This window comes from Sinocyclocheilus grahami, unplaced genomic scaffold, assembly GCF_001515645.1.
Source record: "Sinocyclocheilus grahami isolate Dianchi unplaced genomic scaffold, SAMN03320097.WGS_v1.1 scaffold1489.1, whole genome shotgun sequence".
In the NCBI taxonomy this organism is placed as follows: domain Eukaryota; kingdom Metazoa; phylum Chordata; class Actinopteri; order Cypriniformes; family Cyprinidae; genus Sinocyclocheilus; species Sinocyclocheilus grahami.
In genome coordinates, this window is record NW_015506668.1 from 22692 (window position 1) to 145043 (window position 122352).

The following is a 122352-nucleotide window of genomic DNA, read 5'->3' on the forward strand; positions in this document are numbered from 1 at the left end:
TGTTAATGTATTTGAAATTCAGATATATTTATAGTACAACTGTACTGTGAACAAGACACGAAAGGTTCAGTAGACTTTTTGCTTTAAACGAATGGTTATTGTCATGGTGTAAAGAACAGAAACTGCTCTTTGTTAATAACTGGAATCTTTTCTGGGAGCGACCTAGGCTTTTTCGCGCTGATGGCCTGCACCCCAGCAGAGTTGGAGTGGAACTCCTGTCGGACAACATCTCCAGGATGCTACGCTCCATATGACTAGTAAGTCAAATCTCAAATGACCGCCCTGATGACTTTTGTTCTACCCGCTTAAATCATAGAAGTATTTGCGCTGTCCAATCTATAAAGACTGTGTCTGTTCCCCCGAATAGTGAGGTCAAAATATAAATGTAATGCAGGCTCTAGAAAAAATCTGATCGAGATTAAACCAGAAGAATTCAAAATAAATGAACAAAAACTATTTTTGAAAGTTTGGGCTCCTAAACATTAGATCACTCACACCCAAAGTAGTTATTGTAAATTAAATGATCACAGATAATAGTTTGATGTACTCTGCTTGACTGAAACCTGGCTAAAACCAAATAATTATATTGGTCTAAATGAGTCTACTCCACCAAGCTACTGTTATAAGCATGAGCCCCGTCAGACTGGTCGTGGCGGCGGTGTTGCAACAATATATAGTGATATTCTCAATGTTACTCAGAAGACAGGATACAGGTTTAACTCATTCGAAATACTAATGCTTAATGTTACACTGTCAGATATGCAAAAGAAATCTATCGTATCTCTTGCTCTGGCTACTGTGTATAGACCACCAGGGCCGTATACAGATTTCCTAAAAGAATTTGCAGATTTCCTCTCAGACCTATTGGTTACTGTTGATAAAGCGCTAATTGTCGGAGATTTTAACATTCACGTTGTATTGGTCTAAATGAGTCTACTCCACTAAACTACTGTTATAAGCATGAGCCCCGTCAGACAGGCTCTAAAAGCTGCCAGGGCCAAGCATATCCCCAAACTCATAGAAAATATCCAAAACAATCCAAGGTTTTTATTTAGCACAGTGGCTAGACTAACAAATAAACCAGATGCCACCCAATCTAAATATTCCCTCACAGCTTACTAGTAATGACTTTATGAATTTCTTTAATGATAAAATAGATCATACATCAGAAATACAATAACAAATTTAGATTCTACAGCATCTAGTACTTTGGCTTCATTCATCACACCCAAAGAAAAACTGCAGTGTTTTACAAATATAGGACAGGAAGAGCTAAATAAACGTATCACTGCATCTAAACCAACAACATGCCTATTAGATCCTGTACCCACTAAATTACTGAAAGAGTTGTTACCTGTAGCAGAAGAACCGCTTCTCAATATTATTAACTCGTCGTTGTCTTTATGTCACGTCCCAAAACCATTCAAGCTGGCGGTTATTAAGCCTCTTATTAAGAAACCACAACTCGATCCTAATGAACTGGCAAATTACAGACCCATTTCAAATCTTCTGTTAATTTCTAAAATTTTAGAAAAAGTTGTCTGCTCAATTGTGCTCCTTCTTGCAAAAAAATTTAAATCTATATGAAAAAAATCTCTATAAAGAATTTCAGTCACATTTCAGGCCCCACCATAGCACAGAAACTGCACTTGTTAAAATTACAAATGACTTGCTTCTTGCGTCAGACCAAGGTTGCATCTCATTGCTAGATCTTAGAGTTGCGTTCAATACTATAGAGATGGTTTGGATCACTTTGTTTATTTAAATGGGGAGTCATCTCAATTAATCACCAGTAAAGTATGGAGTGCCACAAGGATCTGTCCTAGGTCCTCTGCCATTTTCAATATACTACCCCTTGGTAATATTATTAGAAAATACGGAATTAGTTTCTTGACATCCAATGGTAACTAGGAATTACACAAGCTTCAGTCTGGATCCAGCCCTTACAAAGACCTGAGATGACCGAACACCTTAGAATAGATGATGCAAACCTCTCAGAGGACCGCAGAAGATGACAAATCCCTGAAACAACAATAACTACCAAACTTTGCTACAAGTTTGATTGCAACATATAATCATTGCTGTTAATAGTATTCATCGTCTGTTGGATTACGTCATTAACTGAATTTTACCGTACATTTCTGCCATATGTACATCAATTTGACAGTCACCACTGACAAGCTACTACTAAATATATTGTAGAAACTTAAGGTGCATCCCAAATGTATGCACTATTCTATGACATTTTGTAGTATAAATAGTGTGAGTAGTGCGTTCACACTGAATTAAAAAAAAAAAACTTTAAATACCCGGATGATGCACTTAAATAACTGAAAAAATTAAGTGTGGAATGTTGGACACTTCATGCATTCAATTGTCGCAGCTTTAAGTACGTACCTAAGGGGGAGGGGCAATCAGACTTCGATTATAAACGACAAAATAACCTTATATAATTCATACTATACATGGTTAAGTACATAGTGTATAGTGCATCATTTGGGAAGCAGCTTTAATTTTCTGTAAAGCTGCTTTGCAACAATTTGTATCGTGAAAAGCGCTATACAAATAAACTTGAATTGAATTAAATTGAACGTGCTTCAAGTTACTTTTGTGGTATTTTTGTCTGCGAACATGAAACATGAAAATTTTTGATGACTTTAGCTGAAGGGTCATAAATCTGTCAGATACCGTTAAAATATATACATTTTTGTTTTGAAGATGAATGAAAGTCTTAAATGGTTTTGAACAATGTAAGTGTGAGTACTTGATTACAGAGTTTAGAATTTCTTTCTATCTATATGTATGTATGTATGTATTCATCATTATTATTATTATTATTATTTATTTCGTTTTTGGGTGAACTTTTAAATTAAATAGAACATTCATTGTTATTTCTTTGTTTATCCCAGCTCCTTAAAGTGTCTATGTGTGTAGATTTGGAACCTCAAATAATTTCATAACTCTAGGCATGTATTTGATTTCTGTTACTTAACGCATATAACGCATACAATTCAAGGCATTAATGTTTGCCTACAAAACCTCCACTGGCTCTGCACCCCTTTACCTAAATTAATTAATTGAGAGTTATGTGCTCTCTAAAAGCTTGCGTTCTGCAAGTGAATGACGCATTATTGTGCCATCTCAAAGAGGCACAAAATCACTTTCACTGACTTTTTCATTAACTGTTCCCCTCTGGTGGAATGACCTGCCCAACTCAATCCGAGCAGCTGAGTCCTTAGACATCTTCAAAAACACGACTAAAAACATCTGTTCCATCTTTATTTGACCCTTTAACTCTAGCACTTTCATTTCTATTTTAATTCCACTTTATCTATTTTTTTTATTTAAAAAACCCACTAGTTTTCTACTTTTTCGATTCTGTCTACTTGTTTTTCTTTGTGTGTGTATATATATATATATATATATATATATATATATATATATATACTATATATATGAGTGAGTCACCTTGTATAGTACTGCGTTAGGCTAACCGAGACTTGTCATTTGCACTTACATATTGTTGATCTTTTGTTAGTTTTGACTGCTTCTATTGTCCTCATTTGTATGTCGCTTTGGATTAAAACATCTGCTAAAAGACTACATGTAAATGTGTAGATGAGGTCCATTTGGTTACCTGATTTGTGAGTAGCCATAGTAGACACTCACTTGAGATCAAATGAGACGAGCAGAGTGTTGAAGTCAGCTGTCACGGCGCGGTCAGGAAAGACACCGTGTGAACGAGGGTTTTGGGTCCAAGTGCAGGCTTTATTCACTGCCAGGGAAAACAAAGGAAAAAACAGAACATAAACAGAGCTAAGACTCTGAGACACGCTAGAAACACGCAAATGGGCACTGATGCAAAACGGCCACCTCTGGCTTGCATCAGTCCCGGAACAGACACTAGAGACACTCGTACCCCTCGTGACTACAAACAAACAGTATAATGCCCGTAACACGCATCAACCAAACATTATACCAACATTAATCATCCGCCCCGAGTGGCGTGGGGAAGGCGCCTAAATAGTCCTCGTGACGGGCCACAGCTGTGTGAGAGTGAGTGTGTGCACAGGTGTGTGGAGTGCAGGTGATGGAGTCCCGGATGGGCGACAGCTGTGTGTGTGTGTGTGAGTGGGTGCCCAGGTGTGTGGTGTCAAGGTGACGGAGAAAGAGTCCGGGAGGATGGGAGATGGCGACCTCTGGTGGTGAGAGGGAGAACACCAGACGCCAGCCCCTGACATCAGCAGCCTGGGGTTTTTCTAGGTGGATTAGCTACAATCACAAACCACTCAGCAGAATGGGAGACAGGAATCGCAAAGTGATTTGCACAGAAATGTGGTGCCACGGTGTACCACCTCTCCGTTGATGTGGATGGGTGTGTGTGCTCCACCTTTCTCCTTCCTGAAGTCTACTATGTGTTCTTTGGTTTTCTTAATGTTGAAAAGCAGGTCTTTATCAGTGAACCATGCAGCCAGGTGGTCCACCTCTTCCCTGTAGGCTGACTTGTTGTTCTTGAAGAGTACGATCACCGTGGTGTCATCTGCAAACTTAATGATGTTAGAACCATGTACAGGATTCGTAGTCGTAGGTGAAGAGTGAATAGAGGAAATGACTCAGCACACAGCCCTGTGGTACACCGGTGCTAAGAATGAGGGTGGAAGAACAGTGGTGGTCTAACTGAACATACTGGGGTTTGTTGGTCAGAAATTCCAAAAGCCAGCTGCAGAGTGAAGTACTAATGCCCAAGTCTCTAAGTTTGGTGATTAACCCTATGAGGATTGAGGAGATTTTGGGACCCTTGAGATGTTTTGACATGCCCTAACATTTGTGCTTATTTCAGCTACTTATAACATACTACTGGCAAACACATACTTTTTTGTATTGAGCAAAAATTGTGCTACAATAATATATGAGGAAAATGGATGTTTGCTTTTTTTAGAAAGAAAATGTGTGGTAGAATAAACTTGATAGTAAACAGACTCTGCAATAACAAAGGTAAGCGTGTTGGAACAAGGTAAGTAGAACTGCAAACTTCTCCCGATGACCTGTAAATAAAAATATATACATTAGTGATGTGGTGATAAAAGAAAATGTAAGTAAGTTAGCCCTCAAAAAATAAACATTTACCAAAAGGAGTCACACTTCCAAACAGGAATCCAAAAAGGTAAGTTGCAAGTAATGTGGATGACCTAAAAATATAAGAAGAACATATTAGTGATGTTGTGATAAAAGTAGATGTCAATAAAGACCCAAAACAGAAATATTTACCAAAGGGAGTCACACTTCCAAACAGGAATCCAAGAAGGTAATTTGCAAATAATTTGGATGACCTGGAAATATAAAAGAAACACATTAGTTATGTGGTAACAAAAGTAAATGTAAGTACAGTGCCACACATTGTAAATACTTACAAGAGGAAGTTGCTTTTTAAAACAGGGATGGATGGTTCAAAGTCATCCAGATGACCTGTCCATACAAAAGGAAGTTAGTGATGGGCTGATAAAATAAAACGGAAATGAGATTCCAAAAATGAAAATACTTTGTATTTTGAATGCTCCAAATGTGTGTGCAGGCCTGCCAAGTTCCAGACATTTTTTAAGATAGGCTTGGTAGGCATCAGAGCGAGTCATTTGTGGATTTGCTGTAACCAGCTCTACCTCTTCATCAGTCTATCTTGTTATGTTGGCTGGAACGGTTCTTGTTTGCACTCTCAATCAAATCAAATTTGCCAGAATGGAGAAGGAGACGTGATCTCCATTTTGGATCAGCCCTATGAAGGTGAGAGCCATTAATGTGTCGGTAGGGTTCAAGTCCTTTGGCAGGCGGTTAATGCAAGTTTCTAACCAAGGCATCCCACTGTCCCTGTACCGCTGGAGGTTTCTTGTGTAACACAGGCCCTTCTTTTTGATGGTAGAGCATTAATCACCCAAGAGTGCAGCTGCCTAAGCTGCAGCCAGATGGCTTCCCAGTGGGACCATATAGTTCTATGTAGTTTTTGTTGTTGTTCCATTTTGCCTTATGGTTTCTTTGCTCATCCCAGAATGTAATTGCAGGAAAGTACCTGAATCCTAAGAGGGCAAGGTGGAGACACTCCTTTATATCATGGCCCACTGAGTTGGCCAGTTCTAGGGCCCTGCCAAATGTGTGGGGGTAAGCAAATCCTTTTCTTTCTGCCAAGTCTTGGCTTACATCCTGGGTCGTACGACACCCTACAACCTTAGCCAGCGGGGTGGGGGTTCAGGCTGTTTTAAAGTGTTGAATGAGATTCTGTCAATTCTTTTGTGTAAGTCACATGAAATGACCCAAATAAGGGCCTGCCGATGACCAATGGGGCTGCATCCAATGTGTCTGTGAATTCAAATATTCTTTCCACCCTCAATCTTTGGAGTGGTTCTGTTATCCACATCTGGAGAGGTGGTGGAGACTCCCCAACACTAGCGCTTCCAATGGGTGACAGGCCTAGGAAACCCCTTTGCCTTGTGAGGCTGTTGGAGTTTGTTGAATTAGCTAATTAGCCTAAGCTAATTGAGAACTGGGTTGATTGTGCGGAGTAGGGCTTTCCATAAAATAGCTCCTCAAGGGTCAGCTCATACTTAAAAGGCTGTCCAAGTATTTGTGAAGCCACCTTGACCTTTTGCTTCAGACAGCAGTGTTCAGTGTGGTGGTAAGGTGGTTTGCCACCGGCTGTACGACATGACGCAGGTGTCACAATAGACTGACATAAGGTGTCTGAGGTGGGTCTCGCAGTCAGGGAAAGCTAGTTCTCTTCCTCTGGTCTACTGGGAAAGACAGTTTCTTAGAAGACCCATGTGCAGAAGAGAGGGAGAGTCATTGCATGAGGAGCCTTACAGGAGCCCCTCTCTCAGGAACGGCTCCTGACGTTCTGCTGGCTGCGGTTAGAGTCATGATGGTCGAACAATGTCCTCTCTCATAACGTCTGGATCTAAAATGTCCCCAGCTGGCTCCCAGGACAGCTCTTCTGAGCCATAACCCTCCCAGTCCACTAGGTATTGGACCATTCCACGGACTCTATGTTAATCCAGCAGTCGATGGACAGTGTAACTGGCTGCCCACCAATGATTTGTGGTAATGGTGGGGGGGGGGCGCTTCTTGGCCGTGGACAGAGGAGAGCACAGAACAGGCTTCAAATGTGAAATGTAAAAATTAGGGGGTATGCGCATAGACCTGGGTAGGAGTAGCCGGAAGGACACAGGGTTGATCTTCCTAAGGATCTTAAAAGGTCCAATGAATCAGGGTGCCAGTTTCCGAGACTCTAGATGAAGTGGAAGATCTTCAGTTGACAACCACACCCTCTGACCTTGACGTAGTGATGGCCTGATTCTATGGTGCTGGTTGGCCTGTTTCCGGCTGCTGTTGTGATGCTCTCACTAAGGCTGTACATGCTTTCTGCCAGGCCTGACAGCACCTCTTGACTAATTGGGTTGTAGCTGGTACCTGGACCTCCAGTTTCTGCTCAGGAAACAAAGATGGGGGAAACCCAAATTGACATTCAAATGGAGTCATGCCCAAGGATAAATGGTGTAGGGTGTTATGAGCAAATTCAGCCCAGATCAGACGGGAGCTCCAGGTGCTTTGATTATTGGACACCAGGCACCTGAGGGTCTTCTCAATCTCCTGGTTGACCTGTTCTGTCTGACCATTAGACTGACGGTGGAACCCAGAAGACAGACTGATAGATGCTCCAATCAGATGGCCAAAAGCCTTCCAAACCCGAGAAGTGAATTGCGACCCCCGATCAGAGACCATGTCCTAAGGAAACCCGTGGATCCTGAAGACATGCTGCATCATTAGGTCTGCCGTCTGACAAGCTGTGTGGATCTTAGGCAGAGGTATCAGATGACATGCTTTTGAGAATCTGTCTACCACCACCAAGATGACTGTGTTACCTTGTGATTTAGGAAGTCCAGTCACAAAGTCCAAGGTGATGTGAGACCATGGACGTCTTGGGATGGGTAAAGGATGAAGTAGACCTTGAGGGTGGGCTTAAGGTTCTTTATTTTGGGTGCATACAAAACAGCCAGACACAAATTCTCGGACATCCGCCTGCATACTGGGCCACCAAAACCGTGTCTGGATACGCTTCAAAGTTCTTGTAACTCCAGGGTGACCCGGAAGAAGAGATGCATGTCCCCGCTGCAACACATCAGATCGTACAACATTAGGAACAAAAAGGTGGCCTGGGGGGCCATTACCTGGGTCAGGCTGTTGTTGTTGAGCCTTCCTTACTGCAATTTCTATTCCCCACTGAACCTATGCCCCCACCTTGGAGCTGGGAATGATGGGCTCAGGTCTGTCGACCATGGACGTCTTGGGATGGGTAAAGGATAAAGTAGACCTTGAGGGTGGGCTTAAGGTTCTTTATTTTGGGTGCATCCAAAACAGCCAGACACAAATTCTCGGACATCCGCCTGCATACTGGGCCACCAAAACCGTGTCTGGATACGCTTCAAAGTTCTTGTAACTCCAGGGTGACCCGGAAGAAGAGATGCATGTCCCCGCTGCAACACATCAGATCGTACAACATTAGGAACAAAAAGGTGGCCTGGGGGGCCATTACCTGGGTCAGGCTGTTGTTGTTGAGCCTTCCTTACTGCAATTTCTATTCCCCACTGAACCTATGCCCCCACCTTGGAGCTGGGAATGATGGGCTCAGGTCTGTCCTCCACATCTGGCGTGTCAAACTGTCTCAAAAGGGCATCGGTCTTGGAGTTTTTAGAGCCTGGTCGATAAGAGAGAATTAACTCAAAGTGGTTAAAAAAGAGAGCCGATCGGGCCTGGCGTGGATTCAACCTTTTAGCCTTCTGGATGTATGTGAGGTTCCTGTGGTCTGTCCAAATGAAAAATGAGTGTTTGGCCCCTTCTAGCCAGTGTCTCCATTCCTGCAGTGCCAGCTTCACCGCCAGCAATTCCCGGTTACCTATATCATAGTTCTTTTCTGCTTGGGTGAGTCGATGCGAAAAAAAGCACAAGGATGAAGCTTATTGTCCCTCTTGGCCTTTTGAGAAAAAACAGCTCCCACTCCAACAGCTGAGGCATTCACTTCTACTACAAAAGGCAACTTTGGATCGAGGAAGGTCAGGATGGTTGCAGAGGTGAATCGGCGCTTGAGCAGCTCAAATGCTTGATTAGCCCTTTCTGTCCATTGGAATGGTCTTGAAGTCTTTTTGGTAAGGGCTGTAAGGGGTTCTGCAATAGAGCTAAAATTTCCTATACATTTCCTATAAGAATTTGTAAAACCAAGAAAGCGCTGTACCTGTTTGACAGACCAAGGCTGAGGCCAGTTTAGAACTGCATGGGTCTTGCCAGGATCCATCTGAATGCTGCCATTGGAGACAATGAACCCAAGGAAGGAGACCTGCCGGACATGCTGGACATGAGCTTGGTAACAATGGGAGAAGATTAAGATGTCATCAAGATGAACAAATACAAACTGGTTAAGCATCTCCCACAGAACATCATTAATGAATGCCTCGAAGACGGCTGGGGCATTGACTAGCACAAAGGGCATTAACTGATACTCATAATGGGCAGTTGGTGTGTTGAATGCAGACTTCCACTCATCCCCGACACGGATCCTAAACAGGGGGTAGGCATTCCTAAGATCCAGTTTGGTGAATATAGTTGCACCTTGTAGAAGTTCAAAGGCTGAAGTCATCAATGGCAACGGGTAATGATTTTTTACAGTGATACGATTTAGACTCCGGTAGTCAATACATGGTCGGAGACTGCCATCCTTTTTCCCCAAAAAGAAAAACCCAGCTCCTGCCAGTGAGGTTGAAGGGCAGATGAATCCACTGTCAACAGCCTTGCTGATATATTCCTCCATAGCGGCTCTTTCTGGGGCAGTCAGAGAGAATAGTCTCCCCCGAGGTGGACAAGTGCCAGGGTGCAGTTCAATGGCACAGTCATAAGGTCTATGGGGTGGAAGAGAGGCAGCACATTCCTTGCTGAACACTTCACAGAGGTCTGCATACTCTTGGGGGACACAGGATAATTTGGGAGAGGCAGAAAGATCTGTGGAAGCCACTTGTCTCAGCCCCGAAATGGCCAGCATCTCTGTGGATGGGACTGGAGCAACTTGAGGTATGGACTGGGTTGGTGGATCTGTAAAGGCTTGAGATATGGATTGATGTCTTAGAATCTCAGACACTGTAGAATCTCAGTTAGAATCTGTTCATGCTTGAGAATGGCCGCAGCTTGGCTAGAGAGCTCAGATAAGATGCGTTCTACGTTGGAGGGAGGAGTCTGTTCCTCAGCTGGGTCTACTTCCATGGTTCAGTCTTGCTGTCACGATGGACTGACATATGGTGTCTGAGGTGGGTCTCGAACCCGTGTCTCCCAGTCAGGGAAAGCTAGTTCTCTTCCTCTGGTCTACTAAGACAGTTTCTTAGAAGACCCATGTGCAGAAGGAAAGGCAAACTCGGATGCTCAAAAGCAGGCAGTCTTTACTTGATCTTAGTATTCAAATACAAACAAAAGATAGGTTATATCTTTAACAAATAAAACAATGTAGGCCAAATGGCAACAGGAAAACATCACTTAACTGTTCTAGAACTCAGGTAATATGTACTGGGTAGGCTCAAGACTGAACACAGCTCAATGAAACTGCCAAACTTAAATAGGACAATATACAGGTGGAACAAATTAACTTGATGAGCAGTCTTATCTAAAGAGTTCACAGCAGGTGGTGCCACCTAGTGGTTCGGAGAGTTCTCACAGTAAAGACCAGGGGGTGCTTACCAATGGCTGGGAGAGTCATTGCATGAGGCGTCTTACAGCATGTCCAGCTTGTGCTCATTGTCTTGAAAAGGCAAGAGCATGGGGGTCTCGAAAAGGAGGTGGTAGATAGCAGTGGGGTTGTAGAAATCTTTGGCATCCAGTCTGAGTGGGAAGTGTCACTTCAAAAGAAACACTGCTTCAACTCTTGCAGGTGTCCGGTATACTGTTTTTCTGGCTAAGTCGTTTATGTTCTCCACATATGATCTGATCTTTTGGAGGATCTTTCTTGTGTGGTCTGGGTTGTGTACCCCAAAGGTCGCTATGACCCTGCTCAATGGGTCTTGTCAGTGAAGAATGAATGTGAGGTGTGTTGGCATAAAGCTGCACAAATGTGTTGCCAGAGTGCTTGACCGCACTGGTGAAAATATGAATTAGTTGTCTGTCAATGGTTAAGGGGTGGTGGTCAAGGTTTGATTGAAAGTTGGCAGCCTCAGGGATTGCAGTGGCAGTGTACAGTGATCCCCTGTGTCCCACAACCTCCTGGAGTTCATACCTTGACCACATTAGGTCAGTACTTGGACGTTTTGCAGAGAGGGTGCATGCAACGTGGCATGTGATGGAGCATACACCTTTGTTCACCAGGGATGAAATTTCAAGTGTTCTTTCAACTTCTCGTCAGAAAGATGACAATATTTGGGTTGTGTCCCGAACAACCTTTTGGATTGCCTGCATAAGTATCTCCAGTATGAATGACTGGTCCTGCCATAGAATTAGCATAAGTCCCAAGTCATTCAGGTTGGCCTTCATCCCAGCTGGACGTTGCATGTCTTCTGGTGGCAGTGATTTCAGTTTTTCAGCAAAGACATTCAAGACTGCATTTATTATTTGTGCTGCGTTGGCCGTCGCAGCTGTCTCGGTGCAGAACACCGGGTGCGGGTTCTTGTTTTCTGCCGTCATGCAACAAATGTTTAAGAGATATTCACCATCCACAAAAGACAGGGTGTGTCAGGTCAGTGCAGAAAGTCCCTCGTGTTGTAGTCCGTAAGTTGGAGGTGTTTTTTTAAGTTCCAGTGGTTTTGGAGGGTCGGCCCCATGACCTTCCCCACAAGCAAGTCATGCAGGTGCGCTTTTATTGCCATCAGATCTTTAAGTTCCATGACAACGGCATCAATGTCATAAGTCATAGTTTTCTGTGTCATTTGCTTGGGTGACAGTAGTGGGGAAAGGGGGATGTGGACATCCTCATCTCTCAAGAATACTTGTGCAGTGTTGAGGCTGTAGAATGTGTTAAGCAAGTTTTTTGTGTTCTCATTACATGCCCCATTGAACACATCCCCATAGAGATAGTCAAGCTCCTCGTCTGTTTACTCAAAAGTAAGGTCTATGGGTTGTGCCATATTTTCTGACAAGGGAGGAACAGATGATTATAAGCTGGGTTACGAGACCTAGGGTGAAAGAAATAAGACATGAGAAAGCAAAGTGAAGTGATCTGACCATCAAGAAAAACATATTGATCCCTCCCAAAACATGAAATTAGGACTGAAAAGGGGGATGAAAGATTGTGAAAAACCATCAAAATTTCCATAAAAGTTGAAGGGCCATCAGTAGCGAAGCATCAACAGCCATTTATGAGCATTATATTTATGTATACTATTTACAGCTGCATTATATTTAATGCTATTATTCAAGAGAAAGAACACTGCATATGAATACAAGTGTCAGAACTCTGGAAGAATGAGCCTAGACTCATTGGCCATCATAATTCTCTCTGTGGATAACGCACCACAGCATTCACTCCTGTCTACCGTTCAAATGCAAAGCATCAGTGAGAAGAGACAAGAAACACTGAAAATTCATACTCTTTCATGCAATAAGAAATGTGTATTTTCCTTGGACTTCATTAGCTGGGACGAGCAGTCTTATGTTAATGAAGAAACAAAGATTTGACCTTCCCAATCAGACATAATCTTCCTCAACCTGATAACAGAAAATTCCCAAAGAAGACTTCTCTCAACCATCATTCAAAAAAATTGCAGGTATTCAAGAGGGGTTTGAAAATCAATTGTCCTTTTTATTGTTCACTAAATAGGCTTACAAAAAACAAACCTTCAAATATTTTTCATTTCTTATTCTTCAAAATGTAAAACTAAAAGAGTTGGCAAGGTCGTTGTTCCTGCAGTTAAACAGGGATATCAGTTTTCTGCGATACCAGGATTCTCAAGGACACTGTGTCATGTCTGCTTTGACTGTGGTATTTATCACCAGTGAAAAAAACATACAAAACTGCATTAATTTGCCAACTTAAGATTTTCAACAAAATTATAAAACATCAGTATTGTACATACCCATGCAAGCTTTCACTTTATTATACAAATGAGTTTCAGTGTAGCTTCATGAAATCATGTACATCTTTGTAAACAGTGACTGCCGGACAGTGTTTAATATCTTGGGGGTTAAACTTTTTTATTACATACAGTAGCATATACCCCTAAAGCGTATTTAAACTTTACAATTAATAAAAATAAGATTAAGAATAATAAGAAGAAATCAATTACAACGTAGGACATTGGCTATAAACTATTTTTGAGCTAGACTGAAACTGCACATCACAATAAAGTGAATGCTTAAAGTCTATATATAAACACTGACAAACTGATGTTTACAAAAACCCTTTCACAAATATTTCTCTGAAAGTCTAATAAACAAATTTAAACAAATAAACTAGATCTAGAAATATTTGAGCTTTAACCAGGTGGAATTATAAGATGTAGACATTCTGAAAATTACAGGTCTGTCAATATGAATATATCTTAAATTTATCCAGTGGCTTATATACAGTGCACCAGGTTTCCTCAACCGCATTCCTGGAGGGCCACGCACTGGAGAGTTTAGCTTAAACCATCATCAAACACACATATCTGCAATTTTCTTCAAGTCCGTAACTGTAATTAACTCGCTTGTTAATTCATGAGGTAATGAACACAGTTTACTGGTCCAAGCCTCCACTCAGTTTTAGTTGAAAATAACATCTCAACAGCCATTTATGAGCGCTTGTAATGGTGTACTTTATAGTGTCCACGCTGGCAGTGTCCTGGATAGGCATCTGCGTATACCTTATTTGGAAAGCCCAAGAAAATGGCTTTTAAAACAAATAACGAATTCTACCAGATAATTGGAAGAAAAAAAAGATCAGCAGAGACAGTCACACTCTTGAGTTTGCTGGAGAACAGGTGTGCCAGGGAAAACACAATATTTACATAAACCTCTCAAATCACTATGCAATACCGAGTGTGTGAAGTGAATGAGTGTAAACACTATGAATGAAATAATGAATGCAAAGCAATCAACTGTGTTACTGTCTCTGTGTGTCTCTCAGAAATCAGAGCTATGCCAAGAGTAAAATCTAATATAATGAATCATATACATTTTTACTATTTATTTAAATTACCTTGTACTATATGATACACAATGTTACTCTATCTCACTCTTTCCTGAAGCCGGCAAGCAGACATGAGTTTATGGATAACTGTCCTGATATAAAAACTATACAAAGTCTGGAAAATGAATGAATAAATAATATTTTCCTTGCATTTAAAACTTTGTATTATTATAGATATTGATTAGTATTATTGTAGATATTATAGATATTTAAAGAAAAGTTTGAAAAAAGTTAGAAAAAAAATTTAATGGGTCATACCAGGCATATATATATATATAAACGAAGGGAACAAAATTATATTTAAAACTGGCCCATGTGATTTGACTTCATTTGGTTTAAGCACAGTCCACTTATGGTTTTATTTGAATACAGATAAAACATTTTGAGATTGCTACAGATAAAGTAATTGGCTCCGTTGCACACCCAATATTTTAACATTTCAGAAAAGATGGATCACTGTCTGTCCAACTGAGATGTTATGCATATAAGAGTTAGTTTCATTATTTTTGGTAGTACTACACAACAATATTAACACCGTTTGTTTGTTTGGTTTTTGGATCTGATAGAGTGTTTGGTCTCTGAAGACCTTAATAGGCATGTTCAGGTGTCTTTGATTAAGGTTGGAACTCTGCAGGACAGTGGCCAGCTCTGAGGAACCTGCAGCACACCTACCAAATCAAAATCTGGTACCATGATTTTGTTTCTGCAAATCTGATGAAGCCAACAAACAAAATGCAGACCTTACACCTTGCCTCTACACATTTAGAGCAATAACAGTTTTTACGTTCTCAGATGTTTATAGGCCAAAGTTCTCCTTGATACGAAAGGCTAGGAGAAAATACCACTTCCTTCGAGATTTCCATACAGGTCTGCTAGTTTTTTGAAGCGCGGCCCCCAGTTGCTGAGGTCCTCATAACTCTGCTCTGACACTGAACTGGGTGATTCCAGCGTGCTTAGAGAATCTGCTACGGAGCCATTTCCCTCAAACACATACATCTGCAGTGAATCGTACGGTGGTGCGGAGGGATCCATATCAGTCAGTTTCAGCCTGTCCCAGATAAACTCTTGAAAGACAATGTTGTCAGGAAGTGTTTTATAAGATGTCCTGGAGGTAGCAGAAGCTGAGTATGGGTAGACAGAGACTGATTCTGGACTGACATCCTGGACCTTTGAATCATGTATGATATTGAGATTACGCAGGGTGACCATATCAAAGGCTTCCGTATCTTCTTCACCTCCTCCTTCATCATCATACCGAACAATATTCTCCCTCACATCACGCTCGTCCTCGATGAAAAGAGGTGTTTTTCGTCTGCGTCGCATTGCCATGATCAACAGCATCAGAACTAGAAGAGAAACAGACATGCTGCATGTTGGAAATGAAGGTTCAATGGTTGCACCAATGCAAGGAGACCACAACTGCAGTGATCAAACATTTAGGATTTTCCCCTCTGGTTCATAGGCTAAAGATGCCCAGTAAAAATATTTGGTAACAAGTGCCAAGTTGATAGACTTTTATTCGAAAAGGCTTGCTGCTGTATTAAAACAAAAAGTGTTCCAAGTAAATATAGTTGAGGGATATGCACAATTGTGAAACCAGGTTTTTTGTTTTTGTTTGTTTGTTTTTTATTCTTCTTCTTATCCTTTAAAGTTTAGGGTTAATCCAATATTACATTAAATTTGGAAAAAGATCTGACAAGATTTTAGTTGGATCCATTTATACGTTTCAGAAAACTAGAATTTTACTGGGGTGTGTAGACTTTTATGCCCTCTATACTTGTGATGAACTTAGACTTTTCAAAGTTGTCATTGCCGATGTATTTTTCAGTCAGAACTGATTTCACAGCAGGATTTTGAATCACAGACATGTCCAGTTATTTAGCATGCCAAATATTTCACAGGTGCCGCCTCTGTTAGATCACGTCTTTGATTATTCACACTGCGTGATTGTCACTTGCATGAACAAGCACCGATTTGCATTTGATTTCGGCCATTTATCTGCGATTTCGCAAAACCTGTTGGTGAGTGAAAATCGTGGCTAAAATCGTGCAGCGTGAACTCACACACCCATGAGAGAAATCTTACACAGGGTGATCATGGTGTGAGAGAAAACACTGACACTCTGTATCATTATATTTTTTGGGGGAGATTCTGACTTTGAGGTGTTCAGTCATAATTCCACCAATGGTAGCTTCATTCCAGTGGCTCCTTAGCCAAGCACACATACAAAATGTCTGTTCCTCTCATACTGAGCAGGGTTACTACTGCAACAACACGGACATCAGCAGGGTAAAACCAATTCTATGATTGGACAATTTGGCTTCGATGATCAGAAAAGCCTGACTTAAAACCCACTTTTCGTTGCAGGAAAATAGTACAACTTGATTTCCTTTTGCATAAAAAACAAAGGGCACAGGAAAAATGGATCTTTGTTTTTGGCAAAGAGTAGAATGCACCTTATGTCAAGGAGAAACGGGAAAAAGCTTGTTTACTTCACTTCCATTCATATGCATGTGAATGTATTCATGAATTCACATGCCATTTAGACCTGTGATGATTATAGTGAGAGGGAAAAATTGTTTTCATCACTTCCTGTTTGTTGCTGCCATGTGTTTTGAGTTTGCGTTCCGTCAAGTTAATTCTTTATGGTCTATTTTTTAATCTTAAAATCAATTTTATACACCATCATTTTCGTTTCTATAACGTGTGAATATATCCCCTATCATATTCTACAACAAAAACAATCAGAGCGCCTTGTTGTCACTAGTTCTATTTTGAATTCCCGAGTCCGTTATTAGCATATATCCCATTAGCATCGCCAGCGTGGTTGCCGCTAATCTCGCTTACATTGCTAATACTCTATTCACACATATTACCATTGTTTTACTCACTGTTACTTGCTTTAATGGCGGAGGTGTGTCTACCTTTGAGTGCAGGCGAGGACACGTTCGAGCCATTGCTCTTTAAATAACTGGTTAAATAAATGGGAAACATTTTCTGTTGTCATTTTTCTTAATCTAATGTTTGATCATAAAAGATACGTTTTGATTTGTAAACATTTGATTTGTAAATGAAGACATTAAATAAAGACATGCATAATGTTTTTCAATGATAAATTCTTAATTAAATGTAGTCTGAGTGATGAATGGAGCTCAAGCATAGTTCAGGCAGACCACGGCGTGACAGCAACATCAGATGACACTAAGCTGACGGTAACTCCTCCCACTACAATTAAATAAGATATTTAAGTTAATCCGTACTCGCACCAGCCTTAGTCTGTTGCACAGACATGCGCTTAGTCAGCTTCAGTTCTATCACACAGAAACGGGCTAAAATAGCATGAGTTCTGTCATGGGTCAAATCAGCTTCCAGTTTCGTTGAACAGAAAATGCACTAAATCAGCCTTCAGTTCTGTCGCACGGAAACATGCTAGTTTGTCACAACAGACAAACGTTAAGCCGGCTTTCAGTTTTGTCGCACAGATGCATTAAGACAGCTTTCAATCACTATACTCTGTCGCACAGACACGTGTTAAGTCAGATGAAAGGATATGTACCCCACACAAATATCACTTCAGATTCAGTTTTGTGATCCTGAACTCCTAATTCACCACATCGGCCAGTATAAGCAGCTTGATTGGAAGTGACTTCAGAACAATTCATTCGAGATTAGCCCTTGAAGGACTGTGACATCAGTAGCAAATATCTTCATCACGTCTGAATATAATTCAGTCTCCATTCATCTGAATGTGTCTTCATAAGCTAAGCTAAGTTTTCCTTTTATTCCGTTACTTAAAAGTGAACATGAATGTTACAGTCATATGTATGGTGGCCGAGAGAGCTCAACATGCTGCAAATAGAAAAAAACACTTGCAAATTAAGAAAACAACTTCATCAATTTGAAAACACACGTGCTACAAATGCTCACAACACAAACAAAGAAACACACTGCAAATGCTCACAACACAACCAAACAAAGAATATGCAGTATTGCTTTAGATGCGCAGTAGCAGCAAACTGGTATTTACTTGCCTTGTGCAGCAAGAGTTTTCACCTGCAACATGAAGTAAGGTCCACAGCTTATTCTGACCAAGAAATTATATAGGATTTACACATAAGAAATTCAAACAGCACTAAGGCATAAATATATATTTTTTCCTCAGTGGAAACAAAATTCCATCTAATTGCATTTTAGAGACAATGAGAAATTAGTAAAAGCCTCTTGTGGAATTTTTATAGAAACAGTCCTTGTCATCTCACTCATTCTGCCACATCCCTTCTCATACATTACAAATGAAAATAATCAACAACCAAATGTCAGCCAGCAAATGCCTAATGATCCACCATCCATCATTGTCCCAGCAGGGAGAGTGAAACATTGCTCAGTGAAAGCAATATTTCACTGAAATGTTTTAGTGGAAACTGTGAAGCTTCTAGATAGTAAGGAATGCACTGTCTAAAGGCGTTGAGCGCGATGCTAAAATGCGAGGCGAATTGCCGACAAATGGTGCTTATACACCAAGTGCGAAACGATTGATTGCCTTATGCTATTTCACGCCTGCACACTAGGTGACGCCTGCCAGCAATGCATTTTTCCTTAGACATGCATCTCGTATATCAAGATAGCTGCTCAATAGTAATAAATTAAGATAAATAAAGTTTGGTTCTTCAACAGAAACACAAACTCTTTATAATGCTTACAAGAATGCATCTTAAAATATAAATAGATGTACAATTAGCATCAAGCTACATTTGAATATGTATGAGATTGTTTTTTGCCTAAAACCCACTTTAAACCATCATTGGGTGCTTGTAATAATTTTGATTGATATCTAAAGTGGATTTTTATTCTATAATAGGCAGACATGCACTCTCTGTAATAAGTTTTATAATGGATTGAACATGACACCTCCTTATCATTTGTCATGAACATCCTTTATTGTTATTAAAATACCATGAGCTGCATAATACACAAACAGAAAATATATCGTCATAATCATGTTTATTTGCTTTCATATTTCGTGAATAGAAAAATGTTTCTCTCATTTTTTCATGCGTAATGGCAGGAGATATTATCCCATGATTGACAGATCTTGAGTAAATGCACTCTGACTCATAACACTTGCGCACGTGGAAGAAAACTGACAGTGTTCTTCAGATAAAATAATTCAGTGGAGAATTCATAGAAATTATATTATGTATAAAGAACAATGTAAGAATAAATCTGTTCTCAGACACCAATGATAACAAAACTCAGCGTCCTCTTCTCTCTCAGAATACTCTTCTTTGGTGTTTGTTTACACTGGTATTCGAAACAGTGCTACCACTCACACCCTTTTGTGCAACAGCAGCTGCTCTGGGCATGTGATCTCAGCTGAAATCTAATTAGACAGCCCATTTATTCGTGGGCAAAAAAATCGACACAAAGAAAAAATATCTTAACTTTTTCGCACCACGAATGATCGCGCCTGGTGTGAATAACCCCATAGGGATCTATTGTTTCGATTCAAATGCGCCATCACGCCGAACATTTGCATTAAATTTTCACTTTCAGTGTGAAAAGGCCTTAACACTTGATGGCTGCTCTGTCAATTCTTCGTCATCAGTTAGGAACCTAGGTGTGCTATTTGATAGCAATCTTTCCTTCGAAAGCCATGTTTCTAGCATTTGTAAAACCGCATTTTTCCATCTCAAAAAAATATCAAAATTATGACCTATGCTCTCAATCTCAAATGCAGAAATGTTAATTCATGCGTTCATGACTTCAAAGTTAGATTATTGTAATGCTTTATTGGGTGGTTGTTCTGCACGCTTAATAGACAAACTCCAGCTGGTCCAAAATGCAGCAGCTAGAGTTCTATAGAGTTCATATTAGCCCGGTTCTGTCAACACTGCACTGGCTACCTATTAAACATCGTATAGATTTTAAAATCTTGCTAATTACTTATAAAGCCCTAAATGGTTTAGCACCTCAGTATTTGAACGAGCTCTTATCACATTATAGTCCTTCAAGTCCGCTGTGTTCTCAAAACTCTGGTCATTTGATAATACCTACACTATCAAAATCAACTGCGGGCGGCAGATCCTTTTCCTATTTAGCTCCCAAACTCTGTAACAATCTAACTAACACTGTTTTGGAGGCAGACACACTCTGTCAGTTTAAATCTAGATTAAAAACCTGGTAAATGTCTTTAACTTGGCTTACACAAAACACACTAACCCATTTCTAATATTGTTAGGCTGCATTAATTAGGACAACCGGAACTGGAAACACTTCCCATAACACCTGATGTACTTGTTACATCATTAGAAGAATGGCATCTACGCTAATATTAGTTCTGTTTTGTTCTTATTCCGATGTCTCCAGATGTATCCAGATCAGATGGTCACTGCAGTCACCCGGATCCAGTATAAATATAGGTGACTTGACTTGAATGCATTCACAAAGACTTGAACGTGTTGAGGGTTTAAGGTGCAGGATGTCACATATGAGATCAAGTATGAAGACTATGGAGATTAAAATAATAATAATAATTTAAAAAAACTATGGTCTGATCATAACTGTATCCATCAGTTAATCTTCTACAGTCATCATTTATTACCTTGTTCATTGAAGCTAAAATTTTGTAAAAACTCTCCCTTGACACTGATTTTGCAGACTCTTGCCTTGTCTTCATTTGTGTCCATGATCCATTTTTTACTGTATTGCTGTAATTAAATTGTGCAAATGATCCATCTTGTGCAATCAATAAGAAATGGGTAAATGTTCAGGCCTCATGTCTCTCCTTCAGTCATGTATACATAATTAAAATGAAGTGAGGCTCAGGACCTTTTTCCCTCCACACATTATCAGTGAAACTAGAACCGAAACAAAGAAAACAAACTATAACTAATCAATACTTTTGGCAGGCTAAAAAAAAAAGATAGAAATGCCCACAGAATATGGCTACTGTAACAATGATATAGTTAAATCAATTGAATTTACCTGTTGCACTCTTCACTATTTCTGAGTCAATCCAGGATGAGGAATACAAAGTTGAATGGATTGTATCTGCAACAGATTTCCCACCAATAAATTGTGTTGCTGGCTAACATGACAGAGAATGATAAATTTTACCAGACAAACTGGAATAAAATCGGGTCTTTGGTGTTTATTTTGGTTTTATTTAGTTTATTCAGTAGTATTCATTCAGGACAACTGATCATGTTTTCATTAAAACTTTTTGACAACTAATGTGGTGAATGGCATATTTCGGGGCCCAGTTTAATGGCAGGTCCCCTCTTGGACCACAACAGTTGACAAAGGTTTGCTACATTTTGATTACGATCATGGTGGACTAACATAAGCAGACTATCCAAAGCCATCAGACAAAGGATGCTAGGATACTGGCCAGACACCTCTTAGAGGGCAAGAAGAACATTTTTGGTACAAAGCCGAGGAAGGACAGAACTTCACATTGGTCAAAATGCAGTTTCTGCCCTTTTCCTATCTAGAGGCTAATTCCTAAGGTTTTGGCCTGTGACCAACATAAAAATTTCTTAGGCCCTCCAGGATGCAGTAGCAGTGGGTGAAACAAAGAGAGATCACAAAGATCCATCAATCTTTCATCATCAATCATTTCAATCATCAATTTTCAAGACACTTTTCCAACAGTGTGATTTGGACTCTACAATTGAAAGAAGGGTGGCCTCCTCTGATGCCAGTAGCCAATCACAGCACTGAAATGGAGAAGTATGAAATTGCAATCTCCTCCTCATTGGAAAGGGACAAAGGTACCATTTCAATAGACACTCCTTATCCTGAGTGTCCTTCCTGAGTGGTAGAAGGCAATAACGGATATAATGATGATGCAAGGTTATGAGTCTCTGGCCCATGAGGGAGAGACAGTAACAGATGCACTAAGCTCCGAATCTCCATCTTTTGAGGCAGCAACAGATACAACCCCATCAGATACGTCCTTGACGGGCGTCCTGAACTAAAGCCCTATTGGCATGGTATTAGTATTATCTGGAGACCTCGTGTGATTTAGAAATTACCCCCCACATCTGAATTTCGTGTGATGCATTCGCACAGGATAAGCAAAGTCTGTGATTTTACTTGAATTTACTGACTTATAACTCGGATATGATGTCAAGGTTTTGCGTAATATTATATATCATAAACAGGAGAATGTTCCTTACTGCATGCTGCTATAACCTCTCCATTTAATCATTCTTTTTGTTTTCGCTCTTCTGATGGTTTTCAGCTTTCTCTTTCTGCAAATTGTATAGTTTTATGGTGTATACCAATATGACCCAGCACCCAAAATACCAACAAAACCCTCCAACACAGCCTCCATTCTTCACTAAAGATGGATTAAAAAGGCCCACAGGAAACAAAAACCTTGAAAAAATGATAAACGACACTGCCAAATCACAGAGATGCCGATATGCACCGGACTAATATTATATGTTATAGCAAATAAAAGGATACCCTACTCAAAAATGTACATCTAAAAATAGTAATAAGCAAAGATTTAGTAGTAGGTGTTTGCAAACTTTGGACTGGTAGCATATATTAATTCTTCTAAAATTATGAGATTGTTTTCCTTCCATCCGAGCTGCATGACAGGTGTGTGACAACTTGTTTGTACACAGAAGGAAAGCAGTGAAATCACAGCAGGAGAAAACAACAGAGCAGAGATTAACTGCAGACAAACGTTATTAGACGAAGGTGTGAATGCATTGTGAATATCACCTCAACAGCAGTAAATAGATGTATAATTTTTCGGAGAGATGTCCTCACTTTTCTTGTATAATCAGTTTCTACACTGCTTGATGTTGTGCCATCGCAGTCTTACCCAGAAGAGTGATGATGCAGCCCAGTATAGCGAGCAGAGCTCCAGTGCTAAGACCCGCAGGAAGAGAGAAAGCCACGGCACCACACGCCTGAGGAACACCGTTCATACCGCAGTCACACACTCGCACAGAAAGAGTGTTAGTGCTGCTCAAGGCCGGACTGCCACTGTCCTCAATCAACACTGGCAACAGGTACAGCGACTGCTCCTGCCGCCGGAAACCAGCACGCTTCGTCAGCACAGATGCAGTGTTATCTGAGGTGAGAGGAAAGGCCAAATGTCAAGGTTTAGAATGTGCACAGTGAAACTAGCTGTTAGAATGCATTCAAATGTCAAGAGGGTCAGATTAGATCAAAACTGGTCACCTGACACCAAACCGAGGATTGAGGTAAATAAATTCCTGAATGAAGGGATGGATGGATGGACTGATAGATGCACGAAGAGATGAAAGATGGAAAAAAGTATTTGCATCATAAAAAGGAAGGAAAATATGTATATACAAAACATAAACAAACATTAGACATTCTCACTCCCCTATATAGATGCCAAAAGCACCTTTTAGCACCATTTATCTGTAAATGTACCTTCAATAGACTGAATATCTTTCATATCCTGGCCACATTTTTCCATATAATAATAATTTAAAAATAAATAAAAAAATTGAAGACTGGGGCTGTCAAGCTCCAAAATGCCCATCAAAATGTCAAAAATCACCCATACATGTTACATGAATCTTTTCAGTTAATAGGTAGATACTGTTTTAAAAACAGGTTTGATTGATTTGTCTATGGATTTGCTCAATTATAGAATTCATTCACTTAATAACAACTTCGATTTTGTTCTGTTTGTCCACATTTCATGGAAAAGATTGTAATTCCACAGAAAAGAGTGACTAAATACATTACTGGAAATCTCACCTTCTGTGTTCTACAAATCTCCTGCCTGTGTCTCTCTGTACCAGCTAAATTATATTAGTAGGTATGAATCTGCAGGGCTGCAATAAGATATTTAGCTTTACTTGACAATTGACCTCAGTTCTTAAATTAACCAATATCCTAAAGTTTCATACATTATCTAACTGCAGATTTTGGTACACCTATATATAAAAATAGATCAAAATTATAAAACCTAAAATGGAAATTTAGGATAGATGAAAACTATAACATTTAGAATGGACGTTTGGTTCCTATTTAAACTGTTCATAAGCAAAGTTTGAATTCAAATACAGTTGATATAAAGCTGTAGTAAAGATGAATAGCTTATTTCTTGCATCAGCAAACTGAATTGCAAAGAAAAAAAAAGAAAAAACACCCTTGAACAAACAGCCCATCTGCTCAAACTAACCAGACTGCAAATCCATTTGGTATTGCTGTAGCAACCATGAAAATGTCAGCATTTGAAACATTGCATGTTTTGGTCACAAATGCATTATACAAACAGCACTTGTAATTCTCTCATGGTTTGCAGAGTTTACCTTTATTATCTCTGAGGGTGAAGTTGTCATTATTGGCAGCAGAGAAAGCGAGAGAGAAATAGAAACGATGGCTGCTGAGAGGCTCGTCTTTATCCACAGCACTGATTGTCTGAATGACCTGTCACCAGCCCAAGAAACAAAAAGAGCTTGTCAAAACATACAGCTGACACTTGTCTTTCAAGGTTGAGTGTTTAAATGACCGATGTTAATTAATAAAATGTTTTCAGAGAAAATAAAAAAGTAAGAAATTTACAGTATACTTTGTCATATCAAAATGTCATTTTCAGGAGGTCAGTTTGGGGTTTTTAGGTTTTGTGGCATCGTTTATCATTCAAACTCAAAGTAAGTGGTTATTTGGAAGGACATTTAAGGCTGATATCAGAAGGAAAATCTTTTTAAGCAGATTTAAATCTTTATGTCTGAGACAAGAATCAATACTGTGTAATTAACTTATGAGGACATTGTTCTCCCACAAATAGGATACATGATTCAGCCAACTTGGCATTTGATCTAGATAATGCTGTACAAATTATACGATATGTGTCAATGCAGGACTACAATTCTGAATGGCAGGAAAGACTCAGTCTGCCAAAAATAAATAAACAGATAAATGAATAAATACACACGTGAACTGGGGTAGTTGAAAGACTAATTAAAACTGACATGGACGTACAAACTGTTTTAAAAGCTTCAGTTGAATAGAAAAACATGAACTTGTAACACTGTGTCCTAAGCAGTGACTAGCAATTTGTCTGTCCATACCAAACCCAACACTGCTACACTGCACCCTACAAAATCAATCAAATATCACAGGCAATCAGAAGCATATGTGGGCGGGTTCTCTCCCCAACCAAACGAAAGTTTATTATCTAGTTCATAAATATTAAAAAATTTTAACATTATTGAAAGTACATACTGAGTGACTGACACCATCTTTGTTATGGAATACACTTGTTGGTTCACAATGATTTAATTTATTTTAATTTGAAATAAACTATAGTTGATTTCAATTTGGCTATAAAGGTCATGCAAAATTATATTCAAACTCCCATCAGACACTTTTAACATTGAATAAATGCACTACCAGGGTCATTCTAAATTAAATCCTTTGTCTCGCCAGAAGATGGCACCCACTGCTGAATTATCCATCCATTTTCCAAACTGCTTGTCCAATGTGGAGACAGCATAAGAGCATACAGGCATATATTTCTTTTCAACTGATTATTAAACAGTTTAATCAAGTTTATAAATGCTAGTTACAGAGTTCAAGATAAAGCTTTACATTACCACTGGAGCTGTCAGTTTGCTATTTATATCTAATTGTTATTAAAGAGCAAGTACGAACTATGCACCAGCGGCAGCCTTTTCTGATCACTCAGTACCCGAATTCACATTCACTCCTTCAACTGGACTATATCAGTGGACTAATAAAGGGAACAGCATTAGATTAGCATGGAAAATAAACCTTGTATCGCGTGTCACTGCGTTACATTAGGACACAGTCTAACGCTTTAATAACTGTGTACATAAGCTAAGGCTGGTAAGAAGAGTGAAACTCTCCACGAATGGATGGCCAAGCATGCAAGCGTGCATGTAGGTGTGTGTGTAAGCGCATTATATATCGCAGTGATAAAAGTTTTGTAATATTACATGAATTACCAAGCCCATACAAAGCCTCTCTTTCTTGTTATAAATACATTATTTACTGAGAGATGTTGAGTGTTGATGGCCTGGCTCTCATCCGCTCTGTGAAAGGGGCTGGAAACACTTAGCATAACAGCATTGTCCTAAAGAGACACCCTTATAATTAACAGTTTTTATAGTTTTATTGATGCTGTAGTATTGTGAAATAATGTCTTTTCATTTTTAGGGTGTCAAATAAAGAGCAATAAAATTTTACTTGATCTCTAATGAAAAAGAGATTGTTGTAACAAACACTGGATGGGACTAACCACAAGCTCCAAAGTGATGATGGTTTTGGGTTCCTCCGAGCTTTACTTAGGAGAAAAGAGACAGGAAAGGGCATTTGCTTTCATGTTCTTGGTCCCTGGATGATAGGAAATGGTGAACTCAAATTGTATAAAGAAAATCTTGCTCCCCCTCCTTAAATCGATAAAAGGCTCGGGTGGCCTCTGGAGACCAGGGCCTGTATTTATCAAGCCTCTGAGAATTACTCTCAAGAACGCTGCTAAGAATTGACTTAAGTGTATAAAAAATTCTTGGCTCAAAGCTGTGCTTAAAAGTTAGTTATAAAGCATCTCAGTCGTAATTTAAGCGAAGTCTATGACTAAATCTTAAGTGTCAGTCTTAGAGTTGATTCACGACACTGTGCTGTGCCACAAATGGGATTTTAGATGATAAAATACTCATGGACCAATCACAGAATAGATTTCCTTATTTAAGAATATTCTCAGATAAATTCACATTGAATGGTTAAATTCCTAATAGGAGTTTACATTTAACACACATTTGACAATAAAGAATTTTCAAGAGAATATATTATGGTAAGGAAACGAATCGTCATCACAAACTTCAATTTAGGGTTGTGCCGGTAGACGATAGCATCGTGTATCGACGATAGTCAGAGATATCGCCTGTTGCTGATTTCTTTGACGCAAGCAAGACGATTATGATGATTATTATTATCCGTCAAAAATATAGGCGCCTATCTTTAGTGATGCTGCGCAGAGAGCCGCTTCAGAAACTTGTCATAGCATGGCTGGTGAGTAGCCGTGATCAGCTCCGGTGGCTGTGTCGGAGCCGTAACGCACCGCAGACGTGTGCAGTGTAAATAAGGGCTAAGAGATTTATTCATGATTTATTCATCTTACTATCACTCTCTGTTGTTTAAAGTGATAAAATATAACTTAATTCCCACCATATTTCTGATATTATCTATCAACTTAATCTGATTAATTTGATCGTTCGCTTTTATTCTAAAACCGCGCATTAGCATTTGTTAGCGGTTAGCTTGTCATTAGCGTTTTCATTCGCGTCTATTGCTATTTTCTTTTTTCTCTTTCTCTTTCGCTCCGTTTCTTTTCACTCTCGCTCCGTTTTTTCACAAGTTCATCAAACAACAGTGGTAAGTCGGAATACTCTATACAATCATGGTGAGTAATGGCTTCTTCTCCTGCTATTGTTGTTTGCACCGCTTGCCACATGTATAGTTTATCTCTCTCTGTCAGCGACGAGGGATTCACATTTGATAAATGCACGGATCACATGGGCCTCAACACTGGCTATCACAGAGACTGTTCCCCTAGCCTCAGTGTTTCCTTTTATGGCGGTAGCCATCCTGAGTGTGTGGGCTGCACACTGTGCCCCAGAGATCTCTCCTGTCCATGAGTCTGCCTCAGAGGTGGTGGCATCCACTGCAGAACCTCCAGAGGTGGCGGCGTCCGCTTATTAATTCACAGTCTGCCCTGTCACGGCCAAGGAGGCCGTCCATGAACTCTCTGTCTGTCCTGTCATGGTCAAGGAGACCATCCATGAGCTCTCTGCCTGTCCTGTTACAGCCAAGGAGGCCGTCCATGAACTCTCTGTCTGTCCTGTTACGGCCAAGGAGGTCGTCCATGAACTCTGTGCCAGTCCGATAACAGCCATGGAGGCCGTATCTGAGCTCATCGCCTGCCCTGTTATGGCCAGAGATGCCATTTCTGAACTGACCACCGGTCCTGTTATGGCCACAGAGGTCGCTGTTAAATTCTCTGTGCTCTCTGTTTCAGTCCCGCCTGATCCACCTTGGTGGAAACCTGCTTTTGCTCTATTTCACTCTGGGTATCTTTGCTCCTGCCTGCACTGCTGACCTGGTGGTCCTCTGCTCCGCCATGGCTTCCTGCGCTGTCAACTCCGCCAAGGCTCCATGCTCCTCTGGATTTGACCTGTTGGTCTCCTGCTTCACTATTCCACAGCCTGCCTCTGAACCACGGCCCAGGTCCTCCAGAGTTTCACTGTTTGCCTCTGCTCCACAGTATCACAGTCTGCCATTGCTTTACAGCCCAGGTTCTCCACTACCACACGGTCCAGGTTCACTTCCACTGCATGGACCTAGCCCTCCATCCCACCCCCTGGTCTACCTCTGTTCCACTACCCTCCTGAACTGTTGTTTTTGATTGGGGGGAGGGATTCTGTAACACCACGCCAGCAGAGGGAGCCCTTGCCTAGGTACTGACTGTTACCGCTCCCTCTGCTTCCTCTATGGGGATTTCCTGTTTGGCAGCCATATAAGTAAGTATATAAAGCCTTTGCAAAGTATTGTTTAAATGTAGCAGACTCTAATGAGCGCTCTCCATGTTTTCCATGTATCATTGCCATTGTCATTGCCTTGTGTATATTGTTACTTTGTACTGCTCTCTTGGATTTCGACCTTGGATTGTTGCCTTGTATTTTTGTGGATGATTTGCTGCCTGCCCTGACCATCGTCTGTTTCTGGATTACGCTTTTGTCTTACCCTTGGATATTATTGTTTGCTGGTATTCGGACCTTGCCTGTTTTTGACCACAAACTGTTTTAAATAAAACTTGCATTTGGATCTATCATCATTGTCACATCAAGTCCGTGTTACAATAAGTCCACTGCACAACCTGATTTTGTTGCAGCCTAGAATTAAACTGCTGGTTTCGTCTGGCCAGAGGACAACGGCATACTATTTATACACACTATTATTTCCCTGTTTAATACTGTAAAGCTGCTTTGACACAATCTGCATTGTAAAAAGCACTATATGAATAATGGTGACGACTCATCTGAAGGATGGTGCTTTTTACAGTATAGTGTCCCCATCACAATACTGGGGCATTAGGACCCACACAGACCACAGGGTGAGCACCACCTGCTGGCCTCACTAAAACCTCTTCCAGCAGCAACCTAGTTTTCCCAGGAGTCTCCCATCTAGGTACTGACCAGGCTCAACCCTGTTCAGCTTCAGTGGGTAACCAGTCTTGGGCTGCAGGGTGATATGGCTGTGTGATTATGATTGACTTCAGTCTAGCATGAATTTAAGCACTGTCAAAAAAAACTCCTGTTATAATAAGTGAAGCTGTCTATCCACTGTTTGATAAATTAATCTCTTACTTACATTATACGTACACCTGCACTTTGTCGTTTATGAGAGAATTTGCGAGAGTGCAGAAGACAGTCAATGAGGACACACTGAACAAAATTTCAGCGATGACTCATCTGAACTCCTCTAACTGGCCACTGCTCAATGGAATCGTGTGTGATTGGTTATAATGTGCAGCGATGTAAAAAGAAATATGACATCTGCATCATTACATTAGCAGATCTAAATTTAATATTGCAATAGATACTTTTAATTTCATTTTCATTTTATTCAGGACAGCCGTAGTGAATTTTGTTTAATTGTGGAGGAGGGTTTTTGTCCCAAGCCCCCGTTAATTTCTGACACCCTGGCCAGGGGAAGGCTAAGCTGTGCCCAGCCTTACACCCATTCCACAATCACTGTCAGAATTAAAAAAGCAGACAAACAATCAAAGTCATTCAATCAAAGTCATTCAGACAAACAATCAAAGTCAAAGTAAATTATGGTAGCGATATCAAACACAATAGAGCTAGAGCCCACTATAATGCAGCTTAAAGCCTACTAACATAGCAAGATGCTCAACCTCTTTTTCTTTTAATTTCTAATCTTTTCTTTTCTTTTAATTAAAGTTCACAGCACAAACCTAGCATGCATTGTTCAAATAATTATCAGATATGGTGCAGAATTCATAGTTCTTCCAAAAAGCTTTTGTTTCATCTGTTCGTAGTGGCATGATGCACATGAACCATACCTTTCATTCTGAAACATGTTATGATATCAAGAAGTGATATTTTCAATTTGTCTCAGAATAAATGCTTTCTCATGAGTATTGTTATAGTGTTAGTTAATTAAATATAAGCTGAGTTACAGTTATTTTATATATACGAATAATGAGTTCTGTATTGTCCAATTAGATGCTGTTACGTCATTACACGGGGACTAGTTCACTGGTTGTTTATGTTTAGCATCAGTATGCTCGCAGGCTCCGGTATGGATGGTTGTAGTCAAACCCATCAGCACTGGGCAAGAGCATAAACCCCGCTGTTGTAAAGTTATGCTTTACTAAGTAAAGTTCCTGCAACGGATTATCTTTGTTGTGTGCTTCTCTTCACGCCTCCACGGACAATGATAAACTAACCTTACAGACGAGAGCACAACAGTATAATTTATGTACAGCCTGGTATATGCTAAGTTCAGCGACAACAGAGACGTAAACACAATTGGCTAGTATAACTGCAAGTTTTTCAGCAGCCTCAGTTCAATTAGCAAATTAAAAATAGTTAGCATTTATGCAGGAGGAGTTGTCACATTAAACGGACAGTGTGAAAGACAAAGCATCCTGTTTTCATTTACAGTGATTTAATAGCTACAAAGATGCAAATGGTGAAAGGCTGCCAATCAGCACAAAGCTCTCTTTCTTGAGAAACACGCACACATACTCAAAAGACAGAAGTACAGACAGCCTTTGTATAGTTAAAAACTTGCTGTGCCTTAATATGTGCTGAAATGCTGACGTTTTCTTTTTTTGTGTCAGCAGAGCACGTATGAAAGGGCCCCTGTCAAATATAGAGTTCTGACAGAAATGAAATTCTCCTGAACTGACAGAGACAATAAGACTCATTAATGCAAAATGCATGCAGCTCTCTTCTAGCAAGCAAAGTCTTCATTTCCATCCATTTTATCACATTTAGCAGAGAGAGAACATTCTTTTTTTTTCTTTCATGACAGACTGAGAGAGGAGATAACAGATGTAACTCAAATAAATGAGCACTTTCTATAGTTATATGTGGGGTAATGGGTTAGAGTCACAACAAACCCAGAGGTGAAGTGTTAGACCAATTATAATGTACTAACACATACTGTATAAATTGGTATTTTTTAGAATTTAAAGTGGTCACCATGGATGTGATACAATAGCTATAAATATGAAGCAGCTGATAAGATAAAATAGTAAGAAATAATTTCTTTACAATCTCAAGTATGTCAGGATAAGACACTGTGCCACATTCATGACAGAGTTTAATAACACAATAGAAGCCCTGATGCCAGAAGTTCAGGTACAGAAAAAATAAAAATAAAAATACAAACAGCTGAGGCAAATATAGTTGCAGGTCCATAATGCTATATTTTTTATCTCACCAAATGACAAAATACTTATAATTTATAAACATGAGAGTGTCAGGCAGGTTAAAGGAAGTTTTTGTGCAAGCACATACTAAGACAACTTACGTGTTTTACGTTATGTTGCTCACTAACTTCGTCCTTCTTGACTGTCAAGTATACATGCTGAACATATGCACACGCACACACACACACACACACACACACACACACACATCCTGGTGTTCTAGCTCAAAGTCACCACCGGCCATGACAGAGCTTGGCTTAAAGAAAAACAGATGAATCTCTCTTACCTCTAGCTGCAGAAGCACATGTGCGACTCGCTCAGCCTTTTTCAAGCCAATGATTAATGAGCTACACCTTTCTGTACAGCATTTTTTCATTTTATTTTTTACATGTTCACCCCAGCAGGGCATTGTTTTCATGCTGACATGGAATGACATGAAACGATGTGAGTTGGAGGGGACTTGTCCTGGTGAGAGAAAAGTTGGTGCTCATAAGGCCTAAATCAGGGTTCTTCAAATCTGGTCCTGAAGAGCCACTGCCCTCCAGAGTCACTTACTCTCTGTGATTTGCTAAGGATCCTGAAGACCTTGATGAGTTTGCTCAAGTGTGTTTGATTAGTGTTGGAGCTAAACTCTGCAGGACATTGGCCCTCCAGGACAAGATTTGAGAAACCCTGGCCTAAATAGATATGTAATTTATGAAATGACAGAGATAAATAGATCTATAATGCAAATTCCCTTGTGAATAGGACTTGTGAAACACAAATTTCTCTGATGACCCCCTGGAAAAATAGTTCCATCTGAATAGGGCTAACCCTATTCGCATTGGATTAGTATTATCTGGGGACCTTGTGTGATTTAGAAATTACCTACCCCACATCTGAATTTTGTGTGACTCATTCGCATGGGATGAGCAAAGCCTGTGATTTAACTCCAATTTACTGACTTATCACCCAGATATGACGTCAAGGCTTTGTTATCATAAACAGAAGAATGTTCCTTACCGCTTGGTGCTATACATGTCATCCATCTCCACCTAATCATGGTTTTTGTTTTCGCTCTTCTGATGGTTTTCAGCTTTCTCTTTCTGCAAATTGTATCGTTGTATGGTGTATAGGCGATATGGCCCAGCACCCAAAATACTATCAAAATACTCCAACGCAGCCTCCATTCTTCAGGAAAGATGGATAAAAAGGCCCACAGGAAATAAAACCTTGAAAAAAGTTTTATACAACCCCTCCAAATCCTGGCCAAATCACAGAGATGCCGATTCACACTGGACTAATATTATCACAGGACCTCAGTATTCAGCGAAATATGGTTGGTCATTTGCGGGAGAATTTTTATGCTTCAAATTTCGGTTAACTCAGTGATCCTCTGAGAAATCCAATCCCGTCCGAATGCAAATGTCTGTGATTGCTGATATTGTATTATCCAAATGCTTCTCCTCATGTGTTTTTTGGCCTACCTGAGCTACCATTCACACACAATTTTCTGCATGCTGCACCTTTCACTATGGATAGTATCTGATGAAAAAAAATAAAATAAATAAAATTAGTAAGGAGAGCCAAATTGCGGAAAATGCCAAGACTGGCCATTTTAACATCAGCGTCAGATACGTCTGCTCACTTACGTGGTTTTATTATAAGCAGCCACTTCTATAAACTCATGTGAAGTTTGAACATTTAAATAATGTTTTTATAATAGACTGAAATTATATCAATACATATTTAATTAGACATATGTCGTATGTGATGCACGCAACCACAGCACATCTAGAAAACACACCCACTTCTGCAATAGTCTGAATTGGTATATGAAATCACAGACTTTGGTCACAGACTCTTTCACAGAACAGCTTTCAACATTAAAACAAAAGAACACTTATTGACAATTCCAAGGAGATTGTCAATTTTGGGGGCAAGTTATCAAGAATAATGGTCAAAAGAGATGCACAGCGTGACCGTCACATGGAAACATGTGATAGTGATCACAAGCTCTTCGAATTGACATCCCCCACCTCACGACAAAGAACAGACTTTCGGAGATTCCTTACAGACCTCTTAATCTCTGGTCTTCATACATTCACAGAATGGCACGGAAACTGCCTTTCCATGCCCCTAAATGACACTAAAAGGACTCGAGCAACTAACCATTGCTATATATATATAACTCCATATCATGTATGTAACCATGATACTTTTTTGTTGTCCAGTCTGGCTTTTCTCTATTGCTGATTATTTTTTCCAAATGCCAAGAGCACACAGATCAGACATTTAGCTCCACAAAATGTTTGCTAAATAAGCCATGGCATGCATGTAATATTTGCTGTCTAATGCATAGATTGTATGCCTCCTCTGACCTTTAAACACTGTTATTAATTCTCCTTTATGTTGGACTGCATCGTGTTGACCCAAACCACATGAGGACTAGTTGATGTACATACATGAGAGGAATGCATATATAAAAAAATATTCACAATTGTATCACTTTAATTTTATGATTGTAATGCATTGTGAAACCTGAATTTGACTGTATTATTTTGGAACAATTCATAATTATTTCCAAAATAATCTGAAGACATTGTAACTAAAGAAACAATATGAAATAGTCAAATATATACAAAATAATATACCATTAAAATAATAATAATACAATTGAAAATAAATTAATGTGCATTTATTATTGATCCAATTAAAATATAAATAATGTCATATTTGATTGTTAATTATCTGAAAAAGATCTGCATATGTGATCAGACATTTGTCAATAACTAAAATATATAAATATGGCAGTAACTCAAATACAAAAGTTTACCCTACTATAGTTTACTTCTACATCCAAACCGGGAAATGTGAAACGCAGCAGCATGAATTTCTGCTTTTACAGTATGCATTTGTTTTCTCAATCATACGTGCTCTGTGTCTGTTGTGAAAGCACGCGTATATAATCCGTCATTATTAAATTCCTTAGTCAACTTTTTTTTTTTTATTACCGTAGTGATGCACAGATGCATTTTGACACCCCTAGTAAACACACAACGGGCTACACATACCTGTCCAGGTGCTGCATTTTCACATAAGAGTGTCTCATACTCAATAGCAAACACTGGAGCGTTGTCGTTAATGTCCATGACTGTGATTAGAGCGATTCCTCTGCCAACCTGAGACGGGTCCTCTGACATACACAAAAAAGACAATTTACATGAGACATGAAGATTTACCACATAGAAAGTACTATTGATTGGTGGCTTAAGACGACTCAGTCATGGTGGTTTGTCTACTTTGAGCTGCTCTCCAATCTGATCTGTAATATGAATTTGGTAATGGAAGAGTGTTTGTGTGTGTGTGTGTGAGAGAGGAGATATTTCTGTGGTGAGATCCTTTCTCCTTGTGCTTGCTGATATTCTGCACGTGTGTCACCTCGGGTCGTTGCATTTGCATAAGTAAATGCAGAACAATTGTGGATACATGCCTTAGTCAGCAAATCACCTCAGTCACAGCTATAGGTCTGACCCTGAGCTATAGGTCACAACCAGTCCCTGAAGAACACATTAACATTCAACTGTTCACCACAGACACTCAGCGACATGGCTGATCATAGTAAGGGCATGTTGAGCACAAAATATGAACCAGCAAAACAGATCTGCAGGATTTGGTCCAAGAAACATGTTGCAATTAATATTATTATTTTTATTTTTTATTTATTTATTTCAATTGAAACTGCAATACAAAAACTTTACAATCAAACTGTCCTAAAGCTTCCAGTGCAATCTTGTAGCATTTTATAACAATAGCACAAAAATAATCATGCACGGATATCTGATTGATTGATTGATTGATTCATGTAATTAATTGCCAAATAATCATGATCCATCCAATATATGTCACGAATAGAGTTGGGAAATCGAAAATCGATTCCGATTCCAGAATTGGACACTTAAAGTCAGGAAACGGATATTTGTTGTCAAATAAAAATTTCGATTCCGCCTATCGATTCCTATGCGCTTTTTTTTTCTTCATCTGTGAGGACCGGACCTAGCGAGCTGCCAGGACCTTGCTCACTAATATAAGCGCTCCAAAGTTTGGCTACATTTGCGATCAGATGTCAAAAAAACTAAGTATAATATCTGTGATAGCTAAACATGTTGCAAGAGAGGTGCCACCACCAACATGACAAAGCACTTTAATTTAATAGTTTGTTAAAGATCACAAACACGATTCAAACAACAACGTGATTCTATTCCTAAATTACAATGATTCGTCCGTTTCATTCCTCAACCTTTGATGTGTGCGATCAATGTTGTGATCACTTGTTGGTTCATCTGTGCAGAGTACGATCTCATCAGTGTGATTTGAACATTTAAATCTGCGTTCGCACTGCGCTGACCTAAAGTGAGCAGCTGTCATCTGTCATGAATGAAACAGCTTCAGTCTTTTCAGCCACACAGTATCATTACTTCTGTTACAAACATTCAAATCACAGAAGTACTGGGATAAAAGTTTATAGTTCAGATATAAAGTCTGATGTGTACGGTAGCGATTAAAATAGAGTAAATCACCTTTTGAAAGTAATTTGACATTTCAAATGAAGATTTGTCGATTACATTGTTACACCAGTGGGCAGCGAAAAGGGGCTGTTGAAATGTATTTGTCTTTGAATCATACAAGAGATTCGTTCAAGAACACTGATTCATCCAGTAATGAAACAAGTACATCTTGAGTGAGTCATTCAATTTATTCATAAATTTTATGAGATTTTGTTTAGTTGTCTAATGTTTTACTTCAGAATCATGAGAGAACCACAACTTCCATTTGGGAAAAAAAGTTTTTAAAAAAAACAACTAAATTTATCCAGAATCATGCAGTTCTATTTTGCACACAAACAGCTCTTAAAGAGTCCAGTTTTTATGTAGCCTGTTGATTTTTGTTCATGGTATTCAGCTCCAATAAATGTTTTGCAAAAAAGAGACACAGGATAAATGTTTGATATCATTATTTAATCACATTGGAATCGAAACTAGGAATCGATAAGCAGAATCAGAATCACAATCAGAATTGAATTTAAATTTCATATAATTATTCACATCTAACAGAATGTCAAAGGTACTTCTCATTCTTTCATATAGAGCCTGTTTGATTCAGTTAGATGTTGATTAATGCATTGACTATCAAATATGTACTGTCGTTGAGGTATCTATTATTCAGTCCATTTAATCATCAACCCATTTATTCAATTATTCAGTCCATTTGACTCCTGTCAAAGTTAGGGTTAGCTCCTTATTCAATCTTGATGAGTTCATGCCTTCACTAATCATTAATTCAGTATTAATTTAGGAATTAGAACATGATTATTTAGGTACCCTTATTATAAAGTGTTACCAGAAATGTTTGCCCATAGATTAACATTTTGTCATCAGTTACTCACCTTCATGTCCTTCCAAACCTGTACAGCTTGCTTTCTTCTGCCCAGCATAACAGAAGATATTTGAAGCAACTTGTAGCTGTTTTGTCCATATTATGAAAGTCAATGAAATCCAACACTTTCAAGCTCAAAAAAGCACATAATCTTAGTGGGAATCTATATGAAGTGGTATATTGCACAAACTTCTGAAGCTACACAATTACTGAATAGATCGATGTTCAGCTTTTATTCACTTTGAAACCAAAACACTGATCAACACATGTGTACAGATGACTTCAAATATGGCAATGCAAAACTCATTACTTTAAAGTTTCAACCAACCGTTCACTAACGTATGACCAAAAATCAACGCTTGAACGTCAGTATCCCCAAATATTTTGGTCTCTATATTTAAATTTGACTTAATTTGAGAGTGAATAAAAAAATTAATGTTGATAAGTGATGCTGCCTCAGAAGACTTAGAATATATAAATCTAATTGCATGAAATTATATTATGCTAACTTGTACCTTCATGTCCTTTTGGAGCTTGAAAGTATTAGATTTTACTCATATTTACAATATAGACATTCTCCAACACATGCATGTGTGTGTGTGTGTGCGTGTGTGTATGTGTGTGTGTGTGTGTGCGTGTGTGCATGCGTGTGCATGTGCGTGAAGAAAAGCCATGAGTTTGGAATGACATGAGGAAAAGCAAATGAGGACAGAATTGAAAGAGAAAAGAATGAAAGAGTGTCACCTCTTCAAAACAGATGTTTAAGTAATTAATTTAAAGTTGTTTTTGTTTTGTTTTTTGACAATTATTTTTTTCACATTTTAGAATATGGCTTTTGTTATACTCACGGTTCTCAGTGGCAAATATGGTGATGTTGTGGACTGAATTGAGTTCTCTGTCGAGGGCTTTGGCTGTGCTGATGACACCGGTCAGAGCATCCACATTGAAGAAGCGTTCCAGGTCTGTGTTCCGGTCGATGGAGTACCTGGACACACCAGAGACACATTCTTCAGTAATAACAGGGAAAATTAACTAATTCTTATTTGCTTGCATCTTTTCTTATTTAGCATCAATGATTCTAGCATTCCAAAATAATTAATTGACTAACTGTAGCACGTCTACAAGTACAAAAGGGCTAACGTTGCGCTATAAAAAGAAAAGACACATTTAATTTGATTCTCCTCATAACCACTAGATGGCACAAAAACTCACCGCAACACTTTCCTAAACATCCACTTTTCATTATGCAAATAGAAAAGTATTCTGCACTAAATTTATCTAATTCTTAATGTTTTTAAAATGTTATAGATATATATAGGAAACGGGAATCAGAAAGTATGGTACCTGGAGTAAAAAGCACCTCTACTTTTAAAGCTAAAGACACAAAAATTGACATTATAATAAATAGCTGACTGACTTTTCCATTTGTTGGTGTGGCATAGTTAAGTTCATATGGTTATTAGCATTTATTAAGTTGGTTAGGGTTAGACATAATCCCCATATCTATAACCATTATATTTAAAAATATTAGGGGTACAATCGTTCACAAAAATGACATAAAAAATGGTTCAGTAAGCACCTGTTTGGAACATTTTTTATTTATATTTTATACATATTTTTTCCCCTGTATTTAAAATTTAAATATCAATGAAAACATTTTAATGTATTTTTGAACAAAACAAAATATTTTATTAATCAAAATAAACAGAAAAGATTGCAAACTTTGCTGAGGTGATTGGTTAATGTAGATTGTAGAGTGTGGGGTAAAACACGTATATGACTACTTTTAAACAAAACAAACCAACAAAACAATGTTCAATAAAACACACACACACACATATATTATATATTTTTGCAATATTTCACTATGGGAGTAATAAAAAGCACATTGCCTTTAGCCCTATTGTAACCCATTCAGAGTATTTTTTTTCTTCATTATAAAGGAATTTAAATGAGTATTAAATGTACAGATATTAACTTCATATTTCAACTTGAGGCAGAGAATCCACAAGGCACAAAAAGGTGATTCACAAGCAATTAAATAACAAAAACAGCAGATTATCATTCACCGTCCAAGCCTCAATGCCTCACAGTAATTCTTCAATTATCAAATAATTGTAAAAGATTACAGAGATGGAGAGAAACAGTCTGCTTGTCAGAATGGATGTTATAGTTGGGAATGTCAGGCTTCTGGTGGGAATGTTCATGACATTTATCATGTGCCGTTGGGCACGGATGAATGTCAGCGCAGGTGAGTCAACACTGTTCCTGAAAACCACACTAGCCTGGTTCCGACATGTTTCAAGAAATAGAACTCTGTCAGTGCCAATAGCCTCGTGGCCTCGTGGGCATCCCCAGTTCGAGTCCCGGCTCGCGGACCTTTCCCGATCCCATTCTCCCTCTCTCTCCCACCTCTCTTGCTGTCTGAAAGACAGTCCTATCCTAATAAAGGCAAAATGCCAAAAATAAATCTAAAAAAAGAGAAAAGAATTAGAACTCTGGTAACACTTTATAATACGAGTATATTAATAATCATGTATTAATATCTAAATTATTACATGAACATGAACTAATGATTGGTGAAGACAGGAACTAATCATGCACCAATGAAGAGCTGACCTTAAATAAATAAATTAACCAAAAGTCATTACTCACTTATTATTTTTTCTGCCACTGAAGCTCTCAAAAATACATATATATATATGGAGTCCACAGGCTCCTCCAGAGGGCCCTCCCCTCTTGTCCCCTCCATCTATTAAGGACTACATTCCCCATAATCCTTGGCCTGGGCTCATTATGGCTTAATTAGGAGCCAGAAGAGCCAGAGCCCCGGCCCCCATCATGTGCACCTTCTACAGAGGCACCATCGAGAGCATTCTGACGACCTGCATCACTGTGTGGTATGGTGCCTGCAACGTGTCCTGCCGCAAGACACTTCAACGCATAGTGAGAGCAGTTGAGAAGATCGTTGGTGCCTCTCTCCCCTCCCTCCAGGACATTTACAACACCCGTCTCACCCGCAAAGCCCTCTGCATTGCAGGTGATCCCACCCACCCAACACACAGCTTCTTTAGTCTGCTGCCATCAGGGAGGAGACTGCGGAGTCTCCAGGCCAGGACCAGTAGACTGAAGGACAGCTTCATCCATCAGGCTGTCAGGAAGCTGAACTCCCTCCCGACCTTCCCCCCCTCCCCTCTTTTGCCCCACGCACCACTGAACTCTGACCCTCTGACGGACTCTCCCCCTTCCCTAATACACACACACCTACACACCTAATCAGTCTAAATAAGCTCTTTTGCACTACAAATCATTATATATGCACTGTTGTCTACTTCACTGGTTTGCACTCTATCTGCCATGTGCCTTGTGCTGCTATATATATATATATTTTATATTTTACCTTATTTGTATATTTGTACAGTTGTATTTTATATTTTATATTTAATCTGTATATCTGTATTTATGTTCTACTGTTAATGTTATCTGTATGCACCAAGGGTCTGAGAGTAACGCAATTCAATTCTCTGTGTGTATGCGCTGTACATGTGGAAGAATTGACAATAAAGCAGACTTGACTTGACTTGACTAATTAGCCGCTTTTCCACTGTCGGGCCAGTGCGAGCCAGTGCTTTAAACGGGCCGGGCAGGGCTAATAGCCTCGGACCTGTAGCACCGAGGCCAAAATCATGCCGCGTTTCCACCGTCAGGCCAGAAGCTCCGCTGCGCTTCACTAAAACACGCCCTTTACACGCCTCTCAGGAACAACGTCACGACGCAACCATTTCAGCAACAAAGAGAAGTTATCAGAAAACGAATAAGAAATAACCGACGAGGCACGATCAAGCCCCGGAAGTGACAGCGGAAATGCGACTGGCCCTGGCACACACTAGCATGCCCACTTTTGGCCCGACAGTGGAAACGCGGCTATTCAGTACACCAGTATCGTTACCTTGTTTGCTGTGGCTTATTTGTGGTGTGGTGTCTTCTCAAGCATTCTTTGTGTAGTCATGTTAGTGTGTTACTTCTGCATGTCTGATCACCTGTATTCCTGTCCTGGACCCTGTGTTTTGTTCCTCTGCCTAGTGGTTTGAGTTTTCTATGGATTGAATTATTATGATATCTGCATGTTTGAATCTTACCAAGTGAAAAATAAATATACTAAAATGTATTTGACATACATTAATTTCATGCCAACTATACAACAAATACATTTACATATAGAAGCCATAGAAGCGAGCAATGAACGGATCAGAGATCGCAGATTCTACCTGGCCTAAAAGCTTCAGCATCCATTTAAAAAGTCTATAACAACAGCATACAATAACTCAAATCAACTCATCAGTTTCTAGGTTGTCCGTCTCCCATTGACATTTGTGCTCGTGTGTTGTGTCCTCAATCTGACAACCCGCGTGAGCATAGACAAAAATCCTTACCAATACACTAGATAGCTTTGCAACAAGCATGTTGCTTGCTTAATCACAGCATGTTGCAGTAGTCAGGAACTTAAGCAAATAACATTCCCAATACTAAATGAGCCATAAGCAGCAAGCATATTTCAAGAACAATCGGATGGCCTAAACCACAACTTAAACATTAGCTTCTTGCTGTTGCAAGTTTAACTAAGTACCAGCACTTGCAGTAACAACCAATAGCTTACAGCAACAAGCAAGTCTAGCGACAAACATGATACTGAACACTAGATAAGCCCTAACAAGCAAGCAAAATCCCAATACCCTAATAGTTTTAAAGCAAAGACCTTCTGAAATAGCATAGACTGAGGCAGCATGCCCTTTAAGAAGAGAAGCAGCGAAGGGGTGCTCTTCTTTAATAAGCAGCTGAGAAGAGCAGCATGCCCCTTTAATATTCATGAATCCAGCAGCCCATTAATCCTTGGTAAATTTTATATTGTTCTTATTAGTAGAATTCTAAGTATTATTATTATTATTATTATTATTATTATTATTATTATTATCTTATCAGTATTATTGTTAGTTATTATTATTATTATTATTATTATTATTATTATTATTATTATTATTATTATTATTATTATTATTATTATTATTATTATTATTATTATTATTATTTCCCTATTTTTTTTTACAGAAACACTGAATGACCCAAAAAGCAGCACCACCAGTCCTAAGTTCAGTTAAAATGACTAATATGCATTCATACATGGTTTTAATTCTAATTACTTAAGTTCTATTATTAAATAATACTTGATTACCATATACAGTGCTTGACTAACTGATGTTAAGAATGTAGTACTTTCAGATATTTCAAAAGCTGTGCCATTTTACAAACATTATATATATAAAATATATATTTTGTCTGTGCTTGCGCTTCGGATGTTTGCGCTGCATGCAAACAGTGCTCAAGTTATTTCCCTTCCTATGTGAAAATCATTTAAAAACACATTAAAATGCGAACGCAGGAATTGTTAAGCGGAATCAAAATGTATGTGTCTTATCGAGTACCCAGTTCTTGGAAATTTGGAACCGGTTCTCGATACCCAACCCTAGTGTTAAGTGACAGCAGTTTTCTGAAGTACTCCTGAGCCCATGTGGCTATATTTAACACCACAGCATGATGGTTTCTTATGCAAGGCCATCTGAGGGCTCAAAGGTCAAGCACATTCAACTGAGGTTTCCTGCCTTGCCCTACATGTACTGTGTTTTCTCTGGATTCCCTGAATCTTTTCACAATATTACGTGTGGTAGTTGGTGAAAGACCTAAATTATTTGCAATTTTGCATTGTGAAATGTGATTTGTTTTTATTTGTTTGACACTTCTCTCATGAAATTTGACACAAAGTGATGAGCCATGATCCAACTTTGTTTGCAAAGACTTAGATGCTCCTTTTATACCCAAACATGATACCTTGACCTATTACCAATTCACCTGCTCACTGTTAACTGTTTCAAAACAGTTTAAAGTGGATATTCCATAACCTTTTCAATTTTATTTTGCCACTGTCCCAACTTTTTTTTGGAATGTGTTGCAGCCATCAAAATCTAAATTTGTTCATATTTACAAAATAAATTTACGTTGGTCAGTGAAAACTTTGGAAATCTTTTCTTTGTACTTTTGTCAATTAAATAAAAGTTAAAGAGAATGAACAAATCACAGATTCTTGATTTTATTGCATTTTTACAAAACGTCCCAACTTCTCTGGAATTGGGGTTGCAGAAACAGAGAAGCAGATAGAGACTAAATTAGCATAGCTGCTGTTCCAACCAAGCAAAGATGATGTGTTCAACCCAAGCAAAAGAATTAAAAAGTGCATTTGATCAGATATAGCTGAGGTACAAAGTTACGAGATACATTATGTGAATGCTTCCCTAGTGAAAAAATTGTATACTTAAGAACAATTTATTCGTATGTAATTTAATATAACTAAATATATTTGAGGCACACTATACATTGGTATACTTAAATTCTGCTAAATTGGAACAAATAATTTTATACTAAATGCATTTTAGTTGTGCAAAAGCAGTGCTGAAGTGCTGAAGTAGTTTTATCAAACATACTTGTTTGTGCTAAAGTGGAACTAATCCAAGTGTACTTAAGTATAATTTAAATATTTAAATATCTATTAAATTTTTGAAGTGCAGAATTCATTCATTGATGACATTACAATTGCTATTCAATTACACTGTAAGAGTGGTTAACATACATTAATATTATACTAATAACAAACTGAGGTACTATCCCTTACTTTTAGTGACTTTAAAATGCATTGCAATGGCATTCCAAGTAAACTTGAAGTGTGCTAATGGGACAATTATTGTGTGCTTCTAATGCAATAAATTAACCTTTGTAAATAATGGCACAGCTTAAGAAATTGCCTTTTACTAACAAGCCCAGCATACCAGTCAACTCAATTATCCAGAGAACATCAGTGGAACATTGGACACAGACATTTGAACATTGGCTGAAGGAAACATTGCGGACTGGATTCAAACCCGGGTCGCTGCCACACACGAGCACTCGCTTATACCAGATGTGCCACCATAACAGACATGTGCTGTGATAAACTGCGGTTACTTTGTAGTCTTTCTATACTGTTACAAATAGCCTACTACTATAAGTAAACAGGGTTTTTTCCATCAATAACAGCACAAATTATATGGACTTAAAGACTGCGAATCGCCGAAAAGTCTTAATATAGGTACGTGGAAATAAACGTGAAACGGCCTGTATAGAACACGAAAGTGTGTTGTGCAAAGTGCACAACATTCAATATCGTCTGTAGAACGTTTTGCTTCCTGTCATTAACGCTGCAGGAAACAATTGGATAAACCGGCATAAACCAGTGTATGCCCCCCCCCCTTCTTTTCATAATTCCCAATGTATGTATATAATGCTGAAAGAAAGAAAAAATTTTTAGAGCATTTTTTATATAAATAAGCACCAGTAAACCTGCTGCCTTAGCCTGACTGTACATGCTACTATACGGATCCATTCAGAATAACTAAACCACTGTCCAGCACATAATCTAAAACACCTTCAGTCAGCATTCATTATAAAACACTTGTGCTTTTAAGCCAAATACATGCTGACAAGTATAATTTACTGCCATCTGGACACGAGTCACTATTCTCTTTGCCATCTCTGATGAAATTGTCCGTGTTTTCTTTGCATTAGCGCTGTTTTTAACTTATTACTTATTACTAATTCATTCCCTTATTGGATTCTTGAACTTTTACGGTAGGATCAAGGTAGGAAATTTACAAAATATCTTCATGGAAGGATCTTTACTTAATATCCTAATGATTTTTGGCATGAAAGAAAAATATTTTTCGATAATTTTGACCCATACATTGTATTTTTGGCTCTTGCAAAAATACCTGTTCTACTGAAGACTGTTTTTTTTTGGTCCAGGGTCACATATGTATGTAAAGCTGCTTTGCAACCACGCAAAATTGTGAAAAGCACTATTTTAAGTGTGGTTAAATTATTGAAAAATTTAAGTTCATAACTATACAAAGTACTGCATCATTATGAATTATAATTACTTGCAACTCAAAACATTTATTTTTATCTATACTATTTTTAAACTCAACAAGTAGAACTCAAATACAGTGTATTGTATTGCACATTTAATCTTCTGAAGTACTCCTGAGCCCATGTGGCTATATTTAACACCACAGCATGATGGTTTCTTATGCAAGGCCATCTGAGGGCTCAAAGGTCAAGCACATTCAACTGAGGTTTCCTGCCTTGCCCTACATGTACTGTGTTTTCTCTGGATTCCCTGAATCTTTTCACAATATTACGTGTGGTAGTTGGTGAAAGACCTAAATTATTTGCAATTTTGCATTGTGAAATGTGATTTGTTTTTATTTGTTTGACACTTCTCTCATGAAATTTGACACAAAGTGATGAGCCATGATCCAACTTTGTTTGCAAAGACTTAGATGCTCCTTTTATACCCAAACATGATACCTTGACCTATTACCAATTCACCTGCTCACTGTTAACTGTTTCAAAACAGTTTAAAGTGGATATTCCATAACCTTTTCAATTTTATTTTGCCACTGTCCCAACTTTTTTTTGGAATGTGTTGCAGCCATCAAAATCTAAATTTGTTCATATTTACAAAATAAATTTACGTTGGTCAGTGAAAACTTTGGAAATCTTTTCTTTGTACTTTTGTCAATTAAATAAAAGTTAAAGAGAATGAACAAATCACAGATTCTTGATTTTATTGCATTTTTACAAAACGTCCCAACTTCTCTGGAATTGGGGTTGCAGAAACAGAGAAGCAGATAGAGACTAAATTAGCATAGCTGCTGTTCCAACCAAGCAAAGATGATGTGTTCAACCCAAGCAAAAGAATTAAAAAGTGCATTTGATCAGATATAGCTGAGGTACAAAGTTACGAGATACATTATGTGAATGCTTCCCTAGTGAAAAAATTGTATACTTAAGAACAATTTATTCGTATGTAATTTAATATAACTAAATATATTTGAGGCACACTATACATTGGTATACTTAAATTCTGCTAAATTGGAACAAATCATTTTATACTAAATGCATTTTAGTTGTGCAAAAGCAGTGCTGAAGTTCAACTAAAGTTTTATCAAACATACTTGTTTGTGCTAAAGTGGAACTAATCCAAGTGTACTTAAGTATAATTTAAATATCCTCTCTTTTATTAAATTTTTGAAGTGCAGAATTCATTCATTGATGACATTACAATTGCTATTCAATTACACTGTAAGAGTGGTTAACATACATTAATATTATACTAATAACAAACTGAGGTACTATCCCTTACTTTTAGTGACTTTAAAATGCATTGCAATGGCATTCCAAGTAAACTTGAAGTGTGCTAATGGGACAATTATTGTGTGCTTCTAATGCAATAAATTAACCTTTGTAAATAATGGCACAGCTTAAGAAATTGCCTTTTACTAACAAGCCCAGCATACCAGTCAACTCAATTATCCAGAGAGCATCAGTGGAACATTGGACACAGACATTTGAACAATGTAGGAAACACTGTGAACTGGATTCAAACCCTGGTCGCTGCCACACATGTGCACTCGCTTTACCAGATTCTCCACCAAAGCAGACATGTGCCGTGATAAACTGCGGTTACTTTGTAGTCTTTCTATACTGTTACAAATACTACTATAAGTAAACTGTTTTTTTTCCATCAATGACAGCACATATTACATGGACTTAAAGACTGAATCTCCGAAAAGTCTTAATATAGGCGCATTAACGGTGCGTGGAAATAAACATAAAACAGCCTGTATAGAACACGAAAGTGCATTAAACCTGAAGCTGTTAAAGACATAAAGCCAGCGGACACAACATTAAATATCCTCTGCAGAATGTTTTGCTTCCCTTTTACCTTACATGATCTGTCATTAACTCTGCAGGAAACAATTGCATAAACCGTCATAACATTAGTTTTATTCTTATCTTTTATGCACTAAAACACAGACAGTTCCGTTAGTTGGTGGAAGAATGTGAATGCACTGCTTATGTATGCGGAAGGAATAAACCCATCCGTAATATCTCTGCCCATTGTCTCTGCACGCTTATACTCTCAATGCACTGCACAGATGTTAAAGTAAAATGCAATGAAATGTTTTGGCGGTTTGACTTTCTCGCAGTAAGCTGCGGATTTATATGTGATGTATGAATTTAAATTATTTAAATACATTTTGTTACTTTTCATATAGTGAACATCTCTGAATTTATTTTGACATTTTATCTTTTTGTGTAGTTTTGAGGGCTGGTCAGGATAATTTTAATAATTCGTTTAATAATTCGTAATATTTTGACAGCCCAAAGAAGTCCACATTTCCAAGTGCAACGTTGTCGTTGTTCATGCGGGACATTAAAGGGGTCATATGATGCTGCTAAAAAGAACATTATTTTGTGCATTTGGTGTAATGAAATGTGTTTATGTGGTTTAAAGTTAAAAAACACATTATTTTCCACATACTGTACATTGTTTCTCCTCTATGCCCCGCCTTTCTGAAACATGTCGATTTTTACAAAGCTCATCGGTCTGAAAAAGTGAGGTGTGCTCTGATTGGCCAGCTATCCAGTGTGTTGTGATTGGCTGAATACCTCAAGCGTGTGATGGAAATGTTACGCCCCTCACATACTATGATGATGCCCTGTCCGGCCGGAGCGACAAGACAAAAACATTAAAACCCATTATAAACTAGGCATTTGTTGCATCGAGTGGGGACATAATTATGGATTATAATGACTTATACTGTCTTTTTACTCGTTGTGTTGCATCGCGCCGCGTAAACGTAAAACCATGTCTGCATTTGTGATCGGAGAAATGACAAACAACAAGCCCTACTCTACACTGCCCAAAAAACTCACTTTAAATCTAGATTAAAGACACATCTTTTTAGCCAACCCTAGTGAAAAATAAATATACTTAATTGTATTTAAAGTATATTTATTTAATGATAAGTATACTAAAAATAGATTGACATGTCTACACTTTCTAAATGTAGTTATTTTATGCTTTCATCAAGCACAAACTTAGTGCATTACAAATTCATTTGTAAAATACAATACTTTTTACAAATGCATTTGGGGAAGGATGAAATATATATTCATCTTTAAGAAAGTACACTGGCTAGGTTCTTAATTCCATCTACAACATGTTTGAAACTTATTAAAAGTGATTTTCACACATACGTACCTATATAAACTGTACCAAACCTTTGAAAGAGGACTTCATAACCCCACTGACATGTCCATGCTCACTCAGCCCAACAACTAGTGTCGATAAGGAATGAATGAAGCAACGCATCTTATGATCCTGTAGCTGTATGAAGGCCATATAATGTAAGTCTGTGGGGATTGTTTGTATTGTATGATGTCATATCATTTAAGTAAACAAGGCCACTGTATGAGTTCTCAACTAAGACTATGACACAAGAGACAATATCACATTCTGTATATTGATATTTGTTTGTTCCTTCACCCCTTAAAAGTGTCTTAAGTATTTTAATAATGTGATTTTAAAATCGGCCTAAATATAGGACCTGTTATGATTAAATGTACAAAAAAAATACACTGTATTTAAGTTGCACTTGTTGAGTATAGAAAATATTTTAGATTTTAAAAAATTTGAGTTCCAAACAATTATAATAATAATTCATAATGATGCAGTACTTTTTATAGTTATGAACTTTAACTTTTCAATAATTTAACCACAAATAGTGCTTTTCACAATTTTGCATTGTTGCAAAGCAGCTTTACATACATATGTGACCCTGGACAAAAAAACAGTCTTAAGCAGCTCAGGTATATTTGTAGCAATAGCCAAAAATAAATTGTATGGGTCAAAATTATCGATTTTTCTTTTATGCCAAAAATCATTAGGATATTAAGTAAAGATCATGTTCCATGAAGATTTTAAACAAACTTAATTTTTGATTAGTAATATGCATTGCTAAGAACTTCATTTGGACAAATTTAAAGGTAATTTTCTCAATATTTTGATTTTTTTTTGCACCTCGGATTCTAGATTTTCAAATAGTTGTATCTCGGCCAAATATTACCATATCCTAACAAATTCCTATTTATTCAGCTTTCAGATGATGTATAAATGTATTAAAAAATGTATGATGTATAAAATCATACACAAAACCCTTATGCCTGGTTTTGTGGTCCCGGGTCACATATAGATAGTTACAAAAGTAAAGATATGTAAACAACATATAGCTAGTCATTAATTTGAAATGGTGAAAGAAATTCACAAACTTGATCAGAAGGTTTATTACTTTAGTACATTCCCAATACACTCCAATGCACCTGTACCAACACACTTTTTTCCATTAATGGTTCTTTAAAGGGGTCATATGATGCGATTTCAAATTTTCCTTTCTCTTTGGAGTGTTACAAGCTCTTGGTGCATGAAGAAGATCTGTAAAGTTGCAAAGACTAAAGTCTCAAATCCAAAGAGATATTCTTTATAAAAGTTAAGAGTCAGCCACACCTACCTAAAATGGCTCGTTCTAACACGCCCCCCACATGTCTACGTCACGATGTGGGAAGATTTGCATAACGCTGTAGTATTGTAGTATTATTCTCGCTGTAGTATTGTTGTTGCCGCCGCCGAGATGTCCTGAAGACACTGTGTGCTTCAGTTAAGTATCAAGCATATTACCGATACACTGTATAGCTTTAAGCAATAGCATATCACAGACTTAAACACAGCTTGATGGAAATAATCATACACATAGGATGTGTTTAATGAAACCACATCCTCAATACTAGATGAGCCTTAAGCAGCAAGCCTGTTTCATATCAGACAGTCTTAAACAGATTTAAAAACAAGTCTCAGCTCTGGTAAGTTTAAATGGGTAACGTTAATGTTACCAGTGTGTCAAAGTACAACCAATAAGCCTAAAGCAACGGCGTGCCTAGCAAACCAACATGTTACTGAACAACTAGCCTTAAACAACGAGCAATATTTGACAATAGCATATTTGCCAACATAGCGTTAAGCAATGAAAATGAAATAAGAAACTTAGCAGGAAATGTTGCTTAATAATATATTTATGGGGGAAGCATCACCCCAAGCTCAGCAAGTGAGGAACCAGAGGAAAACGACTGTAGTTACCTGTATTTTTTTATTTTTTTTAATGCACTGCTTGTACTTGCTTAGAATAATTGGACTATTTAAATCCCTTGTGTCCATTTGAGCGCTCAGTCGTAACCTTCGTAACAAAACAATTATTTGTCATTGTCGAGACTCGAGTCCTAATGCTTTGACCAAAAACAAATTATTCAAGAGCAGCATCACTTCAGTCTGTTAGTGTCAGGGTCATGTGACGTTTTTGTTTTCATTGTGTTCACTTTCTGTTTACACATTTTCCTTTGACTTGGTTTTCCCATGTTTCATTGGTTCATATTCAGAACGTTCGGGGTTCAGACACATTCGCTCTGTTTAAATCTAGATTAAAGACATATCTTTTTAGCCAACCCTAGTGAAAAATAAATATACTTAATTGTATTTAAAGTATATTTATTTAATGATAAGTATACTAAAAATAGATTGACATGTGATTATGATTAAATGTACAAAAAAATACACTGTATTTAAGTTGCACTTGTTGAGTATAGAACATATTTTAGATTTTAAAAAATTTGAGTTCCAAACAATTATAATAATAATTCATAATGATGCAGTACTTTTTATAGTTATGAACTTTAACTTTTCAATAATTTAACCACAAATAGTGGTTCCACTTTATAATAAGAGTATATTAATAATCCAATCACCACCGAAGTGTTTTATTTTTTATTTTTTATAAATGAACATAGCTTGATCTCCGCCAGTTGATCATGTTTAATCAACACGTCATATTACCCTAATTTCTCATGCTCATATGCTCACATTACTTAGCGTGAGCACATATTCAAGAGGATCAGAAATTATGTATCTCTAATAAGTATTGAGTGGCAGTCCAGCAGGGGAAGCACACACTGCAGAAATACTTTGAATGATGGTCATTGATATTACATTCTTATATGTATAGAAGCCATTAGGAGCGATAAATGCGTGCTTCTGATGCAGCTGAAATCAACCGCACACTCACACAGCTAATGAAACATAAACCTTAGAAATAAACAACCGTAACATTGAGATTATGCCGCTGAATACAGCGAACCCCAGTTGAAACGCATACACGAGAATGCTTGTTTCATTTAAACTTGTTCTCATGGCCTTAACTATCGGCGTGTCCTCAGAGCGATTACATGCTCTAGACTATGTGTTGCTCCAGCTGTATGAACACAGATGTGTAAATGCTGCTGCAAATATGCTTTTTCAATTAGCAGACCAGGTAATATATACAGTGATATGGATTAAAACAGCATTCACTTATCTTAGATGTGGATTTCAGATGTTCTGAAACACGCTGCAACAGTTGATTTGCGAGCAGCAATGCTTAATTTGCTCCGGAGCAGGCTGAAAAGCTGCTGAATAATACTGAATAGAGCTTATATAGGAATACCGCGATAGGTGTCGTATTCCTATAGGTAGATGTGATCAGCTGAGAATCAGCTGATGCAAGCTTGACTCACGTGACCTGCCAGAACTAATGCTAACGCTTAATTTTTGCATACGTAAAGTCTGCTAAATTGGAACAACAAATTTTGTATTTAATGCACTTGAATTGTGTGGAAATACTGCTGAAGTCCAACTAAAAATATACCGAAGTATATTTGATTGTGCTAAGGTGTAACTGTTGCAAGTATACTTTAGGTGCACTTTAAATATTCTTGCATTTAAAGACTGATATTATTCAAAGATCATACAATATTTGTCAATAAAACACATTTTAGGCTTAATATAAGAAATGTACATTGTGCACTAGTAGTACTCCAAACAAAGTTGAATCATAATTTTTTATTTCAGTAAGTCTCGAGTGATATGTCAGTAAATATTTTAATAGATTTGAACTATACTTAGTATGAAACAAATGTATTTTAAATATATTACTTTTTGACTAGGGTTTGTCTGTCTTTGTCTACTCTTTGTATTACCTTTAATAAAGACTGCTATTGGATCTTTAGCCAAGTCTCAGAGCAGTGTTCGGAACTATATTATCATCTTATGGAAAATATGTTGTATCAATTTATCAATCAAATTTGATCCGCATTTATAGAAAACAAAATTAATTGTTTAACCAAAAAATATAAGTTCATATTTAAGCTTCTCTTACAGCTTCTATTAATTCTAAATAACAAATATTTGTCATTGTCGAGACTCGAGTCCTAATGCTTTGACCAAAAACAAATTATTCAAGAGCAGCATCAATTCAGTCTGTTAGTGTCAGGGTCATGTGATGTTTTTGTTTTCATTGTGTTCACTTTCTGTTTACACATTTTCCTTTGACTTGGTTTTCCCATGTTTCATTGGTTCATATTCAGAACGTTCGGGGTTCAGACACATTCGCTCTGTTTAACCCTCTGGGGTCTGAGGGTGTTTTGGGCCCTGGAGAAGTTTTGATATGTCCTGACATTTGTGCTTTTTTCAGTTGCTAATAAACATTTTAATGACTAAGTTTAGTAGCACCATAATCAGCACAAACTGGGCTACAATAATATGTGAGCAGCATGTATGTATGTGATTGTGTTTTTGAGAAAACAACGTTCATGCGTGCTTAGTGAAAAACTAAAATTTTAAAGTCACTGAAATAAGGCCATAAAACACATACACGACCTCAGAGGGTTAATCAGGTTGTGTGTGTTCGCTCTAATTTATTTGCTGAAATCAAAACAGGGACGATAATAGGTGAGCACCAACCAATGAGATTGTCATTTGTGCATTAGTTCTGCCCACTACCGGAGAATCCGGCAGTTCTTAAAAGCTGAAGAATTCCAAAGGAACTCTGTTATTTTGACAGGAAAATGCAACAAAGTATATCGTTTACATGTATCGCGTCAATTCAGCATGGTATGCAAGACTCTCTCTCTCTCTCTCTCTCTTTGCGTGTGTGTGAGACAAAGTGACGGCGATTTGTGCGCCTTCACACTAGAGTTTATGGTATGTCAAATACAGGTGCGCTGCGCATCCATTGAGATGAACTGAGAAATATCACAGATCGCTTGACAGAGAATGAAACTCTGAAGCGCTCAGTCAGTGTTTTCGACGAGTAAAAATATATCTGTGCTAAACTTATACTTGGCGTCCAACTCACACACTGGCGAGTAAAATCTGAGAATTTATTAGCCAGTGGCTAATATTAGACATCCTTTAGTCACCCAGAGTGAAGTTTTAGTCACATATGCGAGTGATTTACTCGCAATGAAGGGTGTTGTTAATGTTCTTGGCCGCTTCAGTTCAGTATGTTACATGACTGCCCCCTACTAAGCATGTCTTTCCTGTGTTAGAGCATTCCCTGTGGCCCTGTATAATACACCGTGGTCACGCATGATCCCTTTCCTCTGCGCACTTATTGTCAGTGGCCAGATCTGTATTTGCATATCATGACCATGACAGTCAAACTGTTAAACCAGAGTTTGGGGTCTGTGTAGACCTCACTGCTGTTTTTATGTGGATTAAGTACAGAATGAACTGATTAAATTGTGTTTTAGCATCCAATCAGTGTTCTGTGTTAGAACTATAACATACGGTATATGGCTAAGAGGACAGTAAGATAAACAGCCATGTGAATTACAAACACACAGTCTAATAAGATAATACACAGAACCCACATCAGTGAAGCGTTTACCTGATGGCACTGCTGGACGAGTCTGGGTCACGGGCTGAAACTGTACCGATGACCGTGCCGACCCTCGCTGCCTCAGATACCACCATTCTGCTGATCAGAGGAGAGAAGACCGGCGGCTCGTTCACATCCTCTACAATGACCTTTACAGCCGCTGTATCACTGAAGGGGCCAAAGGTCAGAAACTGAGGGTCAACATTCCGATTAGTGGCTTCAATCTTCAGAGAAAAACTGCTTTTAGTTTCGTAGTCCAAAGGCTGCGGAAGAGAGAAAGAGAGAGAGATTTACATTTAAGACAGAATGGAAGAAGACATGCTAAAAAATAATGAGTACAGGGAAGAAGAAAAATCAGAAGCAGCAAAAGATAAATTCTTAATCAGTGATTTTGTCTTTTCACACACACACACACACACACACACACAAATAGTGGCTACAAAAATGACATAATTAATTGGGTGTTTAAAAACATCGTAACATAGTACATATAAATATTTATTAATTAATATTATTTATTATTTATTAAATAAATCATCACAATATGTACACAGAGTTCTTAGGCTGTTAAAACACATATAGTCCTTTGTTCCAATAGCATAACACAGTCCAGAAGAGGTTTGGTGTGTCCATCTGCGAATATACAATCCAGTGTGATATAATCCAAAGAGTGAACGCAATATTTTCATCAATCCAGACAGCTGATGTGCGGATTGCGGATCACAGCGGATCACTGACCTGATGTGTTTAAAGTCTCATGCCCCAATGTTAGGCCATGCTGCTCCTTTTATACATTTAGAGAGGTTACTTCACTTCCTGTTTCCTGTCATGTGATCTCTGGAATTACACAATTTATTTACACAAAAATTTGTTCTGCTCATGTTTCATGAATGAGGCCCAATATGTTTAATAAAAAATTATCTTAAAAATATATAGGTCCTGCCTGTAGTTGATTAATACCAGCGGTGAGGTTATACATGGTCATGTCACTGGAAATTGAGGAATCATTGTCCCAGTGTGCAGTGAGCCAGGGTTTTTATCAGTGTCAGGATTCATGGACACAATATACTGATTCACGAGCTTGGGAGCTGATTGAGACGCACCTCCAGCCATCCTAAACACCGTTATTGATTCAGGTGTGTCTGATTAGGGTTGGCGCTAAACGCTTCACAATAGGGTAGTTATTGGTGGTTATTTATTTTTTCCAGGAACAGGACTGAGGAACCCCGCATACCACTAATATCAGTTGACCTTCAGCGTGACCGGTGTCTGAAGTATTCATCTAAACACGACAATAACATTAGCCGGCGACAGCCAATGATGTCATTACCTGGCGCGATCACAGTATAAAAGGGCGCCGGGAGAACACTTCATCCTCTTCTTCATCTTCACTGACCGGTTGTTTATGTTAGCGTTAAGCTAACCACGACTAGGAGTGCATGTTCTCTCGCCAAGAGGCTTTGCTCTGATACCTGCAGTTTCACACGGCTCGCGTGTGTTGTGTATGTGTGTGGTGAAGAGCAAGCGCGTTCAGCTCCGGAAGGAGTTGGATGCGCTCTGCATTCATTGCTTATTTCTTGTGGAGGATAAGCATGAATTGAATGCACTCGTCTCATGAGGAGATGGCTTGTGCTTCTCGTGATGCATTCGCGGGACTACTGAGGGGAAGGTGAGTACTTCACCATTTACCCCAGTTTGTAGATAGCATTTGCATGAGTGCGTTTGCCTCTCGCGGGAATAGCGATGCATTCCGGCCACGGTTTCTGTTCTCGCTTGATTTCTGAGGTAATCTAGCTTGTGGGCGGAGCATGGGAGCTAAATGCATGCTGCGCTTTGCGGTTGTGGTGAGAATTGTCTGCCCCTTGCCGTGATTTACAGTTGATGGGCAGAACATGGAAAGGACCTGACGGGAAAGTTTTCCCTATCAGTAATTTCCTTCTGTTTATATAAGAAGTATAAGAAGTAGAAGTGTATAATGTGGATATCTGTCTGCAGTTGTTGGACAGATGATTTTTATCATGTCCTTATCAGATAATCACATTATACTGCACCCCGGCTCGATTCCCCTTCTGCGCTTGCATTGCAGTCTTTCATGCTGGACCTATGGTGTTTTTGTTAGTTTCTATGTCTCATAGAACTACCTACTAGGGTCCGGATCCAAGGGCTCTTCAGACTTCGCCTTCAGATTATATCCATGAGCTTGAGTCATGCGCGGGAGGCGTGGTTGGTGAGTTTGATCTATTTCTCTTCCACAGCCATATCACCCTGCAGCTCAAGACTGGTCGCCCACTGAAGCTAAGCAGGGTTGAGCCTGGTCAGTACCTGGATGGGAGACCTCCTTGGAAAACTAGGTTGCTGTTGGAAGAGGTGTTAGTGAGGCCAGCATGGGGTGCTCACCCTGTGGTCTGCGTGGGTCCTAACACCCCAGTATAGTGACGGGGACAATATACTGTCAAAAAGCACCATCTTTCGGATGAGACGCTAAACGAGGTCCTGACTCTCTGTGGTCATTAAAAATCACATGGCACTTCTCATAAAGAGTAGGGGTGTCCTGGCCAAAACTGCCCCCCTGGCCTTTCTCAATCATGGTCTCCTAATAATCCCCAACCACTTGATTGGCTCTATGACGTTCTCTCCTCTTTACCTGTAGCTGGTGTGTGGTGAGTGCACTGGCGCCGTTGTCCTGTGGCTGCCTTCGCATCATCCAAGTGGATGCTGCACACTGGTGCTGGTTGAGGAGAGAGCCCCCCACATGATTGTAAAGTGCTTTGGGTGTACAAAAATACACAATAAAGCGCTTTATAAATGCATCATTCATTCGTTCATTTCATCTACTCTATTGCTAATTTTATGTGAATTCATTAACTAACTTTCTGCGCAGCGCTACTTGGACCTGTCTCTGTTTTTCTGACTTTGTTTTAGGGTTAGGACCTCTACGAGCAGCTCCCCTGCTGAAGTCAGAACCTCTCGCTGTTGACCGATTGTGTTGATGGTCTCACCCGGTGGAACTGGATCCAGGCTGGATGATAGCCCTACATCTTTGGCTTCATGCTTACTGGACTATGGAGCCAAGTCGCTGAGCTTCTGCGAAAGCCTCCTTAGCAATCAGGTCCCCAGTATGACACTGCAACCTCAGGACTATAATGACTATAATGCTTTGTGACGAGCTCCCTGATGTCCCGGCCAGGACACGCTTACTCATGTCTCAACCCGAGGGGTCTCCTGAGATTGGAGTTATCCTCTCAACCATCATGCACATTCTCTGAGCTAGAGCTCCTCTCGCTGAGGCGTTAAGTGGCTTAACACTCCTTAACTCCACTCTGCAGTTCGATAGACGGTCAGGCCCACCGGACCTCCCTGTCACACTGCCCTTATTGTCGAACCAGTAAATCACCTCAAATCGACCCATGCTCTATATCGAGATAGAGAGCATAAGACTGCGTTCAGCTGCATCGGTTGATGGTCTCTCATTGGGCCCTGCTAGACTTCCCCTTCTAATCTAGCATTGCCTTCTGATCAAGCTGAGAAGTGCTCCCCTCACTGCGAGGGTTAGCTATGAGCCTATTGCTCCCAGTTTGTACTTTGAGGGCCCGCCTCAGCTTGAGAGCCGAGAGCGCTGCTCCCGAGAACTCCATATGCAACAATGCTGAGTAGTTAGGCCCATCCCTGTCGCCTCCTTGGTCAGTGGTCTCTATGCTGGGACCCTGTTGTTCCCTGTTGAAATGTGTGATCCCCTTTTAAGCTGGATCCCATTTCTGATGTCCCATTTGCGGTCAATCTGCTCCCTGGATATGGCCGTGTTCCCCTCACAGCTTGTCAGTCCTTGGCAGATTATGTGAGTCCTCCTCTCCACTTGAGAGCTAGGTACTTTGCCCCTGGGCTATTGATGGCTTCAGTTGAGCTGGGTTCCTCTCTCTTTGCTGAGGGTCGAGCCCTCCGCTCTTTGAGCTCCTTGACATCAGGTAGTTTGGCCGCTTGCTGCCTCCCTGATAAGTTGCCCTTATTTGGTTGAGCTTAGCAGTGCTCCCCTCACCCTAGAGGATCACCTATGAGCACGCCACTCCCAAATTGAGCATCTGAGTTCCTCTCCTATTTTGAGAGTTGGGCCTCCGCTCCATTGAGCTCCGGTTAGCAGTCATGCCAGGTTGCTGGGCCACCTTCTGCCTCCCTGGCGGGCTGCTTTTTGGTCGAGCCAAAATCTAGCGCCGCCTTCTGGTCGAGTTGAGAAGTGCTCCCCTCACTGTGAGGGTTAGCAATGAGTCGCTCCCAGTATGTGCTCTAAGGGCCTGCCTCTGCTTGAGAGCCGAGAGCGCTGCTCCCGAAAACTTGCGATCTATCTGTTCTCCAGACATGGCTGTGCTCCCTTCACTGCGGGAGCTCGCCAGTCCTGGGCAAGACTCTGTGATTCCTCCTCTCTGCTTCAGAGCTAGGTACTCTGACACTGGGCTATTGATCGCTTCGGTCGAGGTGGGTTCCTCTCTCTCCTCGCTAGTGGTTGAACCTTCCGCACTTTGAACCTTTCCACACTCAGCTTGCTGCCTCCCTGATAAGCTGCCTCTATTTAAGTCGAGGCTAGCAGTGCTGAGCTGAGCATTGCTCCCCTCACCCTAGAGAGTCACCTGTGAGCGCCGCTCCCAGATTGAACTCCTATTTTTGGCCTCCGATCCTTTGAGCTCCGGTTAGCAGTCAAACCAGGTTTCTGGGCCATCTTCTGCCTCCCTGGTGGGTTGCTTGTTGAGTGAAATAGCTGTGCTCTCCTCACCATGGAGGGTCTTGTGCGAGTACGCTGCTTTCTTCTGAGCTTCTGAGTCCCTCTCATTTGAGAATTGAATCCTTTGCTCTGTGAGCTCCGCTGGGTAGCATGTCAGGACTCTGCCTTCCTCTTAGGCTGCTCTCTTGGTGAGCTCAGCAGTGCTCCCCTCACCCTGGAGGGTTATCTATAAGCAAGCTGCTTTCCAGTCAGGCGTTGGTGTCCCCATCTCGGTCTGAGCTGGGTGCTATGCCCCTTCTAGTTATGCATGAGCAGATGCTCTGGAGTCTGTTCTGTGACTGCTATGGTTGAGTTGGCGAAACTCCCCTCACATGGAGAGGTTTTCTATGAGATATGTTTTTTCAATTCACATGCACTCTAAGCACGCGTTCTTCCGCTGAATTAATTGTCACTCCCTGAGTGTGCCACAGTCACATGGGGTTCCTAGGCTTGCCTAAGCAACAGCTTCGGTTACCCATTAGTAACAGTGTTTCTAAATCCATGCCACACTGAGCTTCTGTGCACTTTCAAAAATCCACATTGTGGTAAGTGTGCACGCTAGGCATTCTGCGCACTTTCTAAAATCCTGTATGGTAAAGGGTTATGTGCTGTCAGACTTCTTCCCTTTCTCTGAGTTGGTTTAGGCCCGGTTCTCACGTTGGGCTCCACTGAACTTATGTATCTCGGTTTATGCATTTCTGAGCAGGGTGCTCTGCTATCTGTCGAGTCAGTTCTTTGAGCAGATTCATTCAGAACTGGCAGTAGCCCCCTGGGTGGCAGGTCAGAGTCTGGTTTGGTTTTTTAGACACCTAGCTGTATCCCCTTAAAGATATCTCTTTCTTCTGATTCCAAGCCTTGAGCTCTGCCCTAGGCTTGGGCTTCCCAGCCCAACCTTTAACAGGTAAGTTATTTTAGAGTATGCAGCTCAGGACCTTGGCCGAAGGGGTAATGTCAATGACAGCCGTCAAGGCGTCCTTGGGGCAACTCCCATGGCTATGGTGGAGTTGGTACTTAGTGATAGCCATGGTTTCTGGCATGCACTCCCCTCAGCATGGTGGTTTGGGTATACCGTTCCCCAAAGCGACCTCTAGAGGATGCAGTTTGAAGTTCCCTCGGAAGGGAATGTCTTAGGTTACATACTGAACCATGGTTCCCTAAGAAGGGAACGAGACACTGCTTCCACTAATTCCCTTGCCATGCTTTGGAAGCAAGCTTCAGACAAAGAAGCAGATGACGTGTTCTCCCGGTGCCCTTTTATACTGTGATCGCGCCAGGTAGTGACGTCATAGGCTGTCGCCGGCCAGTGTTATTGTCGTGTTTAGATGAATGCTTCCGACACCAGTCACGCTGAAGGCGTTCCCCAAAGCGACCTCTAGAGGACGCAGTGTCTCGTTCCTTTCTCAGGGAACCATGGTTACATACGTAACTCGAGACGTTTTTCATTATTAATATAGTCAGTATAATTCACTATATACAGTAGGGCCTACTCTAAATGGCCTGTCGTTCACTATGAAAGGCACTATGATCTCACCCTCTGTAGAAAGATGACTCCCTCCTGTGTCTCCTCGTCTGTGGTGATGTTGAACACACCTGGTGCATTTCCATCTATTATATAGTAGTCCATCTCTGCATTGGAGTCGATATCAGCATCTGCGGCTTTCAGTTTGGCCACCACTGACGGCACAGGCACCGACTCCAGCACTGAGTACTGATACGACTCTACAGACACACAGACTCTTCATGTTAGACTAACATTAAAGGCGTCATGAATTGAGAAAACAAAATTACCTTGCTCTATTGACAAATAAGAGGTCATTGTACTATAAAAACATCCTGTAAATTTCAGAGCTCAAAACTTTCTCATTAGTCTAAAAACAGAAGGTAGTGTGCCAAAATGACAGCTTTTGGAATGTTCTACTCTATGATGTAATAGTGTGGATTAGGGATGTAACGGTATGCACATTTCTTATCATGATTATAGTGACCAAAATTATCACGGTTATCAGTATTATCACTGTATTGTTAAAATGTGTTGGAGATGTTCAAAAAGTACCAACACATAAATCACTTCACAAAGTCTTATATTTAAAAATCAACAAACAACAAATAAAATGACTTTTTGTTTGCATGATCACTAAAACAATAACATTACCAATGATGTTCGGATTTTAAATGACAACATGACTGACAACAGTTTAATAGCATGTTGAAATATCTCATGTAAATGTTCAAATAAAGCTTTGAAAAAGTTTCATAAAAAGGTAAACCTCACATTTCAGCCTTTAAATAAAGAAAAGATATGTCAAAATTATAATTGATTAATAAATGATTATAAGTATTTTATCTGCTCCATAAATAATTCTAGATAACTTATCTGAATTGTTTAAATGTGTAGAATCCACATAAGCTTGTTTTTCATCAACCGGTCAAAATTTACAGCAGGGCATGCAAATTCAGTCCGTTGGCCAGACAGAAACTGCACACAGACTGAATGTAAATATAGGTCTCTGTAAATCCACTTGCTGACAGCAGGTGGCACTTATGGAAAAGCTGAATTAGAGCTGTTTCCCGTAACCTCCGAGGACAAAGCAGATATGCCATCGAATAATTTCTGAAGACAGTCAGAACCTTCAGAGGTACATTCATATAATTAATTCATTAATATATTCATTTGTATAATTCCCTTAGCACTCTTTTAAAACCTCCCAGCTTTTCCGCCCTGTTTACACTCAAAACGAAACTACTCTGCTGCTGTGTGCACGTGAGACTGTTTCTTAAAACTGTGCTTTATGTTGGACAGTATTTATTTATCACGAGTTGTTCAAAGTGCGGTACTCTAATACGGTTTTAATGATAATTAAAAGATGAAAAGGTAATACTAACCGTGGGGAATTTTATCATGATTTATCATCAAACCGATAATCGTTACATCCCTAGTGTGGATAAGTGCCTCCTATGCAGAAGAAGACCAATGCCTCGACATCACTGCCTGTTTAACCCCGCCCATCTATTCTACGTCACTTCCTGTTTAGCCCTGCCCACCGATTCTACACCGCTGCCTATTTTGCCCCGCCCATCGATTCTACAATCCACCATGCCTATTCAAACAGAGCGATCTGATGGGGGGGACAGAAACAGGTGTAAGAAATTTTAACTCAGTTGTAAGGGAATTAATTATCATTAATTCATTCAGGTTTATTTCTAGCTCAGGTTTTAAAAGAACTCGATCTGAGAATTCGAGTCCACCTGATCAAAACTGATTTTGACTTTAAATAGTTTACACTTTAAATCAAGGGTCGTCCAGCGAGCCGGTGATTCTCAGTATATTTTAACAAATTAAATATGTGTTTTCCTGGCCACGGTTAACACACTTATGATAATTTGTCAACTCTTAAGAGAGAGTTATTATGAGTAAGCTGCGAGCTAGGCAGCGAGCAAGGGATCTTCAATTCATCACATGAGGACACCATCTATAAAAGTTGTGTTAATACTCCTATAAAGTCTCTTAAAAGCAAGTATTGTACATACTATTAAAGTTTACTTAATTTCAACCTTCTGCATTTCTCGTTTCCATTCGTTCAAGATTAAACTTCACATATTACACACATTTTAATATCCTCATTTCCTAAAAAGGGGTAATAACCACTGCTTAACGTTGCATCGATTAAATGAACACATCAAGTATATATATCTAAGACATACAACATATTATTTGTGACTCTATGCTCCGATATTTTCATACTTTCAACGATTAGCAACGATTGTCAAAGAAATCTTGTCTCTTTCCTTTGGAATGCAGGGGGAAAAGGGAAGGGTCCTGCGGTCATTCTCAGGTCAGATCTGAGAGTCTGCTGGAGAATCTCCTGCTGGACAGGGAGCTATAAAATTGTCTCTTTTGTTGATCGGATTTTAGCAATTTATGCATCAAATGGTCATGAGGTCCGTGCGATTCTATGCGGGGCTCTGTTTAGATACCAGGTTCTTTGTTCTTTGGTCCATTAGATGTTTTATTGATGCTGAAACCAGTCACGAAACCTACTGGCCTTCTGTAGCTTAAACGGATCCAGATGGGAGGGGTCAGTTCTTGTTGTCTTAGTATTGTGTCGACATGGAGGTGGTTTAGTAAATCATTATCTCCGTGTTTTCTTTGTAAAGATAAGCAGAGCAAGGCAGGAACTCATTGGAGAGAGGTACGCCTGGGCTGACCATGGTTCCTGCTTTTACGACTCTCATCTGGTTTGTGTGATGTTTGGAAATGCCTTACACAGGGCAGAAAATACCCTATTACTTCAAAATTATGATGTTTTTTTATGTGAAAATCTTGATAACAGAGAACAGTAAAAAATGAAAAAATATATAAAAAAATAAAGGCAGTTCATGACCCCTTTAACACACTAAAATCAAACATATCAAACCTGTCAAGAACCTGTCAGTGTCCAGGTCATAAATCAAAGGAAATAATTACAAAATGTAATTTTGCATAATGAAAATGCAGCAAATTACTTAATTTATTATTTCTGCTTGGTTTTGGGATGTGGGTCTGTTTCCATGGGGCTGACCCAAAACAAAAAGGAGGCTGAAACACAACTTATGGACATATACTGTCATTAGCAATATTAAACACAACCATTTATTTATAAGAAATATTACCAGAGGAATATCTATTAGGCTTACAAGTTTTCTCTTTTCAGGAGAGATTTCAATTCCTTTTTAATCTAAATTCTCAAAAAAGGAAAATAATATGTGTGGGTCTGTATAATCACACAATCTCAGTCTTCTCTCAGATGGATTACTAAATGCTGATGTGAGACTGTAGCGAACTCGTGAGAGCTGAGGTGAGATGAAGAGCGTCATTAGCAGATCTCTCATGTATCTTCAGCATTCGTGTCACTCTCATGGAGAGTTGCCATGTAATCTCTGTAATTACTTTTTAATTTACCATGGAATAGAGGCTTCTAGCAGACCAAACCTTTGCGGTCACACCCTAACCTTGATTTCGCCTCTCTTTTTCTCCTTGTGATTGCTTTTACCTCCATCCATCTACCTCTTTCTTTCTTTTTCATTTTCTTTGTCCTCCATTATTCTCTCTTATGCCGTGCGCGCGCCCAAAGACAGTTGGACATAGTGGTGTATTAGAGGTAAAAAATTATATAAATACTGTTCGGTTTCTGGCACAAACCGATCGTTTCATGTCTTAGGACATCAATGTGTCATCACGAGCCGCAGGGTTTAATTTGGATTTGTCTGTGCATGTTTTTTTTACTCTCATAGATTTTGTTACCATTGCCATGCATTATACGACTGACAGACTGCAACGGTTAAAGTTAAAAATCATCATATGTGTTCTACTGAAGAAACAAAGACACCTACATCTTGGATGCCCTGGGGGTAAGCAGATAAACAACAAATTAAAATTTTTGGGTGAACTATCTCTTTAACATGTTATTTTTAATTTTAATTTTTTTTTACCTTTATTTAACCAGGAAGTCTCATTGAGATTTAAAAACTATTTTTCAAGAGAGACCTGGCCAAAGTAGCAGCCATACAGTAAGACAATTTTAAAATACAAGAAGTACACATTACAACAATATTTCAACATCCTCTCAACAAAAACAATCACAAGCTTCCAATACCACTCTCTTTATGATGCCTTTAAATTCACCAATAGACACAAATCTATCTAGTTTTAGATCTTTTTGTTAAATATTTCATGCCCAGGGTGCTTAATATGAAAATGCAGTTTTCCCCAGTTCTGTTTAAACTCGAGGTACATTAAAAAGCAAACACTTGGAAGAGTGTAGCTGGTAATTGCCAGAACAAAGACCAAGAAGAGTGCAGAGATAAGCTGGAAGTTTACCTAACATTGCTTTATATAATGAACAAAATTATAAATGCAACACTTTTGTTTTTGCCCCCGTTTTTCATGAGCTGAACTCAAAGATCTAAGACTTTTTCTATATATACAAAAGGCCTATTTCTCTCAAATATTGTTCACAAATCTGTCTAAATCTGTGTTAGTGAGCACTTCTCCTTTGCCAAGATAATTCATCCACCTCACAGGTGTGGCATATCAAGATGCTGATTAGACAGCATGATTATTGCACAGGTGTGCCTTAGGCTGGCCACAATAAAAGGCCACTCTAAAATGTGCAGTTTTACTATAAGGGGGGGTCCGGGGAGTCCGAAAACCAGTCAGTATCTAGTGTGACCACCATTTGCCTCACGCAGTGCAACATATCTCCTTCGCATAGAGTTGATCAGGTTGTTGATTGTGGCCTGTGGAATGTTGGTCCACTCCTCTTCAATGGCTGTGCGAAGTTGTTGAATATTGGCAGGAACTGGAACACGTTGTCATATACGCCGATCCAGAGCGTCCCAAACATGCTCAATGGGTGATATGTCCGGTGAGTATGCTGGCCATGCAAGAACTGGGATGTTTTCAGCTTCCAGGAATTGTGTACCTTACATGTAAAATTATTACAATTTATCAATATACACTATAGGGCTGCTACCAGTCAGATTAAATAATTTACACGGCAAATAACAATAATTACAACTGCAATAAATAATGTTATGAGCTTAATGTTTTAAATGCATTTATGAGTATACAAATAAGAAATGTTGAGGGGAAAAATGCATACTTTTCAACAAATTTCTCAACTAAACTACCAGTAAGTGGAGGCAAGTCACTTAATGAGTGAGTATTGAGTCATTCATTCAACTGATTGAGTATGCTATCATGCTGGTATCTTCAGGACTTTCGTGGACAGCTCACTCCTAAAGTTTTTGATATTCTTCATATTCTGTGTGGTGGTCAGATAAGTTTAAATAGATTTGACCTTTTATGGGCATTTTACCTTTATAAAGCCATTTTTCTATAAGTGTGCATTATCTTTTGAGTCAAATTCTTACATTTAATCAGTGAATAAGAATAAGACATTTGGGCTGTTACCAAGCAAATGAAATCAGTATCAACAAAATTCATCTTTGCAATCCAGACATAAGCTGCATCTGAAGTGGCATTTAGATGTGTTTACACACTGTTTAATGCAGAACATGAATGCATTTAACCTGCAGTTACAAATGCATAAATAATGTTTTGATATATTAAACATAAAACATTGAATACTGATATTTGAAATAATGAAAAAAATGAAAAGATACTTTAAACGTGAAATTAAAACCGCCAGCAGGTGGCAGCAAGTCCCTGTTAATAAGTAAGTCATTGCGACTGAACCGAATCATTTAAACAGTTGATTCATTCGGGAATGAAACACCGTCATGTTACTCAGAGACGCAAAACAGCGCTGTGGCTTTGTTTGGAATTATTTTTGTTGGCGAAATAGAGCAAAAACAAGCAATATGGTGTCTAAAACTTAAGTCTCTTAATAAAACGTCTAGTTTCTTGAACTGTTGTAAAAAATCAACATCACATTTGTATATGGTAATTTTTGGAGAAAAAAGGCACTCTTCCATGTGAACTTGAGTATAAATATACACATTTTCTGCCCCCATGTCTTGAATTTGTGATCATTCTGAATGTATTTTAATAGACTGAATCATGCAATGATCAGGCAGAGCGCACTGTAAATGCACACGCGCACTAGACGTAATGCGTGCACTCTGTAACGTAGGTGTTTTGAATGTTTTTTTGCGTCGTGAGACTATAGAACAAAATAGCTCACTTATCATGGTGTTATTTAACTTTTATCATGTTATGAATAAACTAAACATTTTTACCTCAGTGTGTTTCTTCTGAGTTTGTGTGTGTTGTTACGCTCATTTGTTCTGAAGTCTCGAGACAAACAGTGAGCCTCAGCGCGAGCTTGTATTCTGTATTCTGCTAGCTTACTGCAATTCTCTCTGATGACACAGTAATTTACCGCAGGAAGAAAAAATCTTCGGTCTGTCCAGTGATTGTAAAGTCATTAGTTCCGTCACAGACTGAAGATATTTTAGCGGTAATGAGACCAAAAAAAATTAAGACCCATTGAATCCGAATTTAAGACATTTTAAGACTTTTTAAGGCCTTATATTAGGAAAATGTTATTTAAGACTTTTTAAGGACCCGCGGACACCCTGCATACACGCTGTCTGCCATCTTCCCTGTACAGTGAAAACCGGGATTCATCCGTGAAGAGAACACCTCTCCAAAGTGTCAGATGCCATCGAATGTGAGCATTTGCCCACTCAAGTCGGTTACGACGACGAACTGCAGTCAGGTCAAGACCCCGATGAGGACGACGAGCATGCAGATGAGCTTCCCTGAGACGGTTTCTCACAGTTTGTGCAGAAATTCTTTGGTTATGCAAATCGATTGTTGCAGCAGCTGTCCGGGTGGCTGGTCTCAGACAATCGTGGAGGTGAAGATGCTGGATGTGGAGGTTCTGGGCTGGTGTGGTTACACGGGGTCTGCGGTTGTGAGGCCGGTTGGATGTACTGCCAAATTCTCTGAAACGCCTTTGGAGACGGCTTATGGTAGAGAAATGAACATTCAATTCACGGGCAACAGCTCTGGTGGACATTCCTGCAGTCAGCATGCCAATTGCATGCTCCCTCAAAGTTTGCGACATCTGTGGCATTGTGCTGTGTGATAAAACTGCACATTTTAGAGTGGCCTTTTATTGTGGCCACCCTAAGGCACACCTGTGCAATAATCATGCTGTCTAATCAGCATCTTGATATGCCACACCTGTGAGGTAGTTGGATTATCTCGGCAAAGGAGAAGTGCTCACTAACACAGATTTAGACAGATTTGTGAACAATATTTGAGAGAAATAGGCCTTTTGTGTACATAGAAAAAAATCATGGATCTTTGAGTTCAGCTCATGAAAAATGGGGGCAAAAACAAAAGTGTTGCCTTTATAATTTTGTTCAGTGTAGATAAAAATGTACCAATGCTGTTTTCTACGTATAGCTAATGATGTCCAACCCACCATCTCATATAGAATGAAATGATGAGTATGGGATTTTGCATTTGTAATAAAACATAGTGAAGCATGGTATACTGAATCAAGGCTTGTTAAGACTGAGGAGGCTGCATGCATGTATAATATATCACCATAATCAAGCACAGTTAGGAAGGTAGCTTCTACAAGTTTCTTTTTGGCATTAAAAGTAAAATTAGATTTATTTCTAAAATAAAAGTCAAGCTTTAGCTTCCTGATTAGATTAGCAATATGTACATTGAACAAAAGTGTATCATCAATCCAAATGCCCAAGTACTTGTAAAAAGTACCCTTTCAATAATTTTACCATCAGATGTAAAAATGCTAAAATTATTAAGTACTTGTGACTGAGCTTTTGAAAAAAACACAAACTTTGTTTTCTGTGAATTTAAAACAAAATTTGTATTAAATTAAACTAACCAGAGCATCTTCCAGCGACTGAAATGCAATCTGAAGCTCTATCACCGCCTGTGTTATAGATGGAGCAATTGTATAAATAATAGTATCATCAGCCAAAAAAATTTTTTTTTTGCTTGAATGTCCTTACCCAAATAATTTATATAAATAGAAAACAAAATAGGTCCCAAAATGGAACCCTGGGGGACCCCTTTAGATATATCAAGAAAGTCTGAGATCCAAATATTATTATCAAATAAAAACTGTTTTAACTGTAAATTTACCTGAGATTCAAGAATCTTGGCCAAAGTTGAGTTTGGAGATGGGACGATAGTTGTTCATGTCTGAGGGATCACCACCTTTAAATAATGGGAGAACATAAGCAGTTTTCCTAATTTTAGGTAAAGAATTCGATAAAAGACTCAAATTAAAAATATGAGTAACTGGCTCAGCAATAACATCCGCTGCCACCTTTAAAAGATAAGGGTCTAAGTTATCTGGGTCTACAGAAGTTTTGTTATCAATGCCTTTCAATGCTTTACAAACTTGATTTACTGAAACAGGTTTAAAAACAAACACATCCAGATTTCTGGTCTCTGGTGTAATCACAGAACATGGGGCAGTTGTATTTGCATTTAAACAGTCAAATACAGACCCAGCATGTATAAAGTGTTAATTTAACTGGTTGATCATAGTAACTTTATTGTTTATTTTATCTAAGTCAACCTGAATATATTCAGGAAGGCTAGAGGCTACATGAGTCATTGACATGGATTTGATTAATTTCCAAAATTTTGAAGGATTATTAAAATTCTCTGAGAATAAAACTCTGATTTAGACTTCCTAATCATCAATGTGCACTTATTCCTTAGTGTTTTGAATGTAGACCAATCAGCAGGGGTGTTTGAAAATTTGGCTTGTGCCCATGATTTATTTCTTAAATTAAATAATTCTTAAAGACTATCTGAAAATCAGGGATTGTCCCTACCACTGATCCTGAACTTCTTAATGGGAACATGGTTGTTAGAGATGGACTGAAAAATTGATTGAAAATATTCCCATGCCAGTTCAACATACTGTATTTAAGTTACTCTTCTAAGATCACTTTGGTATAAATAATGCAAAAAAGCTTGCTCCTCAAATTTTTAAAAATATCTTTTAAAAATAAAATGGGGTTTTACCTTAGGGATTTTTGTATCCCGGAACACAAGCAATTAAACAATTACCACTAATATCATTACAGAATATGCCAGTTGAAGTAAATTTATGAGCAGCATTCGTTATGATTAGATCCAGTAAGGTAGATTTATGTTGCACTTTAGGATTTAGCCTTGTCGGTGCATTAATTAGTTGCGCAAGGCTTAAGGAGTCACACAATTCTTTAAAACAATCTGAGGTCCCTGAGAGTCAGTCCCAATTTAAATCACCCATAAGGATGAACTCGGAGTCATTTAACTCATGTAAAATATCTGGAAAAAAAAGCTTTGAGAGCAACCTTTGTAGCAGACGGAGGTCTATAACAGCCAACCACAGTGATATTAGACACTTTCGAAACACCCACTTTGATGGCCAAAACCTCAAACTGTTTAGCTCTAGTAATTGACAAAGTTACAGAGTTAACAAGCTTAGATTTAACATAGATGGCCACCCCATCTCCTTTGCCCACGCGATCAGTTCTGTAGACTTTATAGCCATCAATATAAATTAAATCAACAGTGATCGATTTCTTAAGCCAAGTTTCAGAAAGAACAATTATGTCAGCGTTTGTCGTATTTACCCAAATCTTAATCATATCCAATTTAGGAACCAAACTTCTAACATTATACATTTAAACCAAAGGCCTGTTCTACTTTTAAAATCTGAGGGAGTGGGTAAACAATGCATAGATGTAATAGGCCCAGGATTTGGCTGAACATTTCCAGATAACATAAATAAGAGCATTATCATACATCGTAATTTTAGGTTAACAGGAAAAGATTTATCAGGACCCCCATCAACGGCAAACTGACAAAAATAGTCCTCTGTGTCGATAAAAAAGCCATTTAACACCATAAGATTCTGAAGATACAAAATCTTATTTACATACCTTGGAAGTAAAAACATTTCAGTTTATGAGGCAGGGTGATTGACTGATGATATAGCTCTAGAATTTTCGTCGGTGAGGTTGAGAGTTGTCTAAAGTGTAGCAAATACAACCAGGGTTCACTCTCCTTATTGTGTCCATTTAATTAATTTGATCCCTGGTTGAAAAAAATGAGCATCAGGAATATAAGAAAACCATAGTAACTTTATTGTTTATTTTATCTAAGTCAACCTGAATATATTCAGGAAGGCTAGAGGCTACATGAGTCATTGACATGGATTTGATTAATTTCCAAAATTTTGAAGGATTATTAAAATTCTCTGAGAATAAAACTCTGATTTAGACTTCCTAATCATCAATGTGCACTTATTCCTTAGTGTTTTGAATGTAGACCAATCAGCAGGGGTGTTTGAAAATTTGGCTTGTGCCCATGATTTATTTCTTAAATTAAATAATTCTTAAAGACTATCTGAAAATCAGGGATTGTCCCTACCACTGATCCTGAACTTCTTAATGGGAACATGGTTGTTAGAGATGGACTGAAAAATTGATATAATTTTATATTTATATAAATATTCCCATGCCAGTTCAACATACTGTATTTAAGTTACTCTTCTAAGATCACTTTGGTATAAATAATGCAAAAAAGCTTGCTCCTCAAATTTTTAAAAATATCTTTTAAAAATAAAATGGGGTTTTACCTTAGGGATTTTTGTATCCCGGAACACAAGCAATTAAACAATTACCACTAATATCATTACAGAATATGCCAGTTGAAGTAAATTTATGAGCAGCATTCGTTATGATTAGATCCAGTAAGGTAGATTTATGTTGCACTTTAGGATTTAGCCTTGTCGGTGCATTAATTAGTTGCGCAAGGCTTAAGGAGTCACACAATTCTTTAAAACAATCTGAGGTCCCTGAGAGTCAGTCCCAATTTAAATCACCCATAAGGATGAACTCGGAGTCATTTAACTCATGTAAAATATCTGGAAAAAAAAGCTTTGAGAGCAACCTTTGTAGCAGACGGAGGTCTATAACAGCCAACCACAGTGATATTAGACACTTTCGAAACACCCACTTTGATGGCCAAAACCTCAAACTGTTTAGCTCTAGTAATTGACAAAGTTACAGAGTTAACAAGCTTAGATTTAACATAGATGGCCACCCCATCTCCTTTGCCCACGCGATCAGTTCTGTAGACTTTATAGCCATCAATATAAATTAAATCAACAGTGATCGATTTCTTAAGCCAAGTTTCAGAAAGAACAATTATGTCAGCGTTTGTCGTATTTACCCAAATCTTAATCATATCCAATTTAGGAACCAAACTTCTAACATTATACATTTAAACCAAAGGCCTGTTCTACTTTTAAAATCTGAGGGAGTGGGTAAACAATGCATAGATGTAATAGGCCCAGGATTTGGCTGAACATTTCCAGATAACATAAATAAGAGCATTATCATACATCGTAATTTTAGGTTAACAGGAAAAGATTTATCAGGACCCCCATCAATGGCAAACTGAAAAAAAGAGTCCTTTGTGTCGATAAAATAGTCATTTAACACCATAAGATTCTGAAGATACAAAATCTTATTTACATACCTTGGAAGTAAAAACATTTCAGTTTATGAGGCAGGGTGATTGACTGATGATATAGCTCTAGAATTTTCGTCGGTGAGGTTGAGAGTTGTCTAAAGTGTAGCAAATACAACCAGGGTTCACTCTCCTTATTGTGTCCATTTAATTAATTTGATCCCTGGTTGAAAAAAATGAGCATCAGGAATATAAGAAAACACATGATGCCAACTTATATGCTGATGTGTTAAGGGTATATCAGGTAGCTAAGTGGATTTCAGACTGACAATTGAAACAATTGAAAAGGGGAGATCTATAGACCCGAACAAACTCAGTCACACTGCTATACCCAAGGTCCACAGCTTTAATAATAAATATGCTACCAAGCCTGGAAAAACCCAGCAGCAAAATTGAGTCCTTAATTCAGATCATTTAAAAGCCATACACCAGTAACGTAGATGGATTCCTGATAGTCCTAAGCCTCAGCAAATCAGAGTCAGAAATATGTGGTGTCAATCCAATAACATCTTCAAGCCTCAACCAAGGTCTAACAGCTCTGATAATCCATGTGCTATTCGGCCAGGAGAAAATCCAACAAGATCAGATCCTTAATTCAGATTTAAAATAATGCTGAATCCACTGCAAATGTAAGTCTTCCCCCAAATAGCAGAGTACTGGCAACCACTGAACCACTTGGAACATCCACAAAGTAATACTTTGTCCTTTTTGAGGAGTTATACTCCAGCAGGTGGATTCAGGGCCGGCCAAGGCCTTTGCAAAGTCAGAGTTCTGTGGCAATCCAATAAAAGTATATCATACAAAGATCCCAGATTGAAAGTGGTGATGTTTTTCTTGAGAGAATCACTCATTCAGACTTAAATGAGATAAAAAATCTTATATAAAAACATTTTAAAAGACTCAAACAATAAACACCCTTGGCTGCCATCTTGGATCGATTATTAACAGTCACTTATTAACACTTATGTTAGCCTCTCTATCAAGAGAGACTGAGCTCTGAAGTGATCAAGTCAAGTCAATTTATTTGTTTATTACAAAGATATCATAATCAGCCATCACACATTTTTTTCATATATCAAACTATGGAAACAATAAAGTGAGATAATGCGTTAACTTAAAAATAATAATTCATGAGAAATTGAGTGTTTCAATAAAACTATTATATGTAAACATGTAGAGATGTTTTGGTCTTCATTGCTATATATGTATTTTTTATATGTATCAATATATAGCCATACATGGTCCATGAATATTTAGCAGTATATTAAAAAATATAAGCGCTAGTTTCCTATATATGGAAATGTATTATTTGATATTATTGCATTATATTTCCCAATATATCTGCATATATATTTTTAGTAAGGGACAGTAGAGTTAAGAACTGGAGGAAGACACAGCACCACTGTCTCAGACTCCTCAGTTATCTCTCTGACTGAGACGACACGCCGGCAGTGGCTTTGTCCATTATAACAAGAGAGCGTACCCAGCTTCACACAACTCTCATTCAGCACAAACACAAAGCACTTTCTCAAAAGCTCTATAGTACATTAAACTGCTGCCTGATGGCCAGCTTATCCAGCATTTTGGTTACATTTACAAAAAAAATTATTGTTATTTTCATGGACTGTGTACAGCCATTTGCTCTGAAACACCACATGCTAAAGTGGTGCAAATATGTTCCTCTTTTTTTGAAGAAAATTACACCAATTCACTTTCCACAATCAGCACATGAGGTCAGGATGTGAGGCAAAGGCATGAGAGACACTGTGTGCTCTTACTGCGAGAGAAGCGTGGAGGGTTATCGTTGACGTCGGTGAGCGTGACCGTCACAGAGGTAGTAGCTGACAGTCCACCCATCTGACCCACCATGTCCTTGGCCTGAATGGTCACCACGTACTGGTCACGCATTTCTCTGTCCATGTTGGGCAGGGCTGTCCGTATGATGCCTGAGGAAAACACACAGCCTTTAGTCTGAAGTGAAGTGAAGTGAAGTGACATGTGGCCAAGTATGGTGACCCATACTCGGAATTAGTGCTCTGCATTTACCCATCCAAAGTGCACACACACAGCAGTGAACACACACAAACCGTGAACACACACCCGGAGCAGTGGGCAGCCATTTATGCTGCGGCGCCCGGGGAGCAGTTGGGGATTCGGTGCCTTGCTCAAGGGCACCTTGTCGTGGTATTGAAGGTGGGAGAGAGCGCTGTACATTCACTCCCCCCACCTACAATCCCTGCCGGCACGAGACTCGAACCCACAACCTTTGGGTTATGAGTCCGACTCTCTAACCATTAGGCCACGACTTCCACGACTATTGTCTGCAGGTCAATACTGATGTGCACAGAAAATGTATTTAAATCTAAAAACACCAAACAATCACCCACCACATTAATTTATTCTTGTTTAGTGTTTAAAAATTATGGTGCTCCTACATAATCCAATAATGGGTTTATATTTGGTTGAGTTGATATGGGTTGATCCAACAATACTGCAAATAATTTGAGCCAAATTTAAAAGTACTCTAAAAGACCTACTCGAAACTCATGGTTTGTTTGTTTGTTTTTAAGTATTACAATGCTTGTTTGTTTTTTTGGGTTAATCACTTTATCAAAACTGGTCACTCAGTGAAGCACAACAGCAGACTCTTTCTCTTTTTATTAAGTTCCGTATCAGTTACAAAATATTATTACTTACCTATAAGGCTCTTAATGGGTTAGCACCTGCGTACCTAAATAGTCTTCTACCACGCTACAATCCATCACGCTCCCTAAGGTCACAAAACTCTGGACTTTTGGTAGTACCTAGGATAACAAAGTCCACTAAAGGAGGTAGAGCTTTTTCGCATTTGGCTCCCAAACTCTGGAATAGCCTTCCTGATAACGTTCAGGGTTCAGACACACTCTCTCTGTTTAAATCTAGATTAAAGACACATCTCTTTGGCCAAGCATTCAAATAATGCATCTCATAATCTTGTACTGCAGTCATATCTGATCAAATGCACATTATTATTATTCTTTAGTTTGGGTTAAACAAATCAATTTTGCTTGGTTGGAACAGCAGCTACACTAATTATGTCTCTATTTGTTTCTCTGTTTCTGCTGGGATTAACATCCCGTGGTAATTAGGATTTACACAAGCTTCAGTCTGGATCCAGAACACTTGAGAAGAGATGATGCCAACCCCTCAGAGGACCTCAGATGATGCCAACCCTGAAACAACATACACAACTACCACATTTTGTTATAAGTTTGATTGCATCATATAATAATTGCTGTTAATAGTGTTCATCATCTGTTTGATTACGTCTTTAATTACAAAGACATCTCAAACAATGTCATCTTTGCATTAAAAATTACATAACTGAGCGAATGACACTTAATGACAGTTGTCATAAACATGCATAAAACCTCCTTCATATTCATGACATGTGTCATGTCATGATTATGAAGGTGTCATGTCAGTCTTATGCACACCCCTTCAAGTAAAGTGTTACCTGATTTTTCCGTACATTTCTGCCATATGTACATTAACTGACAGTCACCACTGATAAGCTACTACTAAAAAATATATTGTAGAAACTTTTTTCTATAAAGTTGCTTTGCAACAATTTGTATCACGAAAAGCGCTATACAAACAAACTTAAATTGAATTGAAACTTGAATTGAATTGAACTCTATATGGCTAAACTGTGGGTCATTTTTCATTGCTAAACAGAATTCATTATTGTTTTCTTATGAAATTTTACAAAAGCAAACATTGTATAATAAGGTGACCAGATGTGCCCCTTCCCGGGGAAACGTTCTGCCCAGAATTTCTAAATTGCCGTAAAAGTACAGTGAGAGCGATTCGAAAGCATGGAGCTGTCTGCTCTGCTCTCTATCGCTTTCGTGGTACTTTGATGTCATACAATGATCGATCAGTGCAGCGCAAACAGCCAAACCCTGGTTAGTTTAGGCAATTTAGAAATTCTGGGCAGAACGTGTCCCCAGGAAATGGCATGTCTGGTCACCTTATTATACAGTATAATGCTGTTTGTTAGTGTTTTTTAGGTCATTGCATTTTTATTTTTTTGCAACAAACAAGTTATACGTGCTACATGTGGCATAAACAATTAGTGTTCTGACTCTATTTTTGGCATAGTAACATTTCAACTAGTGATTTAGCTTAGCTTTGTGTAGGAGTGTCCCATGTGTTGGTCACCACTTATCTTCGACCAACTCACAAGCATTAAGTGATTAAATACCATGACTCTTTCTGTACACTACTGTCCAGTAGTTCAACATTCCAATTAATTGGAATAGTTAAGATTATTTTTTAAATTTTTTTGAAAGAAGTCTTTGTTTCATCAATAAATGGTTATCTTTATATAATCAATTCAGCTCATGAAATTTTGTTTCTGTTTCTAAGAAGTATTCTATGTTGAACTTTCAAGATCATTAAACATATTAAACCAGTGTCATACAAGTGCATCTGCCCACCGAGGAAAATGCCCGGTACACCAGATTACCAGTCCAGCCCTGTCTGTAAAATCATGTTTAAATGGGTGCCTATAGTCCGAGACAAATAACGTATGCAATATACAATACAGTACATCGAATTGAATTGAATTCTACTACCACCACTTCAAAAGATTTGGTTTACACAACATCTAGAGTGCAGAATCTCACATAGCAAGTAAGCTGTGCTTGTATCAGCCTGAAGTTTAGTAGACCGGGAGGGGTACGGACCTGAGGAATGTTTTTGGGTGCTTGCTGAGGATATTCTGGACGAGGTAGAGCTAGATGGAGATGAGCAGGATCTGTAACATCTTCAGCTCACTCACCTTTGTATGCCTGCTTTTGCTGCTTAGAAGTCTGCCAGTTCACTTGTCCCTTAAATTGTAGAAATACTCTATTCACCTTGTAGTAATAATCTATTCACAGGCCTATTTGTTACCCCTGGTAAATTTATTCCATATACATCTGATAATAGGGGAGGCTACTGAGATAAAGTGAGGAATATTCATACGACAGCGACATACGAAATACGATGCCAGCCATCACCACAAGAGGAGCGACATTTAATAGAGCAAAATAGCTTTCTCTAGAACACTGATGTGACTGGAGTTTTCATCTTATCTGAGATGATTTTAGTTAATTTCTGTAGGTTTAAAACTATAGCTGTGATTCAAGTGCTCTTTTCCAACTGTACATGAAAATCATTACATTTCAATATAAAATGCACATTTGCTTGTGCATGACAAAAAAAAGACAAAAATTCAACAATCAATGAACTGACGATTTGAATTCAACAAATAATGAACTGAAGTCTCATAAAAAATAAAAATGGGTGTTTGTACACAGTCACATTAATAAACATATTACTTTGCAAGAGTTACTAAAATGTGACACTGCTCTGCCAAACTACTTTTTCTATGCTACTTCTTTTTCTTATTTCAGAAAATATTACAGTGAGCACATCTACCATGAATGCCTCTGAAGTGCACGTGCAGTCAGCGGATGCTTGTGGTGCGGGGAAAAAAACAAGAATTAAACAAGACTTAAAATAGACTGACTTTCTTTCCTTTGTGTGTGTGTGTGTGAGATTAGATTATCGCATTTGTTTATATACACAAGATTAGATTATTACATTAGTTCACTTATCTGTAATCATGCTTGTTATAATATTACAAATTATAGTGATCTAGGACTTGTTGTACACTATTACAAACTGGGAAAGGTAGCATTTAAAAAGTATTATTCAAAACAGTTGAGCTACTGCGAGACTGCTGAAAAACAGTCAAACAAGAACAGTATATCTGTAAAACAAATACTGAAAAATAAAGCGTTGGTGCAGAAGATCCTGTTCATTACTGTATTACATGTAATAATAAATGTTACTGTAACAAAAGTACTCAACAACAGATTTGTGTGGGCATCATTACACGGAATTGACATACATTGCTGCCAGGATTCTGACTAGAACCAGAAAATCTGAGCATATCACACCAGTCCTCAGGTCCTTACACTGGCTTCCAGTTATATTTAGGATTGATTTTAAAGCACTTTTACTCGTTTATATATCACTCAATGGCCTAGGACCTAAATACACTGCAGATATGCTCACTGAATATAAACCTAACAGAGCACTCAGATCATTAGGATCGAGTCAGTTAGAAACACCATGGGTTCACACAAAACAAGGGGAATGTGCTTTTAGTTATTATGCCACCCGCAGCTGGAATCAGCTTCCAGAAGAGATCAGATGTGCTAAAACATTAGTCACATTTAAATGCAGACTCAAAACTCATCTGTTTAGCTGTGCATTTACTGAATGAGCACTGTGCTACGTCCTAACTGATTGCACTATATTTTATGTATAATAATTTTCTATTCTTATCTGTTTTAAATTTATTTTAAAACTCTTAAATCAATTTTTTTTATCATTTTCAAAGTTTTTTAATTCCTTGTTTTATTGTTGTGATTATTATTTTTTCTTTTCTTTTATGTAAAGCACTTTGAATTACCATTGTGTATGAAATGTGCTATGTAAATAAACTTGCCTTGCCTACATTCTACAAATAAAGATATCATATTGGTACAATGTATAAGGTATCATATTCATACTCAGTCCAAAAAAAATGGTGTGTAACGATTCACTCGTTTTCTCGATGCATCGATTACAAACCCCGATGATGCACATGCATCAATCTTGAAACATGGATTTTTGAATCGTGAATCATTGATTTTGGCCAGCAATCAATTTAGAATGCTAAGAATCGAATGAATTGCAATTTATATAGCGATTCAGTACTTTAAAATATATACACATTAATTTACTCCAAGCATGAATTAATGGAGACCTTAAACAGTGCCTTGTTCGTGCCTCACATCTCTCCTTTATGCGCTTCACTATTCGCCGCCTGTCACAGGATTGCGCTCGAGCTCTGTTTGTAGCTCTCACGTTTTCTGACCAGCCAAATTGAGCCAATATGTAATCTCTTCTTAGTACTCATGGCCAGTACTGCTAAAGTAAAGTAGTTTTACTTTTCTGTAGTTTTTCAATGGCTCTCGGACATACCATTGGCATTACCTGAGCAGTTGAAGACTGCGCATTTAGATGGAGCCAAAACAATGTCAGGGTCTAAAAGCATACGCACAGTTCCATTGAATGATAAATGACTTAATAAGTTATTGTCGTTAAATCGAATGCACGAAGGAAACTGTTAAAATAACCACAGCATTAACAACAACCTTGAAATAAGAACGTGAGGTTTATCTGTCACTCAGATGCGTGAAAGTTAAGTTCGTCATTATAGCAAACATAGGGTGCATTTTCTTCAGAATCATCTTCATTCACTGATAGAAAGGAAAAGTTGAATGCTGTAGCATTTTATTTTATGAAAATAAGATAAAAGAAGCTCACATCATGCAAAAGTGTGACAAAATGTTACCCTATACATTCACACTATGCTACACAATAGTTAACACACAAATAATACTTTTAAATCTTTTTTTTTAAATTACACATACCCTAGTGAAAAATAAATATACTAAATTGTATTTGAAATAAATTTATTTTATGCTACATATACTACAAATACATTTACATATTTAGGTGCTAAATAAAACTACCCTACAATTGTACTTTTAGTATACTAAACTGGTATATGTCTGCTATATTGGGACAACTAATTTTGCACATAATGCTCTTTAATCATGAGGAATCAGTGTTCAAGTCCACTACTAAATATATACTGAAGTAGCCTACATTTGATTGTGCAAGTATACTTCAGGTACACTATCACAATATCTTGCATTTAAAGACTGATATTATTCAAACATCATACAATCCTTATTAATAGTGACATTAAAACACATTTTAAGCTTAATATTAAGAAATGTGCATTGTGCACAAGAAGTACTCCAACTAAAGTGCAATTATAGTTTTTATATAAGTAAGTTTTGAGCGATATGTCAGTAAATGTATTAATAGATTTGAACTATACTTCTGATTCTGATTCTGATTCCATAAAGGCTGCAGTGTAATTCGGCCTCGACTATAAGCATATAAAGAATTTAGGGGAATCATTTTAATAATCCTGTGATTGCACTTAAAGAATGCAGAATCGAATCGTTAATCGAATCGCATCGAATTTAATTGTGAATCCCCTCGAATCGAATCGTTCTGAATTTGCAAAAATCATTCTTGAAGCGAATCGAAACCCTTTGACTCGTGAATCGAATTGATTCACTATTTACCCAAAGATTCACAGCCCTAGTATCAATGCATCCACAACTATGAACTCTCAGAGTGATTTCAGTCTGTCATATTCTTCATTTCCCAGACTGGTGAATCGGTGTTTGACACTAATGGCTCGCTCTAGTGGGCTTCCACACATGCTAGTCATTCTGTAGGTGCTCCACCAGTTATGTTTGTGTGCACTAAAGTCTTGACAACAGTTTTCCTCCTCACAGGTGTGAATTATCACAATTGCAGATACTTTATTTAATAAAAATACATCTGGTCCTAAATTACACTTTACTCTGGCCCTAAATGACAACTTTTTTGCATCAAACTTTTTGATGCTATCAGAACTTGTTCCACTCCACTGTCAGTCCCACAATCCCCTGTGTGAGCTTGTCTCTCAGCCCCCATAGAGAATGAATTGGAAACGCTTGTTCAGCTCTGCTCTCTCCACACTACTGAACACTGAGGGTGAAACTAGACTTAGAGTCTGTAAAACAATCATAACGGATAAAAATAGGCCTTGACCGGAATGTTACAACTCAGTCCATCAGATTCATGATAACAATGAATATCTGAATATTCTATCATGTTTCAGTGATCAAATAAACACCAAAATGATTTCCCCCCCCTCATTTGTACAGGGAAATGTATTCCATTAAGCATATTTAGTAATTGTCTGGTGGCAGGGCATGATGATGATTTTGTACCAGGCACGTCTGCATGTACAGCTACATTCAGCCAGATCACCTCCAAATGTGCTTTCAGCAACTCAATCATGAAATAAATCACAATGTATTTAGTGTGTATTTAATGTGGTCAAGAGTTAATGACAGGTGTAAAGGGGGATTTCTTAAATTGATTTCTTAAAAGAGAGGTACAATTCACAGCCTAATGACAAAAAAAGTATTCACTACTAATATGCAGCATTTGTGTCATTTCCAATCATGCCTCTGCAATATTATAAAACTCATCTGATGTCAAACCTCAGCTGAATCAAAAGGAAAAAAATCCATGAAAGATGAACAATGCATCAGATACAACAGCAAATTACATGCACACGTGTTGGTCAACACCACAAACATGCTCAAAGAATAATGAGACGGTCCTCTCCCTCAGGAAAGAAAATGTAACAAGCAGACCAACAGCCTCCTGTCTGAGATTCACACCCAGAGTGCTTTGCAGGTGGCAGCTGGAATCGCAGTAGGATGCTGGGTAATGAGACTGCTGCAGGTACAGTATGAACACATATTCACACACACAAACAAATGTGCAAACACACACACACACACACACACACACACACACCACAAACTGAAGCACCCTCACAGCAAGTCAACATTCAGAAGAAATATTTTAATTTGTTTCTGTGTTTCTTCTATGTCCCTTGAGGTAATTTAGTGTTTGCTAAGGCAAGCATCATTATTACTTTTGTTCATATTTAAGGTTTAACAGAGACTCTGAATATATTCAGCAGAATGCAGTGCCCATTAAGCTAGAGTTCTATGTATTGATTTTAGCTCTGCTTTTAATACAATGAAGATACACATTCCCTTGCAGACACTAATTGATTTAAGAGTTAATGGTAGCCTCATAATGCATCAGATTTTCTTTCCAATCATCCACAAAGACTATGGCCCTGGTTTACTAAAGGCTTGCCTACATAAAAACATGGGCACTAATGTGGCCTACAGAGGATATTGGGTTCCATGCACATGAAACAGTGTGTCATAATCAAATTAGTTTAATTGTGCAAGGGCATTTTTTTGGACCCCAAGACCCAATAATTTACACTGATCTTATACGTAGCATTTCTGCAGTCCAATTGATGGACATCCAGGATTACACTTTTGTTAAGCTTGAGATATGGACCTGAAAAAAAGGGCAGTGATGTAACACAACGAGTGAAGAAATGCACCCATGAAATCATCTTTCTTGCTTTGATTTAATAAATAAAAAAATAAATAAACCAGTCTAGTACCCAGACCGCCACAGCAAGCACACAGCAGCACTCTGTCAACATAGCTGCTCTTTATCGCTCTTTCTGAACAGATGAAGCACTGTGTATCATTGATATATTTGGCTCAAGAACTCTGTTCCACTCTATAATTCATATTTGAATGTAAGAACAAGTCTTGGTACATCCTGTCAAAAAAGGGTGCCAACCCCTGACATATAATGCAGCACACATCACATAAGACATATGGGTTATTTTTAAGGTTAATTTTTGGAGCATATGTCCCCATTCACTTTCATTGGATGAAAAAGCAAACATTCTGCTTGGCCGAAAACACAGTCCAAAATCCAAAATGTCAACAAAAAACAAATAAAAAAATTTAAACATTAACAACCCAGATACTAAATAAATTTGCAGTTAGGTTAAGCAATTTAAATAAATACATTTAAAGGTAAGGTTACCTGTCTTGGGCTCCACAGAGAAGTAAGGGTGTCCATGTATGATGCTGTACACGACTCTGGCACTATTGCCGTAAGTGGGGTCGTCTGCATCTGTCGCTGTCACCTGAACCACCATGGTGCCTGTGCATCCAGGAAATATGCAAAACAAAATCCTAGTGAGTTTAACTTAAATATGACCCATTCATTTCAGGTCTTGGAATCTCTACTAACAAGCTGATGAGCTAAATCAGGTGTGTTTAATTAGGAAGAGTTTGAAAATGTGTAGTGTTAGTGTTCCTCCAGGAACACTGATCTAGATGTTCCCTCATTCTCTTACTTGCATAATTGTGTATTTAGCAGTGGTCACAAGAGTAACTTCCGTAGCTGTTATATCTTGAGTTAGAGTTGCATTTTGAGTTGCACTAGGTGTTGTTGTTTTTAAAAGCATCTGACTACAGCACCAAAGAACAAAAAGGAAAGCAGTGTTTTACAAGTAGGTAATAGCAGGTAAAAGTGCACCACCCAATAAATAAAGGTCCCTTTCAAATGGGAACCTGCTCTGTGTCTGATGCTATGTCTACGACGTCACTACCTGTGCAACTGTAAGTATAAAAGGGCACCTATGGTACAGGCCATTAGCTTTTTTGTCTTCAGGAGACATTTGTTTGAACATGCGTGACAAATGCTACTAGTGGAGCGCATTTGACGCCTCGAGAAAGCTGGGTGTGCTACTTATGATGCAACTGTGGGACTGACTGAAGGATAATAGTAAGAAGCTTCTGTTCTTGTTTGATTCTCACGTGAGGGATAGTAGTCAGAGTTAAATGCATGCTGTGTGATGTGGATTTGGTGAGAAGCTCCACCTATCCTTAATTTTCTCTTGAGGGATAAGAGTTGAGCACCTACTCCCGGTAGTTCAGGTCCCCGCTCCTGCCAAGAGAACTGAGAGGCGTGATGGATCACGGGGATTGTAGGCATATCATAAGAGGAGTCTGATGGAAAGTGCTTTCCCTTTCAGAACTCCTCGTTACCTATAATTCTTTCATACAGGTTTCTACAAGAAGGAAAGAAAGTATTCCTTTCTAAAAGAATAATGTGGAGTATGTAATTCTGAGGTATTAGATGCAGAGGGAGTTGAGGCATATATTATTGATAAATTAGCCCGCTATATAAAAGTAAAAGGAACCGACTCATGCAAGCTGCTGGATCCGGATGTTCTTTCTTTGATATCTTCCAATCCAGCAGACAGTGCTCTACTGGCATCAAGTCAACGAGGAGCAGGCTAAAGAGAGCGAAACAGCAAACGAGTCCTCCCAGCCTGCCTCACGTATGAGGAGCGATTTAAGTCTCTACAAAACTGCCTGTTACCATGAGGCTTCCATTTCTTCCTGCTCTCCACACTGAGGTGGAGATATCATGAAGAGATGTGGTGAGAACCATTTGTTTCAGCATGAAAATTACACAAATATATCAGAAATGCGTGAGCAGAGACACGAGTCGATGCCCCCCATTGAAGGGGCATATCTCTCAGTGGGGAAGGCATCGTCACTGAAGGCTCCAACCCTGCCATCCATACCTTTGCGTGTTACACCCTGTTTAAATGGCAGGGCATACGTGGCAGTAGGTTAGGGCAGTGGCGCATTACACACAACAGCTCTGTTACAGGCATACCAGGCCAATCAGCTGAGAAATCTGTATCAGGGTCACGGCCTCTCCCCTGAACTGCTGGCTGTGCCGCACCGCAGATCTCGCTCTCTGGGCCACAGAGACAGACAGCTGCCACAGTCAGTTGATCAATGGCAGCGATGGTGGCCTTGGACAGACATCTGTGGCTGAACCTGGCTGAAATCAGGGACAATTTTTAAAAAAACTTTCTCCTCGATGTGTCAGTTTCTCTATCTTGTCTTTTCAGCACTGTTGAGACGGTGGTCAGGATGTTCAAATGCGGAGAGGCAAATGCGACAGCAATGAAGTTGAAGCTGCCTCCCCCAGATATTCTCAGATAGTCTCTTGACAGTATTTAGGTTGCAGCTGCCTCCTCTTTTTGTGGAGTCCCCTAAGAAGAAAGCTCCTTTGGAGTGTTCAGGTTAAAGCTGCATCCCCCACTGGGAATTCCTAAGTACAATTTGTACATTTTAGACGTTCTCTTTCTTAGATTGTATTTTACTAAATTAATTAAGCATGAAAAGAAAAAAAAACACAAAACCATGTAGAAAGAACAGCAACTGGATTTGTCTAGAGAAAGACTTGTGGACATGAAGATAGTGGAGTTCTAACAGGTAATATGGGCTACTCTGTATCCATTTTTCACAACAAGCAAAAGCCACTTGAAGCCAAACGTGCTAAAAGCTGGAAGTGTTTGTTTAACATGACCTCATGCAGTCTGCGTCAATAGGCTGTATTTGGAAGCCAATGCTGTCATAGTATTAGAGTAATATTTAGTCTGTTTGGTTGTTTTCACCCTCATAGAGTAGGTCTCGAATCAAACACATTGCATGGGTGAAAGTCAATGACATTCACATGGGGGAAAACAGTATGAGAACGTCATAGAGCAGTGGTTCTCAGTTTCAATCCTTGCGTCCCATCACTCTGCACATTTTGCATGAATCTCTTATCACTTCAGACAAGATATTACGCCATGATTCCAGTTCGAAGGGAACGTATATGTTCTATTTAAAGGGCATTAAAGTGTCACGGTTCATGGGTCCGGGCGGTCCTTTTGCGTCTTGTCATGTGGTTGTATGTGTGTACGTCATTCGTTAGTGGTTGCAGCTGGCGCTCAATCAAAGCGTGCCAGCTGCAACTCATTAGCGATTCCTTTATAGGACACCCTGTTTCAATGTGTGTTTGGCAGTTCGTTATTCTCATGTCCTGTCTCCCTGTCAGTTCTCTGTTTCCAGTTCTCGCTCAGTCAGGGTACGGATCTTCAGCCTTCTCCTTGGTTTGGTCAGCGCATTGGTTGGAGGGTTTTCTCAGTGGAGCTCTGATCCTGACCAGGACCCCGAGGATTATCACCTTGTGTCTCCGTTATTGTGATTATCAAATAAACCTTACCTTTGCACTCGCACTTGGATCCTGACTCTTCTCTGCCGTGACAGAACGAACCGACCATACTCATGGATCCAGCGAGTGCGGCAGAGCTCAGAGACTTTGGTTGTATGTGTGTACGTCATTCGTTAGTGGTTGCAGCTGGCGCTCAATCAAAACGCGCCAGCTGCAACTCATTAGCGATTCCTATATAGGACTCCCTGTTTCAATGTGTGTTTGTCGGTTCGTTATTCTCATGTCCTGTCTCCCTGTCAGTTCTCTGTTTCCAGTTCTCGCTCAGTCAGGGTACGGATCTTCAGCCTTCTCCTTGGTTTGGTCAGCGTATTGGTTGGAGGGTTTTCTCAGTGGAGCTCTGATCCTGACCAGGACCCCGAGGAATATCACCTTGTGTCTCCGTTATTGTGATTACCAAATAAACCTTACCTTTGCACTCGCACTTGGATCCTGACTCTTCTCTGCCGTGACAAAGTGTGTGAGACATAAATTTAAATTGTATATACAGTATTTACAGAGGTATATTATGTCACAGTTCTCTAGTAAGTTTGGTCTGTGTGTGAAGACGCTGCAGGACGAATATTCCAAAGTGAAGTTAACTTCAATGGAATTCCCATGCTCAGGGAGTAGGGAGCAATTAACACTGTATAGGGACCCTGTCAGTTGGAGCACAGTTCATGCATGGAGCGTTCTTCTAACGAGCTGATCTGAATCAGTTGTGTTAAACAAGAGAGACATGCAAAATATGCAGAGCAGGTGTGGGTGCGAGGACTGGAATTGAGAACCACTGTCACATCAGTGAATAGATGAAGTGTCATTCCATATTGATTTGGGCTTAATATAACATATTACACTGTCTGAACTGGGAGCTTAAAATCATAAAACTGCTGCAGAGGAGACTACTAATGCTTTTAACCTGATTACCACATAAAGCAAATATAGAAAGCAAATCCAACAACAGTTATATACTTTTGTGCACAAACTACATGAGTTTCTGATTCTGTCCTTTGTCAAAAAATCCTTAAAAAAGATTCCAATAAGAAAATTATTCTAATCAGAATTTCTATCATAACTTGGAACCATTCCAATGAGATTCTTGTAGGACTTGAGATTCCTATGATTGATTGATTGATTGAACTTATCCATAGCAATGGTTCCAAATTTCTAATTAAAATCCTGTACAATTTTGTTTTTGGAATCAATTAGGATTTTTTGACAAGGGACGTCACTGCTTATGGATAATGCCCCTTTAACGATTCCTGATCTTGTTACATGCTTCTAATGTATTAGTACTGCAAGCAGGCTACAAGTTATTTACTATGACCAGAGTTGATAGAGTTGATATGAAATTACATTGAATGTTTGCTGGACGAACAGATTAGTTGAAGGTAATCTTAATTATGCCTCATTTACTACTGGCATCTGATATAAGTAATTGTAATTAATTATAATTACTTACATGCATTTCCCTTTTGGCCTAAATATATACAAACAGACACAAAAAATCTTGGATTATTAATCCATCAGCAATGACATGCTTGCAACAATTTGAAGTCTTATTTGATCTGTCTAGTATGCTATACATTCACCTGGAATGGCTTTGTGGTGCTTGAGTCAAAGCCTCTGCAGCTGTATGTCTAATCCCTGTCTCTCTGTCATCTCTCATTTGTCCATCTTCATTCCAAAGAATGATCCCAGTCTCAGGTTTCAAATCATTTTCTGTGTACAAGAAATGCATCTCTGGGGTTTGTAATCAATTCTGTGCTCCAGGCAGCTGACTGTCATCTGACAGTAATGAAAATAAATATACCTCGACTAATTTCAGGAGATGACACTTTTTCATATTCCTCCACCAAACAGGAGCTGAAATTTGACCGTCATGGTCACTAAATCTCGTTTGCTTAGGATCAATAGTCTGGTTTCTGTTAGGTGTACATGAGAAGCAAAACAAAGACAGCATTATACGTATGAATTGTTTCTTATGCTTCTTCAGATTTGGCCTTTGTCCTGCCTTTACGGAGTAAATATAGTCTACAGAAATCATAGTTTTTAATGCACAAATAATTATTTACTGATAAAGACTAAAGCAATAGTGTGATGTTACAATGAAAAATAACATTCACCAAAAAAGAAAAAAAAGAAAAAGAAAAATGCATGCAGAATACCATAGATACATGAGGGATTTAAAGTTAACATTGGAGTTCAAACAAAAAAAAAAAGTAATATTTTGTCTTTCCATAAAACAGAGCATATTCACTGTCTCACACATTTGCTGGAGTGATTGCATTGGTCTATTGTTACACCTGCTGCCCTGATCTCAACAGTCTGAAACAAAATCAACACTAAAAACGAGAGAAAGGATGCTTAAGCTGAACCGCATTGCATAGTTCTTTCATAAATCTTTAATCATGAAGTCATCACTAAATATTTGGATGGATCTTTGGTTTCTTCCGATCTGTGAACTTAGATGAGTTTGTCCAGATGACTGAAATGTAACATTATCTGCAGGTATTTTTACCCCAAACTTCCTGAATGTTTAGGATCATATATGCTCTCGCACATGAATGAACTCAGAGGAGCAATCTCAGGAAGACAAAACTCTTCCAGAGGGTGTGCAGGTGAGTCTAATTACTTCATTAAATTCATGATTTCCACTTAACTGAAGCCATTTATCAGTGTCACAGGGCTATGAATGTTTTAAACACATCTGCAAAACACTATTTCTGCCTCTGTCTGTCTAAAATCCTCAACAGAAAGACCCAGTTGAGTTGTTCATCAAGTTCCTCCATCCCCTCTGATTCACCTTTAGATTTTGAGATCAAATATCACACAGTTATTGCAACAAGAGGTTTCTGTCATTCATTTATGCTTCAGTGCAGAACTTTACAGTATGATAGCACATGTGCCCTCAGTATACGTCTGCCATGTGACTGATCCAGACACACTGAGCTGCTGTTCGCTGTCGCAGCTTCTGATACCTTCTCTGGCACACTGTCACTCCAATTTACACTGGAAGTTTAATCCATGAACCCCATTCTGACAGGGTCCTCGGGCCAGGAGCATAAAGCTTCAGATTCCTCTAGGAGATTTGAGACATCAGTTATCTGAACCGTTGGCTTTGTTGCACCTTCTGCCTCCATGCTTCTTTTTAGTGACATTGTTCTCTATTGCCATGTTTTTGTGTTTCTGAGAGTTCACTGGCAGTTTGTCATAAGACAGACTGATAGATATGACCCTGACATTCAGCCACTCACAATGCATCTTGGGAGTGAAAGCTAGGATGACCAGACGTCCTGTTTTTACCAGGACAGTGCCGTATTTCAGCTCTTTTTTTAGGGTCCTGACTTATTTTGAAAAAATCATGTTTTGTCCCATACTTCTAAATTTCTTTATGACTGGGTGATCAGAGCAAGTAGTAGAAGTGTTCTGTCATGAGAGAACAGCCTAATCAAAGGTAAGTAAGCTTGTCGTAGAACCAAATTACCATCCAATCACAATTCGTTATCAACTAACTTGGAGTAAGTGAACGCGGGATAGATAGGCGGAATCATGCTGAATGAAAGACACACAGAAGCTCTCTCTCGATCACGTACCCGCACGATCCCAGTTCTGCGATCAGTTCTGCCTGTGCCTTAATTGTTAAATACACACACAGCTGTCAAAATGTCAATCGTGTGGAGTATCTCACATAAATACAGTCGGTTACGGCTTAAGTGAATGTAAACAGGTGGGTGAAAACCGGATACGTGTCAGTATATTATATTCATTCGGTCTTAAAGGGACAGCAGCCTGTCTGTCTAAATACCTGTCTGTGTCATTAATGTTAATCAAGCAACACAAATTTTTAAATAAAGTATACATGTTAAGCCTACTGTATTAGAAAAACAAGTTTATTTAATATTTAATGTGTATCTATTGTATTTTTCTTATGGTTTAAACTTTTGAACGGTAGTGCTTGGCTTTTTCAGATGTATTTTTAGAAATGGCGTTTTGAGAAAGTAACCACAAGCTATACATGAAAAGCCAAAAACCGTTAATTGCCTCTTGTGGGATTAATAAAGTAGTTAACTTAACTTAAAGATTTTGAAAAGGAGCAAAGATGAATTAAATGAACATACCGAGAGGAGACATTTCAGGAACTCCTGCAGTGTACGGCCCGTCCAGAAACTTAGGTTCGTTGTCATTAATGTCTTGGACCTTCACAATAAATTCAGACTCGTCCTCCATCGGAGCGTTGGTTTCTCTGTCGACCGCTTGAGCGCGCAGAGTGTAATAACCCTGTTCCTCTCGGTCCAGGCGTTTGGTGGCATGGATGTCCCCTGTTTTCTCATCGATAGTGAAGATAGAGGAGGCTCCGTCTCCAGTCAACACGTACCTGACGTTTCCATCGGCCTTATCCACATCTGAATGTAGCTGTGAAAGACATACATCACATAAAGAATTACAGACAACCAAAACTCACGCTTCAGCTGCTATATGCTCTGAAATTTTTACTAAATTGGTACAATCAGTACAAAAAAATACAATAAAGTACTATAAAACACATTTCAGAATTTAAAACTTGCATGCTAGTCCAAACAACCTTTTTGAAACCAAACTGCAAAGTGACACACTTACTTCCTCTTTGTCTTTATGATGCAACACAGAAGAATTTATCAATGCAAGACTGCCTGCACAGGTGTATATATGTGGAACACTAGTGGCATTTTGAAAACGGTGGGTGCTTTTTAACCTCTTTAGCTGATTTGCTCTTTCTCACGGGACGGCTGGGTTTAGGTCTAGTAAGTCAAATAGTAAGTCAAATCTCAAATAACTGCCCTGATGACTTTTGTTCTACTCACATAAATGACAGTCTGTTCCCCGAATAGTGAGGTCAAAATATAAATTTAATGTAGGATCTAGAAAAAATCTGATCATGATTAAACCAGAAAAATGTCAAATAAATTAACAAAAACTATTTTTAAAGTTTGGGCTCCTAAACATTATATCTCGCACCCAAAGCGGTTATTGTAAATGAAATGATCACAGATAATAGTTTGATGTACTCTGCTTGACTGAAACCTGGCTAAAACCAAATGATTATATTGGTTTAAATGAGTCTGCTCCACCAAGCTACTGTTATAAGCATGAGCCCCGTCAGACTGGTCGTGGTGGCGGTGTTGCAACAATATATAGTGATATTCTCAATGTTACTCAGAAGACAGGATACAGGTTTAACTCATTCGAAATACTAATGCTTAATGTTACACTGTCAGATATGCAAAAGAAATATATCGTATCTCTTGCTCTGGCTACTGTGTATAGACCACCAGGACCGTATACAGATTTCCTAAAAGAATTTGCAGATTTCCTCTCAGAACTATTGGTTACTGTTGATAAAGTGCTAATTGTCGGAAATTTTAACATTCGCGTTGATAATACAAATGATGCATTAGGACTTGCATTTACTGACCTAATAAACTCTTTTGGAGTCAAGCAAAACGTCACCGTGCCCACGCATCGTTTTAATCATACGCTAAATTTAAAATATTTCGCATGGAATTGATCTTACTGATATAGATATCGTACCTCAAAGTGATGATGTTACTGACCATTTCCTTGTATCGTGCATGCTGCGTATTACTTATATTAACTACATAGCTCCGCGTTATCGTCCGGGCAGAACTATTGTTCCAGCCACCAAAGACAGATTCACAAATAACCTGCCTGAAATAAATACACATGAACTAGATGAAATGACTAGCAACATGGGCACTATCTTCTCTAACGCATTAGAAGCTGTTGGCCCCATCAAATTGAAAAAGGTTAGAGAAAAACGTACTGCGCCATGGTACAACAGTAATACCCATTCTCTCAAGAAAAAAAACTCGTAGTCTTGAGCGCAAATGGAGAAAAACTAACTTGGAAGTTTTTAGAATTGCGTGGAAAAACAGTATGTCCAGCTATAGACAGGCTCTAAAAGCTGCCAGGGCCGAGCATATCCACAAACTCATAGAAAATAACCAAAACAATCCAAGGTTTTTATTTAGCACAGTGGCTAGATTAACAAATAACCAGACGCCACCCGATCTAAATATTCCCTCACAGTTTAATAGTAATGACTTTATGAATTTCTTCACTGATAAAATAGATAACATCAGAAATACAATAACAAATGTAGATTCTACAGCGTATAATACTTCAGCTTCATTCATCGCACCCAAAGATAAACTGCGGTGCTTTATAACTATAGGACAGGAAGAGCTAAATAAACGTATCACTGCATCTAAACCAACAACATGCCTGTTAGATCCTGTACCCACTAAATTACTGAAAGACTTGTTACCTGTAGCAGAAGAACCACTTCTCAATATTATTAACTCGTCGTTGTCTTTAGGTCACGTCCCAAAAACATTCAAGCTGGCGGTAATTAAGCCTCTTATTAAGAAACCACAACTAGATCCTAGTGAACTGGCTAATTACAGACCCATCTAAAATCTTCCTTTTATGTCTAAAATTTTAGAAAAAGTTGTGTCTGCTCAATTGTGCTCCGTTCTGCAAAAAAAATGATCTCTATGAAGAATTTCAGTCAGGTTTCAGGCCCCACCATAGCACAGAAACTGCACTTGCTAAAATTACAAATGACTTGCTTCTTGCGTCAGACCAAGGCTGTGTCTCATTGCTAGTTTTACTTGATCTTAGTGCTGCATTCGATACTATAGATCATGACATACTCATAGATCGATTACAAAACTATACAGGTATCCAAGGGCAGGCTTTAAGATGGTTTAGATCCTACCTGTCCGATCGCTACCACATTGTTCATTTAAATGGGGAGTCATCTCAACTATCACCAGTAAAACATGGAGTGCCACAAGGATCTGTCCTAGGTCCTCTGCTATTTTCGATATACATGTTGCCACTTGGTAATATTATTAGGAAATACGGGATTAGTTTCCACTGTTATGCCGATGATACTCAACTATATATCTCAACAAGACCAGATGAAACTTCTAAATTATCTAAGCTAACGGAGTGTGTTAAAAATGTAAAAGAATGGATGACCAATAATATTCTCCTATTAAATTCGGATAAGACAGAGATATTACTTATTGGACCAAAAGACAATTTGCAACTAGACGGATGTATGGTTACTTCCTCTACAGTCAAAAATCTGGGTGTTATATTAGACAGCAACTTGTCTTTTGAAAATCATATTTCCCATGTTACAAAAACGGCATTCGTAATGCATTGCTAGGTGGTTGTCCTGCATCTTCAATAAACAAGCTATATGCAGTCCAAAATACAGCTGCTAGAGTCCTTACCAGGTCAAGAAAATATGAACATATTACCCCAATTTTACAGTCTCTGCACTGGCTACCTATTACGTTCCGTATCAGTTACAAAATATTATTACTTACCTATAAGGCCCTTAATGGTTTAGCTCCTGCATACCTAACTACTCTTCTACCAGGCTGTAATCCATTACGCTCCCTAAGGTCGCAAATCTCTGGACTTTTGGTAGTACCTAGGATAGCAAAGTCCACTAAAGGAGGAAGAGCTTTTTCGCTTTTGGCTCCCAAACTCTGGAATAGCCTTCCTGATAACGTTCAGGGTTCAGACACACTCTCTCTGTTTAAATCTAGATTAAAGACACATCTCTTTGGCCAAGCATTCAAATAATGCATCTCATAATCTTGTACTGCAGTTATATCTGATCAAATGCACATTATTATTCTTTAGTTTGGGTTAAACAAATCCATTTTGCTTGGTTGGAACAGCAGCGACGCTAATTATGTCTCTATTTGTTTCTCTGTTTCTGCTGGGATTGACATCCCGTGGTAACTATGATTTACACAAGCTTCAGTCTGGATCCAGAACACCTGAAAAGAGATGATGCCAACCCCTCAGAGGACCTCAGATGATGCCAACCCTGAAACCACATACAGGACTACCAAATTTTGCTATAAGTTTGATTGCATCATATAATAATTTCTGTTATTGGTGTTCATCGTCTGTTTGATTATGTCTTTAATTGATTTTTCCGTACATTTTTTGCCATATGTACATATGTAACTGACAATCACCACTGATAAGCTACCACTAAATATTGCAGAAACTTAATTTGCTGTAAAGTTGCTTTGCAATGATTTGCATTGTGAAAAGCGTTATACAAATAAACTTGAATTTAATTTAATTGAATTAGGGATGGGCTTAGGAAAGACCTTAGTGATTTTAGAAAATCAGGTAAAGTGTCCACCTGCCACCAAGATGCTGCGACACATAAGCAACCCGGTTCATTTCAAATCCTGATCTGTAATAAAGTATTGTTTTTACATATAAGGATAAAGACAGTTCTGTCACAAAATGATTTTGTTTTGCTTATACATTGGAGAATCAAGGCTGTTATAAATCAACTGCTGAAATAATCATTGAAAAGGTCTATACTGCACAATGAATGTTACATTTACATTGTGTCTGCACTTTCAATTCAATTCAAGTTTATTTATATAGCGCTTTTCACGATACAAATCATTGCAAAGCAACTTTACAGCAAATTAAGTTTCTACAATATTTAGTGGTAGCTGATCACTGGTGACTGACTGTCAGTTAATGTACATATGGCAGAAATGTACGGAAAAGTCAATTAAAGACGTAATCAATTAAAGACGTAATAAAACAGACGATGAACACTATTAACAGCAATTATTATTATCATAACACTTGGTTATGATAAAAGCATAATTCAGAACGCCGTAAAAATACAATGCAAAAGGAGTCTTTGATGATTCAGTTGCTGTGAGAGCTGTACGACATAAGCTTCTCCTCCATCGCCATCCATTACAAACCAGCCTCTTGACTTCTGCCTAGTGTATTGCAGCATTTAACTTTTTGTTTGTTTTATTTATTTATTTATTTGCTAACTTTGGAAGTATCCCTAAAGCAGCTATATGAAAAGGGTAACAAGACACAAGTTACTAGGGAATCATGAGGGGAAACAGGAGAATGAATGCAACTACAAAGTAAAAATACAAAACCACACAAGAGCAGTCAAGACATGAGCGGTTTTCAGAATCAGAATCAGAATCAAAAGAGCGTTATTACCAAGTATGTTTACACACACAAGGAATTTGACTTGATGACAGGAGCTTCCAGTGCAGAAGAAAGTACAGACATAGAGCAGACATACATGATAGTGCAGACATACATAGGAATAACACAGTAGGGAAGGAATATAACACTAATATAAGAAGAAAAAAAACAGAAATTAAATAATGTACTTTATACAGAATTAGAAGTATAGAAAAAAATTGAATTGTTTAGATAAATGTACAGATATTTTATAAGTGTGCAGATATATTATTTACAAAGTGTGCAGTTTACAAGTGTACAAATTTTGGATTCTGTGTATAAATATGCCATTTGTGATGGACAATGTATCAGTATGAAAGTTTAATTGTTCAGGCGGAATATAGCCTGCGGGAAAAAAATCTGTTCTTGTGCCTGGCTGTTCTGATGGTCAGTGCTCTGTAGAGCCGACCAGAAGGCAACAGTTGGAAGAGAGAGTGGGCTGGGTGTGAGGGGTCCAAGGTGATTTTCTGAGCCTTTTTCCTCACTCTGGAGATTTAAAGATCTTGGAGGCTGGGCAGAGGGGCACCGATAATCCTCTCAGCAGTCCTGACTGTCCGATGTAGTCTCTTGATGTCTGATTTTGTAGCTGAACCAAACCAGACAGTTATGGATGAACACAGGATAGACTCAATGATGGCTGAGTAGAACTGTTTCAGCAGCTCCTGTGGCAGGTTAAACTTCCTCAGCTGACGAAGGAAGTATAACCTCTGCTGGGCCTTTTTAACAATGGAGTCTATGTGAGTGTCCCACTTCAGGTCCTGAGAGATGATGGTGCCCAGGAATCTGAATGACTCCACTGCATCCACAGTGCTGTTCATGATGGTGAGTGGTGGGAGTGCTGGGGGGTTTCTCCTGAAGTCCACGATCATCTCCTCAGTTTTGAGTGTGTTAAGCTCCAGGTTGTTAAGATGGCACCAGACAGCCAGCTCTTTAACCTCCTGTCTGTAAGCAGACTCGTCTCCATCCTTGATGAGGCCGATGACTGTAGTGTCATCCGCAAACTTCAGGAGCTTGACAGAAGGGTCTTTAGAGGTGCAGTCATTGGTGTAGAGGGAGAAAGGCAGTGGGGAGAGAACACAACCCTGAGGGGCGCCAGTGCTGATGGTGATAGTCCTGGATGTGAGTTTTCCCAGCCTCGCAAGCTGCTGCCTGTCTGTCAGGAAGCTGGTGGTCCACTGACAGATGGAGGAGGGCACAGAGAGCTGTGTGAGTTTATCTAAGAGAAGGTCAGGCATGGTGGCATTGAAGGCCGAACTGAAGTCCACAAATAGGATCCTTGCGTAATGCCCAGGTCTGTCGAGGTGTTGCAGGATGTAATGCAGTCCCATGTTGGCTGCATCATCCACAGACCTGTTTGCTCTGTAGGCAAACTGAAGAGGATCCAGCAGGGGTTCAGTGATGTCCTTCAGGTAGGCCAGGACCAGTCACTCAAATTACTTCATGACCACAGACATGAGAGCAACAGGTCTGTAGTCGTTAAGTCCAGTGATTTTGGGCTTTTTGGCAACCGGAATGATGGTGGAGCATTTGAAGCAGCAGGGAACTTCACACCGCTCCAGAGATCTGTTGAAGATCTGTGTGAAGATGGGGGCCAGTTGGTCAGCACAGACTTTTAGACAGGCGGCCATAGATTTCTGCTTCCTGAAGACCCGGTTCGCATCCTCTACACAGATCTTAAGCGCAGGTTGAATGGTGGGGGAGGGAGGGGGGGTTGCAGGAGGGGTAGGTGAATGTGTGAAGTGCAGATCAGAGCGGATGGGGGGTGTCCGTCTGGCCTTTTCAAATTGGCAGTAAAACGCTTTCAGATCGTCAGCCAGTTGTTGATTCTCCACAGACTGTGGGGGTGGTGTCTTGTACATGATGATGTTCCTCAGACCAGTCCATACTGATGCCGGATCGCTGGCTAAAAACTACTTTCTCAGCTTTTCAGAGTAGTTTTTATTAGCCACTCTGATCTCCTTTTTTAGTCTGTTCCTGGCCTGGTTATACAATATTTTGTCCCTACTTCTGTAAGCATCCTCTTTGGTGTGACGAAGCTGTTTGAGTTTCCAAGTAAACCACGGTTTATCATTATTAAATGATATGAATGTCCTGGTGGTGATGCACATATCCTCACAGAAACTGATATAAGAAGTTACAGTCTCTGTGAGCTCATCCAGATCGGTGGCTGCAGCTTCAAAAACACTCCAATCAGTGAGGTCGAAACAGGCTTGTAAGTCCAGGAGTCCCACTGAGCTGTCTCATCAGTTGATGGATCTTTCTTCTGACCATCTGATAATCTAAATCAGGGGTCTTAACCTTAAATACCTTTATTAAATACCCTAAAAATAGCTACAGAATGTCTATTTGAAATGGTTGGCATCTGCTCCTAAAGATAAATGGTAGAATCCTCTCTGCTGTCAGATTAACATGATCCAGCACACATCAGGACGACACTCAGTCAAGTCAAGTCAAGTCAAGTTTATTTGTACAGCGCTTTTCACGATACAAATCATTGCAAAGCAACTTTACAGCAAATTAAGTTTCTACAATATTTAGTGGTAGCTTATCAGTGGTGACTGTCAGTTAATGTACATATGGCAGAAATGTACGGAAAAATCAATTAAAGACGTAATCAAACAGACGATGAACACTATTAACAGCAATTATTATATGATGCAATCAAACTTATAGCAAAATGTGGTAGTTCAGTCCCTGCCGGTATCCGCTCTCCAGCACAGAGACGTCAGATCATCATCACACATCACACTAACACACAGTTGCAGAGATAATAAAGAGCTGCGTTATTCTCTTATTGCAGATGAAGCTTGTTATAGTCCGTTGTCTTTTCCTATAATAAACAATGCCACACTGAGATGCTGTAAATGTATTCAGCCCTGCAGAAGTCACATGTTTCTCTAACATGTCACTAATGCACATTTCTTTCATCTGTGATGATCATATAATGACCTAACAGACAAAGCTCCCATATGTGCTCTTGCGCAGTTGAAAGGTGAATCTTCTTTTACTGAGCCAGGCAATCTGTATGTTTGCAGGTAATGATCAATCCAATTTGTCATTGCTAATCAAAAGACAAAATGTGATCTGTAATGGTGTTTTGTTTCATAATTTCTAAATTGCATCTTAACTCTTTCCCAGCCATTGTCTTTTACAAGAAAATGCTTCCCCACCAAAGATGAGTTTTTACCGCTTTTCGTGTTTTCACTGTTATACACTCGGGGTCGCTATTACACATCTTCTAAATGAGTACAAAACCTCCGGAAAAAAAAAACACATGCGAACAGGATGGAGAAATTAGCGATCTCTTATGTAAACAGATGCATAGGAAAAATAATGCGATCATCAGCAATAGACAGCATATAAATGAAAACTGCATAATGTTACGGAGTAAAATGTTGATCCAGGACATGGTATATGTCTGTGCAAGCTTTGGAGGTGTTGATGGAAGCGATTTACTGGATTTATGCTTTGATAATCGTACTGAATATTATCCAGATGTAGTTTTTGATAAAAAATTTATTTTCTCACCTTTTTGCTCAAAATTATGCATTTTTATGAAATCTACCTATATTCAAGTGTTGATAAAAAAAAAATTTTTGTTTAGAAGTAGAGGCTCTGATCTTTATTTTGGTGAAATGATGGCATATGAAGGCATTCATTTGCCAGAAAACAAAGCCCTCCGTTTGCTGAAAAATAGTAGCAAAGTTAACAAGTTAGAACATTGAAAATTTTACATGCATATGATTAAATTTAAGAAAATTAGTTATCAAAACGGCTCTTTTGTATAAATTGAGTATAAAACTCCCCAGTTGCAGTTCTTCTTGGTTTATTAAAGTAGGACAGGATTTTAACTCAGGTCCCCCATTCACTAAACAGAAACTAAACCAACCATTGTCATGGGTGGCTGGCAGTACAAAGTGTATGAGGATGAAAGAGATAAGCAAAAACTGACTTTATTCCAATCAATCCAATAGGCAAGGAAAACACAGGAAACAAAATATTGCAAATTCAGATGAGAATGGTTTCTTCTAAAATACAGTATGTGCATTGTTTGGGTCCATAAACACTGCATTACATTATTTATAGAAGCCTCAGCAGGTAGAGTAATTACTTATTCTTAGAAATGCATCTAACCCTATAATATAACAAGAAACCTGTCCTGAGATGTGGACTAGTTGAGAAAAAAAGGTAATCTAAACATTTCAAAACCACCACAAAGATGAAATCCTGCTTCTAGACTGCCAAATGAGCTCACTGATCTGATCTGAAAGTCCAGAGATGATCAGAGTTATATTGCATTGCTCATTGTAATAGTCAAAATAGTAATTGAAATTTCCAGATACAAACATGTACACTCCAACTTTTGGGAGCTGAAAATCAGCCATTTTTGTGTCGGTCAGTGAAAAGTCCATGAGTCATTCGAGTCTCCTGAAGGGTCTGAGTGAAGGCTCTTATTTGTTGTGTGCTAAAATCAATGTAAGGTAAGTGATGGCAAGGCAGGTTACGCTGGCTTTGGGAGCGTCAGTCAGCCTGGAACGGTCTACCATGTGAATCATAATTTGACAGTAGCTCTGATGCATCTGGTGATGGGGCCTTACAAATGCAAATGTGAAAATAGCTTCAGACAGCTTCGCTGAGGATAAGACAAGCTTCAGCGCTCACAGACCAATCAGCTTTACATCAAAGTCACAATTGATTCTTACATTTCTGATTATATGTTTTCTGGAGCAGGGAAGACTTCACATCTGCGTCGAATCACAGAGAAAACACCATCGAGGGATTTGAGGTGTAAACAAAAGTTGAATGTGTGAAAAGCCTTTAATGTAGCCATTTAAAAAGTCATTAAAGTGCAGCATACAGTGTTTATATGAGACAGAAAAAGAGAGTCAGAAAAACTCTTACATGTCTGAATGTGTGTACAAACCATAATTTCCTGGTTATTTATTGTTGTTCATTAAAAAAAAAAAAGGTTTTGTATTCAAGTATTTATTGATTGATTGATTGATTTTATTTTGTTTATATATTATATAATCATTGCTTTTTATATAATTTACATTGCTCATGTAAATGCCAATGGAAAATCTGTACAAGTCATGCCAAGAAAGCTCATTTGAACTGCATTGAAAGAGGTTTTGACATTTGAACAGATTAACTGAGCTTTATTACATATACTTCACGTTTTTAAGTTGGAGAGCAAAACATTTGATCAGATGATACACTGAAAATGTTAATTTGTGTAAACCGATACATTTATACTAGAGTAGCATATACGTTATCATTAACAACGTAACTGTAAGAGCAGGGGATTGCTGGTATATTGAATAGTATCTAGCTAACTTCACTGACGTTAGTGTGGTGGATCAGTAAATGTGGGAGAAGGGACCGGAGCTTGGCTGTCTGTAGGTGATTGTAATGTCAAGTAGGCAATGGTAGAGTCACGACCAAGACAAGCATAAAAAACTGCTTTCAGCATAGTGTTCTAATGGGTCATGTGTAACCTGCATGTGTGTTTGCATATGTATTTTCTAAATAATGCCTTGGGTTTATCAGTAAACCTAACTCAAAGTACAACTGTCAACCAGGCATTGGTCACAACCCAACAAGACTCACCTCATTAGTGATGGTAATTTAACCTATTAGAACTGCATAATTAAAATCTACTGGTGTCATTCAAAGTGTTGGGGAGTAGTTAGCTACACGTAGCGATGCTACTAATGTATTTACATTTGACAGCTTGACAGTAGATCAGCTACTTTTAAAACAATGGTGCGTTTCCAGTAGCTAACTACTTTTTCCAGCAAATAGCGGTGTAGCGTGACAATCGCTACATTCTGTTTTGTGAACCTGCAATGGACTGAAGCAGCGCAGTGTCTCTTTAGATCACATACTAAAATAGTGCATTACTGTCATATATTGCTCACCTCTGCAAGCGCTTTTAGTCGCCTATAACATGCATCTGAAAAAGCAACATGCGCTTAACATCTTCCCAAACTTAGTGAGAAACCTTAATAAACCCTTAATAAACCCTATGTCCAGCAAAAGAGAACATTTAATAACATGATTTTACTCTACAATACCAGTCAAGAGTTTGAAATAACTTCATTTTCTGATCCAACGTGGCTACTTATCACAGAATGAGGCAGAAAATAGATACTGTAATAAAGGCTTACAATGGATTATAAATTTACTTTATTATAAGGAAACTACCATAGAAACCATGTATTGTCACAGTAGTGGATTTATTCTTTATGATTAATCAGTTCAAGTGTTTCTATCATCTCTTTATTCAGCGATAGCTGGATGTCTTTGCCCATATTAGCAATTTCCCCTAATAATTGTTTAGTATTGTTGTTTCAAATATTTTACTTAAAGCATTCCTCATAAATGCTTATTCAGTTATATGTAATATACGTTGTTACGTAAAAAAAGTAGTTTCAATGTATCTAGCTTTTTGTCTGTTAACTTGTAGTGTAGCTAGCTACTTTTTCAGAAGGGTAGCTTGACTGTAGCTTAACTACTTTAACTTACAAGTAGCTTGAAGCAAAAAAAAAAGTTACCGTTTCAGAGTAGCTTCCCCAACATTGGTCATTCATCATTTATTTCTGTCTTTATTTTTAAAGCAGTGTTTTGCATGAGCAATCCATCTGAAACAGCAGGACAGGGAGGACATCAGCGGCAAGTCAGGATCAAGGTAAGTGTAGACCAAATGGATAAAACTTCTGGTTCTAACAGAATAGCATTCATTACATAAACAGAGTAATTTTATGTGTTGTCTACGATTAATGGAGTGTATGATATCCAGTCATCAAAGTTTGAGCGGCTGTACTCCTTCGTCTGAATAAAGTCAATGGGAGACTCCAAAACATTGAAGACCTTCTAAGGACTAACATGTGTTCTGAACCACTCGAAGAAGGAGAGATTCTTGAAAAGCCCTGTAACACACCAAGGGAACTGGAAGATTAATGCAACAAGTTAAAGGATCCGGCCTACAAAAAGAATTTGCACCTGGAACACACTGTCATGTGTGTTCTTGTTCTTCCGTCTGTATGTGGTCTTTGGTGAGGTGGGTGGTGTAGTGGGATAAAACACCAAAGCAACCCTGTTGTTTTCCATATTATTTAAAAGTAATTATGCACACATTTTTATATTTCTCAGTTCAGATATTGCTGTTAGTGTTGTGTGTGTGTGCAGCATTTATTTTCAGATCAATTGGCTGAGTCTGTCAGAAGAGTATTGAGAAAAGTGGGAGAAAATGCTCTGTGGGCCCAGTGCAGTTTGAAAGGCCACAAAGAATAGAAGAAGATCCAGGAAATGGGAGCTTTAGCGTGAGTTTTACTGGGAAGACTTCATGCTACGTCATACATTACATTTATATCTAGCCGATTATCACTCGACACTAAACAGATGGAGTGCAATAAAATAATAGCGCAATAATTCTGAGTAAAATATACATTCTGCTAAAATATTTGTTGTTGGACATTAAATGTGACATGTAGAATTGTATTCCTACATATGAGTGTATTTTTCTGATAGCAGTAACTAAATCAAATGTAAGGTGGCTAATACAGCCCTAATTACTAGCTCAAATTAGTTAATGTGTGTTCCTCTTATCAGTTAAAATGTAGTCTGATTTCTATTATTTATTTTCATTTTTAATTTAGTGTTATAATGCTTTAATTCACAATTTTAGATTGTAATCGTTTAATGTTCTACTAATAACCATAAAAGGTACAGCTGTCATAAAACCCGAGAAAGGCTGCATGGCTAGAAACTGCTGATCAACTGAATGCGCAAGTAGCAACTATGTTAAAATGTTTTCATATATCTTTAAAAAAAACATTAAATACAGATGGTTGTTGCCTGTATTTTTTATTTATTCAATTTATGCAAGTTGCATTTTCTGTATACTTTTATTTTTGGACTGATAATAAAGTCAAATAATTGTATGTGAGAGAGTCAGTGGTAATATCAATGCGTTCCTAATGGTCAGTGATAGAGGAGCTGAGCTTAGCCTGCTCCTGACCAGGGCTGCGTTTCCTGATAACGCTTTCTTTTAGCGTGCTATGAAGAAAATAAAAAGTATGCCTTAACTAAAGGTGTACCATTTTTAGGCATGTTCCCCGAACTATACCTTAGGAGGTTGCTTAAGAAATACCTTCTTACGTGCAACGTTACCAGGCGCTGTCCATGGCGGTGGTGCTGAACTGGTTGATATCAATGGCTCGAGAATTGATTATTCATTCTATGCATGGGCTGCTTCACTGTGTTATGTGAGAAAACAGTGTTCTTTATAAAAGTAGTATTGATTTTATATAAAGACATTGGACTCGTTCCTGTTAGAACGCAATGAACTTTCGTGAAACTTTTACATCACATCAGGGAAGAAAACCAAGAAAGAAAAATATGCCCAGAGCACCTACCAATGGTCACCACATAAAATACAAGGGGAAAACCCCTACATGAGACACTGCTTAATAATTTAACAGCTATTAACAGAAGAGAAAGAGAGAGAGAAAAAACACCTTGGGCCTACACAAGTCTAACAGAAAAACATTGTGGTAAGAGTGCTTTCCAACAAGAAGCACTTCAGAAATAGTTGAAACTGCATTTTCAAGGGAGCTAAAAGAAATAATGCAAATATCAAACTAAATCCAACCCTGGATATTTTATATAATTTTGAAATAAGTGTGTGAAACCGTAACCTCATGCTCAAACATGAGCTATTTCACTAACTGGCAGTATGCCTTCACTGGCCTTTGAACGGTTCATTAATATTATCATAACGTACTTTCCATAGTGTCTTCATTTACGCCACAACCAGGGTGTCACAGCGTCTAGATGGTGTGCCCATGTATAGCCAAAAAAAACTGGACGTTTTGAATGTTTAAAAAAATGGTAACACTTTAGAATATGGATCACTTATTCACTATCAACGCCGACTTTTCTCTCTATAAATTCCTAATGTGCTACTTATTAATAGTTTGTGAGGTAGTTGTTAAGTTTAGGTATTGGGTAGGATTAGGAATGTAGAATAAGATCATGTAGAATAAGGCATTAATACGTGCTTAATTAGTACTAATAAATGGCTAATATTCTAGTAATGCTTGCTAATAATGCATACTCACGGGGAAGTTGTGGCCTAATGGTTAGAGAGTCGGACTCGTAACCCAAAGGTTGCAGGTTCGAGTCTCGTACCAGCAGGAATTGTTGGTGGGTGGAGTAAATAACCAGTGCTTTCTTCCACCCTCAATACCATGACTGAGGTGAGACCCTTGAGCAAGGCACCGAACCCCCAAATGCTCCCCGGGCACCGCAGCAGAAATGGCTGCTCACTGCTCCGGGTGTGTGTTCACTGTGTGTGTGTGTGTTCACTGCTGTGTGTGTGCACTTTGGATGGGTTAAATGCAGAGCACTAATTCCAAGTATGGGTCACCATACTTGGCCACATGTCACGTCACTGTTACTTTTTCACTTTCATAAGCAACTAGTTTAAAGTGTTACCAAAAAGAAAACATTCAGAAATAACGTTTTCATGACTTAATTGGAATGTTAGCAAAACATTCTAAGAACTTATTTTTGTTATCTGGGAATGGGTATAAGCATAATTTGAATCCACTATTTCTGCTTTCTTTTAAGTAAAGTTTGCAACATGAGGAGGAATCTTTCTTGGCATATCATCTTTAGATATGAAAGGCAAGCAAAGGCCTGCTGAGTCGCCTAACTTCGCCTAAGCGTGCTTTCACAGGACACTCTGCATTTGCCAGTAATTAAAACACAGCACAGACACATGTACTAGATGCACATCTGTTAGCACTGCAACACAGCTCAATGTTTTTCAGCATCTCGTGCTGAGACTGCTGCATTTTTAAGATGACATTTGTTTCGCCACAATACAGCTCTCTCTTATTGGAAAAAGTAGCTTGATACGGGAACAGCTGCACTGTTTCAAAAACTGCTTTCACAATACTGAAAAAATGTAGAGACACTAATAATATTAAATATTACACTACTGAATATTACACCAATAATGTACAAATCCCTTGTTTATATTGAACATCTGTACAGGTTTTACACTCAGCAGGTGAGTCTGAACTCAAATAAAACTGGAACATGAATTTATACTGAAATATATGAATTGTGATAACAGCAAATTTTGAAAGCTCAAGTTTTAACAAATTTAATTTAATTTATAATGCACCAATTAAAACAGCAGTGCTGTACAACGCAGACTGTACTTGCATAACAATAATTTGTCTCATGTGTCAGAACAGAAGAAAGACACAGGAGCACACATAAACATCACATCCTTTCGATTTTCCTCACAAAAATGTCCCAAAAACAGTCCTTCACATAAAAATCAGTGTACACATTTTCATAGACAACCTAGGACGTTAGAGAAGTTCTCGTTTTTTAAGGCAATAAAAAAGCAATTAAAAACATGAAAATTCATACACATTGACCCTTTAATTGAAAGCCAAAGTGAAAAGAATTTAAAAGGATATATGTGGTCTCCCCTCGCTTTCAGTTCAGTACTAGTATATATTGATCGGTTGATCTGAGGATCTCTGAGGATTCTGCATGGATAACAGGCCCGTGAGGTAAGAAGACTCTAAACCAAAAAGTGGTATTTTATACTCAATTCTAAAATGAACTGGTAGCCATTGAAGGGAAGAACAAACCGCGTTATCTGGTAGTGCTTACAGGTGGCTCACATCAGTCTAGCTGCAGCATTCTGGACCATTTGCAGTCTAGTAAGAGGACCATTATTAATTCCTATTTAGAGGGAATCACAGCCGAGCTAAGATAAAGCACTGATAACCTTCTCAAAATCCTTAACAGACAGGAAAGGTTTTACCTCAGATAAAAGTCTAAACTGAAAGAAACTCGTTTTAATGACTTCATTAATCTGTTTATCGAACCACTGCCACACTGAAAGCCCAGATATTTACTGGTGATTTAAGTCAAATACTCAGACCCAACATTTTCTCGGAAGGGCCAAACATAATCCGTTTTGTATTATTGAGACCTAAAACATTTAATGACATCTATGCTTTCACATAATTTAAACAGGCCATCAGGGAAATACCGCTTTTTATATAATTGTAGGAATAAAACATAATTTAGAAATAGGCCTGGAGTTAGGAGTAAAAAAAAAATATATTGTGTCAAGATGATGATGATTATTATTATGATTATTATTATTAATATTAAGAGGCTGAATACCTGCAGGATTAAAATACCCTGGAACAGATCCTGTTATTAACCTTTTATTTATTATTGACAACAAAGTAGGACCTACAGTGTTTATAATTTGTTTCAAGAAGTGCATCAGAATAACATCTTGAGTCACACACCGGTTTCTCAATGTTGTATCGAATCTCTGCAACTCCATTCACAAAAACCTTGAGGAAGTGGTGACATAATACAGATCAGTGATTCCCAGCCCTGTTCCTAGAGGCAGCCCAACAGCACACATATGGCAAATTTATTTACTATATAATAGGCAAAAAAATGGTACGTCACAAAAGTACGGTAGTATGTCTGAATTCACAGTACTCCTAAAATGGGGGCAAAATGTACCAGATGACCGACACTTCTGAAGTGACCTACTAACACTAGATTCTGAAGTGTGGGACTTTACCATCCCATGAGGTCACACATAACAAATGTAGTACACCCAGATGACATTCATACTATATAGAGCATACATGTTCAGCAGTCATGAAGTACTTACTTATTCAAAATAAGTACCTACACAAGCTAGTATGTGATTTTGAATGCAGCCATAAAGAGTCTCTTGACATTTTCTAAGACACCTGGAGTTTGTCCTTCTACCATTTACGTAATGATCTTCTGCACAGATATCTTAAAGTGTGGTAACATCATTTAACCCAGGGACTGATTTGGGTTTAGCATGTTTCTTCTTAAGAGGAGCAAGAGAATGTAAGATCTTTGCACAAGAGGAGTTAAAAGCATTAACATGTTCCTCAATATTTTGATGAGATCAAGTCTAAACGGATTGTAATGCCTCTTCATATACAGCAGTTCATATGCAACACTCTCTTTGATGTAGAGCTAGATGTACTGCAGAGAGAATGGACAACATACATGGATATCAAAATGTCCCTAACAAGTATTATTTTATCATAATTAGGAACAATTTCCCCTTCAAAGTGCATAAATTAATTAATACATTCCTTCACAAACTTCAACTGACCTCCATCTACATGAGAGAAAAGCCAGTCTTACACCCGCATCCACATATATCAAGGCCAAACCTATCGGTGCCAATCGTAATCCAGCAGCAACACACTGACTTGATGTGAAACATAACGCAGGGCATTAGATATTGTAGATTCACTCAAGTGACTGAGAAAATGAGTGATCACTGTAAGAATCTGGAATTATAGACTGAATCTTTCAACCAGCATCAGGATACAAAGTGATCCGACTCCCATTTCTGCAGAGAAAATCCAGACTGGCCCTGTGTTCCCAGAGCAGCAGTGAAGATTCCCTGAACTTCACTGATATTCCTCCCTGCTTTCCTTAACATATGTAAGACGCTATAAACGTAAAATGTGTACATTTTTGGATGTTACAATACTGTCTACAGGTCAACCTGTGTTGCATCGTATCAATGAATTCAATATTTGATTTGAGTAGCCCTTTCTAAGCTTAATAAGAATATTAGATGAAGGTTTTTTTGAGTGCCTCTCAAACATCTGAAACGGTTCCTTGAACAATGCCATTTGTGTGAAAATAGTTGTCTGAAGTTCTGCAGATGTTCTGCAGATGTCTGTGGGTTGTTATTACGTTTATCCAGGCACATATCTATCCGCTTTCTTTCATCTAATCTCAGTTTCTGGCATGATGCCATTGCTAACAGGTTAGCCTGAGGGATGTCAGCGCCTAAAAAATAATATAAATGCAAATGACACATTGTACCGCTATTCCACCTCTGAAAACATCCGCTCTGAAACTACACTCGCTCACGTTTCTTCTTCTTATGTACAGTTTTTGTCTCTCGCTCTGCTTCTGTCTGAAGCATTTCAGCTGTCAACTTTCAGCTCCATCATCTCGCAGGCAAACAGGAAAAAAGGTGACAGATATTGCCTCTAAGGTGCCCATTACAGGAGAGAGAACGGGAAAAGAGCTTTGGCGTTGTGCTCTATAGTTCTTTGAAGAGGAAGTCTATTCATGTTTCCATTTGTGATCCCACTTGCATCAACAATGCACTTCTCTGCATATGACGCAATGATGAAATTTGCCAATGGTTTGTACCGCTGGCAATGACACACTTCTATGATGCAAAGCTGTTTCAAGTGAGGTAGTGAAGATGAAGAAGAACAGAACAGTGGAATGTAGCTAATTAAACACGTGCCAAACTAAGTGACTTCACATCAGTGTCACTGGTGAAAGTGATGAAGAATGATGCTTTATACACAACCAGTTATCTACTTCTTTGGCTATTGTTATAAGACTGCAAGAGAAACATGACATTTAATAAAGTTATGCTAATAATGTTATCTGTACAATCATTGTGCTGTTGGTTCGATTACCATGATCCCATCAGCACTGCACGGTGTGTGTGATGCACGGCTCATAGAGCCCCACACAACGGGCCTTAAACACATCACCTAACCCTAATCCTAGGAGAGCATCAAGTGTGCTGCAAAACACAGACATGTTAAACAATGTCTCTAAACAATGATTGGGTGAGCTCTGAAATGGGGGAATTTGCAACAACTGAACTGCTTCTCTCTGCAGGAATTTAAAGTCTTGTCAGTTATGTATTTCTCTGTTTGAAGTCTGTCTTGACTAGTTTAGCATTCATAATCTTTTCTCTTGCCTACGGGCATTTGTAAACATTGCAATAATACATTTATGAGCTGGTGAAAGTAATTTCACTGTTTAGAGGTAACAGATTTAGGAGTAGCATCTTGTTCTTAAATGTTGAATATATCAAAGATATTGAAAAATAAACAACATGAATAATTAGTGTTCAAAGCACTACACAATTCAAGTATACCTTCCTTAGAAGTTTATAGGAAAGCCATAAACATACAAAATAGCCATCTGAGGGTCAACATCTTCATGTTAAACCTGAACTATATTATTGAAAGACAAGCAGAAATATACTGCAACAGTCTGGGGGAAAATCGACTAAGAATCAATCGCTGTTTTTTTTTTTACAGTATATGTGCTAGTTTAGAAACTGATTCACTAAATTAATTTCAAAGACCAGGTTATGGCACAAACTCCAGCATTCTCAAGCATTCCAGATGTTGAGCTGATTGACAGGATTTGTGGCATAATGCTGATTACAGCAGAAACTATTGTTAGAGCCATAAAGAACATTTTTTTTAACAGTGATTGTTATTTGATATACAGTTTGCATATTTTGTGATATTTGTATTGTATACGTGACTTCCATAGGTCAGTTTTGATGTCATATGTAATAGGTATGCATAAGTGATGCAAAGTTTGAACTGTAAGAAGAAGGAAGGGGCTTGGTGTTAGACCAGGGGTCTGCAACCTGCAATGTCAAAAGAGCCATTTTGGCCCCTTTTCCACCAAATAAAATTAATGTGGAGCCACAAAATATTTGATCCCTGAATAAAGATAACACGGCATATAGCTAAAGTGTTATATTCAGTTATGTTACAGGGCAGGGGAGTAGCAATCATTTCAGAAGTGATGGGGACAGAAATGTAAAATGTGATAATAATAATAATAATAATAGGCCTAATAATATTTATGCATGTCTAATTGACAAAAAAAAAAAAACCTTATAATAATAAATAAAATATAATAAAATACACTGCTGTACAATAACCAATCATTTGTCTTCGATAATATTTTTGATATATATTTTACTAATGACAAGTTTATGGTTATGATTGTATAATCAGTATAATAGTTTATATACTACAAACACTTTTTCCATTTTTATCACAGAATAAGGCAGAACATTTATTTTATAGCTTCTGTACTGTAATTAATGCTATGTCAAGTATCATTCATATAAAACACTTAAAAAACACACATAAACCATATATTGTTGCAATCGTTTATTGTCTTCACGTTTCATCAGTTAAGGTTTATGCTTGTTATTCAGCTTAGCTACAGCGATAGCGGGATGCCTTTGTCCATATTAGGGATTTCCTGGCGTCAAAAGTTACTTCTATCATATGAGTCCATTTTGGACTTTCTGTATGAGAGCGCCCTCCGGCTTCGAGTATGAATGAAACCTACAGTGCATGAGAGTGTTCAGCGCTCTGTGATGTTCACATCATTTTGGATAAGAATAAAACATATCCAAAACGACGTGCCTATCGTGTCTCTTTTCATTTAAATCTAGATTTATTCACATTGGCCCTTGAAAACCTCTATGTGAACACACTTGCCCGAGTAAAAGTGCATGGGAAGAGTTTAGGTTTTATTAGAAGTCAGGGGGACTCCTCCCCCACGTATTGTACACCCATGCTACAGGGAGCCACCGCAGAGGGATGAAAGAGTTGCCAACCCTTGTGTTAGACAGACTTTTGACCGTTTTTTGAAACCATATTTAATTTGAAGCTTGAAGAAGTGTAAATAGTTTTTAAGTTTGATTTTTGTTGTATCCTGACAAACAAAGTAAACTGTTACACTGCACGTTTTGGGTTTATGCATCAAATCCTTTGTGCTGATCCCCTATGGAAATGGTGGAGAACAGAAAGGAATAGATCGCCATTACACCTATTCTGATTTTCTCATTTTTTTAAAAGCAGAAATGTATAGACATTACATTTATGCACAATGGAAGGTGGCTGTGAAAATAAATCTGCATCGTTAATCTTTTTGATCTTTCATTCAAAAAAATTCTGAGAATTCTAACCATTTATTGAAGTAAAACTATTGAAAGTGGAGGCAAACTCACATTATGAAATAAATGTTTTTCTTCAGTGCACGTTGTCCTCAATTATTGGCACCCCTACAAAATCTAATTTTTAAGTAAAGTAAAATAATTCTTAATTATATTCCCATTCATATGTAAATTTTTCCGCACACCAGGGTGACTAGGAGCATGAAATTGTCTAGCCATGATCTCTGTTTCACAGGATTATAAATATTAAGAACACAAATTCCCTTAATCATCCATTACAAAGAGTAAAACCAAAGAATATAGTTCTCATGTACAGAACAAGATTGTTGAGCTTCACAAAATAGAAAGTGGCTGTAAGAAAAGAGCTAAAGAATTGAAAATCCCGGTTTCCTCCATCAGGGCAATAATTAAGAGGTTCCAATCAGCTAAAGATGTTACAGATCTGTCTGGAAGAGGACGTGTGTCTATATCGTCCTAATACACGCTGAGTAGGAGACTTTGAGTGGCCAAAGACTCAAAGTACATCACCACATGTTGTTCAGGAGGGTTTCAAGAAAAAATCTAGAAAAGAAATTGCCCTCGTCCAAAAACAATCTCCAACATATTCAGTTGTCAGATACGACTGGAACTTCAAATGGGACTGGCTTCTGTGGTCAGATGAAAATAAAGAAAGCTTTTTGGCAGAAACCCACCAGATGGGTTTAGTAGAAACTGGGATAAAAAGTAGCCCATGTTCACGGTTAAATATACTATAAATATATAATATAAATCTATATCTATCTCATTTTTCATCTGAAACTGGCAACCTTTACACCTCTCTAAATTTAGCCAGTGCTCAGACTGTTTACCTGTGTCTCCTAGTTGACATTTGTTGAAAGTGGCCTTTAGTAAAATAGATTGCAAAATAGAACAGCCTGAGTGATGAGACTATGTGATGTGTGTGTGTGTGTGTGTTATCCACATTTATCAGACAGCCTTCTCTTCAACCTTCTTCTGAAGTTCCAATATACAATCAAAATAATGTCATCTTAAAAAAAACTGTGATTTAGCTATGCTTACTGCAAAGCGGTTTCTATGCAATTTAATCTGGAATAGTGATCTCTCCTACATGTTACTCTACAAATGTCAGTTTGTTTCTTGTAATTGTAGGAGCATATTAACAGATAATTTTGATCCCAATGGTGCAGGAGACCGTAATCGTTGAACCGCTTTACGACTGTCTGGGGTGGGCCAATTAGCAACCACTTCTACTTTGGCAGGGTCCATTTGAATGCCTTCCGGTGACAAAATAAACCCCAAGAACGGAACTGATCGTACGTGGAACTCACACTTCTCCAGTTTGGCGAATAAGCAATTCTCTAGAAGCTGCTGTAACACTAGCCTGATGTGCTGGATGTGATCACGCTCGTTCTGGGAGAAAATCAGGATGTCGTCGAGGTATGAACACGAACCGGTTGACCACGTCACTGAGAACATCATTCACGAGTGTCTGGAAGACCGCTGGGGAGTTTGAAAGTCCAAAGGGCATAACCAAATACTCAAAGTGACCTGTAGGGGTGTTAAAAGCGGTCTTCCATTCGTCCCCCTTCCTAATCCGAACTAGGTGGTAACCATTGCGTAGGTCTAACTTTGTAGAGATGGTTTCCACCTGCAAGAGTTCGAAGGCTGAAGACATCAATGGCAAAGGATGGCTATTCTTGACCGTGATGTCATTCAGTCCCCCATAATCAATGCAGGGATGGAGCAACCCATCTTTCTTCTCCGCAAAGAAAACCCCCGCCCCAGCTGGAGAGGAAGAAGGACATATAAACCCGGCTAATAGAGACTCATTGATGTATTTTTACATGGCCTCCCTCTCAGGACCAGAGAGCGAATAAAGGCGCCCTTTAGGTGGAAAAGTGCCAGGTAATAAATCTATCGCACAATCATACGGCTGTGCGGAGTGAGAGATGAAGCTCAGGACTTACTGAATACCAGTATCAAGTCATGGTAAGCCGCCGGAACATTTTCCAGGTGTACAGGCTCCCCCTGTATCACAGAGACAGACATGACAGGGGATGACGCAGACACCAAACATTGAGACAAACAAAATGGACTCTGACTGAAGCACAGCTGGGAGAGTAGTCCGGCCACCAGAGGGCAGTAGAGCAGCAGTCATGCTTACAGTGCGCGACCTCTCTCCAGAAGGAGGTTACCTCTTGTGTGGACAGGCAGCAACCATATGCCCCGCCTCCCCACAATAGAGACACAACCCATGGGCGATCCGATGCCGCCGTTCCCGGACCGTGAGATGAGCACGGCCGATCTGCATGGGTTCCTCTTCAGAGAAACCAAACCGTGGTGTCGTGGCGCCCCTAGCGCTGGGTGGCAGATCAAAGCTCTCATGCCTGATTTCCATGCTGCAGTGTTGCAACCTGAGCACCAAGCGGAAATCCACTCAAGTGGCGAGTTCGACCAAACCATCGAGTGAGGGAGGCAGCTCCAGGGAGAAGATCTCGTCCTTTATGTGCTCAGCCAGTCCATGGAGGAAGTGGTCCCACAACGCCATGCTGTTCCAGTTGCTAGACGTGGCAAGTGTGCGGAACTCGATGGCGTAATCTGACACCGTTCTGGTTCCCTGTTGCAGTAGCGATAGTGCTCGTGCTGCCTCATTACCCTGAGCTGATCGGTCAAAGACCTTCCGTAGCTCCTGGGAGAAGTTAGTGTAGGAACTGCAGCACTCATGCTTGCTGTGCCCCACTCTCTGGCGATACTGGCCAGGTGCATCAAAACAAACCACCACGTGTAGCTGACAGAGACAGAACACGGGAGAAAAGCAGGAATGAGTCGGTGAGAGGTGCCGAACATGACAGAAATGAGCAGCTCTCATACAGACAGACAGTCTGACAACAGACAGTACTAAAAACAAACACTTCAGATAAAACGCACCGCTAAATGGGACTTTTATTATAATGGGTGTATGTAAATAAGTTTACTAAAATTCAAAGTTATAATATTTTTTTTATATATAATATTGTTAATAAATGATTTCCCCAGGAATTTACTCACAATATATTTTAATAGCGGCATCAGTATATTGGTATCAGAGATAATAACCTTCATTTATAGGCCTCAGTAAACAATGCTACTACATACAATTTTGTACAATAATTTGAATATTAAAATATTTTTTTATATTTTATTTTTTTATACGTTTTATTGTTAGCAAAGATTTATCTCAGTAAAGTGATTTAGTTTTTTTATCTTGCCTTAAAAACCCTCCAAGTTGTTCCTAAAAAATTTAAACAGCTAGTCCACCGCATTTGTTGTGATCTCTCATATACTTTATATCCATTAACAATGTGCTCCAAATTACTAATAGTTGAATCCAGATGTTTCTGACAATAAGACTTTATTATTTTTGCAACAGCTATTCTAAAACATGTATTACTATACCTATGTTCAAATGAGCCATGTTTAATCTTTTTCTTGGTAAACTTCAGAGATCTCATAACAGGTTAATACAAACAAACAGTTGATTTGTGAGGAGAGCAACCATGTTTGTTTTCTAAAATGAAATAAAACTGAACACCTCAATAGTGCAATAAATCAAAGTAAACACAACAGCCTCCTGAACATCTACAAACAAAAGTTTTTGCTAAGATTAAGAGTTCAGAAAGGCCATAAGTTAACCAACATTCTTCAAAAAGTTATATTCAATATAATGGAAAATAAAATAATATTAAGCAAAATTAAATAGTCAAACCCTGCTTGTACTGGACGTGCTGGTTTTAGACTCATGTGCTCATCTCATATATAAAACACCTGCAACACACAACTAGCTGCCGATGCTCTCATATTCAAGTAGCCTCAGTGACAAGTGTGGTCAATGAAGACCTAGTGCTTTCAATAGCCTGTAGATGGCAATATCACTCATTTTCTAACAGAAATAAACCTCTGCAGAAAAAGTTACATGCAAAATGACTGTATTATTCATTACAAATGTAGTGGAATGAGGTGATTGAATATTTTGGTTCTGATGTTACAATCGGCCTTCCTGTTTTAAATCATAATGTAAACGATAACATTGAGTGAACAGTAACGCCAGTGTTGTGACGTGTCTGCTGGAATACATCTCAGCTCGTATCCCAGTAAAGAGTCTATCGATGCCCCTGGAAATGTGTTTCTTTGCCCTTCAAAAAACTTGCTTTGTTGAACAATTCAAACCTAGATGCCAGTGACAGACATAACAGAGTTTTCCAGTATTTTGGTGCAGATGTGTGAATAGTATCTTACAGATAAAAAGACAGAAAGCTGTTGCTTGTGTCAGCAGAAGATATGGTAGATTTATCAAGACAGCAGTTCACGGTGTTCAATGTGTGAAAGTGGATGACAGAATTTCCTGCTTTGTGAATTTTTTCCCATGAAAAAACATTAAATATATTACTCAATGTTAAAGCTACCAACACTGGTGTTTTGAGTAAATCACAGAGTTGTTCTCATAGTAGCAGAAGTGCAGTAGTCCTGGAGAAAGATGGAAACTTTGCCTCCTCACTTCAGAAGTCCACCACAAACCACTGGCTTGCATGAGTGAACAATTAACACACAGGTGAGGAGCAATGAGGAAAAACAGTGGTGCCGCTACAACATCTGTGTTATTCTATATACATAATGTACTCTCTCTCTCACACACTCACTCACGCGCACGCACGCACGCACGCACGCACGCACACACACACGCTCTAAATCAGTGCTTCTCAACCCAGTCCTGGAGACTCACCACTGCACATGTGTTTCTCCCTCATCATTCACCAATGATCTGATGTGTGTGTTAGAAGAGGCAGACAGTGGTGGACGGTTGAGAAGCAGATTGTGTGTTACAAGAGGCGGTTCCTAAATCATCTCCCAGAGGTGCAATTACTCCACACCTCTGCAGTGAGCGGGCTGAACACTAGATCAGGGGTTCCCAGCCACGTTCCTGGAGAACAGTTCCAGCACTGCACATTAGACCTGTCTCCCTAATCAAACACACCTGTTCCAGATCATCAGCTCATTAGGAGAGAGCTCCATGAACTGAACCGAGTGTGTCAGATAAGAGAAACACACAAAGGCTGTGTCCGAAATGGCATACTTCCCTACTATATAGTATGCAAAAAGCAGAAGGCGAGCGAATAAGAATGTTTGAATCCTCAGTATTCATAAAAGAGTAGACAAAAATTGTACTAATTCTCGTGAGATTCGGATGTACGCATACTCAGTTTGCGTTCTAATATGCTTACTTACCTACTATATAGTAGTGAAAAAGAGTACGTGAAGAAAAAAGAATAATCGAAACCGCAGTATTCATAAAAGAACAGGCGAGAAAACCCCGGATGTCCTACTGCTTCAGCCCAGATTCTGAAGTGTTCATCAATGGACACTTTTCTATCCCAGAAGCCCACGTGAGAGGATGTCATCATCGAATGTGATGGAGAACAGCGACGAGGGTGTTTACAAATGTGAGTATTTATAAATTAAAAACATGGTTCCCTGAGTTAAAATCATATTTGTTGAGCTACTGTATAGTAAACTGTTGATTTGCTAAAGGTGTAAGATGCTAGACAGTAACGTTACAGTATATTTTTTTCTGTGAAAACACTTTTATTTTGTATAGCAAACAGGGGAGCTCCAGTAAGCGCACATATGTCTTCAAAGTGCATTTACATAAACCTTATACAGTACATCTTAAAGATGATTAAATGTCTATTTAATACGAGACAGGAAAATATTCTAAAAGAATTGCATATGAGCACATCACAACATGAACAGACATCTGAGTGAGTGATGTATGTGTGCTATTATGTAGAATTCACTGTTGTCAACACTGCTTACATTAGATGAATGTAAGTCATGTAAATAAACAAATCTACATAGAGTAACTAAACATGAGTTATCTATTTCATTTGTCCATTAGTATTGTTGATAAATTGAGGAACATTTGTGTTGGATAAAAAGCAAGTTAACCCATCAGCAGCTACCTCAACATGTAAATGCAGCATTGAGCAGATAATGAGATAAGAGGTGACTTGACTCTTGTCTGGATGTTACAGCAACAGATGAGACACACGTGTGTTTATCCAGTGAAGAGTGACTGATGAAGGAAGGCTGCTATCAAAGGCTCTCAGTGAGTATACTACAGACATCCATAACACATCTTTTAAATCTTAAGTTGTAGTTTATTTTAATTATTGTAATTTCAAACAGAGTTATCACAGCACTTTTCTGATTCTTGATTCCTGTGCATTTGCTGCAGAGCTTTTGTGGTGGAGCAGGACCTGCAAGGAAAGGTGACGGCGGCATTTGTGAAAAAAAGGGAAAACCTGAAACAAAAATATAAAGTAAGATCATTTTGTTACTTCTAATACAGAAATCAAATGACATAATTCTGTTAAAATGACTGCTTGTGTATTGTGTTTGTGCATTTTTGTAGGATCTGAAATGTCTGCAGACTGGTGTGAGCACTGAGGATGGAGGAGTCCACAGCAGCATCCTGGAAATGGTCCAGTGCCATAGATGAGTCGCTCCATCACTCCACCTCTTACTGTCTCATCAGGACCGGATGCTGCTGTGGTCTCTTCATCCTCAGTGACCCCAGAGCCAGCGAGAGCATCTAGAGAAAGGCCAAAAGACACTGAGGATGTGAGTTTGGTCAAGTTTGTCCTGCTGGTTTCTGTTCATACAACATCAGTCAATAGAACCTGACTTTCAGAAGCTTCAGGACTTTATTTGATGATACTTTTGAAGCTTCTGAAACTCGGATTTCATTGAATGATATTGTATGAACAGAAACCAGCAGGACAAACTTGACCAAACTCACATCCTCAGTGTCTTTTGGTCTTTCTCTAGATGCTCTCGCTGGCTCTAGGGTCACTGAGGATGAAGAGACCACAGCAGCATCCGGTCCTGATGAGACAGTAAGAGGTGGAGTGATGGAGCAACTCATCTATGGCACTGGACCATTTCCAGGATGCTGCTGTGGACTCCTCCATCCTCACAGCTCACACCAGTCTGCAGACATTTCAGATCCTACAAAAATGCACAAACACAATACACAAGCAGTCATTTTAACAGAATGATGTAATTTGATTTCTGTATTAGAAGTAACAAAATGATCTCGCTATATATTTTTGTTTCAGATTTTCCCTTTTTTTCACAAATGCCACCGTCACCTTTCCTTGCAGGTCCTGCTCCACCACAAAAGCTCTGCAGCAAATGCAAATGCAAATGCATACCTATTGTGTTCAGAAAAATACAAAACAAAAACACACACAAGGAATGAACAGCATGGAGTCGAGTAAATAATGACTGAACTTATGTTTAGATGAACTAACCCTTTAAAGCTCAAAATAGAAGTAGTATGAAATATAAGCATTTATATTATAGTAGTACCTTGAAGAAATAAGCAGCTTTATTGAGAGTTTGTGCCCAAGACACAAAAAAACATTTACAAAAATCACATTTACATTTATTCATTTGGCAGATACTTTTATCTGAAGTGACTTACAGTGCTCTTATTACAGGGACCCCAATCCCTCTGAAACAACCTGGAGTAAAGAGGCTTGCTCTAGGACACAACCAGTGGTGACGACTGCGGAGATCGATCCAGCAAGCTTCTGCTTTCCTGATCACTACACCACAAAAGTAATGAAGCTGTATCAAAAATTAGCATGCAACTGTAAACATAAAATTAAATTTGGCAAGAAATGGAATGCTAAAAACATGAGATGTAAAGCGTTTTACTCTGTGTAAATGTTTTAAAGGTAGTGGTATTCATGGAGAGCATCACACAGATGTTTTGAGCAGACACCGCGATAGCCAGATTGTCCCGCTTGTGTTCTCCTGCTGTTGTTCAAGATTGTGTGGTTCAGGGGCGTCATCATGGTCTTCCTCATCCTCTCTGTGCACTCAGGCAATGATAGCCGCGATGTCCCTTTCCCATCCATGATCAGATTCAGTCTGACTGCAGCAATGAGGGACATGATGGACGGCAGAGACAGGGGAAGGTGGACACGGTGGTCAGCTGCAGAACTGTCTCAGCTGTTGAGATGCAGTAGATGTGGATTCACCGCCTGTAAATACATGATTGTCAGAACAATGTTTGAATAAAGCTTTGTTTCATGTGTCACTAACTTGTATTTATTTATTGTCATGGTTACTTTTATTTATTATTTTACTCATTTATTCATGTTTCCTGTTGTTGTCAGTAAATAAAATATAGCCTAATTGGGTAAAACTTTATAATAACTTGCATTAATAAATCATTAGCAAACATTATGTAATGTTTAATGGATCATTAGTTAATATATATTCACATATCTAGAAAAGTGAAATAATGTGCTTGTTAATGTTTACTAATAAATGTATTAAACATTACCTAATTATTAACATTTCATGTAAATAAAATGCTTACACATGTCATTAAACGTCTAGTTCATATGATCACGCACATCTTGAAAACCTACAAATGATTTTTAACAGATTACAGTTATACAATAATTAAAAGCTTTTGTTAATGCACAACACTTGCTGCTATTGAGGTGTGAGTGGGTAAGGTTAGGATCAGGTTTGGTGGTATGGGTTGGTTTAAGGGTTGGGTAAGTGGTCAATGGTGTCCAGAAGCCAATTTGATTACTATGAGGGAACACGATTTAATCTGTTTATATTGCATTGTTTTGATAAATGATAAATTAAGTATTTTCTTGAAAATGTTGCAATTTCTATAATCAATAGAGAATATTGCTTTGCAACAATCTGTATCGTGAAAAGCGCTATACAAATAAACTTGAATTGAAAACTTGGATTGAATTAACAAGCACATTATCTCATATTTCTAGATTTGTGAATATATATTAAGTAATGATTGTTACACCTTATATAATGTTTGTTAATGATTTATTAATGAAAGTTATTATAAAGTGTTACCACTAATTGTTTCATTAACATATGCATTAATTCATTACTTGACTGAAAATTGAGATGTATTCACCTTGGCTGCATTTGTCTAGTGTGTAGTCATGCAGTTATGGCATATGAAAAAATTACAATTAGTTTGTTTTACTAAAAAATATAATGAATTATTGGCCAGCATTTATCATTATTATTGTTCATAAGTGTTGGGGTGGGCTAGCAATGCATTCTGAGGTCGTCTTAATTTCTAGGTAGTAATACTTACATTTTTCGAGTGTAAAATGAACAGTCTTCTCCAAAGGCGAGATCTTTGAGCAGCTGATCGACGTCTCCTTTGTGCAGATATTACAAACGCTGAGGAACAGTACTAGGTAGGGTTTTCCTGTAACATGTTACTGATGCTATGGAGGTGTTTGTGCACCTGTCGCTCTTATGTTCTTTTTATTACTGCAGAACTTTGCGTACATCATAGTATGAGATTATATACACAGGGTAAAAAAATATTAATTATCTTTGAATAATCATAATATTCATATAACCATAATGCATTAAAAAATACAATTGTTTTTGTTGTTGTTGTTTTTGTTATTTATAAGCCTCAGGGATGAAACGAGAGAAAAATTCAACAAGAAAAAGAAGAAAACATAGGAGAATTAAGCCAGTTTTGCGTGTAGATGAGCAATTTTACACATAAAATAAAGAAATTAATAACATATTCACGAGATAACGATTTTGGGTTTTCATGACAAAAATAATATCTTTAAAGATTAAACTGTGGGTCAGTTAAAAATATAAAAACTTAAATCAACACAAAATGTATTGCTTATAATACAATCACAATAAAAGGGCAGCTGTTTCTTCAACAAGACAACAAAATAAGCAAATTTCATTAACATCAAAATATTTACAGATAGATGAATTAAACCTACCACTCGTATCTTTTAAGTTGTTGCGCTTGTTATAACGTCGTAGATCACATGATAACGTCAACATGGCGGATGATGTCCGGATCACATTCATACTCAACCAGATATGGCTGTACAGTACCTACTCTTTTAGCTCTCGATAAGAAAGTACTTATAGAAATTAAGTACCTACTCATTGAGTACGCCATTTCGGAAGCAGCCAAAATGTGTCGAGCCCTGGAGATGAGAACCACTGCCATAGAGAACCTCCTCATAATGGGGATAACAGGTTGTTCCCCAGTAATGATGACCCAGCAAACAACAGAAATCCTATTTATAATTTGAGAAAAAAAATCCCATCAACATTTAAATGATATCTGTTGAAAATGTGAAAGAGACGTTTCCCCGTCTTTTCTAATGAAGTGTTTTCTGAGCCACTGGTTGGCGTCATGATCACGGCTGGTTCTGACTGAAACTCTGTCAATGAACACTGACACTCAGTATCAGTAAAAGAGCAGAAGGGCAGAATTAATAGACCTTCCTCAAGAGCTGACGTTTTTGCAGCTAAAGGGCAAAAAGTTCCAGAAATAAATCCCTGCAGCAGAAAAAAAAAGTGCAACAAGTATGTAATATTTTAAGATTTATGCCAGTTCTCTGTAAAGTCTATTCTCTGCTACCACTGCATTACTCTGACACTCTTAAAGCATTACATTTTAAGATGTTGATTTTCTCATAACTGCAGTGTTCTGTGTGAACAACAAAATTGTGTCTAATTGTGGACCGCTGAATGTTCTAACGCAGCTGTTGTTTCTTCAGCATTTACTTCCACGTGTATTACAGTATGTTTCACTTTGAAGCGGCACGTTACACAGCAAATGCTGTGTAGTTCATCACCAGAAAGATCCAAACATTTACCTGTAGACGATGGACAGGACTTGAATGCATTTATTCATGATTCTAAACACTACACTTTTGGGATGATCATTAAAAAAAAAAAAAAAACACAGCAACACTTTCATGGGAGAAATGAGAGCAGAAATCTTACCTTGCCGACATACAGAGGATCAGTCCCTGTGTATTCCTCAAGCACAAAGAACTGATTCCAAACCCAGTTTCGTTTCTGTCTTTGTAGGGCGTCCCATGAATGTTTGGGGTCATGGTGGGTTCGGTCAGGGGCCCCGTCAGCAGATCTCGGTCCCCAGAGATGAACAGTGAGGAGCCAGACAGCGCTGCATATGAGAAAACTCATCTGGGCCATGTAACGAATCACCACGGTGGATTTGAGAAACAAAACAAAAACTCAAAAGTTCTGAAATATCACAGAAATCGCAGAGAATGAAACGTCAAACCCTTGCAATTTCTGTTTTTTTTCCAAAGTGTCTAATGCTCAGAACGCAAAATCCTTGAGCTGTGATTATAATGAGGTCATTCTGAAGGACGATTTGCTCACGGCTCTTCTTCATGAGGAGTTACTGACACCTGTCAGAGAAAGACAGAGATAAAACAAGGGTGAGAGGATCTGCCAGCAACTGCTGTGGACTTTCTGAAGAAAAGATGCGTGGCAGAGGAAATCACCACTGCGAAGCTATGCTGTTGGGAGTGGATAGCAAAAAATCATTTTTATGCTGCTATACGATTGCTAGGGTTAAACAGTAGTAATATCTCACCTTCAATAAGCCAAACGGTTTCAGATATCATGTCACAGTGAGCAGGTCGAGAGCTGTAGTTTCAAACACACACCTTTGCGATACTGTTTGTGAATGTTCATTGGGACTATGGATTCAGGAAACACTGAATCGTTAAAATATGTTGATAACGACAAAACTTGTGACTATAGTTGTCTCTACGATGCTCTTGGGAAACACACCACAGGGCAGTAATTTTTGTTAGTTACCTTGGCATGCTTTTGCAAGCTATTAGATAAGACATAAGGTTAATTTGATCTTTATAATTTTAATGGTTTTGCTTAATTCAAGTTTTAGCTACATAATGTAAATGAATAGAGCTTAATTCATTTGTAGAAATATAGTATTGGTGAACTCAAGTGAAATACGTTTAAAATGTATTTGCTGCTGAATACTGGAATAAGAATGCAACTACCAAACAGTACAGAAAGTCAGAGTGTCCTCGCTGTCCTTCAGCTCAATATACATCACATTCACAAGCAACACACAACATATACAGGCTGTTGTTAGATCTGAGAGGAACATGATGAGACACACTCACACACACACACACACACACACACACACACACACTCTCTCTCTCACACACACACACACACACACACACACA

The 122352-nt window shown here is 38.6% G+C and overlaps 1 protein-coding gene across 1 annotated transcript; it reads right to left on the minus strand.

Moving 5' to 3' along the window:
- Positions 1 to 15007: 15007 nt before the first annotated feature.
- Positions 15008 to 121315, minus strand: LOC107570661 (cadherin-7-like). Its single transcript, XM_016256915.1, has 11 exons — positions 121103 to 121315; positions 89370 to 89664; positions 82231 to 82350; positions 73362 to 73529; positions 60091 to 60278; positions 53819 to 54072; positions 37925 to 38061; positions 34715 to 34836; positions 24490 to 24607; positions 23019 to 23270; positions 15008 to 15525 (listed from the first exon to the last, which is right to left on the minus strand). Exons 1-11 carry the CDS (start codon positions 121313 to 121315, stop codon positions 15008 to 15010), a joined length of 2385 nt encoding a protein of 794 aa, XP_016112401.1.
- Between the last annotated feature and the right edge of the window lie 1037 nt (positions 121316 to 122352).

Bases quoted from the DNA above. Each gene is read 5' to 3' on its own strand.
- LOC107570661 (XM_016256915.1), bottom strand. From the start codon at position 121,315: ATGGCCCAGATGAGTTTTCTCATATGCAGCGCTGTCTGGCTCCTCACT. The intron at 89,665-121,102 runs GTAAGATTTCTG...TGTCTTTCACAG, and splicing joins ATCCTCTGTATGTCGGCAAG to CTACATTCAGATGTGGATAA. The intron at 24,608-34,714 runs GTATGTGTAGCC...GGCTGGTGACAG, and splicing joins AAAATGCAGCACCTGGACAG to GTCATTCAGACAATCAGTGC.